Source organism: Lampris incognitus, chromosome 3 (genome assembly GCF_029633865.1).
Source record: "Lampris incognitus isolate fLamInc1 chromosome 3, fLamInc1.hap2, whole genome shotgun sequence".
NCBI classification, from domain to species: Eukaryota; Metazoa; Chordata; class Actinopteri; order Lampriformes; family Lampridae; genus Lampris; species Lampris incognitus.
Window position 1 is genome coordinate 70384695 of NC_079213.1, and position 144179 is coordinate 70528873.

The window sequence follows — 144179 nt, forward strand, 5'->3', positions numbered from 1 at the left end:
GCCCCACAAGTATAGTTTTGCGAGTATGTGTGTGTGTGTGTGTGTGTGTGTGTGTGTAAGACAACCATTCGGTGTCCTGCAGAGACACAGCCGTGACTGGAGGTCAGGGAGCATCACCTCTTAACTTGAGACAAGCATGCCGCAACAACATGTACGTTTTTGACACAACATGTTATATAGAGTCTGTCAGCACCAGTTTGTTAAACTTTGAAACTTGGCACACGCAAACAGGACAGAGGAGAACCGTGAAAACAGAACGCTTACTGCCTGCTGAGACATTTAAGACTTTGGATTCCTAAGACAAAACACTGCAAAACTAATTCTAAAAAACAAAACAAAACACACACTCTCATGCACAGAGTATGCAGAACAAAATGCCTCTGTTTGTATTGGGAAAAAGAAATGTGAGCTAAAAGCAGAGTTAGACTAACACATTGACAGAAACAGGCTGTAAATCCGACATTAATGAGGCCACCTACATTTGTGTGTGGAATAAGAGAGCTATGTGGTTTTTAAGGAGATTAGTGAGACTATGAGTCATGTTGGCAGCTCGGCTTTCAATTAAACACTTGTCTTTCAGAAGAATTTATTCTAAACTGTTTGTAGTTTTCCAAAATACCTGTGAAGTATCAAGGATCGGGAAAGAATGAGAGGATTGTCAAAGCAGGACTCATTAGCATTTGTGCATGTACTTTTGTGCTTGCATGTGCTAAAATATGTGCACGTGTGTGTGTGTGTGTGTGTGTGTGTGTGTGTGTGTGTGTGTGTGTGTGTGTGTGTGTGTGTGTGTGTGTGTGTGTGTGTGTGTGTGTGTTGTCTGTACTCTCTGCAGACTGACCCACTTACTAAGTGGGCGATAAACTGCAGTAGACTGGAGGCTTTGGAAACTGGGGAGGCACAAGTCGAGCACCAAACCAAGACTGGACTTTTTGTGTTCTTCCGCAGGACAGATAGAAGAACTCTTGTGACTTGGCCCTGGCCTATGGGGATGTGAGGACATTTTGACACTGGTCTGTGGGAAACCACAAATTAGGGTGTGTGTGCTTGCACAGTGTAAAGAGTGTGTGAGTTTGCACTTGTACAGGGTGGTGTATTCACACATCAGCCCCGAGTGCAGCTGATCAGGGCCGTCCAATAGCCTGAGAGCATATCTAAGTCGGAGTTGTCAAGGAGAGTTTTTTGGACCCATTGTATCTTTACATTCACACACTGAAATCACTCACATTACATCAGTTTGTGTATTCTGTCCTTATGACTGAATCCCTGCTCCGTTACACCTACAGTGAGGAAAATATGCAGCTTCCGTCTCAAGGCTATGAGCATGGTGAATTAATGCCATTTTAATAGAATAGTCATATGTGCTTGGAATAAATAGTTGCTGGCCCGAAGATACATGAATTAGGGAGACAGTGAATATTATGGAAATCCATTCAAGTGTGTACGTGTGTTTTGATCTGAGTCGCTGGCACAGAAACCAGACCAGCAAGCAACTGTAATCGGGGTTGGCCCAATTGTGAGCAACAGCCTATTTACTCCTTTAGAGAGGAAAGTAGGAATTTCCAAGAAGCAAGGTTGAAAGAATAATGAAAATCTTACTTACAGTAAATATTGTCAGCCCATTTCTGACTCTTGGTCAGTGTGGTTTTAAGAGACCAGATTCAATGGGTGTCCGGGTAGCGTGGTGGTCTATCCTGTTGCCTGCCAACATGGAGATTGCTGGTTCGAGTCCCTGTGTTGCCTCCATCTTGGTCGGGTGTCCCTACAGACACAATTGGCCGTGTCTGCAGGTGGGAAGCCGGATGTGGGTATGTGTCCTGGTCACTGCACTAGTGCCTCCTCTGGTCAGTCGGGGTGCCTGTTCGGGGGGGAGGGGAAACTGGGGGGAGTAGCATGATCCTCCCACACGTTACATCTCCCTGGCGAAACTCCTCACTGTCAGGTGAAAAGAAGCGGCTTGCGACTCCACATGTATTGGAGGAAGCATGTGGAGCCTTACATGGGATCAATGTACAATAAGATAAACCTGTTTTGGCGTATTACTTTGATACAGACCAAAAGAGACCTACTTTTTCTGTAAAACTGAAACTAGATTTAGTCATTACACACTCTTCAGTTCAGTGTGAAACTCCTTAATATAATGTTTTCGCATGACAGTCAATTACATTGTGGCTGGTTAAGCAATCATTGTATGTTTAATAATGTGGAATGTTTATCCACCCTTGGTAACCATTGCTGAGGAACTGTCTTAACCTGTGGGCACCATGGTGTGCCTAAACACCTGACAAGCTTCCATACCTCCGGCCTGCCTCCTGACATACATATACCTCCTCAAGTATAATTCACCATACCAATACAGCAGCACCTCCCACGTGTCAGGGCTGGACTCCATACCTAAAATATTCATAGTGTCCTTGTCAGATTCATAGAATTCAGCACGGATATATTCTTGTTAGAGCACATCTGTGCAGCCTCACTGAATATACCGTTTCTCTGTGGAAATGAAGAACCTTAAAAGCTTAGGATGACTCAGGGAGCTGAAGAATGTGAGTTGCAAGCTCTTTAGGTCTAAATCAGGCCTACACATATGCATACATACGTGTGTATGTATGTAGTATGTAAGTGTGTGTTTGTGTGTGGTCACGGTATACGCTCTGCCATAATTTCATCATGGACACAGACCTAAATTACTTGGAATCATACATTTTGAAACATTAGTTCATCTCAACAGCTTAAATAAGGTACTAATTCAGTCCATAAACTCATAATTTATTTTAAAAGATAGTTCACAGTTTATTTACATCTGTAATACTGTTTATAGATGTAAACCTCTAAAACAATCAGATTTTATAAATCTGACTGCTTTACAGGTTTCAATAAAGTTCATTTGAATAGTTTAATTGGTATGGACATGAGCCAGCACGTGTTGGATAAGACCTAACCTAACAAGTATGTCACTCTCGGCCTGCGATCCTATTGTATCATTTATGTCCACTTAAATCCTTCCCAAATGGAGAGGGGTGGGTCTTAGTTGTTAGGGTTTGGCAGCAGAAGTGAATGTATGAGGTGAACACTGAGTGTGGTGCAGTAAAAGAACAATTAACTCCACCAGGATAATGAAGAGTTGTACCATTGGGGCTTGAATTTACCCACACAGACAATATGCAAACTCCCTCCACACAGAAAGGACCTGGGATGGCCTGAGATTCGAACCCAGCAACTTCTTGCTGTGAAGCGATTGTGCTAACCACTGGGCCACCATGCCGCTGGAGTTGATTCAGTTCATCTGGACACGTTTATTGAAAGAAACGTTTCATCGCTAATCTATGTGACTTCTTCAGTCTCAACTGACTGCAGGTATCCGCACCCTTATAAATAGCACAGTGGCATAACGACCGAAAACAACAGTCGGGTTCATATGCAAATTACCATGACCATTAACTAGAGTTACAATGTCCATGTGTACTTTTCATAGAGGATTGGGGAATAGTTACAATCACAGCATTGTAAGATGGCAACAAATGTACTCTTACCCCCCCCCCCCAGTTCGGGGATGATCGTTCCCTCTTCACATAGATGGCCTCTGGCGTTCCTCCCTATCAAGGATGTGCACATCCTCATCCTTGAAAGAGTGGCCACTGGCCCTGTAGATGGGTGTAGACCGTGGAGTCCTGGCCTGATGAGGTAGCTCTTTTGTTTTGTGCCATCCTCTTGGCCGGTCAGTGTCTGTTTGGTTTCCCCAATGTATAAGTCATGGCAATCCTCCTGGCACTTAACAGCATACACTATATTGCTCTGTTTGTGCCAGAGGACCCAATCCTGGATGGACCAACTTCTGGTGCAGCCTGTTTTGGGGTTTGAAAGCAACTGAGACACAGTGTTTGGAAAACTGGTGCACTGGGCATCCTCCCGGCTTTGACAAACACCCAGTTAGGATCTACTACTACTTTTTTGGGGGGGGGTTGCGTGCTCATCCACTTCTATCTGGGGGGGGATAGCGTGCTCCTCCCATGCGCTACGTCCCCCTGGCGAAACTCCTGACTGTCAGGTGAAAAGAAGCAGCTGGCGACTCCACATTTTATTGGAGGAGGCATGTGGTAGTCTGCAGCCATCCCCGGATCGGCAGAGGGTCTTGGAGCAGCGATCAGGACTGCTCAGAAGAGTGGGGTAATTGGCCGGATACAATTGGGGGGGGGGGGGAAGGGAGGGAGGGAGGGATAAAAAAAATAGCCTCGAGTAAAAGGGTCCAATCAGTATTGCAGCTGCTTATTACAGCGCCCCCATGTGTCCGATCTGTGTCATATTTGGTACATGGATTTTATGTGCCACAAATAATAAGCATGTCAAGTTTCATGAAGCTCGGCCAGTCACACTAGCAAATATTATCTACTGAGTTTTGGTTGGCTGTTTGGCGGCCATTTTGGTAATCCAGCCAATCGCCACTTTAGGCAGTGTAGCTAAATGGGTCCAAATAAGTATACCAAATTTGAGATTTTTAGCTCAAGCGGTTTTTGAGATATTGACGTGTTAATTGTAACGCCCCCTATGGGCGAAATTTCACAAAATTTTGCGTGCTTCCAAAGAATGTTGTGGCGATTGTGCGTGATAAGTTTCGTTAAGTTTGGACAGTCACATCACCAGATATAGGCAATAGAATCACTATGGGCCACAATTTGAATACAAATAGTACCTTGTTTGTAATTTAGTTCAATTCTTAGTGAGATTGATACCCAAAAAACAATTGTATTTCTCACTAAGTGGAGGCATCATTATTTATAAAAAGAGAGTTTAATTCAATGTGCCAAAATAGTACAATACTTACCCCATATAACTATTACACCACACAGCCATTTTAGCTAGATGGGCCAGGTCCTAGAGATGTATTTGATTTAACATCTCAAAAGCGTTACAACTTGAGGTATCTCATTCAAAATGCCATCTGGTTGTTGGCAAACACCAGACAGATGGTCATGAGACGCTCACTGATGCCCACAGGAAGTTCAGACAGGTGGCTGATGATCTGGCTCCTAATAGCAAATCCAACATCATGGATCCTGGGCTCATTAGAAGCTTTTCCTTTCCAGAAGAAAGCATAGCCACCCTTCTCCTTCAGTTGACCTTCCTCTGCCTGTCGGGTTTCAGAAAGGGCAGCTATGTCAATCTGGCATTTCTTCAGTTCTCTAGCGATGACCGCAGTTCTCCTCGCCGGTCTGTCACTAGTTGCACTATCCATCAGTGTGCACACATTCTCGGCTCCAAAGTTCATGTTTCTGTGTTTCTGACCACATGTGGTGATCCCTCTGAACGCAGTAATCCAGTCAGGAGGTTTGAGGCAGGCCATTTTTAGGGCACCTTTTCTAGCCCCTTCCCCCAAGTGCGGTGAGCAAAGTGGATCCTAAAGAGGGCTGCTCAGTTGTGGGTGCAGCTACTGAAGGGCTCTTTCTACCTCGTTCCAAGAGCCCAGCAACTGAATATAGCACCCACCGCCTGATGTTCCGGCTCATGATTAGGGGCTTCCAGATCTCACAATCCTGCCCCCATTGCCACTTGCCGGTCACCAACTTAATCCGGGATGTTAGGGTGGATTCCCTTTATGGAGGATGCCTGTGCGTAACTTTGTTTAATGTGGGAAGACTGTTCACAGACAGCCACCACATGGTCCTTGACAGATCTGGGTCAGGATCCAGTGACATGGAGTCCCAAGACAACTGGGGACCCATTTCTGCTGCAGCCTTCCTCTGCTTTCCCAGCTGACGATCCTCTAAAGTTAGCCATCATCCTTCGCCTGTTCCACTGTTGAGGTCTTGGTTGGATTGCTCTCTGTCAGGGACCTACCCCTTGACCTTACCATCATGGGTGACCTTACCAGGAGCATAGCTTCAGATGGCATTGCTCTCAGGATCTCAGGACCATGCAAGCTTCTCCACCAACAAAAGGTGACAATCCATGGAGAAGAGTTAGCACATAGGAACCGAATCACTGAACTATCTCTGGGCTAGGCAGTGACAAGCTATAGGGAGATATGGGTTCACATTTGCATACCCATATGTTGTGTTAAAATTATACGAGATTGTTGTGTTAGATTAATTTACTGATACCAGTTATGATAGTGGTAAATGAATTGCTATTTGACCACTCCAAATCCCAGAGATCTATTTGAAATTCAACAAAAATGCCGCTGCTTTTGTCAGAACCCAAAACACAAAAACTACAGCGGTTAGGGTTATAGGGGGCAGTAGAAGGGAGAAGTAAGAAAATTACATGTAAAAAAGCAGTGAGGAAAATAAAGAGAGCTGATGTAGACGGTTACTGAGCAGTCGTGTCGTTTCTGCTGTCTGATATGTGGATAAATAACTGTTAGAGCTAGGGTAGTTTTTGGGTTTTCAAATATATGTAAGTGACCGGCATTCTCCTGGGAGGCCAGACCAGCCAGAGCTAGCATCTTGATAACATGACTCACGCAAGAAAAACTTGGCCCATAGGAATGCATTGAATACAACTTCGTGGTGCTGGACAAGAAAATTTCAGTGACATCGTGCCCCCCAGCACGATTTCATAGATTAAATTTCATGGCAATGACACCAAATCTCGTGATACACCAAATCTCGTGATACCAGGCTGAAAATGGAGCTCATGGGGAATATATGGATAGGTGGAATCTGCTTTTATATAAACAAAGATTGGTGTACAGATGTCACAGTGTTGAAGAACTCATGCAGCCCTCACATAGAGACCATTTTAATTTACTGTAAACGATTATAGTCACCGCGGGAGTTTTCATCATTTACTCTGGCTGGTGTCTATATTCCACCCCAGGCCTGTGTTAGTGAGGCGTTACAACACCTGGCTGACCAGATAATAAACATGGAGCACAAACATGCAGACTTGCCTCTCATTATCCTTGGGGATTTTAACAGAGCAAACCTCAGCCACAAACTGCCAAAGTACAGACAGCACGTTAAACGTCCCACCAGGGACAAAAACACTCTGGATCATTGCTACACTATATTAAATGACGTCTATCGTACTGTCCTTCCTCCACGTAGCCTTGGGATTCCCTGAGCACTGTCTGGTTCATCTTCTCCCAACCTACAGGCAGAAACTAAAATCTGCAAAGCCTGTTGTTAAAACTGAGGAGATGGACCATCAAGTCAAAACTGAAGCTTCAGACCTGCCTTGACTGCACTGACTGGAGTGTTTTTGAGGCTGCAACTACAGACCTGGATGAACTTACTGACACTGTGATGTCTTACATCAGCTTTTGTGAAGACTTGTGTGTGCCTACCAAAACTTTCTGCACCTTCAATACCAATAAGCCCTGGTTCACAGCAAAACTCGGGCAGCCCTCATCAGGCCAAAGAGGAGGCCTGCAGGAGTGGAGATAGGATCCTGTACAATCAAGCCAGAAACACACTGACAAAGGAGATCAGAGTAGTCAAAAGGGGCTACACTGAAAAGCTGAAAAACGGGTTTTCAGCTAATGATCCTGCATCTGGGTGGAGAGGCCTGCAGGACATCATCAACTACAGGAGACCATCCCCCCACATAGCAGAAAACCATCAACTGGCTGACAACTTGAACATATTTTACTGCAGGTTTGATGAGCTCACTCTCCCTCTCCTCGCCCTCTCTGGCCACATCACACAACCAACTGCACCCCCTGCCAACCCCTCAACCCCTCTCCACTGACCCTCCACCTCTACTCAGGATCTGTGAAGAGGATGTGTGTCAGCTCAACCAGAGACAGAAGAACAGGAAGGCAGTAGGTCAGGACAGCGTGCCTCCCTCCTGCCTGAAAGTCTGTGCTAACCAGCTGGCTCCCATCTTCACACTGATTTTCAACAGATCACTGGAGCTGTGGGAAGTCACCTCCTGCTTCAAAACTCCACTATCATCCCAGTCCCCAAGAAACCTTGTTTGTCAGGATTAAATGACTACAGCCCCATCGCTCTGGTGTTTGTGGTCATGAAATCATTTGAGAGACTGGTGTTGGTCCACCTGAACGACATCATATGCCCCCTACCTTTCCTACCAGGCAAATAGTTCAGTGGATGATGCAGTCGTCATGGGACTGCGTTACATCTTGAAACACATCGACTCCCTAGGGACATACGCTAGGGTCCTGTTTGTGGACTTCAGCTCAGCATTCAACACCATCATCCCAGACATCCTCCACTCCAAACTCACCCAGCTCACTATACCAGCTCCCACCTGTCAGTGAATTAAAAACTTCCTGACAGACAGGAGACAGCAGGTGAGGCAGGGGAAAATCATGTCCAGCAATCAGCACTGGCGCCCCACAGGGATGTGTGCTCTCCACTCTGCTCTTCTCCCTCTATACAAATGACTGCAGCTTAGGAGACCCATCTGTTAAACTCCTGAAGTTTGCAGATGACACAATGATCTCATCTGGGATGGTGACGTGTCAGCATATGTTGAACAGCTGACCCTCTGGTGTGGTCATAACAACCTAGAGCTGAGCATGCTCAAAACTGTGGAGATGACAGTGAACTTCAGGAGGCCCCCCAAAACTGCCCCCCTCACCTCACCATACTCAACAGCACTGTGTCTACTGTGGAAACCCTCAGGTTTCTGGGTTCCACAATCTCCCAGGACCTAAGGTGGGCGTCCAACACAGACACAATCATCAAAAAGGCCCAGCAGAGGATGTACTTTTTCCGTCAGCTCAGGAAGTTCAACCTGCTTCAGGAACTGCTGATTCAGTTCTACTCTGCAATAATCCAGTCTGTTCTCTGCACATCCATTACTGTCTGGTTTGGCTTGGCCACAAAACAGGACAGGAACAGATTAGGATGAGGACTAGGAGAGTCAGAACTGCAGAAAAAAAATCATTGGTGCCAACCTGTCCTCCATTCAGGACTTATACACTCACCGGCCACTTTATTAGGCACACCTGTCCGACTGCTCGTTAACGCAAATTTCTAATCAGCCAATCACATGGCAGCAATTCAATGCATTTAGGCATGTAGACATGGTCAAGACAATCTGCTGCAGTTCAAACCGAGCATCAGAATGGGGAAGAAAGGTGATTTAAGTGACTTTGAACGTGGCATGGTTGTTGGTGCCAGACGGACTGGTCTGAGTATTTCAGAAACTGCTGATCTACTGGGATTTTCACGCACAACCATCTCTAGGGTTTACAGAGAATGGTCCGAAAATGAGAAAATATCCAGTGAGCAGCAGTTCTGTGGGCGAAAATGCCTTGTTGATGCCAGAGGTCAGAGGAGAATGGCCAGACTGGTTCGAGCTGCTAGAAAGGCAACAGTAACTCAAATAACCACTCATTACAACCGAGGTATGCAGAAGAGCATCTCTGAACGCACAACACTTCGAACCTTGAGGCAGATGGGCTACAGCAGCAGAAGACCACACCGGGTGCCACTCCTGTCAGCTAAGAACAGGAAACTGAGGCTACAATTCGCACAGGCTCACCAAAATTGGACAATAGAAGATTGGAAAAACGTTGCCTGGTCTGATGAGTCTCGATTTCTGCTGCGACATTCGGATGGTAGGGTCAGAATTTGGCGTCAACAACATGAAAGCATGGATCCATCCTGCCTTGTATCAACGGTTCAGGCTGCTGGTGGTGGTGTAATGGTGTGGGGGATATTTTCTTGGCACACTTTGGGCCCCTTAGTACCAACTGAGCATCGTGTCAACGCCACAGCCTACCTGAGTATTGTTGCTGACCATGTCCATCCCTTTATGACCACAGTGTTCCCATCTTCTGATGGCTACTTCCAGCAGGATAACGCGCCATGTCATAAAGCTCGAATCATCTCAGACTGGTTTCTTGAACATGACAATGAGTTCACTGTACTCAAATGGCCTCCACAGTCACCAGATCTCAATCCAATAGAGCACCTCTGGGATGTGGTGGACCGGGAGATTCGCATCATGGATGTGCAGCCGACAAATCTGCAGCAACTGCGTGATGCTATCATGTCAATATGGACCAAACTCTCTGAGGAATGTTTCCAGTACCTTGTTGAATCTATGCCACGAAGGATTAAGGCAGTTCTGAAGGCAAAAGGGGGTCCAACCCGGTACTAGCAAGGTGTACCTAATAAAGTGGCCAGTGAGTGTATATCTCCAGAGTCGGGAAACGGACAGGCAACATCACTGCAGACCCATCACACCCTGGTCACAACCTGTTTCAACTCCTCCCCTCTGGTAGGCGCTACAGGGCACTGTACACAAAAACAACCAAACACAAGAACAATTTCTTTCCGCAGGCTGTCACTCTGATGAACACTTAACATTGTCATAATAAATCTAAGCACACTGTATATACTGTATATTGTACGTATACATGCCTATTCTGTCATGTCCACCTACCTCATGTATACAAGTAACCCTGATATTATATTTATTCCAACTTCTTTGCACTCTGCACCATTGCTTTCATGGTTCAACTGTATATAGTCATTCCTTGTATATATTCCTGAAGACTGTTTTCCTGTTATTCTATGTAAGGAGATTGAGGGTCACGAAACCAGAGTCAAGTTCCATGTATTTACAAACATACATGGCCAAATAAAGATGATTCTGATTCTACTAAAGTACAGTAGAGTTAGATAGACACTGATGAAAGAAATGACAGACAGACGAGACAGACTGATATTGATGAAAGGATTGACAGAGACAGACAAGACACATATATATATATTTTCATAAACACACACACGCATACTGAGAGATTTCAGGAGAAATACACATAAGGAAACTTAAGCGTCTGGATGCTTAGAAAGCTGCCCTTCGCAGTTATGACAATAGCATGAATAAACAACTATGTTTATTCTGTCAGAAATGCACCCTCCTAAACTGGCGACGACAACAGTTCATAAATGGACCAATGGGCTTTTATTAACAGATTACCCTATATTTGTTCAGCCTGATCTCTGTATTGACAACCCTGCAGCCTTGGTTGCTTTTGCTATGGTTCCTGACACAATGGACAGTGTGCTTGTTGCTGTAACTCAATTGCTATTGTACTGGTGTCACTAAATTAACACTGCGAGTATAGTTTCACACACAAGCATCTACAAAGGTCTGTGAGATGGCTGACATCCATCATTCATGATTTCTAGTAATCCTTATCCATTAATCTAATTACTGACGTACGGAGATAGTGTTAAGCTTTACCAGTCAAGCTGAATGGGCCTATCTCCATCTTTGATGACGTTTGCCTAGTAGAGCATTCTAGCTCAGCTTAGATTTTCCCTCTTTAGAAGGAGACGGGCGTTGAAGGATTTGTCCATGCTCTTTCAGACGTGCTCTCGTGCTCCGCATGTGGAGGAGGTGAAAATAACACTTTGACACATGCCAGAAGCGTTTTAAGTTTATCGCAATTGGGACTGAATAAAGCTGTTATTATAAGAAAAAGGAGTTGACATCTCTCAGAGGAATCAGAATCAGAAATGTATTGCCATGTGCATTACATGCACTAGGAATTTACCTTGGCATTGTTTGTACAATTACGAGAGCAAGAAAATACCGTCTTAAATGAAATAAAATAAGTATGTTATATGTATATATATATATATAACATCTAGAAAAAAATGCAACACCTCTCTCTCCCTCCTCCCACTCATGTTGACGTCACTGCCGGTATGCCGCCCTTCCACTTAAGCTGAGAAGCGCGCCTTCCGGCTCCCCACCGGTCAGTTAACGCCAGCTGCGACCAGACAGGGAGCAGACGATTTTCCGAAAAGGCAGGAAGGAGGTTCTGTTCGTGCGACATCCTGTGCCTGCAGCCGCGTACGCATTTTCGCCGTAACCCAAACCAACCAGCTGTGAATTCACTATAAATATGTCTAATATCGTCTGCTATCAAACGCCTCGGGTAAGCACGAATCTCCTTTGTGAGCGATGTGTGTGTGTGTGTGTGTGGGGGGGGGGTGACTGTTGGCTTTGTTAACCTTGCAGAGCCGTCGCGGCGTAATGGTTATGCGGTCGACAGCGGTTGCGATTATGGTTGTTTAGAAATGTGTAGTTATTTTTATTTGCATCGCCATTGAGCGGACCGGTACGGATGCCGTGGTCCAGAAGGAAGGGACGGATGCTGAACGCCGTTGCCCACCGCGGGGTACCGCGCAATGTCACCATCAAACGTGGCTAGCTGCGCACAAGGACGTCTTTATAACTAAAGGGGGTGGTAAAAAAAAAATCAGTGTTTTTAAACAGCGGCGTCGTCAATTTAATAAAGGGAAAGGTCGAATAGTGGGTTGTATTTAGTACCGATTGACGGCGACGAACGCCGTAGGTGTTCATGGCGAGCGGGTCGGGATAACGTTAGCATTCGGTCAGGAAAGCTAGCCTGTTAAAACCCGCGCTAGTTTTACACCCGGCGGCGGCGCCTCCAGGCAGGGACTACTGGCCGCTATGTGGCCATTGTCGATGCGGCTTAAAAACAGCCTAGCAGTTAAGCAAGTTCCCTTGTCTGTGCTTAAGTATGATCCATGTTAAGTCGTGTTAATCAGGGTTTTTTTTCTTCTTTTTGGCTCCCATTACTGACCTAGTTTTTGGCGGCGGGATGCACTGTGCTTGGGGATTTTAGATTTGCTGGCACGCATCCATCGAGAATGCCAACGGTGTTCTACACTACTAGACCAGGCGAGGACCTGATGACATGCGATGCAAAGAGGTGGATCATAGATTGGTGGGGGGAGCAATCTCCAAACGTGTCTACTCTAGGTTGGCACCCTGGCATGGGAACATGCTGTCCCTTTCCTTTCCTTATTGTCGTTTTGTGCCAGATTCGTTGCTCAAACCCCGCAGCTTTTAAATAAAATCCGAACCCTTGCTGTGACGAGAACATCTGCTGTGTGAAAGTTGAATTCATTGTTGGATTTAGTTCTCATTAGTTGTCTGGTTGGCCGATACCAAGTCAGAGTCCGGAAATGTGTGACATGTTAAAAGATGCGGAATTGGTTCTTTGCTAGCAGCCTTTACGGAGGCTATTCCTAGGCTGCCAAACACACTTTTTCCTATAATATACTGGTTTCTGAATTTCACATCGGGGTATAGGCTTCTGGGCTCCTCATTTATCTGATCTGTCGGTGCAATGTAATATTTGCCTTCCCGTGATCACAATCCCTACCCTTAATTATTCTCGTAAATAATTGGTTCATCACAGACGGCTCCTTGGAAATTTTGTTGCAGTGTAATTCCATTGCTAAAGAAGTGATTTGACCTGGAGTTGCTTTGATTTAGAGCCCCCCCCCCACACACACAACACTTTTCAGCCAGCCATCCCGGGGCAAAACTGATTCGTTCTTATGTCTACTCCAGCTACTTATTGTGTCTTAATGACATCCCCACTAAACAAATGTGCTTAGATTGTCCTGCTTTGAAACAGAAGATATTGGAATTGTGCTTGACATGGCAATCCTTCTTTCCATCAATGGGGCATCCACCCAGCTCTGGTTGTTCAGTGTACATCCTGCAGCTTTGTGCTTGACCAGTCAAATGGAAACGGGGGTGGGGGGGTGAGAGAGAGACATGAACACTCTTGTTCTTTCTCTTTTGTTTTTGCCCCTTCCCACTCTGTATTGCCCAGTTTATGTCAAAATAGTTCATCCTGTCTCTATCTGCCTGGCTTTCACATGTAGACATTGCATCACTGTTCCAGTATGGTTCCCCTGACCACGTTTGTGATTAAGTGCTTAACAAATATCCATAGTAGGCTTAGTAGCAGGGTGGGCCCACTTGCTGTTGACACACTTATTATTAACAGAGTATTCGTAATGCAGCTGTTTTCCTTCCCATTGTCTAATTCTGTGCTGCAGTTCAAAATCAGTGTGTTGGTTAATGGATTCAGTTTTTTTGTTTCTGCTTTTTATAGACTGTAGCCACAAACAGGAATTCTCTAGTCTTCATTTTTAGTTCCCATCTCTGGAGTTGGGGGTTTTATGTGGTCTAACTTAATTGTTTTGTCTTTCACTGCTAGTTTGACATCCAATAATTCTATTGGACTCTGCAAAAGGAGGTTTATTTTTATTAGAGCTAGACACTGAAGAGATTACATAATGTGTAGACAAGAAAGAGGGGCAGTGGTTTTTTGCATGGAAGTAGATTGTGGAGAAACAAGTGTGGCATGAGGAATGGGATGAGGTGGAGTGATAGACCCAATCTAGAGAAAGAGTTTGGATTCAGCATAGCACTCACAAGAAGCCTCTCGCCAGATGTTACATAACACAGCAAAAGTGGGTCAGTTTCCACCACATCCACTCTGTGTGGGTAGTGGCCTCCCATGCCAGCTCTGACTGTACATGTTGTACAGTTTCATACAATAAGACTCTTTATTCTCGAGCATGTACCAGCATGCCTTTATAGTACTCCATGAAACATTTCTGGTGCTGTCTGACATGCTTCTTTGAGTGGTAAATTGGCTAGTCCACAATTTTTGCATTTGTATGGCTAGTCACTACTGCACAGGAGTTAAAAAGAGCCCTCCTGCATTCACATTTAGTGGACTTTTAGGCAGGGGACACGCCCCATTGTGAAAAAACACATAGCTTGCTTTAAGCTGTAGTCATGTGGTGTGCTGTTCCTTTCCACGGTGAAAGCAATGAATTTTTCATGGTTCGATTTCTTCTTTCTCATCTAGACAGCTGTACCCTTCACCCTTTTTTGTACATTTTGCTCATTTTATGGTGTTATGCAATTCTTGTATGTAGTGAATGGTAAAAAAAAAAGGGTGGCCATGCTGTAATTTTCCTTGGGTGTAAGTTTTATCTGAAAACCTCCTCATTGTTATAAACGGTGTTCTAGAATGTGTACAGTAATTTTCCACCAAGAAGTTTTATCTGAAAACCTCCTCACTGTTATAAACAGTGTTCTAGAATGTGCATGGTAATTTTCCACCAAGAAGTAATGACTGGTTGCAATTTCCTCACAAGTTCTGTCACAATGTTGGCTTGTGTAACGTCTACAGGTGCTTTTACTGCAAGGAGAACTCAGCATAGACTGAGTAAATGGCATGTGTGACTCGCCACACTTTCTATAGGTTGGGTGTTGGTACTGACTTCTGGTATACCAGTCAAACGAGTTGGCTGTCACTTTTACACAAATGCTGCTCCTTTTGTTGGATTTTTTGCTAAAAAGGCATAGCAAATTCTCTGAAATTATAATCTAAATTACTATTGCTTTAATGCAAAGTGTTCATGCCAAGAGACTTTTAATTGGCAGTTTTGAACAGCAGAGGGGCCCGATGCAGAATGAAAAAGAGAATAGTAGTGTAAAAGTTTCCTGCACATGGTTTTGAGTTTTTAACAATGTCTTTGTTAGCCTTTCCTTCAAGCTGTCAGACTGTGGAAAGACTCTGGTCATTATTTCCATTGAGCAGCCTGTTCATTTGCTCCTGTATTTTCTGGCTATTATGGCTTCTTGGTCTGGACACTACCTATGGCCTATGCATGCTTCAACTGGCCCTGGAATGGCATGAGATTAAGCTGCCATAGATATTCTTTATTAATCATTCATGACTTCACCAGCCACGTTGTAAAACGGAAGATCCATCCACCAGTCCACTTGCTTCAGAAAGTCACTTGTTAGATGATTAGGTACTGGGATCAGCCCAATGTTGGCCAGTTTGTAAGTGGTCTCTGTTGTCATTTCCCAAAGTTTGGGGGTTATACCTACTCCTCATCTTGGCACAAAGAGCACTATCTTTTAAACTGTGAATTGGGACTCAGAAATTGCTGCACTTTAGTCTTTGGTCCCCACAAAAGAACTAGTGTGTTTTTTTAGACTGAAATTCTAAGAGCCCAGATATAATCTCTTATTACTAGGGTCATATTGTCTACTTCCTCAGCAGGTTTGTCACACCATTTATTTTACGTCTCCCTGAATTAACGTATTCAGTGCCTTGGTAGGAGTCTTTGATTTTTAGGATACGTTTGGCTGCACAATCATTTCCATTTGGTTACATATTGGACCACAAAAAGAAATTTTAATGATGTAGGTTTCCTTTTCATTTCCTGTTCTTGACTGTTTCAAATAAATAGTTTGCTGTCCTTTGAAATTAACATGTTGCTTCAAGAGTGAACAGAAGATGGCAACAGGACCTGCAGGCCTTGTCATCAATGAGCACCGGTGTGAGAATATACACTTGCATACATTGGCATTTTTCCTGTGCCAGTGAAAGCAGCTGCTCTGACAAGTACATTGCATGTGCAATAAATCAGCTATTTTGTAACAAGCTGGAATTTCAAGTAAGTTGTGCATGCACACTCGCACGCACAACCGTAAAGTTGTGTGTCCCAGAAAAGACTTCCCGTGTGGTGTGTCAAAATAATTTCAGAATTTATAGGATAGCTGCTGTGGTTTCTTGTCTGTGCTCTGAGAGAGTGATCAGTAATTGCAGTGGGACTTTTATGTAATAAGCCCCAGACTGCAAATGACTGTGACCCCTCTTGTTCTTTTGCTTTTTCTTTGCTGACCAATTTATTTTTAGCAGGCAAAAAATTATCATTAGTACAGACAGTCATGAGTCTGTTTGGATGGGGAATTTGGAAGTTGTTTCTTTTGTGGCCAGTTAGTCTCAATTAAGTATTAGAACAGCTAGACCATGTTGAAATGGAGGAATATTTTCGGGTGGGTTTTTTGAAAATGCATAATTAAAGCAGAAAGGGAATTTTTACATGCTGAACTATATATCAACAATATCATTTTTATGCAGTTGAGTGGCCAAAAATCTTAGCAATTTACTGTTACAACATTGTGATAGTTTACATTTTCTTGAAAGAATATACAAAAATTAGATATCTTTAGGGTGGGGCCACCCTAAAGGGGTGTTTCCTATGTGAATAAGGGGCTTGGCCTAAGGGAGAACGGAGGAGGTGGAACTAGGAGCTTGAACCGGATTAGACGGCCTGGCCATGTTACACGTGGCAGCAGGTGTGGAAACTTGGAAGGGCTAAATGGCAATGCATGTGGGGGGAGGGAATTAAAAGGCCTGGGTTTAGCTACAGAACTAGCAAAATGTATGTGTTGAGGATCATAGAATAAAGTGCTTAATTCTTCATACTTTTAAAATTAGTTTCTCCTAGGTTGTGTTTTAGTTTGTGTAGTATGGCAACTGGCTAGGCTTGTTTCTGATCTTTACTGCATGGTAAAAAGGATATAAAAGAAGCAGGCGGAGGGGTAGTGAGTTAAGCTGCCATGTTTCAAGCTGGGATGTCTTTAATTTAAACACGTTTATCTGACTTGTGCTGGAGCAGCCAGAGCCAAGAACAAGCGGCATTAATTTCAAGTTGGGATCTCCATTTTGTTTGGATCCAACTGAAATTACAAAAACTCATTTGTTTCTCTTTTTCTCTCTCTAGGTTATAATGCATGAACAACACAGAAAAAGTACAACTCTATAGCCAACGGGTTCCCAAGGACTTGATTACAGTCGCTTCAAGCCTGATAGTTTGTGTCTGTGCGGCTGCTCCCCCCTCTCCCCTCTGCTCACGCCCGTCAAGTCAACTGGCATTGCTTCTGACAACTTCCCCGTCTCTCTGCCCTGGTAAAGAAGACTCAGGTTCCCCTGTGGTATCCGTCTACTTTGCTTGTTGCCCTCCCTTAGTTTCGTCTTCTCTGCTCTGCACTAGCACTTCCCTGGATTTACGTCATTATCTATTAGGTAAGGCCATCACCAATGCATGGAACAGATTACACACTTGTATACAATGCACATGTTACAGGCACCTAATCTTAATCCTCATTGTGGTCATGCATTAATAAAACCAGAGCAATAGCATGCATGTGGGACATGCAGTCCCACATGCATGTCAAAGACTAGCATGTGGGATCGTATTGACTAGCTATTAACGTGTCCTCTTGTCTTCAGGCTTTGTATCCAAATTCAACAGAGATGATTCCAAACGGCTATTTGATCTTTGAAGATGAGAGTTTCCTTGATTCCACTGTGGCCAAGATGAATGCCCTGAGAAAGAGCGGACAGTTCTGTGATGTTAGACTGCAGGTATGGCTCAGTCAACACTGATTCCCCACAGACCTCATTAAAGATTCATCTGGTTTGGCGCCCCATCATACTAAACCCTCAGACTTTGATGTTCTGTCATTATCTACCAGCTCACATACCAAAAATGAGTGTCTTTAGACATGCCATTGCTGTAACACTCATGTTGACAACCTGTCCCTGCAACTAGTATGAACCTCTTAAAGGACTGGTTATCTAACCAACCATGAACAGGCATTAAGGGTTGTTATTGAGCGGGTGTTTTGTCCCCTTTATAAAGATGTCAAAGGTCAGGAATACAAATTAGGAAACCTCTTCTGTTTCTCCTCTGTTATTCAGGTGTGTGGTCATGAGTTGATGGCTCACCGTGCTGTACTGGCTTGCTGTAGCCCTTACCTGTTTGAGATCTTTAACAGTGACATTGAGCCCCATGGAATTTCTCATGTCACCTTTGAGGACCTGGACCCAGAGGCTGTGGAGATCCTGCTCAACTACGCCTACACTGCCCAGTTAGTAGCGTTGCCTCCCTCTTGACTTGTAACTTTTTAGCCCCTGACCTTCAATCGTAGTTTCCTGACATTACATGATCACTTAGGAGAATGAGCTGCAACTTCTTTGGGATAACCTGCAATGGGACATTGTGTTTTTAAATTTCAAGCTGGTATTGATTTAAAGGTGCTTCACTGGCATTAAAAAGGGTATTTCTTAAAATGACAAAATTAAGGCACATTGTTAGAAACTGACACCGAGTCTCCATTTGCCTTCCTGAAATTGTGTGTCGATTTAAAAAAAAAAAATTGTAATAAAATAGAAAATGTTAAATGGCAGATGACGAGCAGAGAATCTGCTTTTGTTAATATACTTCGTTAATAAAGATAACTTTCTACCTTTACCCTTGGGGTTTACAGCCCCAAACCTCCAGTTTTTTCTTTGTGCATTTTAATGTCTGTTTGTCTTCTGTCTGTTCCTCAGGCTAAAGGCAGATAAGGAGCTGGTTAAGGAGGTTTACTCTGCAGCAAAAAGGTTCAAGATGGAACGAGTCAAGCAGGTAAAAAATCTAATGCCCTTAACTATTTTACTTAGCTGCGGTACTGTTACTATCCTTTTAAAGGCAAAGCATCTTCAAAAGAAAATACCTTTTATATGATGTTGGAGGCACCAGTGACACTGCTGGGTGCTGTTGCCCTAAAGCACTTAATAGTTTCATGTTACTTATGGAAATTTTTTAACACTAGAACAGCCAAGACGGTCATTAAGAACCTTTTGGATTTCAAAGTTTAATAACTTTGTGGGAAAAAGAAGAAGACAGACTTATCACTCCCTGAATTCTCCTAAAATTGCATATATTTGCATTTAAAATTAGTTTTAGATCAGTTGCACAAAAAAAGATATACCTAAAACGACTATGAGGGGTCAAAGTGACCGCTCGTAATTTGTGTGTGATCGTGCGTGTCATGTCACTATTTATAACTTGTTTTGGTCGCATCATTTCCTTTGCGAAGTTCATTGCTCTGTCGTAGAAAAAAAACCAGCGTTCTCCAGTGCGGCGAAATAGTCTAAATTTGATTTTTGGTTATTGCCAACATGTCTGGTTACAGACGCCATTACAGATGCACCATGACTACCACCGACGTGTTGCAGTATTTACAGGCGTTGGACAACAGCCATTTTAAATTGTTTGAAAAATAGTATTAAAAGTTGTTAAAATGTTAATTTGGGTGTCAGTTAGTTTCTTAACAGACATACTAACATATGTAATGTGTTAGTTAATGTGTTAATATCTCAATTGGGTATTTATGTTGACAGAATATAGAGTTTAAATACCATGGCAGTCAAAATGACCGCTCACAGTTGTTCTAGTAGTTTTTAAGTTCCGGTCGTTGTTTGGGACTGTTTCGGTATTTATTTTCAGTTCTTTTTTACAATTCATGTTTTATAGGCCTTGTTACGTTTGTGAGATTAGCAATATGTGTTTTCCGTTTTGTTTTTCAGGTAATATTTTCACTTTTTCCATTTTTTTATTCAAGTTTGACCATGTCTCTCTGAAGTTTAAATTGTTTAAAAATGGTATTACAGTTGTTAAAATGTTAATCTTGGTGTCAGTCGTTTCTGAACAGACATATTAACTTATGCAATGCATTAATATCTCAACTGGGTATTTAGCTTGACAGAATATAGAGTTTAAAAACTGGCGGTCATTTTGACCGTCCATGGTCGTTTTGGGTAGGAGTGAAATCCCGGTCATTCTAGTGTTAAAGCTTTATGTTGAGTCAAGCAAAAAGTTGACAAGGCAGCACGCTATTGTGTACTTCTAATCAATCTTCTTCTCAATACCCAGATTTGTGGGGACTACCTGCTATCTAAGATGGATTCCCAGAATGCCATTTCCTTCCGTAACTTTGCCAGCTCCATGGGAGACGGCCGTGTGTTGGCCAAAGTGGATGCTTTTATCCAAGATCACCTGCTGGATGTGTCAGAGCAGGATGACTTCCTTAAACTCCCCCGCCTCAAGGTGAGCCCTCTGAAGTATGCTGCTCACACTTTTGCCCCAGTGGGAATCGCACACTTTAGCCTGGCCCAGGGAGTCCCCACCCCCACCCCACGAAAGACAGCCCTGTGGAGAATTATCTGTGGTGACATTAAAAGGTGTTGCAGAACTAGTTATTTAACTTAAATAGATGGAAGATTCTGATTTTTCTAGCCATAAGATATCTATTCAAATTCCTCTGACTGTTTTTTTTCCTCTTCCTGCTGCTGTAAAGCCCGGTTGCTTATAAGTTCTTAGTTGGGCAACACATACTAAGCTATGGATTTATAGATTTATGACTTAAACTAGACTTTCAAATTAGCAACACTTAAGCACCTATTCCTCCACTTAGACTCTCCCACAGCAAATCCTGCTGAAAATGTATTTGGAGTCATAGATTAGTTGGGTTTAAAAGCCTTAGTAAAATATTATAATCCTGGCATGAAGCTTCCCCCAGAGATGTTAACTGATTACTGTATTGATCTTTGTTTAAAACATATTGACCACTGGCAGCTTTGAGTTGTAAACATATCACTAGCTTCTCCCCATGGCCATTTGTAGCAAGATAGAGTAGAAATGAAGATATTTCTTCAGACTTAAAAGCCAAATTGGTTTGCATAATTCAAATTACTCCACAAATAACTTAATTTTTTTCCCCCATTGAGCCATTCACCATGTCAGTGTGTTTTCCTTCCAGCTTATTGAAATCTTTTTGTTTTTGTCTTTTATTTAAATCTTTTCAAGTTCAATCAGACAGTAGACTCCGTTAAAAGATAAATCAAAATCAGTTATGTGTATTGTGTGGGTGCTCCGAAAGATTAAGACCGTAATATCAGGTTTTCTGGTTGAACTGTATCACTGAGTACTTGCCCATGTAATAAGCCAATTTTCTTATTTCTACTGCAGTGAGCCTAACTCCTGTTTTACCCATTCCTTACATTTCCAGTTAGAAGTAATGCTAGAAGACAACTTGACCCTGCCCAGCAATGGGAAGCTCTACTCCAAGGTACTCAACTGGGTACAGCGCAGCCTGTGGGAGAACGGAGACCGACTGGAACGACTTATGGAGGAGGTCAGTACAAGGGTCTGGAATCTCAATACTTGCCCTTCCCCATGCCCCCCACCCAATCCCTCTCTTTCCTGTCTTTGATTTTAAGAGGTCATTAAGGGGGCTGAACTAAAAATGGCGTGCCATTGCCATGGTGCTATGTCAGAATTGTTCTTTTTTTCTGGTTTGTTGAGGTTTTTGCAGTAAGACTCTGTACCCCTGAACCATACTACAGATTAGAGGTGAGCAGAAAAAAAAGAGCTGCTGTTTGCTCTTGTGTTTTTCCTGTTCTCTTTTTGGGTACGTGGTTGGTTCACACATAACCCCCCCTTCCAGTGTTACGGCGCCCTCCTCTCCTCAAACACACACAAGGCAGGTTCTTAGAGGTCTGTCCCTTCTCTCGGCTATCTTACTGTTGCGTCCATTTTATTTATTTTTTTCTGAGCAGGTGTATGTTTGTGTCACTCCATTACTAACAGGCACTCCTCCCCATTGATTTATTTCTCCTCTAGGTTTATTAGCAGCAGGAGGAGACCGCCACGAGGAGCCAGGACAGAGCCACCAGGGTAATGAGTCAGAGAGAAAAGAGGGAGGAGAGAACTACTGCTGCCTCATAGCAGCCCCCCCTCTCTGCAGCCAGGCAACAGTGTGCTCCCATCTGTCCACACACAGACACAACAGGCGTCCCATTCACATAGATATAAAAGCACACATCTACTTTTTTTTTCTTTTTTTTTTTAATGTCTACATCAGTGCCCCCCTCCTTGCAAACACATAGATGTAGACCTGGCCATAACCCATCAGCAGCAACCTAATCTTGTGCATTCAGCTGAAAACTTTTTCCAAAAAGATCCATAGACCCTTCAACTAAACGGACAACAAATTGTTACCATTCCCAAACCTTTTTTCCCTCATCGTTTTAAAAGTAAATTTTTGCAGTAGCTCAATATTTTTCAGTTCTCTATTTTAAGGTTGTTTATATAAAATTTTATATGTACATATTACAAATACCATGAATTTATAATTTCCTGTGGTACTACTCTAGTTGGTGGTTATTTTTTAATCTTTATTTTTTCAGCCTAATCTTGTAATGTCTGATTGGTGGACAATATGCAGGCACTTGCCTTATAGTTGTGTAGCCAAAGTGCTATTGTTGCTCTTCATCTGGATTTGAAGGCTGCCTTTTTTCCCCTCTGACTGGCATCATAATGACCAACTATCTCAGCTTAAAGGAGTGGTTTCCAAGCAGCAGTGGTGAAAGGAGGGTCTTAAGCTGCCCCTCGCTTTCATGCCTCAGCCCTGAAGATATTTCCAGATGCTGCCCCTAGGTCTTCACCAGCCCCCTTCCTTTTTTCCCCTCAGACACAAAAGGACGGGAGTGCCTCAGTACAGAGCGACTCGGCAGGCAGCATCTTGAACCCCAACATTTAACCTTCTCCCATGCAGCAGTCTTACTTTTTCTTAACTGAAGTGCTCCATTCAAGCGACAGAAGACCTGGGGCCTTCTCCCCCCTCAACCCCCCTCCCTCTAACGCTGTCCTCCTCCCTCTTTCCTTGTCATCGAGGCTGCTACCGTGTTGCCATGGAGACAGCCACGTGGATGTATTGCTGACACTGTGTGTCTTGCAGGTGCAAACGCTGTACTACTCAGCCGACCACAAGCTGGTGGATGGAGGGCTGGTGATTGAGGGGCACACTGAGGTGTTTAGTGGCGAGGAGGACCACCTACAGTTTGTGCAGGTACACAGCAGCTTGTGCCTTGCCTCAAAGAGACGTAGCGTCTACTAGTATTTGCTCGGCAGTGTGCAGCTTCGACGTCCAGTCTGTGCCTGGCTATAGCTAGATAGAATGCATTTAGTACTGCAAATTGTCTAGCAACAAGACATCACATAAGTCAGGGGATTGGCAAAGAAATGAAATGAAAAGCTTGCATAAATTGCTCTGCATTACAATACTGTAAAGCTTATAATCAAACCACATTGTGAGCTTCTTCTTTTTTTTTTTGTAGTACCAACCTTAATTAGATGAAGAGTGGCCAACTCAGCTTTTGTCCCTGATTTGGTTGTGATCAAACAATGTGCTTTTAGATTGTTCTTTAAACAGGGTTTTTGCTCTGCTTATTTTTTGGCTTTAGATGGGTATGTTAGGCCTCAGAACCGGGGCAAGCTGGAAGTAGCTCTGTTCCTTCAAAGCTTCCTATGAGCAAGTCTTATTAATGGAAGGGAGGTTTATGGGCATTTTGGCCTCTGGTGGACTTGTGGTGCTGCTGGCTTGGTGTCTGTAGCTGCACTGTGCTCTTGCAGAAAAACCCCCCTCGGGAGAGCACCCAGAGACAAATGAGCTGCAGCTCTTCAGGAAGTCTGTCACCTTCCAACCAAGCATCAAACACCCCCAAACAGACTGCCAGGAGAGAGTGGAAGTACATTGCTTCTGAGAAGACCACCAGTAAGTTTTGTTCCTTTTTATGAATGTGCTTGTGTGCGGAACTTTGGATGATGCTTGGAGAATACAGACTGATCTGTTTCCATTCCATTCAAAGATTCCAAGTGGCTTTGTTTTAAATCGCATGTCATCAATTTAACTTCAATCAAATGTCCTTGTCTGTATCAAGATAAAGATGCTTGTAGCAATATGACCAATTTCAATCAATATGTCATTTCACGCAACTAACATCTTATCCCTTCAGACAACACCTACCTGTGTCTGGCTGTGCTGGACGGCGTGCTGTGTGTGATCTTCCTGCATGGTCGCAGTAGCCCCCAGACCTCTCCCTCTGCCACCCCCTGCCTAATGAAGAGCCTCAGCTTCGAGGCCCAGCCCGAGGAGCTAGAGGAGCAGCCGCTGTCACCCATGCATTACGCTCGCTCAGGTCTGGGCACCGCAGCCCTGAACAGCAAACTCATCGCTGCAGGTAGGCTCTGTACCACACAAGAGTTTAAATTTGGCATAGTTAGTGTGGCATTATACACACATGGATACAATGTAGCTGGGTAGAGAATTTCAAGAAAATTTTTTTTCTTTTACTTTGGAAAACCTGGGACAGTCCTGCAACGTCAGAAGCAGTGTGTGTGTGTAACTGGCACAACCGTGATGGTTTTAAGGCCTAAGCTCTGTAGCAGTGCTCTACATCATTAAGTTTGGCTAACAGAAAATGGAGGCTGAGTGTTTACACGTGTCATGAAAAATCTTTATATTTGATTTTTATGGGAGCGAAAGAAGGAAACTTTGGAGCAAAACAGGAAATTCAGTAATGATCCACAGGACAGCTGGAACACTGATTGTCAATCTTGGTTTGTCCTGTAGGAGGGTACAACAGGGAGGAGTGTCTGAGGACTGTGGAATGTTATGACACCAAAGAGGACCGCTGGACTTTCATCGCTCCTATGCGGACTCCTAGGGCTCGCTTCCAGATGGCTGTGCTCATGGTACTATCTCTGCCCCCAGAAATTAGGCTTCTCCAGTCGGTTGACTAATGTATCATCACGTCTAACAGGAGTGTTTGTTCCTCATAGGGTCAGCTGTATGTAATGGGCGGCTCCAACGGCCATTCAGACGAGCTGAGCTGTGGGGAGACCTACAATCCACAGGCAGATGAGTGGACTCAAGTGCCAGAACTCCGGACTAACCGCTGCAATGCAGGTCAGCCCCTAATTTGTGGAATGACTGACAGATTCACTTTTTTTTTTTTGGTACCTATGCTGTAACATGGCAAGACTATTCCGATGCCATTTGTATACCATCCCATGACCCTTGATTTTATCATTTTACTGATACTTGGATTGCAAGTATCATGTTTTCCAGGGCTCAACTGATAGACTTATTCATTCTTGTGTTATTGGCTCTATGAATTGACCCTTTATCTCCTGTCCTCAAGGTGTCTGCTCCTTGAACAACAAACTCTTTGTTGTGGGAGGGTCGGACCCCTGTGGGCAAAAGGGCCTGAAGAACTGTGATACTTTTGACCCCGTGACCAAGACCTGGACCAATTGTGCACCCCTCAACATCAGTACGTGATTAATAGCCCTGCACACACTCTTGTGACTTTTTTTGACCTGATCTCATTCCCTAATTGTAATCCCAAACACCTAATGTTTTCCTTTGTTTGCTTGTAGTTTCCTAAACACTCTAAAATCAGCCCCCCCCCACTTCTGAGGATGTTTAATCGTTTTTATCTTCAATTGTGACATTTGTAGTAGGAAGGGGAATTGTAAAGCTTTAATCTTGTGTGCCCTATGTTGCCAGGGAGGCATCAGGCGGCTGTGTGTGAACTGGATGGCTTTATGTATGTGATCGGAGGGGCGGAGTCGTGGAACTGCCTGAACACCGTGGAACGCTACAACCCTGAGAACAACACCTGGACCCTGATTGCCCCCATGAACGTCGCCCGCAGGGGTGCCGGTGTAGCCGTCTATGCAGGTAAACCTCCATCGCTACTGCAGTTAGAGAGGAGATATGGGGGTGGTAGAACCAAACATGGAATCACTCCGGAATTGAAAGTCTCAGTAAGAGCCATCCTAGGTCCAAATTTCTGCTCCACAGCCATGACGGAGTGACTGGTGTATACTATAGCTACAATGTTTGTTTTTATTGGGGTGCACAAACTAACTATAAATGGGTAGAATCTTCTTTGTGTTTCAGTTTTGGTGCAAACCCTGTTTGGCAGGAATTTGCAATCCAATTTCACTGATGCTGACTTACCTTGCTGTTGTTCCAGGCAAGTTGTTTGTGGTGGGTGGCTTTGATGGTTCCCATGCATTACGCTGTGTGGAGATGTACGACCCCGCCCGCAATGAGTGGAGGATGCTGAGTAGCATGACATCCGCACGAAGCAACGCGGGCGTGGCTGTACTGGGCGACATCATCTGCGCCGTGGGTGGCTTCGATGGAAACGACTTCCTCAACACAATGGAGGTGTACAACCCAGAGGCAGATGAGTGGAGCGACTGTGCTGAGGCCCTCTCCTCTCCCTTTGCCTGAGGACGGGGAGTTCGACCACGGGGCACTTTTCTCCCCCAAACTAACAGGCTTAGTGACGTAATCGTGTTTTGTGATGTGTGTTCATGAGCGGATTTATGTGGGAGGGAGTGGGGGTGGGTCAATGGTTAAGAGTTCACAAGGGTAAGGGGTCTTCAGTGAAGACTGGCTAGTATTAGGTGGGTGGTTTGGGTTGCCTAAAGCAACATTACGCCTTTGCATATTGCATACAATTATTTCAGTGCTGTATATATTTTTTTCCTCATTTTTGTCGAATGCCAACATTTAATACATATTTAGTGCTTTTATTTCTCTTGACAGTTGAAAGGATGTATGTTTTCAGAAAAGATAGTTATTGTCAGTCACCTGGGAAAGAGCAGGGTATGAAGTGGTGACTTACTGGAAAATATTGTAGTTGCATTGATTTGAGTTGATTCAGAATTCTTTTTTTTTTCCCTCAATCTGTCATTTTGCTCACGTACTTAAAAGATCTGTGGTTTGAAGCCTTATTCAAAGTGTGAGTGGAGAAACGCCTCATGGTAGTTTGTGTCATTTTAAGCTAAAGCTGGATTGCTTTACGGATTCTATACGATGGCCTTTTTTATATTTTTATACACTGCTGATTTACCAAGAGAAGTAGCGAATGCACACGACAGCTCAGTCATTGAATTTAACCAGTGCCAGTTTTAGTAACTTTTGTGCGCACACCACGACACACACACGCACAACTACCATGCTTATGTACTTCTGCTAACAAAATCTTTTTGTTACAACTTTACTGATACACTTGTGTAGATGCAATTTACTGAATCTTTTTTTTCCCCTTCTTCTTGTGAGTGTTTTAAAAGATGTTCGGTATTGGCTTAGATTCTCTTGGGAGGAAAGTTGGAATGAGAACATCGTATCACATTTGTAAAAGTTATTTCTTAACTAATAAACCATTTCAACCAGAGTTTGGCTTCTGTCCATCCATTTTCCTCTCCATACATATGAATGGTAAAAGAAATTCAGCCAGCAGTTTTGCAACTACTGTGTCAATATTTGACCTTGTGTCAAGACACTGGTCATGTACTAACATACTGGTATCCATGTAAACGATATGCCTTAAGGTCAACAAATTCCCTACGTATCACTTTGTTAGCTCATATAGCTGTTACAAGTTGGAGTCGATGCCCCAAGTAACTAATGGCAAGTTTTGGTAAAGAAAGAAAGCGGGCAGAGAACTTTAGCTCTTAAGCAGTGGGGGGAAATGAAAAGGTGCATTGAGTGGAATATAATTTAGAGGAAAGCATGAGATTTTTTTCCACTCTGAGCCTTATTAAGTTATCTGGCTTTGGTAACCCAAGACTTGTTTCCGGGGCTTTCCTTAAAATGACTTCGACCCTGATTTGTTAAGACACCATCTGCATCGCTGCACTGGATTTAGTATGTCTCAATTTACCAACCCTAAATTTGACATCTTTACTTGCCCCAGCTCATCCATCCTGCTCTGCTTTGCTCCTTGTGGCAGGTAATTACAGCCTGCCCTGGTTACAGCTGCCTAAGCTTCCACCGTTGGCAGTTTTTTCCACGGGGAGGCTACATCAATACACCAACGTTTTTTTTGTTTTTTTTTAACCAGCTCTCCTGAGTGTCTATTTTGGAAGGGATTACGCTACACTAGCAGAGACATGATCAGGAGCGGAGGACGGAAGTCATCTTCCACTGTATGAGCTTTGAGCTGCGCTGGGTGCATCTGTCCGACCTGGTGCTCCCTGTCCGTGAAACTTGCCACACCCCCGTCTCGTGCTCTATACCACTTTCAACCCATTCACAAAGTAGCTTCCAGTAATCTGTCGACAGATCTGTCAATCATGGCAGAGCTGCTGGAATATGGGCCATGGGCTAAATGAGGACTTTGGACTGCAGGGACACTTCCTATCCGCCTGAAGTTTTTTGCTTTGATCTGGCCATGTCAGTTCATGTCTTGTTCAGCATAATGACAACACACCCTTTCCAACCGATGCGACAACCATGTATCCTGCACACGCTTTCCAACAGGTTTTGTTGCTTTCCTCACGGGCATTGCCAGAGGGCACAATGTGCTGACAGAAATAAAAGGCTGGTGAAATGGTCAGTCTCAAGAAAGAAATACATCTTTTGGGCTAAATGAGGGGGGGGGGCAACCACAGTTGACACCTTTTTATGTCTTTTTTTCTCTGCTTGGAGATAAGCATTAGTGCACAAAATGAACACAAGTGTGATTCTGTCAGCAGTGGAGAGAGAAGGGGGAGCAGTGATGATTAAGGCTTGGTCCCCTGAAAATGAAAATCGAAGAAGAGTCAATGCTGCTCAACCTCAGCCAAACACTAGGCAGATGATGGATTATTGACTTCTGGGTGGGCCTTGAAATGACCCCCCCAATCCTTTGATCAGATTTTTGGTGTCTGTATTGCTGTCTCTCAAAGATTCTGTAATTTAGGAATCCTGCTCACAACTTTTTGATGAATTTCTTCCAACTTTAAAAACACAACTTAGAAGATTTCTTTTAGGAGATGATCCAACAAAGACAACACGCAGTGTTATTTCAGTCCATCTATCACACCTGAACAAATAACATGTCCACCCCGAGCTGAATCCACTCAACCGCCACCTACTTTGACAATCTAATGACAGAGAGGAAGTTCAGGGAGTTCTGGATGCGTCTGGCCCTCGTGAGCTGTCTTGACCTCCTGTCCCGCAGGTGCCCCCCCCCCACCTCCCAACCAAGGAGCACTGTGACATGCAGACACCGGAGCCTGCCTGCATATCGGCATCAGCAGGCGTAATCTCAGCCTGCTTGCTGGCGTCGCCTCGGCCTTAATCCACCTGGTCACCTCATGCACACATGTACACACATGCACGCACAGTTTGAAAATCCCCAGTTGGGAGCAGAGCACACGGTGCAGGGCTGAGCGTACGACCCATTGAAGTATTCAAATGCCCCCCCTGCCGAATGGGCACCGGGGTAGCCTTACTAGCCGAGCTGACCAGGAGCAAAGCAAATGTTTTGAGGTGGGGTTTTGAATTTATACGCTTTAAGTTGTGTGGGGTGGCCTGGTTGGACAGAAACCCGTGTCAAATCTCTCAGGGTCTACGTTTCAATACCTAGACCCTGACATTAGCGTAAACCAGTGGTGCAGAAGGGGAATTGCTGCAAAAACTTTTTAATATACTTTTATGGAAATATTCTTTCATACATTATTTGAGAAATAATTAAAAATATATTATATATAAATCAAAATAATTCACATTCATATGTCGGTGAAAAAACACCCAAAAATCAACATGTTGGTCAAACATGAAAAGGTACAACAAAAATGTTCTGAGATAGAAAATGACCATCAAAGCATTTCAGGGCCTATTTGGCCTGTAAACCAGGATCACAAACCTTATGAGCAGCACACTGCAATGAGGAGACAGGAGCTGGGTTAGGTCACCTCAGTTTCACTTGTCTCTCACTAACTGGTGAGGATAAGGGAAGAAGTTGTTTTGCTCCACTATTGGCTGGATGTCAGTAACACGTCGTCATAGTGGAGTAGCTGATGAAGAGCAGAGGTTACTGGGTGACAGTAAAACCGCCTCGTGTTTTAAGCAAGCACATTATCCCACATTATACTGGTAACATATGATAGTTATAAGGTCCTGAAACAGCAGAAAAACCCAGGTAGCTTATTTTGTCACCTGCCATACAAAACAAGGGAGGGTATTGTATATGAGAAACTAAGGAGGTTCCCCTGACGGTGAGATGGAGATAGAGTGGGAAACACCTAACACACAAAACAGACCTCTGTCAATAAACAGAAGGACATAAAGAAATTAACCACTACTGTTCTGAAGAATGAAGAACCCCCAAAACCACTTAACAAAGAATCAGAAGGACAATGTCTTTATGCAAAGAAACACTTTTATACAATAAAAATAAAATTTGAAAAACAATACAGCAAGCTCTGTATCTAGCAGTTTCGACTTCAAGTAAAACAGGCCAACTTTTTCAAGGCTTATGGTTGGTTGGTGTGGTTTAAACTTCCTTGATTCTGGTCCAGTCCCTGCCAGTTGCAGCGAGCAGAGCGTCGGCTCATTTCATCAAGACAGCGATCCAGGCCTGCTTTGAGCTCTGTCAGCTGGCCCCCTCCCACTCTCAGCTTCTCCCTAGGAAATGAAAGTGTGCGCGTACGCACGCACGCACGCACACACCACACACACACACACACACACACACACACACACACACACACACACACACACACACACACACACACACACACACACACACACACACACATCTCAGTTCCTTCAAGGGGAACACACACAAGTCACTGTGTGCACATCCAAACCTGAGTAGTACAGGTGCTGAATGAAAAAACAAGGACAGTGTAACTTCTTTGCTTTACCATAATTAAATTCATATCAGTCCCCCAGTGTGCTGGCTACAGGAGAATGATGCCTCGTGATGCATTTGATTGCATGTGCATGTGTCTGCAGCTAATCTCGCAAACTACTGGACCTATCAGCCCTTTTTTTATGACTGTATGATGAACAACCTCTTGTAGTTGCAGTGATTCATAACCTTCGAAAAATGTTTGTTCTCGCTACCGCCGCTCCCTCTGCATTCATTCTCTAGCTCACTCGACTAATGCTGCTTTCCATCGCTGCCCAATCTAAGTCAACCGTGTGCATGTGTGACTCACATTTATGGTTGACTCGGATCAGGCAGTGACATAATCAAAAGTTATTAAAAGAATTTTGATAATCCAAAAAAAGTTATAAAAGGAACAATTTCCTCTAGGTCGCAGTAAAAACAGGAAGCATTGCACATTCTTCTCGCTGCCTGATCTGAGTCAGCCATAAATGTGAGTCACACATGCACGAGTGTTCACGGTTTCCTGTGGAAATTGCAGGAAAGTAGAGATGGACAAATTCTCATTGACTACACAAACGCATGTGTCATTTATTCTTCCGTACAAAATCACAATGCGAGCACCATGGCGCTACTCCAACCATCCTCGTCCTAGCTCCACCCTGTCAACCCAGAAACCCTTTCTTAAAGGGCCCATGTCTACCGAACCAGAACATCAACCAATTATGGTGAACTGTGCCCATATAGTCCGCTACATACGTCCCCCCAGAATTCACAATAATGAAAAAAAAGTCAGCGTGGAGGGGGGTGGATGGCCCGGCCGCAATGGCTTCACCGAACAGGTGTGGAGGCCGGGGTGCCTACAGGAGGGGCCTTAAGGACCCTGCGGCGGTGTGGGGGTAGGGCGGGGGGTGGAGGAACCTTAGGGGCCTTGTTGGGAGCAGAGTAGGAGGGCGCCCCCGCCGTGGGGGCTGGGCAAGTCCTACAGGTCCGTCCAAGTCCAGGTGAGCCAGTTTGAGGCGATCCACTGAAATGTGCTCTGGCTTGTTACCGACTTCCACGACAAAGTGCTTGTTCCCGGTCTCCAGGACACAGAACAGCCCATCGTAGGGGGGCTGCAGGGGTCCACGGTGGGCGTCGTGGTGGATTAAAACGTATTCTGCCGACTGCAGACTTGCGAGACTGTGGGAGGCCGTGTTGCGAAGTGGGGACCGGTGTGAAAGCTCTGGCGGTATCCAGCTGCGTGGTCCGTTGATAGGCTGAAGGGGAGCTGTGGTGTTGGGGACAAAATCCCCTGGGACCCGCAGCAGCTGTCCGTAAACCAGTTCAGTGGCTGAGGACTGGAGGTAGGGGTGGTCCTGGGGCCCAGCATGACCCACGGGAGCCTGTCGACCCAGCTACTATCCTTGAGGCTGGCCTTAAGAGCAGCCTTCATACAGCGATGAAACTGCTTGCACAACCCATTGGCCTGCAGGTGGTATGTGGTGGTGCGGTGGAGCTTCAATGCTCTCTGCGACTACGTTCCAGAGCTCAGACGTAAAGTGTGAGCCCCTGTCCAAGGAGAGGTCAGATGGGGTGCCGAACCACGCAACCCAGGTCCCGATGAACACCCGTGCTATGTCGGTGGATGTCGTCGATGACAGTGGCTCATGGTGGACAGGACCACTCGATGGAATGGTCCTGTCCACCATGGTGAGGAGGTAAGTAAAACCGTGGGAGAGGGGTAGGGGCCCCACTAGGTCCACGTTTACATGGTTGAACCTCCTTTCAGGCACCAGGAACTGTGCCAGGGGGGCTCTGGTGTGGCAGTGCACTATAGAGCGCTGACACTCCACACAGGTGTCAGCCCAGTCTCTCACGTCTTTTTTGAGCCCGTGCCAGACGAACTTGGCTGCCACTAGTCTTTGAGATGGCTTTTTGCCAGGGTAGGAGAGGCCATGGACAGTGACGAAAACATGCCGCCTCCAGCCAGTGGGAATGATGGGCTTGGGCCAACCCGTGGAGACGTCACACAGGAGCGTGGTGCCAGCATCGTCGAAAGCCACGTCCTCTAACTGCAGCCCTGTGACAGCCGTCCTGAAAGCCTGCACATCTGGGTCGGCGGCCTGGTCAGCTGCCATGCAGGCTTTTTTCAAGTGACCGAGTGGAGCAGGAAATGGATGATATGGAGCTGGCATGCTCTGCAAATTTCATGACTGCAGGCGGGCTCCTTTCGGACTATCAGGTGGAGGATATTGTGGAGCAAGACTACAGCCTTTCTGGAGATGAGTAGCAAGAGTTGCAGGTGAATCAGGCTACCTCTGGGGCTCCAGAGGTTAGCCAGGACATTACGTATAACTCTTGTCAGACTGTTTCGCCAGGCTGCTAGAAAGCTGGAGGTGGTGAAGGGCAGTCCACCTCCAGCATAAACAAACAAACAAACATAAACAAACAAGGTCTGCGGGGTTTTCCTTCCCTCAGCGTTGACCACAACCAGAATTTCCTCACCGAATTGACATCTACCTGGGACAAGCCACAGTCTACTTGCACTGCTGTGCCTGGATATGCACAGTTCCTGGACCTGGATGGGGTTGATAAGACAGACTTGGTCAACCCCCCTCCCATGAAGCCATTCTTGGCTTCCTACCTCCCACCCTCCCAAAACATCGGGCTCGTGGGTCTAGGGGTCCTGCCTTCTAAACCATGCCGTTTTCCTCCACTCAGCTGGGCAAAGTTTAGAGGGTGCAGGCTGGTACTGCCAGGGATTTGAGTTCTGTTACACTCCTTCAAACTTACCAAGCTATGTGTCTGGTAAAGCTGCGATCAAAACTACCTGCAGGCAGCCCCCTGTGTCCGCTGCTGGATAAAATCAGTTCAGCGTCCGACTACATGGTGCGCATGTCAAGGTGCATGGCACTGTCGCTGTAGCTTAGCAAGCACAACGATGGTAGCACAATGACATCTGTGGTTTACACTCTTGGACATGACTGACAGAGACAAGGCAGCACACCTGGATGAGCGCATTTCGATGGAGGTTTTGTTTGGCCAGTCACTTCAGTCCATTCAGGCCACGTTTGAGCGCAGGAAGCTGCAGGCGGAGGCACTACAGAGCGCACTACCTAGGAGGGAGTTTAGACAAAAGCCACCAACCGGCGCATTCCAATAAGCCTTGTTACCTCCCCCTCAAGAAAATGGCCCAAGTGGCTGCGCCCAGGATGCCCTCTTCAAAGCAGCTGGTGAAATTTGCACCGCACAACTCTTGTAGCCAAGGACCTCCTCATAGCCTGATGAAGGACACTGCGGTGAGATGGAAGAAACCGGCTATCTCCTAGCTATGGAGGACAGCAAAAGGAGGCAGTTATGGATTGGAGATGACACTAACCCCCATCTTGTGCCAATCAAGAGGCTGCGTCCTCTTTCTTTTCAGGGGTCAAGCCCAAATTGGTCATGTTCTCCCACAATGTCTCCCAAGCACACTCGGTTTGCACCCAATACACTGTTGTTTGCCCAGGAGTGATATTGCATCTGCAGATTTTGGGCTTTTCCATCAATCCGAAAAAGACGGATGTATAATGGTAACCGATGTTTAATGGTAACCAAGTAGTGTATGGCAGTTTGTTATCTTGGCGAGAACCATGCCTACTACTACAAGGGGTCCTTATAGGTGGAGTCCTTTACCGCAAAGTTGTGACCATGGATGCCTCGTTAAAGGGCTGGGAGGCCATTTGCAGAACAGTAACAATGAAGGGAGAGTGGTCACCAGTGGAAAGCAAGTGCCATATAAATTACTTGGAGCCTGTAGCTGTGTTTCTAGCTCTACAGCACGTTTAGTCTGTTCTGGTGGGTCACCATGTTCTGATCAAAACAGACAACACAACAGTGGTGTCATACATAAACAGACCAAGGGGCACTTGCTCTCGCTTCCTACTTCAATTGTCTCACTCTCTGCTGGTATGGAGCAGTGTGCATCTTTTGTCGATCATATCAGCACATGTTCTTGGTAACCTCAATCGAGGTGTGGACCTCTTCTCCAGAGGAGGACCTCTGGTCAGAGAATGGCGACTTCACCCCAGGATGGTGGCACAGATATGGGATTGGTTTGGCAGGGCTGGCATAGATCTCTTCACCTTCGTCTTTTCACCCTCTGGCCATACGGTTTATTAATTGTGTACGGCAGTAGAAAACGGTTGTGTAGTTCTTGATGCTCTGTGTGAGCAACCTTTTGAACCCTTGGAGTCAGTTGACAAAGTTTATCTCATATATGACAGCTTTACTTTTAGAGTTGGTGTCGGCTAAATGGTTAGGGGATCTCCATGCTTTGACAACACATCCAACATGTCTGGTTTTTGCACCAGGGGATACTAAGCTGATGGTACGCCCAAATACAGCATATATTGCTTAAGTCATGTCTATGTCATACAGTTCATTGGTGTTTCAGTTAAGTCCGCTGTCTCTGCCTCCTTTCGCCTCAGAGGAGCACAGAAGTTTGCATACGTTGTGTCCTGTGAAGGCTTTACAAAGGCGAGGGCTTGAGTTTAACTGGGAGACTGCGAGCACCCTCCACCAGAGGAACAATTTCATCTTGGGCCTTGTTTAAGGGCTTGTCTATCAAGGACATTTATGCAGCAGCTAGCTAGCTGGGCTTCTCCACACACTTTAGTGGTTTTATCATTTAAATGTAGTGGCCCCTTCAGTGGCTCACTCTGTGTTCTTTGCTGGGTCTACTTTACTTTGAACTCTGCGGGACATGAATATACGTCAATATGTGTTGCACCAAGTGAATCGACTGAAAGGGAATGTAGGATTATGAATATAACCACTGTTCCCTGAAGGAGAGGAATGAGGTACAACACTGATTCGCCCCGCTTCACCAGGAGAGCTCGGTGAAAAGTGGTGTGTCGAACTGAGGGATGTTGCTGGTGACAATTCTTTATAGCCTAGGGGTGGGACCAGGCCACCATGCGTCACTAAGCATCATTTGCCTTTCAGGTGTGAATAGAAGCGTTTTCAGTCAGACTTAAGAGGGCATTATATCTCATATGATATGTGTTGTATCTCATTCTTCTCTTTCAGGGAACAGTGGTTATATTCATAACCCTACGTTTTTCTGTCCGTGTGTGTGTGTATCTGTCTGCTGCTAATCTTGCATACTACTGGGCCTGTCAACCTAATAAATTTTGTGCACATTTATGACTGTATGATCAAGGGCCTCTCGTGGTGATTCAAAACCTTTGAAAAACCTGTTTTACACTGCAATTGAGTGCTAACCCCTCAGCTGGTTTTTCACCCAAGTCACCAGAGAAGGGGAGATATGCAGGCACTGCCTCTGTGTTTACCCGTCTGCCAATAGGTGAAAAAAGGGATGGCTTGTTGCCAAGTCTGAGCACTGGAGAAGGGGAGATATGCATGGCGGGGATCTGCACCCTACTGACTGTAGCCTTCGCTATGCATTTTGTCTGCCACTGGACACAAACGCTTTACGGCACACATAAGAATAGCTATTTTAATTAACCTCGTTTGTGAACATAGCTCCTCTCCTTCCACGATGGCCTTTTGTGCTACATCTTGTGAACAAATGCATGGACTTATTACCATGCCAGGAGGAAAAAAAGCCACACAGTTGTCTTTTCAACTGATGTGAAAGACTGACGCAAAAGACATTACCAAAATTCAAAAAGATACCCAGTGCTGCTTTAAGAAATTAGCAACACACTGGAATTAAAGCGCCCTCACTTAGCGTTTATTAGCAATAGTCTTCATTTAACATACACACATGCCCACACTCTCTCTCTCTCACACACACACACACACACACACACACACACACACACACACACACACACACACACACACACACACACACACACACACACACACACACACAGTGCCTCTTCCCCTAGACATCCACAAAAGAAAATCCAGTGAAATTTTGTAACTGTTTGGCTTTTGCACTGAACAACAAAAGGGACTTGGAAAAGACAGGTCATTGCATGAATATTCTATTCATGAATTAAGTTCTGTATCGAGAAGACACCAGAGACAAAAGAACCTCTGTTTACAGGCCTCCAGACAAAGGCACGGGTCAGAACAGCAACTATTTATGGCTATCTCTCTCCAACTGGATTACACACGTTCCAGTTTAAACGCCACTGTACTCAGACACAGACATGCAAGGACCCGCTGCATGAGCACACATGTAAACAATGCCACAAGTCCAGTTTTCAGTTTGAAAAATCATACTCGTGCACATGCACACAAGCATGCACATGCGCACACGCACGCACGCACACACGCACACACACACACACACACACACACACACACACAAAACCGGTGGGTCTCCGAGGTCTTGGCAACAGCTGCTTGGCAACATAGACAGTGAGGACGCTTGTTACTTGTTTGTTTCCTCCTCTGCTTTTGTTTCGATTGGAACATTATGCAACTGCAGGGAAGAAAAAAACCAAGGGAGGAAGGAAGAAATCTGTCACACACTGACGTACCTTCCTCTCCTTCTCCTTCTGTCCCACCTCCCCTGGCATGTGGACATGGGTTTTTTTTGTGTTTATGTAAGTTGTTGAGATGACACGTTGTGTTAGGGACTGTTAGCTCTCGCCTGTTTTAAGCTACTCCCACAATATTACAGCCTGTCACATCTCATCTGGGCTCCGCAAAGGGATGTGGTAAATGTGGGCAAGGCCTCTTGTCATTTGCGTATGACAACTGTGGACTTGTCACAGTACGACACACACATGCACATACACAGGGCTCTGTTTAAATGGCACAAAAGCACCTGTACACACAAACTGTGCACAGGGTGATGTGATCACTGACTTTAGGGGGAAAAAAATCAGACAGAAGCAAAGAGAGAAAGTAGATAGAGAGAGAGAGACAGAGACAGGGGAAGCAAGAGAGAGAGAGAGAGAGAGAGAGAGAGAGAGAGAGAGGGAGAGAGAGAGAAGAGAGATTTGTGTCCTTCCCCTTGGTATACATATACAGTGGCTTCAGAAAGTATTAAGATCCTTTCACTTGTTGCACGCCTGTTTTTAGAAATGTCTGCAAATTTATTAAAAATCAAAAACTTAAAATTTCTCATTTGGGTAATGGATGGATAGATAAAAGTATTCAGACCCTTAATTCAGTACTTTGTAGAAGCCCTTTGCCAGCAATTATAGCTTCGAGTCAGTTTATCCCATTCTTCCAGGCAGACCTTCTCAAACTCTGTCAGATTGGATGGGAAGCATCTGAGCCGTCATCTTCAGGTCTCTCCACAGATCCTCTATAGGGTTTAAGTCTGGGCTTTGGCTGGGCCACTCAAGGACAGTCAGAGACTTGTCCTGAAGCCATCAAAGTGTTGCCTTGGCTGTATATGTCGTGTCATTGTCGTGCCGAAAGGTCAACCATCGCCTTTCGAAGTTGCCTGCAATCTGGAACAGGTTTTCTTCAAGGACTTCTCTGTATTTGGCTGCATTCATCCTTCCCTAATTTCGGAACAGCCTCCCTGTCCCTGCCACTGAGAAGCACCCCCATAGCATGACGCTGCCACCACCATGCTTCACCATAGATATGGTATTAACCAGGTGATGAGCAGTGCCTGATAATCCAAAGGAGTTGAATCAAGTGCAACTGGACTTGGTATATATCCGTGAAGACGAATCCTTTGAATAACCATGACCTGGATGAATGAGAACATTCACAGACAGCAGTGCCTGATGTTTGCCAGACATAGTGCTTAGAGTTCTGCCCAAAGAGTTCAATTTTTGTCTCATTAGATCAAAGAATCTTTTTCCTCATGTTCTCTGAGTCCTTTAAATGCTGTTTGGCAAACTCAACCAGGCCGTCATATGCCTTTCACTCAAGAGTGGCTTCCATTGGGGCATCCGGGTGGCATGGCAGTGTATTCCGTTGCCTATCAACATGGGGATCGCCAGTTCGAACCCCCGTGTTACCTCCGGCTTGGCTGGGCTTCCCTACAGACACAATTTGCCATGTCTGCGGGTGGGAAGCCGGATGTGGGTATGTGTCCTGGTCGCTGCACTAGCACCTGCCCTGGTCGGTCAGGGCGCCTGTTCAGGGAGGAGGGGGAACTGGGGGGAATCGCGTGATCCTCCCACACGCTACGTCCCCCTGGCGAAACTCCTCACTGTCAGGTGAAATGAAGCGACTGGCAACTCCACATGTATTGGAGGAGGCATGTGGTAGTCTGCAGCCTTCCCCGGATTGGCAGAGGGGGTGGAGCAGCGACCAGGATGACTTGGAAGAGTGGGGTAAGTGGCTGGATACAACTGGGGAGAAAAGGGGGGGGGATCCTAAAAAACTAAACGAAAATTTAAAAAAAGAGTGGCTTCCATCTAGCCACTCTACCATAAAGGCCTGATCACCTCCCTGACCAAGGCCCTTCTTGCCCGGTTACTCAGTTTGGCCAGAAGGCCAACTCTAGGATGATTCCCGGTGGTTCCAAATTTCTTCCATTTCACAATTATTGAGGCCACTGTGCTCCTGGGAACACTCAAAGCTTTAGAAATTGTTTCATACCCTTGCCTCGCCACGATATTAGAGGCCTACAGAGACTTTCTTGGACTTCATGGCCAGGATTTTGGCCTGACATGCAGTGTGAATTGTGGGACCTTATATAAAATAGGGCTGCCAAACTTGGCGAAAAATTACATTCGATTATTCCTTCTAAAAAAAACACAGGTTTGAACCCATTCAAATATATTTTTGTGCATTATGCCTATAAGAGGGCAAACCAATACTAGAGCCATACCTACTTCTATAGGTATATTTATTTCAAGGTAAACATGTCTTTTAAAAGATCTACATACCAATACATTACAAAATAAACAAATAAAATAATGTCCTATACTGTACTAAACTTAATTTAAAGACCATAGACCATCACTCCCTCTACGCTGTGGTTGGTGCTAGAGAGAGAAATGAGAACGCGCTGTCTCTTGGAGCGAAATGAATGATTCGTAATTGATGTGTTATTCGATAGACTAATTTTTATACAGATTAGGTAATATTCATACTGGTTTAAATGAACGATTTGATAGTATTTTTCCATCTCTGCTGAGCAAGAGTTTTGTGCCAAAGGAATTAAAAGTCCCGACTCCTGTCCCAAATATAGGTCGGTTGTATTCAATGATCGCTAACTGAAGCTTACTGTTAATTGAAGCTTACTAATGAAGCTAACTGAAGCTTACTAATGAAGCTAACTGAAGCTTACTAATGAAGCTAACCGCTTATACGACTTTATCTCGAGCTTCCACAATTTTTCAGTTTTCTGACCAAAATAAACGGGGCTTTTTAGATTTTGGAGTGAAACTCATTATCTCTGCGGCCAGGTTGGGTTGTGAACTCTCTGCCATCTTTACTACATGGTTGTTGTTGAATTATTCACTTGTTTCAGCTTGACCTAAATGTAATTTTCAACCAATGAAAGTGACGTTGTGTGAGTCCTGTCCATCATGCAGCGTATTCAGTGCAGCGGCCAAGGCCCTTGTGAGAATTCATGGTAGTGCCCCCCCCCCCCCACAAACCAATATTAATTTTCACACTCGAACATCTGTTTTTTCTTTTTCTTAACAATTCGGCTATATATTCGAATTTGGAATATTCATTGACAGCTGTAATATACGCAGGTGTTTGCCTTTCTAAACTGTGTCCATGCGTTTCTAAACTATGTCCAATCAACTAAATTTGCCACAGGTGGACTCTAATCGAGTTCTAGACACATCAAGGATTCTTAATACATTTGGAAAAATTTCTAAAAACGTCTTCATTTTATCATTGTGGGTTATTGAGGCTGATGGGCAAAAATGGCAATTTTTTCCCATTTGAAATTAAATCTACAACACAATTAAGTGTGCAAAAAGTGAAGGGGCCTGAATACTTTCTGAAGCCACTGTATAATGCACTTTATGTCCTTGGCTGGGTAACTAACTCCAACCAAATCTTTCAAGAGCACAATAATGATTTACTAAATGGCAAATATTTTAACACAGGGTCACATAATATGTATGGTACAATGACATCACAGTGTGGCTTGTCTGTTACTCAAACAACTACTGTGTTTGGCGGAAGGTCTCCAATTTGAATTCTCCTACCCAAGAAGGACACAGCTTCTGCAGCTACTTGGTCTGCTGTATCTGTTTGGAAAGGATAAACACTGTGATTAGTGGAACTAGAAAGTGATTTGTTTGGGGATTCATTTTGAAAAGACACATCATTGAATACTTCCTGATGGAAGAATCTTTGAGGAAAAGTGAGAATCTAATCTGTCCAAAATTTCCCATTGAGCTGGGCAAAACATCCATGCAAAAGCAGCTGTACAAACCTCGAGGATTACGTAAGTTATGAAAGGCAAGACTTCAGCACAAATCCTTAACATTACTCTCACACTGAATTCGGATCTTTCAGTATAAAAGAGCTTTATGAGAAAATACACACAAATTCTCTCCTTCTAACCCAGAAAAGGTAGGTATCAAGGGGCATGTTAAGGTAAGCCCAGACAGGGGTGAGACATTCCACACCTTCATAACTGTAGGCAATCTAACGTGGTCAAAGTGTGCACCACTTGAAGAATCATCATCTAATTTCTACATTTCCAGTTTTCATTTAGCACTATTTGATTAATAAGTAAAGGTCATATCTGTGAAAATTTGGCTTTAACTAAACCTAATCACACATCTTTCCATGTTAACCAAAATTGTAATTACATTTTCATTAAGATTTCATTAAAATTTTCATTTTCTATTAAACTCCCACAATTCTCTGGTAATTCTAATATTTGGAAAAAGAACTATACATTTAGTCACACACAGTCAACTTTATCTATATAGTCCTGAATCACATCAACAATTCAAAGGGCTTTCATGCCACATGCAAGCGAGGAAGATAAAGTTATCGCTAGACCCTCGGTTTGGATGAGGAAGAGCTCCACAGCAACACCTTAGAAATATGCAGTACAAATATGGTGTGTGGTTGTAGACATTCTGTACTTGCTAAAGAAATTAGATGCCACAACACTATTCAAACAGGGTATGCATGATTTCAACCCAACAACACATTAGTGAGTGAGATGTATAATAACACAGAACTGACACTAGTCATTCCTCTCTGAAGTACTCTACATGCCAGCATAGACGTCCAATGAATGTTGTTCAAGCTCTATTTCTATCAGTTGCTCTCTGGAAGGAAAACCAGTCCACCTTTAAACTAACTCGTTTCTCATAATGCTGCCGATTAAGAAAAAACAAAACAAAACAATAACAACCTCCTGACAGGGGAGCGAACTACAATTAGGATTCTGTCAGTGTGTACTCATTCAGTGGTAATTATATTTTTTGCAATTTAAAACTTAAAAAAATGGCTTGCATTAAACTAAAGTTCTAGTCAATACAAATAAGGTAACACGGAGGTAACGCGGAGATTCGAACTGCGGACCCCCATGTTGGTAGGCAATGGAATGGACCACTACACTACCCGGGCGCCCCCACCAAATTATTCTTTTCTACAATTAAAAATGTTTTCCCTCATTTTCTGAGTAGAACCGAGTTTTAGCATGTGCCTTTAAACACATTCCCAAGGTCACCAGTATTCATTGTTTAATCAGGAAAGCCAGTTAATGACGACTAATGGTAAAATCTGATAACAGGGTAGCAGTGGCTAATTTGCAGCTAGTTTGGGGAACAAGGGCAGTCTGAATAAACTACACAGTAGTCAAACAACAACGTCGGAAAAATACTGATTTATAATTGCAAGGTCACTGCAGGATACTGGTTTATTAGTTTGCATGTAACTTGGCCCAATAAAGACTGTTTACCAGAAGGAAACAATCTCTTGAATTTTTTTTTGTTGCTTCATTTATGGTTCGTTGAATTCACTTTGAATAAAGAAATTTCTTCGGAGGAGTTTAACGTCAAAAGTCAAATAATAATAATTAAAAAAAACTGCCATAAGACATTTCTCATTACCAACCTGGAGGCAAATAAGTAAGAGTCACAAGCCACAAATTAGTAAACTCATCTCATCACAGTACATTTTTAATTGACTGTACTGGAAATCAAATGACTCCAAGGCCTTGGTCCCACTTCCACCTCTCACCATATCAGCCCCATAGGCTGATAATAAGAGCAGAACAGTATCTCCCCTCCAGTCTCTCTGAATGGAATGCGGATAAGTACTGTGTAAATAGTATGACATAATCCAATGCCTGTAAGGGCCGACCGCTCTTGATAGGGTGCTGGTGTTTAAGGTTGTAATGTGTGTAAGAGTGAATTATGTAAGTGAAAAGATAAGCAGACTAAACACTGATGGACACATGAATGCAATCTCACACACAAACAGACGCATAATGCTAGCTAGATGGAAAAGGGAAAGGACATGTATGCTACCTGAGCTGTAACCTAAGGTCAACTAAGGCATTCAGTGTTACCTGTGGCTGAAAACAGCTATAGCTCTATCCTGGCCCCAACCCACCAGTAACCTGCCCGGAGGCATCATGACATACCCACTGTAACAAGAACATTACACAAAACACACACACATGCACACGCACGCACAGTCAAACTGACAGACTCACAAATGGGAACATACAGCACCACAGATGTGTACAAACCATTTTACTAAAAAGGGTTTAACTCTCAAAAAAATCCATGTTACCAAACTGGCATAGGACTAATCTACCTATGTTGGGCAGATCTATTTAATAATTTTAATCTAAGGTAGGAAAAAAAAGTTTCGTCAAGTCTCGTCTGTTTGTAGTGTTGTTTCCATATAAGGAAACCAGCTACATTGAACTGGCCTTTGCATATGTCACCATTTTTACAGTTCTGTAGCAATAACTCAAAAGATTAAATCATTGAAAAATAATAAAGCTCATGCAACATCAAACCCATCAATCTATTCATTTTGGTTGATCTTGTTGCTGAAGAGAAAACACGTAACACATTGCTAATTTCTCAGGTATTTCACAGACAGTAAGTGGGAAGAGGATGTCATAAAGATTGACATTTAAACACTATTATTAAACACCCGTTATCCTCAAACCTCTGCTGGGAATCCGGGCCTATAAATCAATTTCCAGGAAATTATTCATCCCATCTTTAGGTTTTGGAAACATGACCGGCTGCCAAGACAAGAACTAGCCATTGGTCCCTTGGTATAGCAGAGCTTAGACTGACGTGACCTAAATGACATCAAAGAGCTCAATCAACTTTGCTTTTGCGACTGATGTCGAGAGTAAGAAGCTGATATATACTTGGCAAGAGATTTGGAGATCGGACTCTTGTAGAAGCACCAAACTTTTCACATAATTGCTGCATTTAATCCCAACCCTCAGTAGGAGGTGGTAGTAGACTCCTGCAGCACTTATTCAGGATGGTAACAAGGTGGAGGGCCTCGACTAAGATGATTACTGAAAATCGTTGCGACTGAAATCCGGTCATGATATAAGTATAACTCTCATTATTGTTTAATGAGAGCTATGCGTGAATGAGAGAGAGGACAGTGGAATGGTCAGGATGCAAGGAGTGGAGGTGACAAAGGCATTTGAGTTTAAATACTTGGGGTCAACTGTCCAAAGTAACGGGGAGTGCAGTAGAGAGGTGAAAAAGAGAGTGCAGGCAGGTTGGAGTGGGTGGAGAAGTGTGTCAGGAGTGATTTGCGACAGAAGGGTACCAGCAAGAGTTAAAGGGAAAGTTTACAAGATGGTTGTGAGACCAGCTATGTTATATGGTTTGGAGACAGTGGCACTGACGAAAAGACAGGAGGCGGAGCTGGAGGTGGCAGAGTTGAAGATGCTAAGATTTTCACTGGGAGTAACGAAGAAGGACAGGATTAGGAACGATTATATTAGAGGGACCGCTCAGGTTGGACAGTTTGGAGACAAAGCAAGAGAGGCAAGATTGAGATGGCTTGGACATGTGTGGAGGAGAGATGCTGAGTATATTGGGAGAAGGATGCTGAATATGGAGCTGCCAGGGAAGAGGAAGGCCAAAGAGGAGGTTTATGGATGTGGTGAGGGAAGACATGCAGGTGGCTGGTGTGACAGAGGAAGACGCAGAAGACAGGAAGAAATGGAAACGGATGATCCGCTGTGGCGACCCCTAACGGGAGCAGCCGAAAGTAGTAGTAGTAGATTGTTTAATGAGCGAGCAGGGGATCAAATCTTATAACAATTTTTTAGATAACTCCTCATTTATATTTTTTATACCACGGAACATGTGGGTCTGCCTGTGTGTGGGTCTTTATGTGAGTCTGAGTGTGTGGTGTTCTCTGGCGTTAGACTGCCTGGTGTGGGCATGAGCACAGCAAACAGAAACGGAGCTGCAGGAGAGATAAGGGAACAGAACATATGAGGCACCATGGGAAAATATTGCTATCAATCCTTGTTCACTCTTCACTTCTCTCCAATTTTCTCTCTCTTGCAAACAAACTAACACACAGATGGTTTATGCATTCAACCTTTTAAACACACGCACACACACAGAATGCAACATCAACTATTTCCTTTCTCTAACATATTGCAAGCCCTCCTTCTGTATATATAGAACAGCCCCCTAAAAGTAGAAGAGACGTCAACAACTAAGGTGCAAGAGCATTGTGTATAAATAGTAGTGTTGGACTTTAAAGGGTGACAGTTGACCAAGAGTTAGAAGCTCTGATGAGGGCTTGTTAAAATAACACATTACAGATTTTGCAGTCCAACAGCATGTCGGTGGCGATGACAACAAGCTCTGGAGGACTGTAGGAGCTGTGTGAAAATGTACCGCTTTGTTGAGGAGGAGATTGTTGAGAGAACTAAATTCACATTTTCATGATAAACCAACTTTTGATGCTGTGATACATAAAAACACACAAAAGTTGTTAGTACACATGTATAGAAGTATCACACCCATGAATGACCCATTTGAATTTGCCTCTTTATGACCTCAGCGCTGTGGTTTTAGATGTTCCTTTTGATTGTCCATTGCTGAATAAAACCCTACCCCAGCCAGATTTGTTAGGTAGGCATCTCATGCCATTTGCTGAGTTACACATTTTAAGCCAACACATCCCAACAGAGGAGAAAGAAGTGTCCTCAGTCATTCTGCCACTACCTTTTGTTCTTTTATGAGTGCCTTTTCAATAAATTGGATTCATTATTTCACAGAACTCCTCTGGAAAGTATGGCTGTCACAGTCAATTCCGTGTCAATGCATGACACTGTATGCCCCAGAACAGGCATCCCTCTAGACTTACATAGCACATGACATCATACCACCGCAATGGGCACAGAGATAAAACATTCAATACCAAGGATATTAAGTGCTAAAGTGCTATTCACTGAATATAACATTAAATGCAGTGAATACAAAATTAACCGCCACAACATAATCAGCTCACCTAAATCTCTATGGTGAGTGGTCAGCGTAAAAGCAGGAATAAAGTCCCAGACTGATTTCTGCAAGGCTATTCTGAGAAAGGAAGCAACAGATGTTGCTCTGTCCAATACTTGATGAAACAGCTATTTCCATTCATTGTGGATAATTTTCCATCAAAATTACAGCTAAATCACAATGTTAATAGTGTGGCAAAAGTCTCCAGTAATTCCCTCTGATAGTGACATTAAAAACAAAGACAACAACTGCAGTAAAATATATAGATTAACAACAACAGTTATAATAATAATAATATTAATAATAATAATAATGGTTGGATAATAATAAAACACTCACCTCTTTTAAGGGAACCATAAATGAATGAATGGATGAATGACTGGGCTGTGAAATCAACTACCCCCCTGAAGAACAGAACAATCATTGCATTGCTTGTGATGAGTCGATCTGTTCTCCTGGGGTTATAAAATCATTAAGAATAGTTTCCGAAAGAGTCAAGCAGTAGCATAAAAGGAGGCACATAATGGCCTAGAAATATATAAGCTGTCTGATACAGAGAACTCGTGCTTGTTTCCATAGCAGCAGCTGAGTTCAACCTGCGGTCATAAATACAGCATGCCATTTAACATCAGATTTCCTATCATGATGGACTTGTAATGATGGACTTTCTAAGGATATCTGTGTGCGAGTGTGTGTGAGAGTGTTTGTGAGTGTGTACTACATGTTTATGTGTTTGTGTATGTGTGGTGGTGTTGACCAAGTACATAAAATACATTTAGAATGCAAGACAGGAGGTGCAACACAGCTTAGTTAAAACTATTCGGCAATTACTTGGTATTTTCGTACCCAAAGAACCACGGTGGCATTTGCAGTCTATGACAACCAAGCACTGCTGCCACAGTAACAACAAAGCTATCATGCTCACAATTTTGGATTTATTCAGCAAATACAAAAATCTCGATGAAATGGTCCACAGTATCAAACCACAAATACAGTCAGATGCCTTTTGAGGCATGTTATCGTCTCTCCTGTTGGACCTTTGCCTGCAGAGTCAGGACTGACAACAAAGCTAGCAATTAATTGTATATGACTCAGAACATGAAGCCTAAATTGAAGAGTCAAAGTGTGAATATGAGTGTGGATTCACAGTGTCAACAGCTATCAAAAGTGATGGACTTTTAAACCACATAATTAAAAAAAAAATTATTTCTAGTTTTTCCCCTTATCCCACCCGATTAACCCAATGGCATATGCCCGGAACTCTTGTCGAATAACTCCCCTGGCTCATGTTTCCACAGGAAGGAGCTAGTCGTAACACCAGCTTCCTTCAAACTCGTGTCGGCTGCTCTTGCTATTTTACACGTTGAAGCCTCGCATGGATTGCATTACCTTCAGGCCGGAGAAGGGAGAATACTTTTGATTGCTTGGCTGCAGGCACCCGGATAGGCCAGAGGGGTCGCTGGAGAATGACGAGTCCCGAACACTACACCGATCTACACCCACTATCCCTTGGGTAAGGGTGGCCTAATGAATGCCTTACCCCATGGACGCTCTGGCCGTGACTGGTTACGGCGAGTCTGGGATACGAACCTCCCAGCCACATGATGAGTGGATTGCAAGAACGGCGGTTTATTCCTCTCGGCCATCAGAGCAGCTAAGTCAGATAATTTAATATTAATATTTAATATTTCAGTACTGTCCATGCAGTGTCTTTGTCCACATCTGCATTTGATGGCTGGGAGAGCTGGCGCTGGATCAGCTAGGAGACCTTGGTCTGCTGCGTCTTGTGGGCCCAGGGACTACGGCCCTGCCTGGAGCTGCAACCGAGGAGGTAGAACCAAGGGCAGTCTGACAGGATGCGGAAGCAGGGCAGGCTAAGCTAGCTGCTAGCTCATGCAGGCCGACAGTTCCGATAACACCGAGGGCAGTTTGGCGGTGGCCTCGCCTGGTGTTGACTGTGGTGTTTTTGGTGTCATAGTGTGAAGTGTGGGGAGGTGTGCCAAGGGTGTCTGGCTGGGAGAGCTGCTGTTGGATCGGCTGGAGGAGCCAGGTCTGCTGCATCCGGTGGGCCCAAGGACCACGGCCCCTGCCTGGAGCTGTGCCCAAGGAGGAAGCACTGAGGGCAATCTGACAGGACGCAGGGCAGGCTAAGCTAGCTGCTCGGCCATGCAGACTGGCAGTTCTGACAGTCATCCTGGCTGGCGTTCATTCTCCTGGACAGTGATTTTTTTTTCTTGTTAGTTTAGATAAACGTGTTAGTATGTATTTTCTTGAAGTTCTCGTAGTTTTTGGATATGCGTTTCTGTCTTTGTGTTGCACTGCTGTGGGCTGGGGAAAACGATATTTCAAATAAAGTGTTCCTGATTCCTGAAGTGTTCATGATTACTGACATGTGTGTGTGTGTGTGTGTGTGTGTGTGTGTGTGTGTGTGTGTGTGTGTGTGTGTGTGTGTGTGTGTGTGTGTGTGTGTGTGTGTGTGTGTGTGCGTGCGTGCCACGATGGTGGTGGTAGGAGATTATCATGCTCAGTTCTAATCACTAAATTCCATTCAAAATAAATACACTGTGCATTGCTTTGAAAAAACAAATCTGCAAATAACGAGCATCACAACTTTTCGGTACTGATAGCATGGTCACATACATTGAGACTGTTTTGCAGGGGGAGTCTAGAAAGAGGGCTATTGTGATTTAGTGATAGGTCTGACCACAAACTAAAAAGCACAACACAACCTGCCCAGGTATGTTACAACAAAAACTATTCTAACAAGAAGAGTGCACTCAGTAGAGTGCAGATCCCCAACATGTGTATCTCCCCTTCTCCGGTGCTCGGACTAGGTAACAAACCACCCCTTTTTTTGCCTACTGGGAGAAGGGAAAATACAGAGGCACTGCCTGCAGATCTCCCCTTTTTTGGTGCTCAGACTTGAGTGAAAAATCAGCTGAGGAGTTAGCAGTCAATTCAATCAATCACGCTGCATTTTATATAGCACTTTTCTACCTGCAACAGCCACTCAAAGCACAACTGTGGTGTAAAACATGTTTTCCAAAGATTTTGAACCACTGCAACCATGAGAGGTTCTTGATCATACAGTCACAACTGTGCACATAAATTATTAGGCTGACAGGCCTAATAATACAGTAGTATTTGTGATTAACAGCAGACTGATACATGCACACACAGACAGAAAAAAAAGTGTTTTTCCTGCCATTATAAGACTTTTGCGCAGCACCCAAGTCGATTGAATGGGGGGTGGGTAATATGCAGCCCTCAAACAAAAGAATTTACCTAATAAAAACATTTTGCTTGTCAGTCTGTTGATGCGCAACCTCCTAGGCAGACCCTTGCAAGAATGCAGCCAATATGAACTTGCACTTTCCAAAAAGCTTTGCTATGCAAACCTTTATTTTCATTAATTCATCTTCAGCCACTTCTCCGGGGTCAGGTTGCGGTGGCAGCAAGCTAAGTAGGGCACTCCAGACATCCCTCTCTCTAGCAATGCCCTCCAGCTCCTCCTGGGCAATCCCAAGGCGTTCGCAGGCCAGATTGGACATGTAGTCCGAGTTCTTGGTCTACCCCAGAGTCTCCTCCCAGTTTGCTGTACCCGGTAAACCTCAAAAAGAAGGCACCCAGGAGGCATCCCAATCAGATGCTCAAACCACCTCAACTGGCTCCTTTCGATGTGAAGGAGCAGCGGCTCTACTCTGAGCTCCCTCCAGATATCCGAGCTCCTCGCCCTATTTCTAAGGCTGAGCCCAGACACCCTATGGAGGAAACTCATTTCAGGTGAGGGTTGGAACGAAGACTGACTGGTAAATTGAGAGCTTTGCCTTCCGGCTCAGCTCCATCTTCACCACAACGATGCAGTACAACGTCCGCATTACTGCTGATGCTGCACCAATCCGCCTGTCAATCTCCCACTCCATCCTACCCTCACTCGTGAACAAGACCCTGAGATACTTGAACTCCTTTACTTGAGACAACAACTCATCCCCAACCCAGAGGGAGCAAGCCACAATTTTCCGGTAGAGAACCATGGCCTCAGACTTGGAGGTGCTGACTCTCATCCCGGCCATTTCACACTCAGCTGCAAACCGCCCCAGTGTGCGCTGGAGGTCGCATTCTGATGAAGCCAACAAAACCACATCATCTGCAAAGAGCAGAGATGCAATTCTGAGATTCCCGAAATGGACACACTCCTCACCTTGGCTGTGCCTTGAGATCCTGTCCATGAATATCACAAACAGAATCGGAGACAAGGGACAACCTTGGCGGAGTCCGACACCCACTGAAAACGTGTTTGACTTTGTGCCGAGAATGCGGACACAGCTCTCAATTTGGTTATACAAGGACTGGATGGCTTGTAGCAACTTCCCCGGTACCCCATACTCCCGCAGTACCCCCTACAGAGTGCCCCTGGGTACACGGTCGTAAGCCTTCTCCAAGTCCACAAAACACATGTAGACTGGCTGGTCAAACTCCCATGCCCCCCTCAGCACTTCCACAAGGGTAAAGAGTTGGTCTGTTGTTCCACGGCGATGAAGGAATCCGCATTGTTCCTCCAGGATCCGAGGTTTGACAATCGGTCAGAGCCTCCTTTCGCGCACCCTAGAGTAGACTTTACCAGGAAGGCTGAGCAATGTGATGCCCCGATAATTGGAGCACACCCTCCGGTCCCCCTTTTTGAATATGGGAACAACCACCCCAGTCTGCCACTCCACAGGTACTGTCCCCTACCTCCACGCGACACTGAAAAGGCGTGTCAACCAAGACAGCCCAACAATGTCCACAGCCTTCAGTATCTCAGGGCGAATCTCATCCACACCCGGTGCCTTGCCACCGAGGAGCTTTTTAACTACCTCAGAGACCTCTGCCAGGGATATGGGTGGGGCTTCCCCTGAGTCTTCAGACTCTGCCTCCTCCACTGGGGATGTGTTAGCCGGGTTCAGGAGCTCCTCAAAGTGTTCTTTCCACCGCTCGACAACATCCCCAGTCTGGGTCAACAGTTCCCCTCCCCGGCTGAACACAGCCCTGCTTCCCTTCACTGAGTCACTGGATGGTTTGCCAGAACTTCCTTGAGGCCAACCGAAAGTCCTCATCCATAGCCTCGCTGAGCACACCCGAGTTTTTGCTTCTGCGACTGCCAAAGCGACAGCCCTTCTGGCCTCACGGTACTGTCTGCTACTTCAGGAGGCCCCTGGGCCAACCAAGTCCAAAAGGCCTCCTTCTTCAGCCTGACAGCTTCCCTCACCGCTGGTGTCCACCAGTGGGTTCTTAGGTTGCCGCCTCGACAGGCACCGATGACCTTATGACCACAGCTCCTGCCTGCTGCATCTGCAATAGAGGCTTTGAACATGGCCCACTCAGACTCCATGTCCCCAGCCTCCAGCGGGATACACGAGAACACGCAAAATCATAGAATGAGAAAAAGCATACTGCAAGCCATGACATTAACAGCAAAATGTAAGTATCCTACCTGTACTCTTGTTGTGAAAAACAGTTGAGGAGATCTTCAACCTTTAACTTGGTTTCTATCTCAAAAATCTGAAAGACAGTGAATATGAGCTGAAAGTTGCCAAGTCAGTCAGTTATACAGTGGATGGCATTTCCCTGAAGAGAAAAAAAATCTTGAAAATATAGAATATACAAAATTTAAAAAATATAAAACATAGAAGAATTACTGAGCCCCTGAAGTCCCAACAAGTGGTAATTTTATAGCTTATGTTGTGTGCACATGGCAACAAGATCATATGTAGTGTCCACAAGATCCCTTATCTTGTTCCCTCAAAATTCATGTTGTGGGGACTAGATCCTTACCTTGTGGGGACCTTTAAATTGTGGCCACAAGATCCGTATCGTGTGTATGCTCATCCAGTCTCATCTATAGGCTGACATCAAAACGGAGTGTGGAACACAACTGGTAAGAGACGTTCTCTGTACGCTTGCACAAAAACATCTCTGATTTTAAGCTGATTTATCTCAGCACGAATCATTTGATTCTTATTTTCAAGAATAATCTATCAAGATGATATGGAGGGCATGCCGATTTAGACCTTGTCATTGATTTCATCAATGAACAATTAAAAAGTTTGGGAAAGATGCCTGGATGCCAATGGATGTTTACAAAACACAAAGAAAAAGGCCACAAAGTAAAAAAAGAGGAAGTAAGAGCCATATCAGCCGAGGGCAAAAAATGTCTTTGTATGACAGTCTGAGACTGAGGCAGATTGAAGTGGATTGGGGACATTATTCATCTTTGCACTCTGCACTATTACACTATTGCCTTACTGCTTCAACTGATTTTTTTGATTTGCAGATACATCCTAGGATGCACTGGGACACATCATCAGTGATGTTTCCTGAAGTCCTCTGGTGTTTCGGCTCTTTCGACATCATGCACCCTCGCTGAGGTGACCCAGCCAGGGTTGACCAGGCCCTGGCTTGTCCCAGCAGCATTAGCCCACAGATCACTCCTTCTGATCCAAAGCCATCTGGAGGACCTCTCTACAGACTTCTTGGAAGACTTGATGGCTTTCCTTTTTGCAGACCCAGTGATGCCAAGTAGAGTGGAGACCTTGCACAGTGAGCAGCCAGCAAAGCCTCTACAACCCACTTCCATGGGCTCACAACACGCCTTCCAGCCTCTCCCCCGGCACTAATCCACCAGCTCTTGGTACTTGGACTGATTGTGCTCATTTGACTCTTCCATCCGGTCCTCCCAGGGAACTATCAGCTCTACAAGAAGCCACTGCTTTGAAGAGCCTGATGATAGCACTATATCTGGCCTCAACTAAGTTGTCATAATGTGGTCCAGGAACCTGAGCTGCCCACTCCCCCCAAGTCGACTCGCAGCTCCCAGTCTGATGAAGAGGTGAGGAGACCGGCTGCTGATCTGGGCTGTGACTGAGACTGCTCACCAGCCCTGACAAAGGCAATGTTCCTGTCTGCAGGCTTGCTTGTTGTTGGCCACAGCTTTGGAGATGGTCTCTGCGACTGTCTTCAGCACCTGGTCATGTCGCCAGTGGTATCAGCCCTCCCCCAGGGCTGATGGGCAGCTGCTAAGGATGTGCTCGACTGAACCTTTTCCAGGGCACAGAGGACATGAATCAATCTTGCCCCAGAGATGGAGATTTGCTGGGCTAGGCAGAACATCATACACGGCTTGTACCATGAATTTGATCCACTGCGGTTCTGCCTGCCAGATATCTGCCCAGAATATCTTCCTCTCTAGCGCACCCTCCCACCTTGTTCATGCTCCCTGCTGCCGCATGCCCACCATCCTGCCGGTCCTTTCCTCCTCGACACCTGCCCGCACCTCCACCAGGACTAGATGGTGTCTGTCCTTGCCATGGGCCTTATCACAGGGAGGTTTTGGGATGGCTCTCAGCCCCGCCCATCCAGTTGCCACCATGCCCACCAAAGCCCTGTGTCTCAGCTGAGACTCTGCTATCTTCAGGCCTTCCTGGGTCCTCCACTTCCTGCTTGTCCATCCACACCATAATGCCTGCTGATGCCACTCCGGAATCCTTAGAGTTCTGATACAGCAGCGCCTCTCTTGTGTGAGAAACCCTGAACTCCTCGTAGAGGCTGCTGATAGGGAGCTGGAGTTTGTTGTTCCTCCTATACAGTGCTGCACTGCTAAGGCTGCGCTACAGACCCAGCCATTTCCGGAGGTAGCTACTGAGCTTCTTCTCCAAGGTGTCCACTGTCGACAGGCTTACTTCGTAAACCAGCAGAGGCCAGAGGACTTGGGGTAAGATGCTACAGTGCATCCAGAAAGTATTCACACCCCTTCACTTTCCCCACATTTTGTTATGTTACAGCCTTATTCCAAAATGGATTAAATTCCTTTTTTCTCATCAATACAATACAATACCCCATAATGACAAAGTGAAAAATGTTTTGTAGAAATTTTTGCAAACTTATTAAAAATAAAAAACTGAAATATTGCATGTATCTTCACTCAGTACTTGGTTAAGGCACCCTTGGCAGTGATTACAGCCTCAAGTCTTCTTGGGTATGAAGCTACAAGCTTGGCACACATATATTTGGGGTATTTCTCCCATTCTTCTCTGCAGATCCTCTCGAGCTCTGTAATGTTAGATGGGGAGCGTCGCTGCACAGCTAGTTTCAGGTCTTTCCAGAGATGTTCAATGGAGTTCAAGTCTGGGCTCTGGCTGGGCCACTCAAGGACATTCACAGACTTGTCCCGAAGCCACTCCTTCATTGTCTTGGCTGTGTGCTTAGGGTCGTTGTCGTAATGAAAGGTAAACCTTCGCCCCACTCTGAGGTCCTGAGCGCTCTGGAGCAGGTCTTCATCAAGGATCCATTCATCCATTCCATTCCATTCATCTTTCCCTCGATCCTGACTAGTCCCCCAGTTCCTGCCACTGAAAAACATCCCCACAGCATGATGCTGCCACCACCATGCTTCACTGTAGGGATGGTATTAGCAAGGTGATTAGAGGTGCCTGGTTTCCTCCAGACGTGACATTTGGCATTCAGGCCAAAGAGTTCAATCTTGGTTTGATCAGACCAGAGAATCTTGTTTCTCATGGTCTGAAAGTCCTTTAGGTGCTTTCTGGCAAACTCCAAGTGGGCTGTCATGTGCCTTTTACTGAGCAGAGGCCTTTGTCTGGCCACTCTACCATAAAGGCCTGATTGGCGGAGTGCTGCAGAGATGGTTGTCCTTCTGGAAGGTTCTCCCATCTCCACGGAGGAACGCTGGAGCTCTGTCAGAGTGACCATCGGGTTCTTGGTTACCTCACTGACCAAGGCCCTTCTCCCCCAATTGCTCAGTTTGGCTGGGCGGCCAGCTCTAGGAGGAGTCCTGGTGGATCCAAACTTCTTCCATTTATGAATGATGGAGACCACTGTGCTCTTCGGGACCTTCAAAGCTGTAGAAATTTTTTTGTACACTTCCCCATATCTGTGTCTCGATACAATCCTGTCTCGGAGGTCCGCAGACAATTCCTTTGACTTCATGGCTTGGTTTCTGCTCTGACATGCACTGTCAACAGTGGGACCTTATATAGACAGGTGTGTGCCTTTCCAAATCATGTCCAATCAATTGAATTTACTACGGGTGGACTCCAATCAAGATGTAGAAACATCTCAAGGATGATCAGTGGAAACAGGATAAACCTGAGCTCAATTCTGAGTGTCATAGCAAAGGGTGTGAATACTTATGTACATGCAATATTTCAGTTTTTTATTTTTAATAAATTGGCAAAAATTTCTACAAAACCTTTTTCACTTTGTCATTATGGGGTATTGTGTGTAGATTGATGAGAAAAAAAAGGGATTTAATCCATTTTGGAATAATGCTGTAACATAACAAAATGTGGGGAAGGTGAAGGGGTGTGTATACTTTCCGGATGCACTGTATGTTGGTAAATCCAAGCCTTGAACCTGCCATGTAGGCCAGACTTTTCTACTGTGGTAAGCCAAGTATCAAGCTCCTTGATGGTTGTTTGGATTGCTGCTGCATCCTTTTTGTTTTCCTTTTTTTTTTTTAAATTGGAAACCATATAAAACCTTGTTAAAAGAAACACTCAAAAGTGGGAAAAGTGCTCAACAAATAAGGATCAAAATAATCCTGTGATTCAAGTAAATTCTTTATGAGACCGTACAAGCCTGTTTCATGCTATAAGCAATCATCGGCTGTCACTAAAGTTACACGGGAAGAATATTGTGTTCTTCCCAACCATTTTCCGAAACGCTTATCCTGCTCCAAGGGTCACCGGGATGCTGGAGCCTATCCCAGCAGTCATTGGGCGGCAAGCAGGGAGACACCCTGGACAGGCCGCCAGACTATCACTCTCACACACACACACACACACACACACACACACACACACACACACACACACACACACACACACACACACACACACACACACACACTCTCATACCTAGGGACAATTTAGTATGGCCGATTCCCCTGACCTTCATGTCTTTAGATTGTGGGAGGAAACCGGAGCCCCCACAGGAATCCCACATAGACACGGGGAGAACATGCAAACTCCACACTGGAGGACCCGGGACGACCCCCAAGGTTGGACTACCGTGGGGCTCAAACCCAGGACCTTCTTGCTGTGAGGTGACCGTGCTAACCACTGCGCCACCTTCTTTATAATATGTTCTTTATAATAGAGGGCATAACTTTCTCTAAGCGTAGGGCCAGGGTTTTGGAGAGCAGCTTAAAGTCTGCATTTAACAAGTTTATGGACCTATAAAAAGTACAACAGCGGGTTTCCCTTTTTTAAGGATAAGGCTGACATTGGCCTCTGTAAGTGATCTTGGGAGGGAGCCATTCTCTAATGAATCATTTAGCATTTCAAGTAGGGGTCCTATAAGTAAGGATTTGAATTCATAAAACTCGCACCCAACTCCGTCAGGGCCTGGAGCTTTGCCTGATTGCATAGCTTGCAAATTGTCCAAAATTTCTTACTCTGTAACTTGTTTATCTAATTCTTCCCTCTGCAAGTCTGTTGCCTTAGGTAAATTTAACAGAGAAAAAGTTACCTAATAAGGTCTGATTATCTGTAGATTGTTGACTTGTATATAACTGACTATAAAATTGTTCTAAAACCTTATTGACATTGTCTATATCGGTTTTACTCTGTCCATTAGAGTCTTTGATGGATGAAAGACATTGAGAATCAGGCCTTACTGGGCTTGTTGCCAAATTCATACAACTTTTGTTTTGCAAATCTAATATTTTGTTCGGCTTTGTGTGTAAGTAAGGAGTTTAGTGAATCTCTGGTGGCCAACATTGCCTTCAATTTATTCTCTGATGTATTTTTAATATATTCCTTCTCCAACTCTGAATGTTCAAGTTCAAGTTCCCTCCAAGTCTCAAGGGATTTCCGTTGCTTACTCTTTACATATGATATTATTAAACCTCTGGCGTACGCTTTGCTTGTTTCCCATAAGATTGAGGAGTAAATGTCCGGCGTCTTATCAATTGTAAGAATGCTTTGAATTCGGAATTAAAATATAAACTAAAATTTGGATCACTGAGCAACTGAGGGTCAAATCTCCATGTCCCAGTACGGGACACATCCCCCTCTTGGAGAAGTTGTAAAAACATTGGGCTATGATCAGATATGGTGATAACTGCAATGGTGCAAGAGGTTATTAAGTGAAGCATCACCTTTGGAGCTAGAAAATAATCTATTCTTGAACTACTCTTGTGGGCATTTGAGAAGAAAGCATATTCTTTCTTTCCCAGGTGTAAAGTTCTCCAGACATCTAAGTATCCCATCTCTTCATATGACTCCATTATTGCCCAAGCTCTTTTTGCAGGGGGATGTTTCTCCACTGGGAATTTATCAATCTGGGGATCCATCAGCCAATTTAAATCTCTACTTATTATTGACTGTTCACATTCGAGTTCACCAAATTCTGAAAATGCTTTAGTAAGCAAATCTGTTGGATGGTTGGGTGGGTAATATACATTCATAATAAGAGATATTTTTCCCAAACAGTGATCCCCTCACAATAACATACCTCCACTATTATCTCTGACACATTTTTCAAGCGTAAATGATAGTGATTTATGAATTAAGATGCAAACCCCTCTACTATTTGAGGTAAAGGATGAAAAAAACACCCGACCCACCCATTCACATTTTAACTTAAGGTGTTCCTCATCTTTAAGGTGGGGTTCCTGTAATAGAGCAATTTTCACATCCTCTTTTTTAAGGAAAGTTAAAATTTTCTTTCTTTTTACTGGATGATGAACTCCTCGCACATTCCAAGTACAAAACTTCACGTCAGATGCAGTCATTAAATCCTAAATCCTTATTGCCGTTGCCCATGATAAATATTCTATCCATTATCATGCATAAATAATGTCCTAAAGAGTGAATAATCTTGTTCATAGTAACTGAATGTAATTTCCTTACAGAATAGAACTGTGGCCTTCTCCCAATAAAAACTATGTACAACTACTGTTACTAGGTCCTTAAGATATAAAACAAGTATGAAAAAACACACTGAACAAAAAAGCCTCTCTTCTCACAGGAATGCCCCTGCAGGAGAGTGACCATTAACCTTACACTAGATGTAAGCATAGTACTTTAGAGACAGAACCTCATTAAAAACAAAACAAAACAAAAAACAAAAAACAAAACAAAAAAAAAACAAAAAAAAAACAAAAAAAGAATTAATTAGTTAAAAAAATGAATAAAACAATATTAGAAGGTAAATAAAAAGGGGGCAAATATCAAATGTCAATGAGCGTGATAGTGCTTTGAAATGAAGGATGTAATGGCAACATAAGGTATAATAATGATTATGACAATGCTCTTCTAAATTAGGGTATTGTACAGGATAGGCAACACCCTTGAGGGAAATAAGCAAATAATAAAATAAGTAGAAGAAACTGGTGTGGGCTAGTCGGAATGGTAGGGTACATAGTGAGATTTGCTTCACTGCATCAGTAATAGGGAAACACTTGCTTTTGTTGATGTTTAACTTGTAGCCCAAAAACGATCTAAAGGTCATCAAGATTTGCAAGATATTATCTACACAGTTAGCTGGTACTGTGACATAGAGCAAAAGGTCATCAGCATAGAGAGAAACACGATATTCCAGTCCAGCCCTACAAATACCAGTGAAGAGTGGGGAGGATTTGAGAGCAATGGAGAGTGGCTCTATAGCTACCCCAAAGAGCAGGGGAGAGATTGGGCAACCTTTACATGTATCTCTTGTTAGAGGGAAGTAGTCAGACCTTTGAGAGTCAGTCGTCACGCAAGCTGTAGGGGCAGAGTATAAAAGTCATATTCAAGAAATAAATTTAGACTCAAAACCAAATTTCCCCAGAACATACAAGTCCACTCAACCTGATCAAAGGCCTTCTCCTCATCCAACAATATAACCATTTCGGCAGCTTGAGAAATGCCAGGAGAAAGCACAATATTTAAAAGTCTTCTAATGTTAGACGAAAGTTCCCAACCCCTAACGAACCATGTTTGATCTTCAGAAATTATGTCTGGCAAGCAAGGATCCAACTGGCATGCCAAGACCTTGGCTAGAAGCTTTACATCCGAATTTAACAAACTTATTGGTCTCCAGCTGTTACATTCTTCAGGATTCTTGTCTTCCTTAAGAATAAGCGAAATTGAAGCTTGGTTTAAGGTAGGGGGGAGGGATCCTCTTTCCATCAAATTATTAAACATGTCTTATAGTAGAGGAGCAATAAGGTGGGAAAACTTCTTGTATAAGTCAATTGGAAATCTGTCTGGACCTGGTGCTTTGTTATTTTGCATTAATCTAAGACAAGTGATTATTTCCTCTAGCAGTATAGGATTGTCCAGATCCCTCTTCTTATTGGCATCTATAGTAGGGATATCTATACTATCTAAAAAATTGTCCATTATAGTCTTAATTAAAGGGGGGGTCCTGATTTATAGAGATTGGAGTAAAAGAAGTGAAGACAGATTTTATTTCAACTGGATTAGCAGTTAGGGATTGGGAGGAGTCACAGACTTGAGATATGAAGCGGGAGGCTGACTGATGTTTACGTTGGAGAGCTAAAAGGCAGCTAGCCTTGTTGCTATATTCATAATATGTCCCTTAAGTACGTCTTAGGAGGTATTCGGCTTTGCTTGTAGAAAGCAAATCAAACTGATTGTAGTTTAACCCTTTTGGTATACAGGTCTAGACTGGGAGAGTTGGAATACTCTCCTATCTATGTTGAGAACTGCATCAATTAGCTCCTGATGTTTTTGTTTACTTTTTCTGGCTAGATGTATGCTGTACAAGATAAATTCTCCCCTTGGTACAGCTTTTAAAGTTTCCCATAATAAAGAGGGCAAAGTTGACTAAGTCGTGTTAATCCCAAGGAAGGCACTGATTCTTTTTGAGATAAAAATCACACAACTCCTCGTTAGCTAGTAGCCCTGTATCGAATCTCCATTGTCTCTTAGTGTTGGGCACGAGTGTTAAATCCAAAATAAGCGGAGCGTGATCGTAAATAATAATAGCAGAACACTCAGTAGATTTTACAGCAGAGAGAAGAGCCCTGTCTACACAAAAATAGTCAATATGAGAATAAGCTTGATGTACCTTAGAGAAAAAGGAGAATTCCTTTGTGACCAGGTGAAAAAAGCGCCAGGGAGTTATGCAGCCCAACTGACTCATGAGGGATGACAGTGTCTTCAACATGGCGGAGAGTGCAAGTTTTCTAGGGTGTGAGCGGTCCAGTTTAAGGTCTATCACTAAATTCAGGTACCCCCCCTAAAATAAGATGGTGGGTATCCAAATTTGGACTATTGGAAAAAAGGGATGTCATAAAATTTGGGTTGTCCCAGTTAGGGGCATAAACGCTGACCAGCACCACTGAAGTTTAATATAATGTACCACTTAAAATGACATAACGCCCTCCGGAGTCAGAAATAATCTGTGTGGGGGAGAACTGGACATGTTTGTTAATCAAAATAGCAGCACCCCTGGATTTGCTGTTAAGAGTTGAATGGAATATTTGCCCAATCCAGGGTTTACGCATTCTGTTGTGATCAATTACACACAGATAATTCTCTTGAAGGAAAGTGATGTCAGTGTTAAGCCTCTTAAGGTGTGAAAACACTCTGGATTGCTTTACTGGACCGCCCAGTCCATGAACATTCCAACTCATCAGCCAAATAGAAGACCCATCTGTTCCTCTCTGGGGTGTATCTGGATTAGCCATTGATCACATCTAAAGCAGAAATGAATTGAGCATCCTGGAAGCATCCAAGGGATATTAACATAGGATAAAAAACATGAAAAACCTCCCAGTGCATTGCGATAATCAATATTTTTCCACAAAAACATAAATTTACACAATGATTTAACTTGAAATCAATCAACAAATTATTTCCTAATCTCACCATTACAAAACAAGACGAGTTGCAGGATAGGATAGTACACAACCGATTTGCTATGCAGTGGATTTCATCTCTTGGCAGTCCAGGATATAAGCTATATGAACTCTTTTAACGGTTAAATAGAGACACATTGTAACAGGAATTGAAGAGCAGACAGAACTAGCAGGCCAGCCAAACTGATAATGTTTTGGGAAAGAGAGAAGAAAGACAAAATAAAAATAGAGAAGAAAAAAATTAATAAGAGAAATAAAAAAACTGCAAGTTGTTAGTATGAAACAGCTCAGGGGCTACATCTGTATCAGACAAGATACAGATGTAGCCCCTGATACATACTCCTCTTGCTGGCGGACTGTCCAGGGTGTCTCCCTGCCTGCTGCCCAATGACTGCTGAGATAGGCTCCAGCATCCCCTGACCCTAATTAGGATAAGCGGCTTGGATAATGGATGGATGGAAAAATAGTAGAATGCTTAAAAATAATAGCAATCAACAATTACTTTTTTTTAAGAAAATTTGAGAAATAAATAAAAAACAAATAAAAGGAATTAAATCAGTTAAGTTTTCCTTCTTCTATTTTTTTGTTTTGTTCGCGCCCCGGGGTAGTCCAACCTTGGGGATCGTGTGTCGGAGTCTGCATGTTCTCTCCGTGTCTGAGTGGGTTTCCTCTGGGTGCTCTGACATGTAGGTTAGGTGAATCAGCCGTACTAAATTGTCCCTAGGTGTGAATGTGTGTGTGTGTGTGTGTGTGTGTGTGTGTGTGTGTGTGTGTGTGTGTGTGTGTGTGTGTGTGTGTGTGTGTGTGTATATGTGTATGTTGGCCCTGTGATGGCCTGGCGGCCTGTCCAGGGTGTCTCCCTGCCTGCTGCCCAGTGACTGCTGGGAAAGGCTCCAGCATCCGCGCGACCCTGAGAGCAGGATAAGCGGTTTGGATAATGGATGGACGGATGGAATTAAATTAAATGAGTCCACTAGGGTTGTACTGTTTTTCCCTCTTCTTGCTACTGAGTAAGGGCACTGGCAGCAAGTGTCAACACTGTCCTTACATTACGACTCTGAAGCCGGTTAGTGTTGTCTACAGGTTTGATAACATTGGAAGTTGTGAAATTACAAATAAAAACATAAATCTCGAATTACTGGAATGTACTCATTCATAGTCCTTAACATGAAAAAGTTTTTCACTGCAGCGCTAAATAACATGAAAGCTAGCCTAACAATAGCAGTGCACAGTAACAGTTAATTTGGATTACAGACCACACGTGTTTCCTCCTTATCTTCTAATTAACTGAACAATATGATGACTAAATGGCATAAACTTAACAAATATCTAAATGGAAGTAAAGATAAGTATCAAACTAAGAATATACATACAGACGATGCCACAAAATACGAAAGCAGATGTAAATGGATTGCGGAGAAGTCTGTCAACATGTCATCTCAATGTAAATAAACACACTTCCTGGTTGTTTTATCTTTCTGTCATGACACCTGAAACTGTATGCAAGCTGCATTACTAGAATCCACCATTAGGTGGCAGAAAAGTACTAAATGTTATGACTGTAACAGCACAAGGGTGCTACAGTTCACGCAAAGAAAATGGTGAACCGCTTATCCTGCTCTCGGGGTCGCGGGGATGCTGGAGCCTATTCCAGCAGTCATTGGGTGGCAGGCAGGGAGACACTCTGGACAGGCTGCCAGGCCATCACAGGGCCGACACACACTCATACCTAGGGACAATTTAGTACTACCAATTCACCTGACTTACATGTCTTTGGACTGTGGGAAGAAACTGGAGCCCCCGGAGGAAACCCACGCAGACACGGGGAGAACATGCAAACTCCACTCAGAGGACGACCCGGGACGACCCCCAAGGATGGACAACGCCGGGGCTCGAACCCAGGACCTTCTTGCTGTGAGGCAACCACGCTAACCACTGCGCCACCGTGCCGCCACGGTGGATTTCAATAGCCCACATATCCACATACACACGCCTTACATAGAGAGACAATTTCCTATGAAACAGGAAGGCCGAATGCAGAAAACCGTGAAAACAAAACACTGTGGATGGGCTGTGCATGCTACATGGAAGTACAAGCAGGCTTAACACTTGTAAGCAACACAAAGGCTGCACATTTTAAGTAATGCATCAGATCAAGAACGTCAGTGATATAAAACAATATTTGCCCAATATGAAGGGAAGATGATAAAGCAAGGGCAATAAACCACTAATATACGTATATAATATGTAATTCAAACAGTGCACGACTTAAATTACTGTTCACAGTCAACTAAAAGGCAAAATAGAACTAACTTTCTCAGCCTGTTTAGACATTATATTCATGTCTTACCAGCAAGGAGAGCTAAAATAGACCCCTATAAAGTCAAGTAAATCTGTGGCTATACTTAGTTTCAGTCTTTTATACGTTTTTTCTTTCGTTTCTTTTCCCCCCCCTTTTCCTCCCCAATTGTACTTGGCCAATTACCCTATTTTCTGAGCCATCCTGGTCGCTGCTCCACCCCCTCTGCCGATCCAGGGAGGGCTGCAGACTACCACATACCTCTTCCAATACATGTGAAGTCGCCAGCCGCTTCTTTTCACCTGACAGTAAGGAATTTCACCAGGGGGACGTAGCGCATGGGAGGATCACACTATTCCCCCCAGTCCCCCCCCGAACAGGTGCCCCGACCAACCAGAGGAGGCGCTAGTGCAGCGACCAGGACAAATACCCGCATCTGGCTTCCCATCCGCAGATACGGCCAATTGTGTCTGTAGGGATGCCCGACCAAGCTGGCAGTAACACGGGGATTTGAACTGGCAATCATCAAGTTGGTAGGCAACGGAACAGACTGCTACGCTACCCGGATGCCTCCGGTCATTTATAAGTTATGTATGTGTTTTTGGTAGAACTGGTCAGCTTGCTCTGGGGAGTAAAAGAAATGATCTACGCTATTAAAGGTGATGAGCAGCTGGGCAAGGTAAAGTATGCTGAACCGTATGCCTTTCTGAAAGACCAAGGATTTCACTGCGTTAAAAGCGGCTTGCCTCCTCGCCACTGTAGTGCTGAAATCCTCATAAAACTTGATGTTGTGGCCCCGATAGACCATATTGCGGTGTGCCTTGCCCATTGCAGCACTCTCTCCTTTTTGGAGTATCGATGAAAGTGCATTATCACAAGATGAGACACTTGGCGGGGCTTCGAAGCCTCAAGATAGGGCCAGATTCCGGCAGCGCACCCCCAACAACTTTCTTGACTAAATCTGCCATGAAATTTCTCGAATCCTTGCCTTCAATACCCTCAGGCAGACCAATAACTCTTTTGAGTTTTGATGCTTTGAATAAGAAATCAAATCCTCCACAGCCACTTGAAGTTTAGTTTGTTCTTCTGTCATCGAAACCACCTTAGACCGCAGCTGCACTACTTCTTGCTCCAGGCTTGTAATGTTCTCTGAGTGAGTCGAGAGGGTAGTTTCCGTCTCTGATAGAGTAGAGGTGTGTTTGGCTATGGTTGTGGTAATGGATTCAAGAGATGAATGAATCGGGGCGTGAGCTTTGTTCAAATTGGCTGTGAGTTCAGCAGTCATGCTTTTCCTGGACTTTTCCAGCTCAATGATAAGCATTTCCAGCGTGAGAGAAGGCCCGGTCGCTGTCTTGCTAATGTTAGCCTCATCTTCGGAGAACAAATAAGTCCGCTTTGCCTGACTTTTTCAGCTCTCTCAGGTTGATGTGGTCATTTTGTGGTCATGAATAAAGTATTCTGATTCTGATTTTGTTGCAAATTCGCTGATTAAAACAAACCATTGCACTTAAGGTAGACTTTAAATATAGCTGTAATTAACAAAAATTGCTGAAATTGTACAAGAGGCGAACACCACACATATTTCCACTACATTATCCAACCGAAAGTCTCTGCTGCTACATCCCTAAGGCTACAGTCAAAGACCTTGCCTAGACTCTTGACTGATTTCCTAGTAATGGATGGGCTTGTAATGCCATCCAAAAAGAAGCAAAACTGGTTCACCACTTTTCCCCTCTTCAACACCATGGCTCTGGATTTGGCTGGTTTGAAACTCATCCTCGCCCAGGAGATGAGCTTCTCCAGTCTCTCATCCACCTACCACCAGGCACCAAAGATGTGGTGACAGTGAGGTTGTGCATAAAGGGTCTGATGGGGGGCTGCTGAACACCAGACTTGGACAGAGGGCCTCTGCACTCAGTTTAAGCTGCCTTGGCCACCATATTCATGGCAAGGGTGAAGAGTGTAACTGAGATGGTACACCGAGTTATAATCCCCTTCTCAAGCCGGTGCCAGTCAGATGTTGTGTTCCGAGAAGTGACTCTGAGCCTGAAGTTCCTGTGGTAGTTCGGGATGAGGTCCTTGATCTTTTTTTTTTTGGGAGGGGGGGGGGATTTCCCCCTCTTTTTCTCCCCAGCTGTATCCAGTCAATTGCCCCAATCTCCCGAGCCATCCGAGTCTCTGCTCCACCCCCTCCGCCGATCCGGGCAGGGCTGCAGACTACCACATGCCTCCTCCGATACATGTGGAGTCGCCAGCTGCTTCTTTTCACCTGACAGTGAGGAGTTCCACCAGAGGGAGGATCACGCTATTCCCCCCAGTTCCCCCTCCCCCCTGAACAGGCACCCCGACCGACCAGAGGAGGCGCTACTGCAGCGACCAGGACACAAACCCACATCCAGTTTTCCATCCGCAGACACGGTCAATTCTGTCTGTAGGGATGCCCGACCAAGCCGGTGGTAACACAGGGATTCGAACTGGAGATCCCCATGTTGGTAGGCAAAAGGATAGACCGCTATGCTACCCGGAGAGGTCCTTGATCTTACTGAGTACATAGTGTCCAGGGTAGTCTCAATCAGCTTGTGGGGTATTGAGCTGTATGCATTGGCAAAGTCAAGCCAATGCACAACTAGGTCATCCTTCCCTTCGTGCGCCTCCCTGATCAGCTGGGTGACAACTCCAGTGTGTTCCAGGCACCCTGGAACTCATGAATGCCACTTTTCTGTACCGAAGTCAATGTAGGCATTCTTACGGAGGAAGTCTGTCATCCTTCTGGATAGGACACTAAAGAAGATCTTCCTCTCCACACTGAGGAGCAAGATAGATCTGAACTGTTTCAGTTTGTTTGAATTCTCTTCCTTTGGTATCCAGACTCCCTCTGCCTGCCTCCACTGGTCTGCTATAGTTCCCCTGCATCAAATCACCTGCAGAATCTTCCAGAGGATACTGAGGAGCTCTGGGCAGTGCTTGTCCACCTTATAGGGTACTCCACTGGGTCCCGGAGCACAGCTGGCTCTGGCTGCAGTAATCACCTCCTGGACTTCCTTCCTGGTGGGCTCTCTGGTGTTGAACTCCACCATGAGTGATGGTATGTCCAAAAGAGCTCTGAGGGGCCCTAGCTCTTGCTCTCTATCAGGGTCACTCAGAGTGTTGTTTAGGAAGTGGTCTTCCGCCTCTTTAGAGCAGGCAAGATGACCACTGCGCTTCTGCCCTAAGAGTTGCCTTGTGAATCCAAATGAATCAGCTATAAACACAGTACGCTTCCTGGCTCTCTCTCCTTCATCTCCTGAACCATTCTGCTCTGTGCAGGATCATGAGCTTCCTGATGATGTAACAGGCTCAGCCAGTGATGGTTTCTCCTCCTCGGCTGCTACCTTGATCTGCCTTGCCAGAGTTCGAAGCTCTTGCCGCAGTTGGTGGATCTTGTCTGCGCTTCGGTTCATGATGTAGTTGGGTCTTGTATATAGTCATTCCTTGTATATTTTCCTGAAGACTGTTGTGCTGTTATTCTATGTAAGTACATTGAGAGCCACTAAACCAGAGTCAAATTCTATGTATATGTGCAAACATATACAGTGCTGCTTGAAAGTATGTGAACCCCTTGAGCAGTTTAGATGTTTCTGTTGTTTTACCATGATTTTCTTATTTTATCATCACCAGTTTTTATGTATGAAATGTCAGATATATGTTTATCAATTTCATGTACTTGTTTAGTGGGACTTGTTTAAGTAGCCCAAAAACTACGTGAAACATGGAATTAGTGTATGTGCAAAAGTAAGTGAACCCCCAGCTGCATTGGTTAAATCAAGCAGGTAACAGACTTAGGTGAAACACATTTGGGTGCTTAATTAATCATTTAAGCAGACCAATGAAATGAGACATCCTTGGGAATGGGTTTGGCCTGCACTAATTAAAAGAGAGCGGAAACCAACCAAACCACTGTGGTCCCATACAAATCAACAATGCCGAGAGCAAAGGAGATATCCGAGGACATGAAGAAGAGGGTAGTGACAGCCCATCAGTCTGGGGAGGGCTATAAGACCGTCTCCTAAAGATTCCAGCTCCATCCATCCACTGTAAGACAAATAATTCACAAATGGAGGGCCTTCAACATGACAGCAACTCTGCCTAGAAGTGGACGCCCATCAAAACTATAACCCAGAAGCACCAGAAAAATAATAGATCAGATAAAGGCCAACCCACACATCACCTCTAGAGAGTTGCAGACCTCTCTGGTAGCATCTGGGACAAATGTGCATGCGTCTACAATCAGACGAAAATTGAATAGCCATGACATTCATGGGAGGGTTGCTAGAAGGAAGCCTCTGCTCTCAAAAAAGAACAAAGCTGCCCATTTATACTTTGCCAGAGAGCACTTGGACAAACCAGAGGCCTTCTGGAAGTCCATTCTCTGGACAGACGAGTCCAAAATAGAATTATTTGGTCACAATCAAAACCAACATGTTTGGAGAAAAGCCAACACTGCATATGAAGAAAAGAACCTCCTCTCAACAGTGAAGCATGGTGGTGGAAATATGAAGGTCTGGGGCTGCTTGTCTGCTTCTGGACCTGGACGACTCCATATTATCCAAGGAACCATGAATTCTCCAGCATATCAACAAATTCTTGATCAGAATCTCCTGCCATCAGTCAGGGAGTTGACGCTGGGACGAAAATGGATTATGCAACAAGACAATGACCCAAAGCATTCCAGCAAAACTACAAAGGAATCGCTTCAGAGAAAGAGGATTCGTACTCTGGATTGGCCCAGTCAAAGTCCGGACCTTAATCCTATTGAAATGTTGTGGCGAGACCTGAAGAAGTTGGCACATACCAGATGTCTCCCCAACCTCTCTCAACTGGCTGAGTTCTGCAAGGAGGAGTGGGCAAAAAGCCCCATAAGCAGATGCGAGTGACTGGTTAGTGGTTACAGAAGAAGTTTGGTTGAAGTAATGGCTGCAAAAGGAGGAGCCACAAGCTACTAATACAAGGGTTCACATACTTTCGCACATGTTAAATTTTCAGTGTTTGTGAAATAAACCACCTTTGTTGAATTAAATAATGAAAATATATCTATTTTTGTGTGTGTGTCCATTATTTGGAAGGTGTGCTTTACAAATTGGGATTTGGATGTATGTGTAATAAGCTTGTCTTAATGTTTTTTACAAAAACAGTGACCATGTCTGGAGGGTTCACAAACTTTCAAGCAGCACAGTATGGCCAAATAAAGATGATTCTGATTATAACGATCAACTGTGTTCGACACTCCATTTTGATGTAACGTTATCAATGAAACTGAGCCATAACATTGTGCCCATGATACAGATCTTGTGACCACAATAAGGATCTTCTTCCCACAAGATATGGGTCCAATTCTCAGAACATATGAATCTTGAGGAAATAACATATGGATCTTGACAGAACAAAATAACGGAACTTGTGGTTCCAACAGTTCCCTCAAAACAATGACTTTTGAGCATAAAATCTTATTTGCACGAGATAAAAAAAAACAACTTTAGGGGCTCTGTAAAGGATATCACATTCAAAGTATCAAAATATAGCTCAACATCCTGTCTACATAAAATTAGATGGAAAATGCAAAAATCTAATTACTGAAGAAATTTTATTTCCATACATACAACATCTAATGCTTGTATTAAGAGGAGGCTTTATATATTTTTCAATTATTAGGCAAAGTATTTTCTATTTGCATCAAAAACTGTCGAATCAGATGTGATGTTACAATTAATAGGATGTAGGAATTTTGATGAAAACATTGTTAATATTCTCCCGTGGGGACATTTCCCCTGTAAATATCACAAAGAACACTTCAGCACAGAACTAAAATCCCTGTATTACACCTCAAGATTCTTTTACGTCACCTCACCTCCTCCAGTAAAATTAAACTTACCCAGACAAGGCTACACACTCAGAGACCGCAATCTGATCTGAAGCAAACTTTTTTTTTTACCTCAATGATGATTGTGAAAAAGTACCAACCTTATTGGAGTGGATGAGGCTGAGCAGTACCTGGGTTTCTCTTGCTCCGGCATCTGGCGACTGGAGGCTTAGGGTAACAAAAGTATAGATTTTAGACAAGGCACAGACCCATGCACTCGCTTCATATGAGAGAAATAACAGAAAGCAGAACCATGCCATGCAGGGAGACTTTTGGTCATCGTAAATACCTACAATACAAAATGCTTCTGAACCCACTGACCTAAAATGGAGAAATGATGAAGGTACTTATTGACACTATGAAAACATTTTGGTATATAAGTACTGAAAAACATGATTTTTCTGACATCTAGCAATAAAAAAAGCCACGTTTCCACCCAAAGTACCAGGAACTACTTTTCAAGAAACTAAAAGGTTTCTTCAGCCCATTGTTATCTGTGTTTCCACCGTGGTCTAAAGACCCACGAAGATTAAGCAAACTAGTCCGTTGACATATGAAAAAGCGACGGCTGATTTACAGCAGCACATCTCCATTTTCTCTGTCTAGTAATTCTGTTTCTTCTCTTTATCAAAAATATTTGAATGATTGTGAGAACAAACAAAGATTGGTATTGGGTAGTATTTCCACAGAACTCTAAAAGCTGTTTTATAAACAGTATTATTAAGAAGTATTTTTGATAGAGTATAGTCTGTTCTTTCCTTATGACAGCTTACATGAGACAAATCAGAATCAGCTTTATTGGCAAAGTGTACCAACGTACATGAGAAATCTGACTCCTGTTCACAGCAGCTACCAGCACTTGCAGACATCATTCACACAAAAAAGAAAAAGAAAACAAAACAGAAGAAATAAATGGAACAACATTGAAGGCAAATTGTATGCACAACAGGTATGTTGCTACTATACAGCGTTTTGTTATGTTTGAATAATCAACAACCTATGCCCATATATTATACCATATTGCTTATATACTATATTGCCCATACACTATACCATATAAAAATACCACAACACAACCCACCCTGCCCATATACAATGCTATATACTCCCCCCATATTACACTATATTATCTTATGTACACTCTATAGTCACCTACCATCCACCTCACAACTACATACTATATTATATACCTATGTATCAGGAGCGGCAAAAAGGTGCTACTCTGAACAGGTTTTCTGGCAACGACCCATTCAATTGTCATTCAAATGAACGCTTAACACTGTCAAATAAATCCAACCATTTTGTATATACTGTATGATACATTGTACATATACTGGTATGCTCTGTCATGTCCATCTACCTCAGGCATGTATGTAAGTAACCTGCTAACGTTTATGTCAGCATCTCTGATATATTATCTGCACCATTGCACTTTATCGCCTCTTACTTCACCCGTAAGTAGACGGGTTTCCTGTTTACAAACATTACTGGGTGCGTGCGCAGTCAGGGGGCAAAACCGCTTTGGTAGCTCTCAAAAGATTATGAGATGCATAATTCCAAAGGGGTCTTGAACATTTTCCACCCATCCTTTTGGCGGTTTGTGCAGTTCATTGCACAACAATTGCACGTCATCTCTGCTGTATCTGAGCTCTATCTTGGTTAAAATCTCTGCGCTGTAGCTGCTTTCTGCCCCCTAGTTGCGCACGCATCTCTGTGAAGACGTTGCATGGAAACCCTGCTATAGTGAAGATTTATGGATGTGGTGAGAGAGGACATGCAGGTGGCTGATGTGACAGGAAGATGCAGAGGACAGGAAGAAATGGAAACGGATGATCTACTGTGGTGACCCCTAACGGGAGCAGCCAAAAGTGATAGTAGTAGTAGAGATAGTCAATCCTTGTGTATATATCTGAAGATTGTTGTGTTGTAGTGTTGTTATTCTATGTTATGTACACTGAGAGAGTCACGAAACTGGAGTCAAATTCCATGTATGTGCAAACCTACATTGCCAATAAACATGATTCTGATTCTGGTGTTACAACCACAGCAATAACAGCAATAATTTGTAACCAGTATACAGCAGTTGTATGTGTCTACAACTGTACATTTGTATTGCACATCTGGTTTAAGGAGGTAGTATGCATCATAGATATATGTAGGTGAAACATTTTGACCAGAGGGAGCTTTTAACAAACTGCCATATTTACATAATAAGTGTCTATTCCTGCACCATGCTGTTAAATGTTCATGAAAGAGCTGGCCTGTTGGGGGAAAAACTGTTCCTATGTCAGGTGGTTTTGGTGCACATTGGTCTATAGCGCTTGCCAGAGGGTAGGAGTTCAAAAAGACTATGTCCTGGGTATGGGGGTCTGCGCTGATTCTGCCCACCTGTTTCTGGGCTCTAGAGGTATACAAGTCCTGCAGGGTGGGCAGGGGAGCGCCGATGATTTTATCTTGATGTCTTTAGTGTTTGCTGCAGTCTGTTCCTATCCTGTTTTGTTGCTACTCCAAACCAGAGTGTGATGGATGTGCACAGGACAGATTCAATGACTGCGGTGTAGAACTTACTCAACAGCTCCTGTGGCAGACCAAATTTCCTCAACTGCCACAGAAAGAACATCCTCTGCTAGGCCTTTCTGAGGATGGAGTTGATGTTGGTCTCCCACTTCAGGTCTTTGGAAATGGTAGTTCCCAGAAACTTGAAGGTCTCCATAGTTGATGCAGAGCTGTTGGATATTGTGAGGAAGAGCAGTGCTGAGGGGTGTCTCCTAAATCCACTGTCATCTCCACAGTCTTGAGCGTGTTCAGCTCAAATTGTTCTGCCTTGACCAGAGCACCAGCAGCTCAACTTCCCACTGATATGCAGACTTGTCTCCATCCTGGATGAGTCCGATGACAGTAGTGTCATCTGCAAACTTCAGTAGTTTAACAGCTGGGTCCTTGGAGGTGCAGTCATTGGTGTAGAGGGAGAAGAGCAGTGCGGACAGGTCACATCCCTGGGGAGTACCAGTGCTGACTGTCCGTATACCAGAAGTGACTTCCCCCAGCCTCATCTACTGTTTCCTGCCTGTCAGGAAGCTGGAGAGCCACTGACAGATGGTGGGGGATACAGTGAGCTGGGAGAGTTTGGAGAAGAGGCTTTCTGGAATTATGGTGTTGAACGCTGAGCTAAGTCCACAAACAGGATCCTTGCATATGTCGCTGGGCAGTCAAGGCGTTGCAGGATGTAGCGCAGACTCATGTTGACTGCATCATCCACTGACCTGTTGACCTGGTAGGCAAACTGCGGGGGGCCCAGCAGGTGTCCTGTGATGTTCTTGTTCAAAAGTCTTCATGACCACAGATGTCAGAGCAACACGCCTGTAGTCATTCAGTCCTCCGATGGAGGGTTTCTTTGGGACCGGGATGATGGATGATGGTGGAACATTTGAAGCAGGAGGGGAATTCACACAGCTCTAAGGATCTGTTGAAGATTTTTCCCCCCTTTTTCTCCCCAACTGTATCTGGCCAATCACCCCACTCTTCCAAGCCGTCCTGGTCACTGCTCCCCCTGTGATCCAGGGAGGGCTTACAGGCCTCCTCTGATACATGTGGAGTCGCCAGCTGCTTCTTTTCACCTGACAGTGAGGAGTTTTGCAGGGGGATGTAGCGTGTGGGAGGATCACGCTATTCCCCCCAGTTCCCCCTCCCCCCCGAACAGGCACCCCGACCGACCAGAGGAGGCACTAACGCAGCGACCAGGATACATACCCACAATCCAGCTTGCCACCTGCAGACACGGCCACTTGTGTCTGTAGGGACGGCCAACCAAGCCGGAGGATCTGTTGAAGATTTGCATGAAAATTGGAGCTAGTTGGTCAGCACAGGCTTTAAGACAGGTTGGGGAGCAGTGTTGCCAGATGTATGATAATTATCATATTTGTACGATAATTTTGCCCTCTGTACAATCAATAATAATAATAATGACCAAATTATCGTACATTGTGGGACTTTTTGTCATCTACAGGCCAGCGGTCAATCTTTCAAGGATGAGGATGTGCACATCCTTGATAGGGAGGAACGCTGATTTGAACAGGGAGTCAAAGAGGCCATCTATGTGAAGAGGGAACGACCATTCTTGAACCGGGGGGGGGGGGGGCTAAGAGTACATCCATTGCCATCTTACAATGCTGTGATTGCAAACATTCCCAAATCCTCTGTTAATAGTACACATGGCCATTGAAACTCTAGTTAATGGTCAGACCCACATTTGCAAATGAAACTGGTCGTTGGCTTCAGTCGTTATGCAACTGTATAAGGGTGGGGATAGCTGCAATCAATTTAGACTGAAGAGGTCACTTAGATGAGTGATGAGACAATTCTCTCTCAATAAAAATTGTATCGAAATGAACTTGACTCAACCTTCTTTGATTTTTGCGAAGAATTGTTTTGAAGATTATCTCATTTTGGTACTGGTTGGATGTGTTATATGATTTGATTAAATGATTCATGATTTTATTTAATCAATTAATAGCTAATGCTAAAAGTACACCAGCGTTACACTATGTTATATTCATTCGTTGTATTCAGCAGCTTTCAGGTTATTGTTGTCACATTCAAATATGTAACACGAGAAATAAAATTATAAAACAAAAGTAATCCCCCCCTTGTTTTGACTAATTCCTGCTTTTTCACATTCCAATTCAAAAGTAAACAAAAGTTGCATTTGCATCCAAATTTTGAACGGACCCCAACAGCTCCTTCTCCCACTAGTTTCCATTCTCTCTCAGACTTTGGTAACTGTAAATGTACATTTAACAGAAAAAAAAATGAAACAATATATCAATATACGAAAGGGTTGCTTAGAAACCACAGTATCAGTAAAGGAGGAGCCACACCAGATGTAGCACCCGATGTAAGCACCAGCTTATACAGTTAAAACCAATATTTTGGCATTCTTGTTTTTATCAGGGTTGTTGCATGTTCAAAGCTGGGCAGACCCTTAATACAGGTGTTTTTTCAACTAAACCCTCATTTTTGCTTAAACACATAAGCACAAAAATGCATGTACATAGACACACAAAAAACAGAATATCAGTAGACCAGCCCTGAATTATCTAATTCTACTACTGTCCATACACAGGGAGAGAGGGAGAGAAAGAGAGAGAGAGAGAGAGAGAGAGAGAGAGACACAGTGAGGAGCTGGAAGAACGTTATAGTTAGAGAGAGCGTGATGCTGGGGCAACAATGAGTAATCGCTCTGCTCAAAATACATGAAGATGAGTGTGGCTGTCTCCCAGGCAACTGCACTTGAGCAGCCCTAATACAAACATGTACAAGCACAGGTAGGTTAGCGCATGCCCATGCACGCACACACACAGCTGCTTGCTAGAGCCCTACTCTCTCTCTCTCTCTCTCTCAAACACACACGCACACAGACATACTTGTGCCAAGATGCCTGCAGATAAAGATGAAAGCAGGCTGCATGTAAAGAGTCTTGATGATCGGTAATCTTGTGTTACACTGCCATCTCATTGCAAAATTGCCCCAATGAGTAATTGTGCATGTTTGTGCATTTGTATGTTCTCTGTAGTCCAATTTTGATGACTGTTATTGTACTACAGTAGCACCAGGGCAGCAAAATCTCTTTTCTCATCATTGCGACATGCCCAAACAAAACAGAATAAAGTACATTAGACTCCTCTTTTTCTCACACATAGAAACTCAATCAACAAACAGTCTTCCTCTCATGTGATGGACAGCAGGTTATTTGCACAAACTCCAAAACCTCAACAGGTGCAAATAAACTATAGCCCATCTCAGATGACCCATGGCAAACAATTCACAAAACCAAGTTAGCAATGGCCTGCAAACATTATAATGCCATGGTAATCTTTGGTAATGCAAATAAATCTATATTTTATAGTTTATGTCATGAAATATGTTTGCATATTTCATGGCATAAACTGAATGTTCACTTTGTTTCATTTTTCTTTAAATATAATTTACATAGCACATTTGCCGATTTAACACAAGGTCACACAATGTCATTAAAAAATGATTTCGTTCCAAGAAAGACCGAAATTTAAATAGTGTACCAACAATACTGGTCAACTCATCCTGTTGAAAAAGTCTATAAAGCGATGTGGGCTCACAGTGTGAGAGTTCAAACACATGGATGAAGAGGAGGGATATGTACAGACCTTTTGTCCTTTAACTTAAAACTGTTTATAGTGAGCTGGCTTTAAAAAAAAATCAAATGTCACTGTGTCCAACTGACAGAATGAATAATGCACTGTCCTTGACTATATCCTCATTTGTGTATTTGTGTGATGTGCCATTTGTGTGTGTATGTGTTAGATATTTTTGAATGAGACAGAAACATTTTTGATGATAAGTGAGAAAGCACAGGGGCAATGTTAATAGCTTGTTTGCAGTCACGTGATTCTGATGACACGTGAGATTCAGATGAGGGCAGGAAGTGAAAAGCAGAATGGACGAGACGGGAGCTAGTTTAGCCTGAACGGTGCTAGTTTAGACGATATAATGGGAGAAAGGTATAAACAGAAAGTAAGATATGTTGGACATGATCCTTATGTTATGAAGAGTGATTTTTTTTGACGAAGTAATCACTGCACACACGCACGTTATCTGACTCCGCTCCTCCCCGACCGTAGATGATGGTTCGCAAGCCATTTTTTCTGCCATTTTCAGTCAATTTCTTGCATTTTTTTCCCCCCTCATGAACAACAACTTTTGGTACTCAAGAAAAACTCCTTGTGGTTTCTCAGTCAATGACGCGAAACATAGGCATTTCGAAAGTTTGTGATAGTGCTTCCTATGTAGAAAACCACTTCCTGCCCTCCATCTGTAGTTCGTGACATCATATGCAAGCAACTTATTGTTTGACAATGTTAATATGAGCATGTTATCCCAAAAACAGCACTCATCCATTCTCTTTTAATCCAATTTCCTCCTCAAAATATACAAAGGACAGCAAATGGGGCATGGATACCCACCATGGGAATCATAAAGTCTGAAAATCTCACTGAATCATTACACTGAGCTATCGCAAAGAATTATGGATTTTTTTGTTTGTTTTGTTAACTTCAGCCCTCCTCTGAATAATATGACAGCCACCTGAGTCATCATCCAATGAGTGGGGAAAGAGTTGAAGGAGGGAGTAATTCCGGTTTCTCTGCCCTTGACATCATCAAAGCAGAACAAAAAGACTGGGAGCCAGAAAGAGCTGTAATGCAATGTCATCACACAAATGTTGCAAATGCACTTTGTGGAGTAATACCCATTTTGGGTATAATGAATTACATACACTACCGTTCAAAAGTTTGGGATCACCCAAACAATTTCGTGTTTTCCATGAAAAGTCACACTTATTCACCACCATATGTTGTGAAATGAATAGAAAATAGAGTCAAGACATTGACAAGGTTAGAAATAATGATTTGTATTTGAAATAAGATTTTTTTTACATCAAACTTTGCTTTCGTCAAAGAATCCTCCATTTGCAGCAATTACAGCATTGCAGACCTTTGGCATTCTAGCTGTTAATTTGTTGAGGTAATCTGGAGAAATTGCACCCCACGCTTCCAGAAGCAGCTCCCACAAGTTGGATTGGTTGGATGCGCACTTCTTTGAGCAGATTGAGTTTCTGGAGCATCACATTTGTGGGGTCAATTAAACGCTCAAAATGGCCAGAAAAAGAGAACTTTCATCTGAAACTCGACAGTCTATTCTTGTTCTTAGAAATGAAGGCTATTCCATGCGAGAAATTGCTAAGAAATTGAAGATTTCCTACACCGGTGTGTACTACTCCCTTCAGAGGACAGCACAAACAGGCTCTAACAGGTACTATTTAATGAAGATGCCAGTTGGGGACCTGTGAGGCGTCTGTTTCTCAAACTAGAGACTCTAATGTACTTATCTTCTTGCTCAGTTGTGCAACGCGGCCTCCCACTTCTTTTTCTACTCTGGTTAGAGCCTGTTTGTGCTGTCCTCTGAAGGGAGTAGTACACACCGATGTAGGAAATCTTCAATTTCTTAGCAATTTCTCGCATGGAATAGCCTTCATTTCTAAGAACAAGAATAGACTGTCGAGTTTCAGATGAAAGTTCTCTTTTTCTGGCCATTTTGAGCGTTTAATTGACCCCACAAATGTGATGCTCCAGAAACTCAATCTGCTCAAAGAAGTGCCCATCCAACCAATCCAACTTGTGGCAGCTGCTTCTGGAAGCGTGGGGTGCAATTTCTCCAGATTACCTCAACAAATTAACAGCTAGAATGCCAAAGGTCTGCAATGCTGTAATTGCTGCAAATGGAGGATTCTTTGACGAAAGCAAAGTTTGATGTAAAAAAAATCTTATTTCAAATACAAATCATTATTTCTAACCTTGTCAATGTCTTGACTCTATTTTCTATTCATTTCACAACATATGGTGGTGAATAAGTGTGACTTTTCATGGAAAACACAAAATTGTTTGGGTGATCCCAAACTTTTGAACGGTAGTGTACATCGGGGTGATTTATCAACATACAAATCTATGAGTCAAAAACATGAGCAAAAGATGAAAAAACATGTTCAGGCAGACGCAGATGCCAGCACGTACATTGGCAGAGAATAAATCAGGTTGGAGTTGCAAAAGTAAAAGTAACAACAGTAACACCCCTCTCGCCATCTTAACAACATAGAGAAATTAAACAATGTGCTTTAGTGCAGTGCTGTTGTGTCAGGAAAAAGGCGATAAAGCAGCACTAGAAGGTCAAGCAGATTACAGCCTGACCAACAGTAAGGGGCAAACAGGGCTGGAGTACAATGAAACACACATACTGACACAACTAGACAAATGAAGGAGTAGCCAGGTAAGGACAGGCCAAGCACATATTAACAAGGAGCTTACTGACAGTAAGGTATTGAATAAAAAAAAAGTGAGAGGCCAGGGGGAGGCATGAGGAGGGTAGAGAAGGAGAGAGAACCTAGGATTGAGTAAAACTGAATAGAAAAATAACTGAGACAATGTCTGGAGTGGTGTGGGGGTAAGACACAGGTGGCAGTAATACTTTGGGGGCTGCGCTTACAAAGTAGCTGTGAGTGACTATAATGCCTACACACCCATTCAAGCTATCGCTTTGAACTTTTTTCTAGTTACTTGTTGTGAGATCCAGGCTCTTGAAAACAAGTTACTACCCACTGATTTGTGGACCAACTAGAAGTAGATCTTTGACCCATTTCTCAGTGTTGAGTCAAAGTAGTATACTGCATCATTATAGTGCTTACTGTACAGTTACAGTCCAACAACTGAGTGAAAAAGTTTTGCCCTAGAGACATGGTTACAGCTGAGAGCATCAACACAAGAATTCTGAGGTCATGACCATAAGCTTAAGCATAAGTGACCCAAATCGATAGTCTGCTACATATAAAAGCTAGTGTCCATACAAAGCCTCACAATCAAAAAAAGATAACACAGGAGAAGGATGGTGGCAGCTGCCGAAGCAGCTTCCATGCCCCAAACTCATGAGGAAAATATTAAGGAGGAATGGATATGCTAAAGAGTTTGGTGACACGGGTACAGAAATAGTCTGAGGTACCTGTTGAGCGCCTGGAGCAGCTGCGTGACCGTGGGGGACAGTTTGTACAAATAAGCCAAGGCATCCTGAGGTAGTGGTATGCCCTCTGGTTGAGTACACTGCATCTGACCGGGGTCAAAGTTCAGAGCTGTAAACACGGCCAAGCTGGAAATTTAAAGCCAAAGAGGACATTAGGTCTCTGAATGTCAGGGAGGAGCAGAGCAAAAACAGACAGCACTAAAAGTGTTGTTGCTGTTGATTTATTTGCTTCATTATTTTCATATGACTGAAATTTAAAGACATACATGAAAGTACTAGTTTTCACCAGAACACCCAATAGTCAGCTTATAGGGAAAAGTCACCAATTTTCAACCTTATAGTTGTTCCAAATCTTTTTTCGTTTCTGCACCTCTGAGGTGGCAGTGAAAACTGAAATTTTTTCCCAACCTCCAAGTGACGACGAGTCAAGCAGCGTTTCTAATACTCTAACCTACTCTTAACATATCCTAGTTCTCTCGGATAAACAGTTTCTGATGGTGGAAATGACATCCCACAACACAAGCGCAGAGGATTTTATGGATGACAATAGAGGCTTACGTGCAATGCATTCTGGCATGTGTAGGCGATGTGGAAAGGACTGTTTTCTCCATTAATATAGTACACAGTGAGGACTTTATTGCTTCAATCAGCTACGTTACTCATCAGTAATGACTGCACATACACAAAACCACTGGTGAAATTTTCCTTTAACCCATGTATTATTTAGACATGTAACTGATGGCCTTCCAGCTCTTTTCTTCAAAAATCTCAGCATTTTGCTCACCTCATATGATACACTTTCTGCCAAATATTCTCCAGAAGTGCCCACACTTCCTGATGCAAGGCCTGAGTGCATGGGGCTTGTTTCGACCCCTGACCCGATATTGCTGCTTTGTGGTCAGGATAACACTTCTCAGTTTTCTCTGGCTACACACAAACAACATATACAATAAAAGTTGTTACTAGGCAGGAAATAAAGTCCAATACAAAACATTGAGCAGAAACTTTCACATAAAAGTGTGTAATAAGTGCACAGAAACAGAGTACTGCAACCTTAAACCGACAATTTTCTGACCTGACTTTGTAGTGAATGTGTAATCTCATCCAATGAGGAGATGGCAGCTGGGACAAGCTGACTGTAGTTTGACCTCCTCTCAAACACCCGTAGTAGCTCCTTGGCTGTACTGAGAGCCTGTAATGTAGTAATATACTCAACTCTTTTACCTGGAGGAAAATGGAAAGATACACAGGCTATCAGAGGGACACAATTGACAATGGACACATGGACAAATGGGAAAATATATTCATATCAAATTAATGAGAGTGAAGAGGCAGAATGAAATCTACTTGAATATTAAACAATATCTCTTTTACAGTGAGAGAACGTTTTGGCCTTTCAGTGTGTCTCTGAAGTGTTATGAAGTGGGATGTTATGAGGATTAAGGTAAAGGGCAAAGTGAGCAGTCAGTGAGACAGTGTGTCAGAAAAAAACAGCTAACATGGCCCAAACTTCTTTGTGTGTAGCCCATGCTATTTCATGATCCCAGTATATCTTCCCAACGGCCCCTAACTGAGATAATCCACAGGAGATCATGTCTTCTTGACGCTCCCTAAAAGAGAGGTGCATGCGACGGGCAATAGCGTCACCGCAGCGCGACAGAATCAGTGCCAAGTGCAGGAGGTCTATTGCTCTCTGCTGGATGTGTAAAAGAGTGGAGCCAGGAGGTTAGACAGAGAAAAAAAATTAGAAAAAGTGAACATTAAGACTTGAAAAATGAACTTAGAAACTTGAACAAAGAAATGAAGAAAAGGACGTCACGAAAGAAATAGAAGATACAGAGAAAAATTTGACAATACTTGATAGAAGAAGGATTTCGGTGTGTTGACTGTGGCTGCTAATATTGAACCCTAGGCGAAGTCGAATATACGAATAAACCAGTCAGGATATTGGAAGATCATTTATATTGTAGCGAATTCGAGGGACAGTCTAGGAACCGCCAAAGCCAGGACGCAAACCCGGATCTCCTGCACCACGGGCGACGTTAACCAGTCGACTAAAGGGTTCGATCCGTTAGCCAAGGGCTAGTGAGAGTACTATCTGTGGTCGTTACACTATCCCTCTCTTTCGGGAAATGTGTCCCCGTGCTTCAGCATATCAGCTCCCTCACGCCTCTGGGCGCATGTGCTTTCGATGGCCTCACAGTCTCGACATCCCACTTCCGACACCAATGTAGCAAATTTGGGGGGGAGTCCAGGAACCGCCGCAGCCAGGACGCAAACCCGGATCTCCCGCACTACAGGCAACTACGTTAACCAGTTGACTAAAGGGTCTGACCCGTTAGCCAAGGGCTAGCAGTCTAGTTATCCTGGTCGTTACACTACCCCCCTCGTTCGGGCAGTGCATCACCGCGCTTCAGCATACCAGCTCCCTCACGCCTCTGGGTGCATGCGCTTCCGGTGGCCTCACGGTGTCGCCATCCTACTTCTGACACCAATGTAGCGAATTCGGGGGGCAGCCAGGACGTGAGTCCGGGTCTCCCACACCACGGGCAACTACGTTAACCAGTCGACTAAAGGGTCCGACCCGTTAGCCAAGGGCTAGCAAGTCTATTTATCCGTGCACGTTACACTACCCCCCTCCATCGAGAAGCACTCCCCACACTTCAGCATACATGCCCCCTTACGCTTCTGGGCGCACGTGCTTCCGATGGCCTCACGGTCTCAACATCCCGCTTCTGACGCCAATGTAGCGAATTCGGGGGGCAGCCCGGGAACCGCCGCAGCCAAGATGCGAACCTGAGTTTCCCGCACCACGGGCGACTGTGTTAACCAGTCGACTAAAGGGTCCGACCCATTAGCCAAGGGCTAGTGAGTCTATTTATCCATGCACGTTACACTACCCCCCTCCTTCAGGAAGCACATCTCTGTGCTTCAGCATATCAGCTCCCTCACGTCTCTGGGCACACGTGCTTCCGATGGCCTCACGGTCTCACCATTCCACTTCTGACACCAATGTAGCGAATTCAGGGGGGAGTCCAGGAACCCCCTGCAGCCAGGACATGAACCCTGATCTCCCGCACCACGGGCGACAACGTTAACCAGTCGATTAAAGGGTCCGACCCATTAGCCAAGGGCTAGCGAATCTATTTATCTGTGCATGTTACAATATTTTATTTATGTTTGCCACATAGCATTGGAGGTGAACACTGGAAGAGGAGACAACTTCGTATGAGAGAGGAAGAATCTTGGTGAGTTAGCACCTGATATCTAGCTCCGTCAAACTAATATAAATTGACACATTTATGGGGGGGGGGTAACTGTTATTATTCGTAAGTCATATTGATTTATTGGTTGTTCTGTACATTTTGGGTAGACTTTTTTTTTTTGTAGACCCCATTCTGAGAGAGCACGGATCCATGCTGAAGCAACAGTCTGTTATCATCATTCCCCTGCTCAAGAACGGCTTTTATTGAACTGAGTGCACTCAAAGAGAACTTGTTGGGTAACCATTTTGTTTAATTATTTTTTTCTGGTGGACCTCTTTTGGGTTCAGGTTATTATTGTTGTGTGCAAGTTCCAATTTATACATATACATAAAAGGTCAAAAGTGCCTCACTGTGTGCGTGTTATCCCTTAAACTAGAACGATCTGGATTTCACTCCTACCTTAAACGGCCATGGGCGGTCAAAATGACGGCCCGTTTTTAAACATTCTGTCAAGATAAATACCCATTTGAGATATCAATGTATTTTATATGTTAGCATGTCTGTTAGGAAATGACTGACATCAAAATTAACATTTTAACATCTACAATATTATTTTTAAACAATTTAAACTTCAGAGGCATGGTCGAACTTGAACAGCAAAATTGAAAAAGTGAAAACATTACCTGAAAAACAAAACGGAAAACACATATTGCTAATCTAACTTCATAACTTGTTTGTGTGTGATTGATCTAAAACTCATTTTAACGCAAATATATGCAATTTTAGGGGTATCCAGGAAGCAGCAGGTCTGTATCTTTTTTTCCCACAAAGTTATTAAACTTTGAAAATCCAAAACGGTCATGGTCATTCTAGTGCTAAACCAGAGCATGTCTAAAGAATACCAGCCAGTCTCCTTATAACCTGGAATTGATGTACCACTGCAATTGGATATTGCAAATCTTAAAATACAGTGGGTTACATAAAGTGGTGAGCCAGCCAGGAGTTGTGATGATCTTGCAATCAGAAAGTTTTCTTGCATTTTTACTCTCGTGAGGAATAGCTGTCATAGTTGTCCCTATATGTTCACTGCGCTTTCCATATCCTCCCCGACTCCTGCTATCTCTGTATCCACCACCTGATGAGTATCCATCTCCACCACTCCTGTATACCCCTCTGTAGCTCCTCTCTTCACTGCCTCCATAACTTTCGCCACCATGGCGTCTGTCCCCACCAAAGCTGCAGTCTCCATAACTCCTGTCATAAAATCCTCCGCTACCTCTTCCTCTCCCCCCTCTGGTATATCCCCCACCACGGCTTCCAGAGAAACCACGGTAGCTGCTGGATCGTCCTCCAGGCATTCGTGCCTCATCCAGATGGATCTGCCTTCCATCGATAGACTTTCCATTCATGGCAGCCATTGCATCTTTAGCATCTTGTGGGTTCTCAAATGTCACAAAGCCAAATCCCCTGGACTTCCTCGTTTCAAGATCTCTAACAATGTCAACTTTGGCAATATTTCCATACTTCGAAAATTCTTCTTCAAGTGAAGTTTTGTCTGTATCGAAACACAGTCCACCGACAAAGAGTTTTCCTTCGTCGGACATTCTGGATGATGCTTGTAGTTTCATCTTGCCAAAAATAACACTTGCTAGAGGAATGTGGCTAAAATGGCTCCTGCTAAAGAATGAAAACTCCAGTCCTTGGTGAAGTACCTGGGCCACACTGTTGATGCTGGTGGCATACACACTGACCCTGAGAAGATATCAGCCTTAAAAGACTGGCCAAAGCCCACCAATCGTAAAGAGCTCAAGTGCTTCTTATGGTTTGCGGGGTACTACAGGTGTTTCGTACAGGGCTACTCGAAAATAGCAAAGCCGTTGAATGCCCTCACTACTGGCTATGTGGCTACAAGGAAAAGAGGAAAGGACTATAAGAAGCAAAAGTTTCTCACTTCAGTGAGCCCCAGCACAGTCTTTCGAAAGCGAATGGACAAAGGATTGCGAAACCACTTTCAGAACACTCATTGACAGGTTAACCTCAGCACCTGTATTGGCTTTCACCAACACCGACCTTCCTTATCTTCTCCACACAGATGCCTGCGGACAAGGCTTTGGTGCCACCATTTACCAAGAGCAAGAAGGGAAACTTAGCCTATGCTAGCCGAGGGCTATCCAAAAGTGAACGCAACTAATGGCTCATAAGATTGAATACTTCGCACTGAAGTGGGCGGTATGTGAAAAGTTTCATGATTATCTGTATGGTACAGAATTCACAGTTCTTACTGACAATAATCCGCTCACCTATGTGGTGACATCTGCAAAACTCGATGCAGCCGGCCACTGCTGGCTAGCAGCTCTGTCAATGTACCGTTTTTATTTATTTATTTATTTCTGATTTTTCCCTTTTTTCTCCCAATTTAGTGGCCAATCGATCCCTATTTTAGTTCAAACACCCACCCTCATAGTGCATGCGTTTGCCAATTGCATCTCTCCGGCTGGCAGTCTCGAAGGAGACACCTGCCCACTTTTGTGACAAGGCGAATCCAGGCCGAACCACTGCTTTTTCTGACACACACAGAGACGCATTCATGTGACAAACACAAGCCAACTCCACCCCCCTCCCGAAGACAGCATTGCCAATTATTGCTGCTTCGTCGAGTTCGGCCATAGTCGAATCTGATGAGACCGGGGCATAAACCCCGGTCCCCAGTGGGCAACTGCATCAACACAAAGCCGATGCTTAGACCGCTACACCACCGTGGACCTACTGTACCATTTTGAAATAAAGTATCAGCCTGGTAATACAAATCAAGATGCAGATGGGCTGTCAAGGCGTCACCAGGAACCCTCAAAAGAAGACGATGCTTTTCTCAAGGAAAAAGAGAGGACTGAGGAGCTTCATCAATGTGAGCTGGATGGGAAGCACAAAGTACTCTCAGGGAACACCTTCACTGCTCTCTGCCAAAGACACTCAGTGAGACTGGAGCCCTCAGGAACTCCCCGTCTTAGCAGAGTCCCTAGCAGTGGGCCCCTCCGCCATTCCCCTGACAAGAAACTGTTACGGGGATGACTCTAGAGGACTGGCACAAGTCCCAGTGGGTGGACCTGTCCCTAAGGCGTGTCATCCAACTCATTGCGAGAGACATTAAGCCCTTGTTCAGACAGACAAAGCTGGAGTGACCGGAGGTGAGGCTCTCCCTCAGAGAGTGGAACCGGCTCAAACTCAAGGACGGAGTCCTGTTCAGAAGGCATGTTGACAGGGGAACAGAGGGCTACCAGTTGATCTTGCCTGAGAGATACAGAGCCAAAGCACCAAAGGGTGTTCATGATGAGGTGGGGCACCTTGGTTTTGAGCGCGCCCTTAACCTGGCTCGTGCCCGACTTTACTGGCTAAGGATGGCTCAAGCAGTCAATGTGTAGTGTCACACATGCGAAAGGTGCTTCAGAAGAAAAACAAACCCTGAGAGGGCTGCTCCAATGATGAACCTCAATACAAGTTACCCCCTTGATTTGGTCTGCATGGACTATTTGTCTATTGAACCTGACAACAGAAATACATGAAATGCATTGGTGATTACAGACCATTTCACCAGGTTTACTGTGGCAGTTCCCACAAGAAACCAAAAAGCAAGAACTGTAGCTAAAGCGCTCTGGGAGAACTTTGTCGTTCACTACGGGTTCTCTGCCCGCCTTCATAGCGATCGGGGAAGAGATTTTGAAAGTCATAACATCAAAGAGCTGTGTTCCTTGATAGCAGCAGAAATGCTGAGGACTACCCTCTATCATCCTCACGGGAACCCAGTCGAAAGATTCAACAGAACCATGCTTGGCATGCTTGGAATGCTGGAGGACAAAGACAAGTACCACTGGAGAGACTTCGTGAAGCCACTTGTCCATGCATATAATTGCACAACGAACAACACCACCGGCTACTCACCTTATGAGATGATGTTTGGCAGACAACCGACCCTTCCCATTGACCTCGTTCTGCGATTCCAGCCACAAGGGAATCATGCTAGAACTCACTCTAAGTATGTAAATACTAGGGCTATCAGCGTTAACACGTTAATTGCGATGAGATTAAGGGTCGATCATAATACTTTTTTTTAATTGTGTTAATTGCATGCTGCTGCTATTTTGTCCCTTCGACGCACCCTTATTTGTTGTCAAGCTGCCGCAGCCGCTTCCTGTTTCCTACTGCCGCAATCATGGAGAAAAACGTCAACAATACACTTCTGAATGGCTCGTTTTACTTTAAAAAACTTCCAGGCGGCTCAGTCGACAAGTCAAAAGTAATATGCACCTTGTGTAAAATGGAATTAAAATATCACCAAAGTACTTCGAGTTTGAGCTACCACCTACAAGCTAAGCATACAAGTGCAGCGAATCAGATGGATTCTAACGGGCATAGGCAAAGCACTATTTTGGAGAGAGCAAATCGCCACAGACCTGTGGATGAAGCTAAATCGAAGAAGTTAACTACAGTGCTTGCGAAATTTGTGGCAACTAACTGCAGACAAGTCAGCATCATGGAAGACTCGGGTTTAAGAGAAATACTCCGGTTGGCATGTTGTGACCAGTCATATATATGCCTTACCGTCGAGGGGAACAATAGTTTCACGCATACATAGCCTGTGTGAAACGGAGAAAGAAATTAAACTGAAACTCCTGCAAAGTGCAAATGCTGTCATATTAACCGGCGATCATTGGACGTCAGTGAGTAATCAAAATGATCTCGGAGTAACTGCACACCATATCAACACTGATTGGACTTTACATTTTGTGCATGCACTTCTGCATATTTCTCAATGTGGAACAGTGTAATCTTTCCAAAAAAAATGTATTTCACAGAATAAGCACTTTGAAGTTGTTTCCTCCCTCAAGACCACACAGTTGTTGTAGCATTTCTTTTCTGTTTAAGGCAAGCTACATCTTTGAAGTAAACATTGTGTTACCTCAGGCTCATTGCACTTCTTTTGATTTGAAATAAATCAAAAAGGCAAGTTCATAAAGTAACTTTCTTTGCATTCATTTGATTCCCAATCAAGATACACTTGTAAGAATTGCTTTATACTGTTAATATGGACTTAAAAACTGTTGTGAAATGCAAAATAATAGAATTTTAAACATGCGACAAAAAATGCGATTAATCGCAATTAACTATTGAAATTCAGCAATTAATCGCGATTAAGAAAATTTTAATCATTTGACAGCCCTAGTTAATACCCTTTGAGAGTGGCTACAGGAAAGCTATGCTCTAGCGGCAGAGAGCGCACGGAAGATGGGGGTGAAGAACAACACAAGGTTCAATGTTAAGGTCAGAGCAGCAGAACTGACAGCAGGTGACAGAGTCTTGGTGCAAAATGTCAACCTCAGAGGGAAACACAAGCTTGCGGACAGATGGGAGACAGATATCTACGTAATGGAGAAGAGGATGGGAGATGGACTGGTTTACGTCATCAAGCCAGAAAAGGGTGGTGGGTCCTAAACATACCCTCCATAGGAACCGCATCTTACCATGTGGATTCCTACCTGTCACCGATGGGAAGGAAACTGAACAAAAAGACACCTCTAAGGGGATGAAGTTGAGATCTGGAGAGTGGCCAACAATTGATACAAGCGATAACACGCTGAGCCATGAAGAGGATGCTGACATCTGCAGCAGCTGTGATGAAGAGCTCGTGATGGTGCAAAGGCCTGAAGTGACTGTGATGGCACCCTTCATTGAGACTGTGGCAAGGAGAGTCGAGAGAAGATCCTGTAGACTCGGATCAGATTCAGATCAGACTCCTACTGCTGACAGCTTATAAGCTGCCATTCATCAGCCATGCCCTGGACCACTCACTCCAAAGAGATCTTCAGGAACATGCAATGGAGCCCCTTCATAACAACCTTGAGTCTGGGGAAACAGATCAAAGACATGAGTGTGATGACAGATCAGACCTCACAGCTGTAGAGGACGAGGTAGCAGCGCCCATCAATCCTCTACTTCAAGATGCAGTCAGAAAACATAGACCCCTAAGCTGAAATTAGAAGATCAAGCAGACCACGACCATAGCCTGATAGAGTGCACTAAGACAGCCTTGGGAAACCCTTGATCCTGGCCATTGCTGCATTCTGTAGGAGTCTGGAATGCCTTTTCCAGGGACCTGCTGGGTGGCAGATGCATGAAGAGACTCATGCATTCTGCGGGGGGGGGGGGGGGTTTCCATGCTATTTCATGATCCCAGTATATCTTCCTGACGGCCCCTAACTGAGATGGTTCACTGGAGATCATGTCTTGTTGACACTCCCTAAAAGAGAAGAGCATGCAATGGGCAATAGCATCATCGCAGAGCGACAGAATCAGTGCCAAGCGCGGGAGATCTATTGTTCTATGCTGGATGTGTAACAGAGCGAAGCCAGGAGATTAGACAGAAGAAAATTTTTTTTAGAAAAAGTGAACATTAAGACTTGAGAAGTGAACATAGAAATTTGAACAAAGAAACAAAGAAAAGGACATCACGAAAGAAATAGAAGACAGGGAGGAAGATTTGACGATACTTGATAGAAGAAGAGGATTTCGGTGAGTTGACTGTGGTTGCTAATATTGAGCCCTAGGCAAAGTCGAACATACAAATAAATCAGTGAGGGTATTGGAAGATCATTTATATTTTATTTATGTTTGCCATATAGCATTGGAGGTGAACACCAGAAGAGGAGACCACTCATCTCTTTGTATGAGAGAGGAAGAATCCTAGTGAGTTAGCGCCTGATATCTAGCTCTGTCAAACTAATATATAAGTTAACACATTTATGGAGGGAAAGTTACTGTTATTATTTGTAAGTCATATTGATTTATTGGTTGTTCTGTACATTACTGTGTAGACTGTTTTTGGTGGGGGGGGTTTGTACACCCCGTTCTGAGAGCACAGATCCATGCTGAAGCAACAACAGCCTGATACCGTCATTCCCCCTGCTCAAGAATATTTGGCTCTGGTGGTAGTGGTAGGAACAGAACACCTTTTATTGAACTGGGTGCACTCAAAAAGGACTTGTTGGGTACCCATTTAATTTAATTATTTTTTCTGATGGACCTCGTTTGGGTCCATGGATGTTATTATTGTTGTGTGCAAGTTCCAATTTATACTTATATAAAGGTCAAAATTGTCTCACTGTGTCTGTGTGTTATTCCTTAAATCAGAGCGTGTCTAAAGAATACCCGCCAGTCTCCTTATATCCTGGAATTGATGTACCACCGCAATTGCATATTTCAAATATTAAAATACAGTGGGTTACATATGCATGTCTCCTGCTGGAAACCAGTTACAAGGTCACATTCTCTTTGCTTGCTAGAGCCCTTCTCTCTCACACATACACACACGAACGCATCCACGAACGAACACACGGACATATACACATAGAGAGAGAGGAATATGCTTGTGTGTAGTGCATTCTAACTATCACACAAGACACACGAGCAAACAACAGCAGTGCAACACACACACACACACACACACACACACACACACACACACACACACACACACACACACACACACACACTCGTATTCAAATTACCTACACACACAGGCAGGCAAATACACACAAACACAGACCATGCATGGGGGAGGAAGGGGGAGAGGGCAAAAAAAAGATGCAGTACTTTTCCACTCCTGGATCTGTTCTTAGTCGAGCATGCAGTTTATTTCCTTCTCTCCGCCTCCTCTTCCCTCCACCTCCTCCTTTTTCCTTACTTGCCCCACTCTCAGAGTCCTGGCACAACGCCAGGATTCACAGCAGGATGTAAACATCAAGAATAATGCTAGAGAACCAGTGACAGAAATGACAGGGCCACAAAAATGTAAATGCCCTTACCTATTAACAGACTTAAACTGGATTGGGAAAACACTGCACCACTGGTCTCCGAGACAGAATGACAGGCATGGAGAATGAGGGTGAGTGGTCAAGAGACAGTGAGGTAATGATATGTGATGAGATACAGAGTGAGAAGTGCTGCATCGGGACACTCAGCATTTTTCTGACACACTTCTGAGCGGCCCATTTAAGCAGATGACCTTCTTCTCAATATAGTTCTGTGAGGCAGTGGTGCAAGGCGGGACAGACAGCATCCTGCCCCAGCAGAAACACATGGCTTTAAAGCAGGGGATGACTCAGTGGCAGGGCACTACTGATATGTCAAAAGCTTTTACTTAAAATGCTGGTTTCTTTTCTTTTTCAAACTTGCTTGACATTAAAATTCACATTGTCCGTTGGAGCTTATGTGCTCAGTCTGCTGCCCACGAAATAAATTCATAGCATGTACAAATGAAAAAAGGTATGGGTGCCAACTTTTTTCCACCAGCACCAGAAAATAGGTTTATTTCTTTCTTTATGTTTGGAATCAAGAGATTTTCATCCAACAGAGGCAGTAAGCAGGCTTCATGATGACTGATTACATTTTTGTGACAGACCAACTGCTCAAGGCCCTGACGCTATCTATATATGCATTATGATGGAACAAAGAAGACATTAGCATTACATCCTATAGGAAGCATAACTTTACAAAGTACGAGGGAACACTATTCATATGGCATGTATGCTAAGAACAAGAATGTTTTTCATGCCCCAAGGAAGATCAGTGGATGATAAAATGGGTCCCTAAACTAGCTTGGAGAAATGTACAAGCATGACCACAAATAAAATGTTGTGTGGCACTCCAGCATCCATGTGACCTTGAGAGCAGGATACGCGGTTTGGATAATGGATGGATGGATGCCATGTGGCCCCAGTAAACTCAACCGTCAGTTAACAGAAAGGAATATTTGTGACGAAACTGTGTTAAATTTATACAATTGATGCATCTACCTATCTAAAACTTGCACTTGTGTTCTATAGATGCATACCTGAGGTGAAGAAGTCAATGAGAGTTGTCACTGCTTTTATCTCACTCCGTGGGATGATGGTCCCAAATACAGCAATCCAGTGCTTTTTGAAACACTGAAGGACATTAGGCAGAGTCCAGGGTGGTTTTAGATAAACTATCTGCTTGAAAAAAGACACAAAGTGAGATAACGACCTCAGTAATTAGCAACAGCCATGTCTATGAACTGAACTATAAGTTACTGAATTTTAAGTTATTTTTGTGTAACTGAGCTGCCTGGATCTCGCTTACATCAAGCAAGAACGGGCTCAATCTATTATTTTTCCTGCAAAACATACACCTTGGATCAAAGAAAGACTAACCAAGTTCCTTTTAAAACCTGATACGATTCACGCCAAAAGCGATGATAAACCCTACTATTCAAGAATTCCCTACTATTGTTTCTCTACATTGCAAGTCAGTGACTTGATCAAAGACAGTATCACACCATTTGAAATGTTGAGCATCATTTTACCTCTTCCCAGAGGTCATCGTAAATGGCCTTCATCTCCACCTTCAGGATCTCAGACAGCACCTCCCTCAGACAGTTTTCCATTAACGCCACACCTCTACCAAGCTCCCTGCTCCTCTCTTCTTCCACCATCCATCCAATCCTCTGCTTGTTACCTGAAAACAAGAGTCAGGACATACGTAAACTTTTATGTGAGTGTATGCATGTGTGTGTAGAAGAGAATTTGTGGACATATGCATATGTGACTGACTGAGTTGGTGGGTGAAAAAGTCTGTCAGTTACCCAGGCATTCATACTCTGACGGACGTGTCTTGTAGACCACCACATTTGTAATACTGTTGTAGACCACCACAGTTGTAATATATTTAATCACTTATGCGCAGGTTAACTTGTGTTGACGCCAGACATCACTGAAACATTGTTGGGCATCATTTTGAATTTTAGATCGGGTCGCCCAGTAATCAAAAGGTTCCTGGTTCAATCCCCGGCTCCTTCAGAGAGGATGTCGACGTGTCCTTGAGCAAGACACTGAACCCCCAACTGGTCCTGATGAGCAGCTTGGCACCTTGCAATGGCAGACTCTGCCATCAGTGTATGAATGTGAGGCACACATTGTAAAGCGCTCCGGGTGGTCAGTAGACTAGAAAAGTGCTATATAAATGCAGTCTATAACAGACAAATCACAATTTATCCCTGGAACAGTATGACAACAGCATGTTCTTTTCCTTGGATTATCTTTACAGAACTGCTACTTAAAATCTTAACTTTCCTGGAGAAACACTAGGCAATGGGGAAAAAAGGGGAGAGGGTGGAGACATGGATTATTAATACATGGATTGCTGTGTGCAAATGTCTTGCCTGTCATCTCACCTTTCTCCACATCTGACTTATAGAAACTAATTCTCTGATAGCCCTGGGTCTGGGGTTGGGGGCAGCTCTGGTCTGGCTTAGGTGCTGGGAGCTCCATGTAGGTTGGACAGAGAAGGCCAGTGTTGTTTCTCCCAAACTTCTCCAGCAAGTCAGCCTGGCTGAAGGCCTTTACTCCACTCAGAAAGGCCTTGCTGCAAAGGTTCTTATCATTGCTGAGGGGCAAAAAGAGCAGAGACAAATCTATTAGTCATTTTCAGACAATGTGGATGAGGCAGGACCATTAAGTTTGTCTAAAACAACAGGTAAATTTTTGTGACTTTGATTGCAACACTGAAAAGAGTTCTTTCCGGATCCATTGTTACCCCCATAAAACATAATCTCTTGCTGTCTTGACGCATGCTGAATAATCCAGGTAAGAAAATCAAAGAAGGGGGCGTGTGGGTGGTATAGTGGTCTGTTCCGTTAACTACCAACATGGATCGCCGGTTCAAATCCTTGTGTTACCTCTGGCTTGGTCGGGCATCCCTACAGACACAATTGGCCGTGTCTGCGGGAGGGAAGTCAGATGCCGGTCAGGGCGCCTGTACCGGGGGGAGGGGGAACTAGGGGGAATAGCGTGATCCTCCCATGCACTACGTCCCCCTGGTGAAACTCCTCATTGTCAGGTGAAAAGAAGGAGCTGGCGACTCCACATGTATCAAAGGAGGCATGTGGTAGTCTGCAGCCCTCCCCAGATCAGCAGAGGGGGTGCAGCAAATCAAAGAAGGTTGAATCAGTTCATCTGGATACAACGTTTATTGATTGATACGTTTCATCATGAAAGAGCCGCTGCTCCTTCATGTCAAAAGGAGCCAGTTGAGGTGATTCGGGCATCTGATTAGGATGCCCTCTGGGCGCCTTCCTTTGGAGGTTTACCAGGCACGGCCAACTGGGAGGAGACCCCGGGGTAGACCCGGAACTCGCTGGAGGGACTACATATCCAATCTGGCCTGGGAACACCTTGGGATCCCCCAGGAGAAGCTGGAAGACATTGCTGGGGAGAGGGACTAGTGGAGTGCCCTACTTAGCTACTGCCACTGTGACCCTACCCCAGAGAAGCAGCTGAAGATGAATGAATGAATGAATGAATGAATGAATGTTTCATCACTCATCTAAGTGACCTCTTCAGTCTAAACCAACTGCAGATATCCCTACCCTTATCAACAATACAGTTGCATAACGACCGAAACCAACAATCAGTTTCATATGTAAATATGGGTGTGACCATTAACTAGAGTTTCAATGGCCATGTGTACTCTTCACAGAGGATGAACTCTGTGGACAACCTCATCAAGTTCACCAGGGAGGATGTGAAGAATGACAGGTTAGCCTTCTTAGACTGTGAAATTGCAATTGGTGATGGGGGACATTTGATTGTTGATGTTCACTGTAAACCAACATATACTGATCAGTACTTAAGATTTGACTCTCATCATCCACTGGAGCACAAACTAGGAGTCATCAGGACACTGTACCACCAAGCTGACAATGTCCCCACTGACACAGTGGCTGGGGAAGGGGAGAAATCCCACATTAAACAAGTCCTGGTTAAGTGGGCATTTGTCAAAGCCAGGAAGACACCCAAACAGTGGACAAGCCAATCGAAGAGAGCAGAAGGACAACAGCTGCCTCAGCGTAAACCAGTGGTGATTCCCTATGTGGCGGCCCTGTCGGAACAGCTGAGATGCATATTTTCCAAACACCACGTCTCAGTTGATTTCAAACCCCAAAACACGCTGTGCCAGAAGTTGGTCCACCCTGAGGATCGGGTCCCCCAGCACAAACAGAGCAATATAGTATACGCTGTTAAGTGCCGGGAGGATAGCCGTGACTTTTACATTGGGGAAACTAAACAGACGCTGGCCAAGAGAATGGCACAACACAGGAGAGCTCATGCGCCAGGCCAGGACTCCGCAGTCTACACCCATTTAAAGGGCAGTGGCCACTCTTTCAAGGATGTGGATGTGCACATCCTTGATAGGGAGGAATGCTGATTTGAACAGGGAGTCAAAGCGGCCATCTACGAGAAGAGAGAACAACCATACCTGAACGGGGGGGGGGGGGGGCTAACGATACATCTGTCGCCATCTTAAAATGCTGTGATTGCAAACATTCCCAAATCCTCTGTCACGAGTACACATGGCCATTGAAACTAGTTAATGGTCGCGCCTATTTGCATATGAAACCGATCGTTGGTTTTGGTTATTCTGCAACTGTATTGTTTATAAGGGGTGGGGATACCTGCAGTCAGTTTAGACTGAAGAGGTCACTTAGATGAGTGATGAAACGTATCTGTCAATAAACATTGTATCCAGATGAACTAATTCAACCTTTGATTATGTCTTACTAGCTTATAGGTAGCATACTAACTGCAAAGTCAAGATTTAGCTATGAAGAGCAACTTAACACTTGGCATTTTAGTGAATTTGCTGACATCTACAGGTTAAAAATCATCTAACATTTAAATACATGCAAGGCTGGCCTTGGGACCAGTGATGAAAGCATAGCAAGATAAATACATCTGCAGCTAATTAAATTAAATCTGGGTCTGTTTTATTTAGGCGTGCCAGCACAACTATCAACACTGACAGACAGACAGAGCCAGCACACCTAAATCCAACAGACCCATTATTAATTCTATTAGCTACAGATGTGTTTATCGTGCTATGCTTACATCCCAGAATAATAAGACCAGCTTGGCACGTTTTTAGTCTTTAGATGGCTTTAAACTTGTATATGTCAGAAAACTCACTAAAATGGTCAAGGGTTTGGTTACTCTTTAAGGAGGGAGGGAATGAAATGGAAAGACCAGAAGAAGTGAGGAAGAGATTAGGGTTTATTGGAGGAAAAACTTAACCAATATAAAGGTCACCCTCGTGTCACAAAAAAAAAAAAAATGTTGTCTTGTGCTGCATGTCTTGTCCTTTTCTATCAAGCTGTCTGTTTCTTCTTCTGTCTCGATCTGCCTCATCCTATCTTTTTCTAAGTCTGTCTGTGTATCTCTTCTTTTTGTCTCTTTCACCCAAACTGGAACTATCTGGCTAGTCCTATACATAGTCACATGTATGTGCAGTATCTGCAGAGAATACACACACACACACACACACACACACACACACACACACACACACACACACACTGCGGTAGTACGCAGCAGTATACTGTAGGTAAGACTTGGGGGAGGGGAACTCACGTGCACAAGATGAGAGTGCTCTTTGGATAAAGAATCTGGTACTGCAGGCAGCACTGCAACACTCTGTCATCATTATTCTCAGCATTCAGCTCGTCTGGGGGACAAGGAGAGACAGAGAGACACATGTACAGGGGGGTGGAGAGAGAGAGAGAGAGAGAGAAAGAGAGAGAAGTGACATTCAATTTGTCCTCGGAAAACCATTTCAGGCATACAAACCTGAGAACATTTTAGTACGCCGGTCATGTGCTTTAGCTGACTAGTCTATGAGCAAGACAGAGATACACAGAGTCTAAAACAAGAAAAGAGAAGTCTAAATCAATGCACATTTACACTCACAAAATGGTTAAATGTTACCAAATGCTGGGGTATACAAAATTTTACTTCCTTGATTCTGTGATATTGATTGTTCACAAATGTATGCAGCATGTATACATTATCTAATGTATTATCTAATGGAATAATTGGGATACCTTGTGACTGCTTGCTGATTTGATCTTGAAATAATGCTGCTAGATAAATTTAGGCTCAGCATGCTACTTGTGCCACCTGGTGGATCTTCAGAAAACCTCAAACTTCACTAACGCCTTGTTAAATAGTTTAAATCAGTTTACACACTGATGAGCCAAAACATTGTGACCACCTGCCTAATATGCTGTTAGCATGAACTCTATAAGACCCCTGAAGGTGTCCTTTGGTATCTGGCCCCAAAACATTAGCAGCAGATCCTTCAAGTCCTGTAAGTTGTGAGGTGGAGCTGCCATGGACCAGACTTGTAGGTCCAGCACATCCCACAGATGCTCAATCAGATTGAGATCTGGACAATTTTTAGGCCAGGGCAACACCTTGAACACTTCATCATGTTACCCAAACCATTCCCGAACAACGTGAGCTGTGTGGCAGGGCACATTATCCTGTTGAAAGAGGCCACTGCCATCAGGGAATACCATTGCCATGAAGGGGTGTACCTGGTCTGCAATAATGTTTAGGTAGGTGGCACATGTCAAATTGACATCCACATTAATGGCCGGAACCAGGTTCCCCAGCAGAATATTGCCCAGAGCAGAGAACTCAGACTGGAGTTGTTTACACTGGTACATCAATCATTGTACTCTCTGCCTGTTGGGCTACTTGATGGGGGACTGAACTTTGTGTGTGTGTGTGTGTGTGTGTGTGTGTGTGTATGTATATATATATATATATTCACCGTACATATTCTCACATTCATGTGTATCCTTTTTGTGTGTGCTGTTGTTTACGGTGCTGCGTCTTTGTCCTTTATTTCTTTTTGCACTGGAACCGAGCTACCATGCTGTACTAAAACAATTACCAACATTGTTGCATGGCAATAATAAAGTATCTTTGGCTATCGTTGGCTTTGGCAGAGCATCACACTCCCTCCACTGGCTCATGGTCTTCCCACAGTACATCCTCATGCCATCACTTCCCCAAGTAAATGGCACACACGTACACAGCCATCCACAAAATCTAAAAGATAACAGCACTCATCGGACCAGGCAACCCTTTTTCCACTGCTCCAAGGTCCAGTTCTGACACTCATGTGCCCATTGTAGGTGCTCTCGCTGGAGGACGCGGGTCATCATGGGCATTCAGTCTGTTCTGCAGCTATGCAGCGCCATATGCAGCAGGATACGATGCACTGTGTGTTGTGACACATTCTTCCCATAACCATCATTACATTTTTCTGTGACTTGTGCCACAGTCACAACCTTCTGTCACAACTGAAAAAAGTCTGAACCAGGGTTCCGCGGTGGTGTAGCGGTCTAAGCATCAGCTTTGTGTCGATGCAGTTGCCCACTGGGGACCGGGGTTCGTGCCCCGGTCTCATCAGATCCAACTATGGCCGGACTCAATGAAGCAGGGGTGCGGAGTCGGCTTGTGTTCGTCAAATGAATGCGTCTCTGGGTGTGTCGGAAAAAGCAGTGGTTCGGCCTGCATTCGCCTTGTCACGAAAGTGGCAAGGCGTCTCCTTCGAGACTGCCGGCCGGAGAGATGCAGTTGGTGAACGCATACAGTACAAGGGTGGGTGTTTGAACTAAAATAGGGATCGATTGGCCACTAAATTGGGAAAGGGAAAAATCAGAAATAAATGTAATTTAGAAAAAAAGAAAAAAGTCCGAACCTTCTGTCGGTTCGAACCAGATGGGATAACCTTCGTTGCCCTCGCAAATTGATGAGCCTTGGGTGCCCAACACCCTGTTGCCAGTTTGTGGATTGTCCCTCCTCGGACCACTGTTGGTGGGTACTCACCACTGCTGATCGGGACCACCCCACAAGCCTTGCCATTTCAGAGATGCCCTGACCCAGTCATCTGGCCATAACAATTTTGCCCTTGTCTATGTCACTCAGGTCTTTACTCCTGCCCACTTCTCCTATATCCAACAAGTTGACTACGAGAACCGATTGTTCACTTACCATCTAATCAACCGAGACCTTGTTATGTACCTTGTTTGGAGATGATAAATATAATTCGGTTCACCTGTGAGTGGTCATAATGTTTTGGCTCATCAGTGTATGTTAGTTGTATATTTTTCATAATAATAAACATTTTATTTAAAGGCACCTTTCATGACACTCAAGGTCACCTAACATCAAACACAATAAAACAAAGCAGTGAAAAAGACAAAGTGCAATAGACAATAATAGACAATAATAAGCAATAGAGCATACATCAGCAGGAGTTTAGAAAAAGGTGAATTTGATGCCGTTAACGCTGTTAAAGTGAGTACGCTAGTTTAAAAAGGTGGGTCTTAAGAGCAGTTTTGAATTCTGTAAAGGAGTCCAGTAAACGGATGCGACGAGGAATAGAGTTCCAGAGTTTGGGTGCAGCATAGGAGAAAGCCCATTGTGCTGAGGTTGATGGCTGGTAGTGCCAATAGACCTGCTGGTGAAGACTGCAGGGTGCAAGATGGGGCGTAAGTCTGAAGGAGGTCTGTGAGATAAGCAGGGGATAGATTATGAAGAGCTTTGAATGTTAATAATACAATTTTAAAATTAATCCACTGTGACACAGGAAGCCAGTGTAATTGAGTCAGCTGGGGAGAGACATGGTCAGTGGACTTTGAACGTGTAATAATCCGTGCTGCAGAATTCTGGATGAGTTGAAGTTGGTGAATAAGTTTGTTGGGGATGCCTGCCAGGATCACATTACAGTAGTTAGTGCATGATGTGACCAAAGCAATGACTAAGACTTCCATGCAGTGTTGTGTTAAAACAGGGCGTAGTCTGGAGATGTTTTGCAGATGGAAAAAGGCAATCCGGGAGACATTGTTTTTAAGACTGGAAAAGGAAAGGGTACTATCTAGAATAACACCAAGGCTCTTAGCCTGAGCAGAGACAAGTATGGTGGCTCCAGCAATGGGGAGTGAGCAAATATTAGTTTTCAATAGTGTAGATTTAGTGCCAATGAAGAGTAGCTCAGTTTTACTACTGTTGAATTTCAGATGATTGTTAATCTTCCATATCAGTATTTCATAGAGACAAGCAGTGAGGGTACTAGAGGGAAGAGTGGAAGTGGGCTTAGTGGACACATAAAGCTATAGCATAACATAGCTATAGCATAACATAGCTATAGTGTAGCAGTTGAAATGGATACCATAATGCCAGAAGATGTTGCCAAGAGGGAAAAGGTAAATAATAAACAGGAGTGGCCCCAACACTGAACCCTTTGGAACTCCATGAGGAACTATCAAACTTTTTGACCAATAATTCTGAATAGTGATGCACCGAAATGAAAATTCTTGGCCGAAACCGAAAACCAAAAATGAGGAAACCAAGGCCGAAAACCAAAACACCGAAAGAAATGATTATGTCAATTATTAGAACCATTGCATTTATGGCTATGACTGTGTACTAACCTCACTAAAATCAAGGCATTGCAATTCAAAGAATAAATCAATTACAAAAGTATGAAAATATTTATTTAGCACTGACATTACAACAATGCACAATATAAATTAAAATTCAAAACAAAATGTTTAACTTGACCCCACTCATGTATACATTAAATAATAATGTACAGGCCTATAACTGACTGGCCTGCTGAAAGATTGTAAAATTAAATATGTTCTCTCATAAAAACACAAAGTGCATTTAAATCAAGTGCCTTTTAAATTTTTCTCTGTAGGACTACTACAACTAAGTGCATTCAGAACAAGTGCAACTGCTGAAAGATATAACAATATTTTCTCTGTAGGCCTACAACATAACAGTGTATCAAAACAAAGATTGCCATAGCCTGTAGGCATTTAACAACAACAAATGCACCAAGAATTGTGGATGTGCAAAGTGGAAAACAAATATTTTAACAATAGACACACGCCCATTCTACTTCTTGAGGTAAAGTGGCAGGTTTTTCTTGATGAAGAGTAGCTTCTCTGCTTTATCACAGTGAAGTCTGTTCCGCTTCTCATCGAGAACATGAGCTGCAGCACTGAACAGTCTCTCGCTGTCAGTGCTTGTGCACGGAGCAGACAAGTACTTGCGTGCCATCTTTGCCAGGTCAGGAAAGCAGCCATGGTTATTTCTCCAGTAGGCAAAAGGGTTATCACTTCTGGAGATGGGGACTTCAGACAGATAACCATCCAACTGTTGAGCGGTTGAGCTTGTTGTCTGCCTGATATTTGAGAAAGATAAAGGGCCAGTGCATAAACATTTTTATCAAATAAAATAAAAACTGTCTAGCAGAAAAATAAAATCATCTGATAGTCACATATAGTAAGTCAGAACAGAATAGCCTACCTATTATTTGGGGCACTCTCTTGCAGGATCTCATTGAACATATCAGACAAGGAAGGTGCATGCCCCTCATCTGGTGCAGAGAGACGAGTCCTTTTTTCTGCGCTCTGCTCTCCTGCTGCGCTCTGCTCTCCTCCCGCGCTGTGCGCTGGTCCGTCTCCAAGCGGGTTGTCCGCATCCATCGCGGCCTGGATCATTTCACGTGCGCGCTGCTTTAATCCCACATCCAAGTAATGATCCTTACAACGCGGATCAAGTACAGTCGCGATGAAGTGCAGAGGATCCGAATAGATCTCAGTGAAACGTGTGTTGACAGACTCTAAGAGTGTGCTTTTCATTGTTTTCACTCCGTGGTCCGTCTCAACCTCTTTGCTTAAAAGACACTTTAGTGCCGCAATTAACGGAATAACGTCTGCTACAGATACATCAGCGGAGCTGATCTCTTTAGTTAACTGCTCAAAGGGGGCAAGAAGAGAGAGAATGTTCTCTATTAAGACCCACTGGTGTGAAGTGAATGTCACGGGGAGCTCGTGATCTGCGCTGTATGCAGCCAAGACTCGCTTTTGCGCAAAGAGGCTTTCCAGCATGTAAAAAGTGCTGTTCCAGCGTGTACTCACGTCTTGTTGAAACCGTTTTATTGGTGTTCCAAACTGATCTTACATAGACTGTAAGCGGGAATAGGCCAGCTGAGAATGTTTAAAGTGGCCAACAATTCTTCTGCCTATAGCCAATACGTCTTTTACGCTGCGCTGAGACAACACTCCCTCATTCACAGCCAGATGTAGTGTGTGGGCCATGCACCATATTCCTTTCAGCTGGCTGTCTTCTATCGCTTTTGCCATATTTCTTGCATTGTCACTGACTATGGCATGCACTTTAGATCGGTCGATATGCCAGGTGTCGAACATATTGGCGAATGCAGCAGAAATGGCTGCTGCTGTATGTGACCCTCTAAACTCGTGAATGGAGCAGAATCTTTTGCAGCTTGAAATCTGTATCGATCCACTGCGGTTAGACTGAGTATACTGGTGAGGCTGACGTCTGAGCTCCATATGTCGGTCGTGAAACTGACAGCTGTAATATCTGATGCTATAAGCTCATGGACATGAGTTGCAACAACATTAAACAGCTCAGGTAAACACACGTCTGAGAAATGCCGTCTGCTTGGCATGGCATAACGGGGCTCAATGTGATCAATCAGCCTACGAAAACCCACATCTTCTACGACAGAGAACGGCTGATCATCTAAGGCAATAAACTCCATAATTTTTTGTGTTATGCCCTTTGCCTTAGCACCATCACTGGAAAACGTTCTTGCCTTTTCAAATAAGTCCGCTACGTGGGCATGCTCGGATTGACTTTTCTTTTCTGCGCCACATTCTTCTCATATTCAGAATGGCAATCGGGGTGTTTGGATTTCAGGTGATAAATTAAACCCGATGTGGAGAAACTCTTTGCAGACACACCCCCTCTTGAAATTTCAGCATTGCATGTTTTGCAAATCGCTATCCGTGGGTCTTTCTCCGAGATATTGAAATAAGTCCACACCGCAGACATGTTGGCTCTTATCCAGATAACCGTGTGCTGGCTGCGCTTTTTGCTTGCGTCATCACAATTCTGTTTCGGCCGTGTTGTTTCGGTGATTTAGGTCTTTCGGCCGAAAACTGAAAATGCACTTTTGGGCCATTTTCGGCCGAAAATGTTCGGTGGCCGAATTTTTGGTGCATCCCTAATTCTGAATTTGTACAAAATGTGTCCTGTCTGTAAGGTAGGAAGCAAACCACTGATACGCAGTGCACCCAACTCCAATGCTAGCCAGACGATCCATGAGGAGCTGATGGGATATAGTATCAAAGGCTACTGTGAGGTTAAGGAGGATGAGGATAGAGAGTAGACCGGAGTCAGCTGCACAAAGGAGGTCATTGGTGATCTTTACCAGGGCTGTTTTTGTGCTATGCTTGGCGCGAAAGCCAGATTGGAATTTTAGAGGCAAAAGGATTTGAAAAGAGACTTAAATTTTCAAACTTTTTAGAAAAAAAAAATCACAACCCAAGTTGTGAAAGGACAATTTTTTTCTAATAATACTATGTTAGATAAAAAAAGACCATTCCATTCTTAAGCTCAAAGCAAGGGCCTAAGAACAAACTTGCCATTGAACAGCCAGAAATAAAAAATCTGACATGAGGTTTTATACAAAGCTTTTTGTTTTCTTAATGTAAGCATTAAATGTAGTGTTACTGAGGGTCGACATTTCACTAACTGGCTCAACCATTGCAAGATTTTTTTTAAGTCTGAGCAACAGCAAAATTGTCCTTACTAGAATTTACACAGGGAATGAAAGTAAAGACAATGAATCATCCATAGAGCCGATCACCAAAATCTTTGAGCCTTACTTTTCAGAAATCAATATAACTTTCTGAACACTTTATAAAAGTAAGCTACCTAGAGATCGAAGTAAGACAGAAGTAGATTAAAGTGAGGTGGTAAGTCTTTTGTTTTTTGGAGTGAACACTTCCTACAGATGCTCAAGTCATTTAATACATGCAACAGAACACTCTTCTACCAATTTGCAGTGGCACATACATTGTTGTTTTCTGGGAAAGCCAGTTTTCCATTTTTCTGAGGGGCAGCATCACAATAGCGGATACCCTTTAGCTTGACAAGCTGGTTACAAAGGCTAGCTCTGTTTTGATTCTGAACTTGGACAACCCAGATGTTGTGAAAATGCTGAGGCCGCTGTCCATACTGAAATACATCTTAGACAGCCAGTCATCCTCCTGAGGATAAAATTATGTTGCTACAGTGCACCCTCAGCTCAACCACATGATGCACAACAAGAAGCACCTCAGGAGCTCATTCACATCAGTTGCCACTGACAATGCCTCCTGCAACACGTCCTCGTGCACGCTCACTAATCCAGATAAGAAAATCAAAGAAAGAACGCTGAATCGGTTCATCTGGACACAACGTTTATTAAGAGAAACGTTTCTTCACTCATCTAAGTGACATCTTCAGTTTCAACTGACTGCAGGTATCCCCATCCTTGTAAACAAAACAGTGGCATAATGACTGAAAACGACTGATTTCATATGCAAATTGTATGAGCATTTCTAGAGTTTCAATGGCAATGTTTACTATTCAAAGAGGATTGGGGAATGGTTTCAATCACAGCATTGTAAGATGGCAACAGATGTACTAAGATGTATGAAGAAGTGGAGGTAGTCTGTATTAAAATTACAAAACAACGCCACCCTTAGCAATAGGACCACCCTTAACTCTGACCAAGTGTGTCTGCTACTGAAGCTGTGCCTTCAGTCCACATACTTCACATACAGGGGGCAGTACTATAGGCAGAGGCATGGGTGTGCTATGGGTTTCCCAGTCTCACCTATTATAGTGGCCAACTTGTGTGTGGAGGAAGTGGAAAAAAGGGCTCTGATGTCCTATCCAGGGACACCACCTAGCCATTGGGTCAGATTTGTGGATGACACCTGGGTTAAAATTAAATGTCAGGATGTACCACATTTCACTGACCACAGTGAAATGTGGTACATCTGTGAATCTCTGTGAACAACCACATCAAGTTCACCAGGGAGAATGAAGAAAATGACAGGTTACCCTTCTTAGACTGTGAAATTGCAATTGGTGACGGGGGATATTTGATTGTTGATGTTTACCATAAACCAGCACATACTGATTGATCAGTACTTAATGTTTGACTCTCATCATCCACTGGAGCACAAACTAGGAGTCATCAGGACGCTGTACCACTAAGCTGACAATGTCCCCACCGACACAGTGGCTGGGGAAGGGGAGAAATCCTACATTAAACAAGCCCTGGTTAAGTGTGGTTATCCTAACTGGGCATTTGTCAAAGCCAGGAAGATGCCCAAACAGTGCACCGGCCAATCGAAGAGAGGAGAAGAACAACAGCTGCCTAAGTGTAAACCAGTGGTGATGCCATATGTGGTGGGAGTGTTGGAACAGTTGAGATGCGTATTTTCCAAATAACGCAGTTATTGCTTTCAAACCCCAAAACAAGCTGTGCCAGAAATTGGTCAACCCCAAGGATCAGGTCCCTCAGCACAAACAGAGCAATATAGTATACGCTGTTAAGTGCTAGGAGGATTGCCGTGACTTATACATTGGGGAAACCAAACAGATGCTGGCCAAGAGGATGGCACAACACAGAAGAGCTAACGCATCTGGCCAGGTCTCCACAGTCTACACCCATCTACAGGCCAGTGGCCACTCTTTCAAGGATGAGGATGTGCACATCATTGATAGGGAGGATGTGCAGGTTTGAACGGGGGGTCAAAGAGGCCATCTATGTGAAGAGGGAACAACCATCCCTGAACCGGGGGGAGGGGGGGGGCTGAGAGTACATCTGTCGCCAACTTACAATGCTGTGATTTCAACCATTTTCCAACCCTCTGTGAATAGTACAGTTTGCCATTGAAACTAGTTAATGCTCATGGCAATTTGCATATGAAACCAATCGTTTACGGTCGTTATGCAACTGTATTGTTTATAAGGGTGGGTGATGAGTGATGAGTCACTCAATAAACGTTGTCTCAAGATGAACTGATTCAATTTTCTTTGACCTCCTGCAGCAGCAACCCTGATCAAGTAAGACTTCTGAAACCTGGTCACATTGTTTTATTTAATTGAACTGCTCTCTTCTGGATGACTGTTCATAAGCCATGATTCTCATATGAATTTATGCACACGACCTGCACAAGTTTCTTCTGTACGTGAACTTTAGTGTACACATTGCTGTAGCTGCTTTCATTTGTAAATAATCTTACGATTTATAACAGTTGACAATGCGCATTGGTATGCCAGTATTTGTTACTGTGTACATTTTACAGAGAGTATAACATATGCATACAACATATGCATAAATATTTAAGATTAATTCCTTGCAATATTAATTCAGTACAATAAAAATCCATAACATATACATTCGGACATCTGAACAATTTTCTGCATATGCATATATGATTCCCTATAACATTGTACATAGTTTGCAATGCACACTCACTGTAGTTACATGTCTGTTGTACCATTCTTATATTCTTATCTGAAATTACTTGTAATACTTTATCACTTTGCATATGCTCTGTATCCCCTTCTTGCAATAGCAATGACTTTGTTTCTCAACATAGTTTCGTACCTCCAACAATGGGACTCTTAACTTACGGCTGATCTGTGTCGCCTGCTGCATGGACTGTCCCCAGAGGTGTGGCTCCTGGCTCTTCAGACAGTTATAAATATAGTTGACAGCAGGAAAGGCCAAGTGGGTCATAGAACTTGCCAGTCTCCTCTTATTCTTCAGGGAATCCAGCTCCTGAAGAACCACCCAGGGAATCAGAGCCACAGGGAAGCCCCGTGCTAAGAAAAAAAACCAGGCAAACATAGGGGGGACATATTACTAGTATTAATAGACATATTTCAAAATCCACCTCCAAATAGATGTCATTAACTTCTCATTCAGTGAGCACAGGTAGGCCATCTTGGTTAAAAGTTGATTCTCCATGTAAGTGGAGTATTTCTATACATTTTGATTCTTTCAGACATGTTTTTTAAGTCCTTCAGATTTGACTATTTGCTCCTCTGAATCCTACAGAATCATGCAGGGAATCAGAACTGTAGGAAAGCCCTGAGCTCAAATAAGGCACAGAGAGGAAAGGGTCATAGAGAATTGACATTGTTAAACATTAAACAAGGGGGTAGACGGCTTGTAAAACATATTTTTCCCAACCATTTTCCCCTAAAACGTCTTTAGTCTCCAGAATATGTAGGATATGCATATGAGCCATTCTTTCCTCAAGCCACGAGAATTCTAGTTGCATTTGGGAAGGAGGTAGGGAAAGAGGACAAAGAGGAGAACTGTGGAAAAAGCGAATATGGGTGTGGTGAATAGAGGGGATGAAGAAAAAGTAGGTAGAGAACAATAAAACGAAGAGAGGCAAGCCGGAAAAAAAGACGCATGTAAAAATGATGAAAGATGGGAAAACAAATGTGCTACAAGCAAGGAGCAGGATTATAATTGAATAAACTAGTAGCAATTAACTAACAACCACTTAGCACAAATGACCACTTCTGTGGTTATTCGTGGCAGTAAGTCATTTTCACATAACACAAGCAAAACAATATTCCTTACCACATCCAAAACAACAATGAATCATTCAAGAAAAAGTTAACACTAAATTCAATGAAGGTTGAATCAGTTCATCTGGACACAAAGTTTATTGACAGACATGTTTCATCACTCAACTAAGTCACATCTTCAGTCTAAACTGACTGCAGGTATCCCCACCCCTTTTAAACAATATAGTTGCATAACGACCGAAACCAACGACTAAAATGGGTGTGACCTTTAACTACAGTTTCAATGGCCATGCGTACTATTCACATAGGATTACGGATTGTTGCAATCACAGCAACAGATGCACTCTTAGCCCCCCCCCCCCCCCCCCCCGGTTCAGGAATGGTCATCCCCTCCTAACATAGAGGGCATCATCCTCCCTATCAAGGATGTGCACATCCTCATCCTTGAAGATGGCGACAGATGTATAACGACCGAAACCATCGACCAGTTTCATGATCAAATATGGTTGTGCTATTAACTAGTTTCGATGGCCATGTGTACCAGAGCCCTAGAAAGAGAGAGTTACGTCAACTCCGTAGACGTCAATGGGCCAATCATTTAACAGCAATGGCGGATCATGGGAGCCCCGGATAGTTCCAAACAGTGCGACCCGGGGCAATAGGATTTCTATGGCGAAGGTATGTTTCTCGCATTAATCAAAGGTTAATTTACAGGTAAGAAGCTACAGTTGACATTTTAATGATGACCATTTTACAAGCACGTTGGAATCAAATTAACTTTGTAATTTAAAGCGTGACAGCTCGTCAATTCCTACACATGCGCATACAATATGTGTCACGTTGGAATATATCTATATCTATATATAAATGTAAAAATATTGGTTAGTAGTTACCAGAAATCGCGGCTAAGCAGTTCATTTAAATGACCCGCCAAGCTTCGTTTGGAACTATTCGGCGGCTACATGAACCACGTGACCCTCTCGCGTACTGACCCCTCATTGACGTAACTCTCTCTTTCTAGGGCTCTGATGTGTACTATTCACAGAGGATTGGGGAACAGCTGCAATCACCGCATTGTAAGATGGCAACAGATGTACTCTTAGCCCCCCCTCGATTCAGGGATGGCCGTTTCCTCTTAACATACACTACCGTTCAAAAGTTTGGGATCACCCAAACAATTTTGTGTTTTCCATGAAAAGTCACACTTATTCACCACCATATGTTGTGAAATGAATAGAAAATAGAGTCAAGACATTGACAAGGTTAGAAATAATGATTTGTATTTGAAATAAGATTTTTTTTACATCAAACTTTGCTTTCGTCAAAGAATCCTCCATTTGCAGCAATTACAGCATTGCAGACCTTTGGCATTCTAGCTGTTAATTTGTTGAGGTAATCTGGAGAAATTGCACCCCACGCTTCCAGAAGCAGCTCCCACAAGTTGGATTGGTTGGATGGGCACTTCTTTGAGCAGATTGAGTTTCTGGAGCATCACATTTGTGGGGTCAATTAAACGCTCAAAATGGCCAGAAAAAGAGAACTTTCATCTGAAACTCGACAGTCTATTCTTGTTCTTAGAAATGAAGGCTATTCCATGCGAGAAATTGCTAAGAAATTGAAGATTTCCTACACCGGTGTGTACTACTCCCTTCAGAGGACAGCACAAACAGGCTCTAACCAGAGTAGAAAAAGAAGTGGGAGGCCGCGTTGCACAACTGAGCAAGAAGATAAGTACATTAGAGTCTCTAGTTTGAGAAACAGACGCCTCACAGGTCCCCAACTGGCATCTTCATTAAATAGTACCTGTTAGAGCCTGTTTGTGCTGCTACAAATCATTATTTCTAACCTTGTCAATGTCTTGACTCTATTTTCTATTCATTTCACAACATATGGTGGTGAATAAGTGTGACTTTTCATGGAAAACACAAAATTGTTTGGGTGATCCCAAACTTTTGAACGGTAGTGTAGATGGCATCTTTGACTCCCTGTTCAAACCATCGTTCCTCCCTATCAAGGATCGAAAGAGTGACCACTGGCCAATAGATTGATGTAGACTGCGGGGTCCTGGCCTGACGTGTTAGCTCCCCTGTGTTGTGCCATTCTTTTGGCCAGCGTCTGTTTAGTTTCCCCAATGTATAAATCACAGCAATCCTCCAGGCACTTAACAGCGTAAGCTATATTGCTCTGTTTGTGCCAGAGAACCCAATCCTTGGGGTAGACAAACTTCTGGCACAGCGTGTTTTGAGGTTTGAAAGCAACTGGATACCTGCTGTCAGTTTAGACTGAAGATGTCACTTAGTTGAGTGATGAAACGTATCTGCCAACAAACGTTGTATCCAGCTGAACCGATTCAACCTTCTTTGATTTTCTTACCAATATTACTGAGCATGCATCAAGACATTAACAATAAATTGTTATCCAGAAATTATTCCAACCACCTCCAAGCCCATGAGATGTTATTGTTTTGACAAAGTCCAGATGACTGAGAAGGATGTTGGTGTCCAGTACGATGATGAGATCTTGCTGACAGGGCTTTTCACCTGCGAAAAAAGGGAGTTTGTGATGAGTTATTCCATAACCACAAAAAAATTACGCAGGACTTTATTGTGATTTTAAAAATACATTCAATCTTTATTTTCAGTGGATTGTATGTATGTAGAAAATCAACTATGACACAGAACAAAAACACAGCAAGAGAAAGGCAAACAGGCACACATTTAGAAATAGCTGTTATTAAAACATGGGCTGCATATCTAAAAGCATAGTGGGAAATGCAAAGCAATGAGGGGAAGTACCACACCCCCAAGTAGAATTTTTAAGGCTCTTGTTCAACACAGCGTTCATGGAAATTGAGTGGTGAACTAACTTTAAACATTACTTTTTAGATAAAAAATAATTCTTCCTAAGCTATGCATGAAAACATAATATGCTGTTGGCCAGAGAGATTTACTATATATATATTTTATGCCTGTGGAAAATTAATACTAGATAAAACTAGCTTTTAGCGCAACTTTTCAAAAAACGTTTGACAGAATAGCTGACTTTTCTGGACTATTCAGTGTTTTCTATCACATGTTAATCATTTTCAAATTTTTCTTAGATTTGCTATGACTGGCAAAGACTCTTCAACATTTGTTTTCAAAAATGAATAAATATTTTTCTTTATTTAGCCTGCAGAACTGACTTCTCAAAAAGACTACCTCACCATGAGGATTTAATCTTGAAACTGCACAATTCTCTTCTTGATATTCTATTTATACTGTAGCCAAATATATCATTTCTCTTCTCTTAGTCTTTTGAAAAAGGGAACTCAAACCTACCAGAATAAATCCATTCTTCTGGTGGGTCTATTTCCATACAAGTGAGTTCTCCATAGCTCTCTGATACTTTCAGCTTCAGTATATTTTCAGAGCGGGCCTGGTGAAGCTCTTCAACCACCTTAGTCTACAACAACATTTTAAAGAAGAAACTAAATCAACAAAACCACTTAGACAAGTAGCACCAATCTTTAAAAAAAAGTTATGGTCACTGCATAACTGCACATATATGCAAAAAGACAGTAGAAAAAGTAATTTCATTGGCTACTTGACAAAATCCCATTTCCATTAATCGATGATGAATTTCAGTCATGAACCAAAAAGTGTACAAAAATAAATTGATGTGAATTGATGATGAAAGAAATTAAGCTCAAACTAAAGTAATAAAATTTTTTTTTTTTTAAATAGATCAACCTGTATTAAAGATAAACACCTCTTAGAAAGGGTAAAAAAAACTAAAACCAAAACTTCTGTTTTTGCATAGGCTAGCTATTTCTTAGCTCTACAAGTATTACAGTGGACAGAAAGAAGCTCCCACCAAATTAATTTATAGAGACAACATTAAAATACTTTTTTAGCTTGCAGGCATCTCACATCATAAGTTTATAAGGGGAACAGATGTAAAAGGAATTGAAATTTTTAAAACATAAAAGAGTAAGAGGCCTACAGACTGGAATGGAATTGATGTTTATATGGTTAAAAATATTATTGGGTGTGTGGTGAAACCTCTTACATATATTTGTAATCAGTCTCAAAAAACTGGTATATTCACAAGCAAAATTAAAACAGCTTAAGTCATACCTACATATAAGGCTGGAGATAGACATGTAATCTCAAATTACAGACCTGTTTCCTTACTTTCACAGTTCTCAACAATACAGGGAAAAAATATATGCTATAACAGATTAGACGACTTCATCACAAAACAATATACTTTGTGAACAGCAATATGGCTTCAGGTATAATAGGATAACTTTGTCTGCACTCATGGAATTTGTGGAGGAAATAACTGCAATAGAAAATAAAGAATATGCAGTGGAGATATTCTTGGATCTCAAAAAAGCATTTGATACAGTTGGCCATGATTATTATAAAATAAATTACAAAGATATGGGATTGGCGGGGTGGCACTCTTAGGATTGAAGTGACTTGTACACTGGGGAAACTAAACAGACGCTGGCCAAAAGAATAGCACAACACAGGAGAGCTAACACATCAGACCAGGACTCCACAGTCTACACAATATACAGGCCAGTGGCCACTCTTTCAGGGATGAGGCTGTGCACATTTTTGATAGGGAGGAACGACGGTTTGAACAGGGAGTCAAAGAAACCATCTATGTGAAGAAGGAACGACCATCCCTGAACTGGGGGGGGGGGGCTAAGAGTACATCTGTCACCATTTTACAATGCTGCGATTGAAACTATTCCCCAATCCTCTGTGAATAGTACGCATGGCCATCGAAACTCTAATCAGCACACCCACATTTAATCATGAAACTGGTCGTTGGTTTCAATCGTTATACATCTCTCACCATTTTACAATGCTATGATTGCAACAATCCCTAATCCTCTGTGAATAGTAAACATGGCCTTTGAAACTAAAGATCACACCCATATTTGCATATGAAACTAGTCGTTGGTTTCGGTCGTTAGGCACTGCATTGTACTGAATTGTTTATAAGGGGTGGGGGATACCTGCAGTCAGTTTAGACTGAAGATGTCACTTAGATGAGCAATGACACGTGTCTGTCAAACATTGTATCCAGATGAACTGATTCAACCTTCTTTGATAAGAATTAGCACTTCACCCAAAACTGACCAGTTCCCTTTCATGACTGAATGCTGACTGACTGATTTCAAATGCATAGCAAGCCAGCCACCTGGCTTACCATATGTCAAAGACTGGTTCTGACTGCATAAGTTCTTGAAAAAGTAATGCCGGATTTTTGATATATTCTATTGATCCCCGTAGGGAAATTCCGCTCTTACCATGCCTCAGTCAAGAGCACAGACAGGAGTACTAACCCTTACATGCATGTCTTTTTGATTATGGGGGAAACTGGAGAAAACCCACCGCACACATATGGGGAGAAGATGCAAACTCCACATAAAGGATGACCTGGGCTGATCCCCAAGGTTGGACAACCCTGGGGATTCGAACGCAGGACTTCTTGCTGTGAGGCGACAGCGCTAACCACTGCGCCACAATACAAACTAACTAAAATAATGTCATAACCGGTATATACGAAAGTAAAAGCTACAAAAACAGCCCGGCTGAAAGAAAACTTATTGTCCTTTCAAATGATCCCTCCATTACAATGTATTTCATCCAAGTAAGGAGATTCAGCAGTGTTGAGTTTCTGGATACTGAAGTTGTTGAAGTTTTCAGTCTGTATAATTTTAAATGATGCATCAACACACCTGCAAGATATACGCCGAGGAAATATGGAGTAGTGGGGGTTTCTTTGTATGCAGACGACCTGTTACTGCATATAATGAACCCGATCAACTGTGCCACTAAGATAACTCAAATTCTGGATAATTTTGGAGCATTTTCAGGCTACAAAATCAATTTTTACAAAACAGTGTGTTTCCCGATAAATTCTTCAGCCAAACAGCTCATACAGGGGCAAATACCTTTTCATCTTTCACCTGAAAGTTTTAGCTATCTGGGGATTAACATTACCCATTCATTTCAGGCACTACATAAAAATGAATTTGTTAAATAAAGTCAAAGCAGACCTGCAAAAATGGTCCAAATTACCACTGTCAATGGTCGGTAGACTGCAAACTATAAAAATGCATGTTTTGCCAAGGTTTCTGTTTCTTTTCCAGTGCCTACCCCTCTTTCTGACAAAATCATTTTTCAAGCAACTGGATAAAATCATTCTCCCATTTGCATGGGCAGGCAAGGTGGCGAGAATAAGTAAAAGCACTCTACAAGCGACAAGATGGGGTGGTGGACTAGGCCTGCCTAATTTCATGTTTTATTACTGGGCAGCAAATATAAAAAAAAATACTCAGTTAGCTATATGAGGGGAAACTGGACTGGTGTAAAATGGAATCTCTGTCTTGTCACATATCCTCACTTGCAGCTTTGACATGCTCTCCTTTACATATCTCAGTAGTTAACTATTCGTCAAACACAGTTGTTTTGTCAACTTTAAAAATATGGTCACAGTTACGCGAACACTTCAAGTAATTCAATTTCAGTCTCGTTGGCCTGTTGCGCAATAACAATCTTCTTTTTTTTGTTGTTGGATTTTTCCCTTTTTCTCCCCAATTGTATTGCTGCTCCACCCACGCTGCCAATCCAGGGAGGGCTGCAGACTACCACGTTTCCTCTGACACATGTGGAGTTGCTTCTTTTCACCTGACAGTGAAGAGTTTCGCCGGGGGGGGGGGGTAGCACATGGGAGGATCCCCGCTGAACGGGTGCCCCGACTGACCAGAGGAGACACTAGTGCAGCGACCAGGACACATGCCCACAGCCGGCTATCCACCCGCAAACACGGCCAATTGTGTCTGTTGGGGCACCCGACCAAGTCAGAGGTAACACGGGGATTTGGTCCGACAATCCCTGTGTTGGTAAGCAACGGAATAGACTGCCATGCCACCCAGACATAACCATCTATTTTTACCATCTAAACTCAACTATGCCTACACGCTTTGGTATAACAAAGGTATCACATCATTCAGAGACCTTTTCTGGATGGCACCTTTGCCGACTTTGAAAGTCTGATCTGTAAATATAACCTGCCTACAAATAACTTTTTCTGCTATCTCCAGGTTCACAGTGTTTTTTAAAAGATCATTGCACTACGTTTCCTCACTTTCCCCCCGAAGACCTGTCAAATATTTTAGAGAAACCAGAAAACCTGACAGGGCTGACATCTAGGCTATACAGCCACATTCTTAGATCTGACCCCCCTCCACTTGCCAAAATTAAACACAAGTGGGAAGTTATCCAAAGGAATTGAATCAAGTGCAACTGGACTTGGTATATATCCGTTCACGGATATACGTATACCAAGTCCAGTTGCACTTGATTCAATTCCTTTGGATAACCATGACCTGGATGAATGAGAACATTCACAGGCAAGTGGGAAGTTGAACTGGGAGTCCAGTTTCAGGACCCCTGGTGGGAAACAGCCAAATCACAGGTTAATTATCCCTCCTCTTGTGCACGTCTCACTCTTATACAATTTAAAGCACTCCACAGATTGCACTTAAGCAAAGATAACTAGCAAAATACTTTCCTGGCACTAGTGAGGCCTGTAATAGACGTGCTTCCACCTCCTCTCATCTCGTACATACCTTCTGGTCATGTTCAAAATTAACAGGATTTTGGAAAAACTTTTTCAAAATCATATCAGAAGTACTAGCACCCTGTCCACTCATTGCCATTTTTGGAGTGCTCCTTAACGACCCTTAATTTACTAAAAAGAAATGTCCTGTCCTTTGCCTCTCTTATCGCCCATAGATGCGCCCTCTTACACTGGAAAAGATCAAATTCGCTCTTAGAGGGTCGACTAAGAAATTTCACATTACATGGCAACCTACCTTCTCATATTTTGATAAGTTATCTACAGTTCCCATTGCTTAGAAATGCACTTTCCCATCCCTTTGTATCCACTAGTACTGTAGTGGCATCATATATTTTAACTTTTTAAGATGCTGAACATGTTTATATATGGTAGCTATAAACTATATGTACTGCAAAACACTAATTCATCTTATTAAAAGTGGACCAACATGGGGGGGTTGTGTATTTTATGTATATGTATATATATGTGTGTGTGTGTGTGTGTGTGTGTGTATATACACATCGCATCCCCGCAACCCTGGGTAAGGATAAGCGGTTTGGATAATGGATATATATATATATATATATATATATATATATATATATATATATATATATATACACACACACATAAAGAGAGCGAGAGAGAGAGAGAGAGAGAGAGGGAGAGAGCGCGGGGGTTTTTTCTCAGAAAGCATCAATGGTGTTGATAGAAGTGCTCAACTAATGAGGAGCGGAATGTCAATACAGATGCAGGAAAAAAAGTTTTAATACACAGCAGTACAAGCCTGTTTCGTGCGTCGCGCACTCATTTGCAGCTGATGAGTGCGCGACGCACAAAACAGGCTTGTACTGCTATGTATTAAAACTTTTTTTCCTGCATCTGTATTGATATCCATCCATCCATCCATTATCTTAACCGCTTATCCTGCTCTCAGGGTCACGGGGATGCTGGAGCCTATTCCAGCAGTCATTGGGCAGCAGGCAGGGAGACACCCTGGACAGGCCACCAGGCCATCACAGGGCCGACACACACACATACACACACCCATTCATTCCTAGGGACAATTTAGTATGGCCACTTCCCCTGACCTACAGGTCTTTGGACTGTGGGAGGAAACCGGAGCCCCCAGAGGAAACCCATGCAGACACAGGGAGAACATGCAAACTCCACACAGAGGACAACCCAGGATGACCCACCAAGGTTGGACTACCCCGGGGCTCGAACCTAGGACCTTCTTGCTGTGAGGCGACAGCGCTAACCACTGTGCCACCATGCTGTATATATATATATACAGTGGTGGGAAAAAGTGTTTGCCCCCTTCCTGATATTTTATTTTTTTGCATGTTTGTCACACTTAAATGTTTCAGATCATCAAACAAATTTAAATATTAGACAAAGATAACACAAGTAAACACAAAATGCAATTTTTAAATGAAGGTTTTTATTATTAAGGGAAAAGAAAAATCCAAACCTACATGGCCCTGTGTGAAAAAGTGATTGCCCCACCCCCACCGTTAAAACATAAATTAAGTGTGGTTTATCACATCTTTGGAAAGCTGAGTTCAATTTCTCTAGCCATACCCAGGCCTGATTACTGCCACACCTCTTCTCAATCAAGAAATCACTTAAATAGGACCTGCCTGACAAAGTGAAGTAGACCAAAAGATCCTCAAAAGCTAGATATCATGCTGCGATCCAAAGAAATTCAGGAACAAATGAGAAACAAAGTAATTGAAATCTATCAGTCTGGAAAAGGTTATAAAGCCATTTCTAAAGCTTTGGGACTCCGGCGAACCACAGTGAGAGCCATTATCCACAAATGGCGAAAACATGGAATAGCGGTGAACCTTCCCAGGAGTGGCTGGCTGACCAATTTACCCCAAGAGCGCAGCGACGACTCATCCAAGAGGTCACAAAAGACCCCACAACAACATCCAAAGAACTGCAGGCCTCACTTGCCTTAGTTAAGGTCAGTGTTCATGACTCCACCATAAGAAAGAGACTGGGCAAAAATGGCCTGCATGGCAGAGTTCCAAGATGAAAACCACTGCTGAGCAAAAAGAACATACAGGCTCATTTCAGTTTTGCCAGAAAACATCTTGATGATCCCCAAGACTTTTGGGAAAATACTCTGTGGACTGACGAGACAAAAGTTAAACTTTTTGGAAGGTGTGTGTCCCATTACATCTGGTGTAAAAGTAACACAACATTATACCAACAGTAAAATATGGTGGTGGTAGTGTGATGGTCTGGGGCTGTTTTGCTGCTTCAGGACCTGGAAGACTTGCTGTGGTAAATGGAACCATGAATTCTGCTGTCTACCAAAAAATCCTGAAGGAGAATGTCCAGCCATCTGTTCGTGACCTCAAGCTGAAGCGCACTTGGGTTCTGCAGCAGGACAATGATCCAAAACACACCAGCAAGTCCACCTCTGAATGGCTTAAGAAAAACAAAATGAAGACTTTGGAGTGGCCTAGTCAAAGTCCTGACCTGAATCCGATTGAGATGCTGTGGCATGACCTTAAAAAGGCGGTTCATGCTCGAAAACCCTCCAATGTGGCTGAATTACAACAATTCTGCAAAGATGAGTGGGCCAAAATTCCTCCACAGCGCTGTAAAAGACTCATTGCCAGTTATCGCAAACGCTTGATTGCAGTTGTTGCTGCTAAGGGTGGCCCAACCAGTTATTAGGTTTAGGGGGCAATCACTTTTTCACACAGGACCATGTAGCTTTGGATTTTTTTTCCCCCTTAATAATAAAAACCACCTTTTAAAAACTGCATTTTGTGTTTACTTGTGTTATCTTTGTCTAATATTTAAATTTGTTTGATGATCTGAAACATTTAAGTGTGACAAACATGCAAAAAAATAAGAAATCAGGAAGGGGGCAAACACTTTTTCACACTACTGTATAATAGAGAGAGAGAGAGGGAGAGAGAGAGTTTTTTTTCGGAAACCGTCAATGGGGGCGGTCTGTCCTGGGTGTCTACCCGTCTGCCGCCCAATGACTGCTGGGATAGGCTCCAGCATCCCCGTGACCCTGAGAGCAGGATAAGCGGTTCGGATAATGGATGGATATATACACTACCGTTCAAAAGTTTGGGATCACCCAAACAATTTTGTGTTTTCCATGAAAAGTCACACTTATTCACCACCATATGTTGTGAAATGAATAGAAAATACAGTCAAGACATTGACAAGGTTAGAAATAATGATTTGTATTTGAAATAAGATTTTTTTTACATCAAACTTTGCTTTCGTCAAAGAATCCTCCATTTGCAGCAATTACAGCATTGCAGACCTTTGGCATTCTAGCTGTTAATTTGTTGAGGTAATCTGGAGAAATTGCACCCCACGCTTCCAGAAGCAGCTCCCACAAGTTGGATTGGTTGGATGGGCACTTCTTTGAGCAGATTGAGTTTCTGGAGCATCACATTTGTGGGGTCAATTAAACGCTCAAAATGGCCAGAAAAAGAGAACTTTCATCTGAAACTCGACAGTCTATTCTTGTTCTTAGAAATGAAGGCTATTCCATGCGAGAAATTGCTAAGAAATTGAAGATTTCCTACACCGGTGTGTACTACTCCCTTCAGAGGACAGCACAAACAGGCTCTAACAGGTACTATTTAATGAAGATGCCAGTTGGGGACCTGTGAGGCGTCTGTTTCTCAAACTAGAGACTCTAATGTACTTATCTTCTTGCTCAGTTGTGCAACGCGGCCTCCCACTTCTTTTTCTACTCTGGTTAGAGCCTGTTTGTGCTGTCCTCTGAAGGGAGTAGTACACACCGGTGTAGGAAATCTTCAATTTCTTAGCAATTTCTCGCATGGAATAGCCTTCATTTCTAAGAACAAGAATAGACTGTCGAGTTTCAGATGAAAGTTCTCTTTTTCTGGCCATTTTGAGCGTTTAATTGACCCCACAAATGTGATGCTCCAGAAACTCAATCTGCTCAAAGAAGTGCCCATCCAACCAATCCAACTTGTGGGAGCTGCTTCTGGAAGCGTGGGGTGCAATTTCTCCAGATTACCTCAACAAATTAACAGCTAGAATGCCAAAGGTCTGCAATGCTGTAATTGCTGCAAATGGAGGATTCTTTGACGAAAGCAAAGTTTGATGTAAAAAAAATCTTATTTCAAATACAAATCATTATTTCTAACCTTGTCAATGTCTTGACTCTATTTTCTATTCATTTCACAACATATGGTGGTGAATAAGTGTGACTTTTCATGGAAAACACAAAATTGTTTGGGTGATCCCAAACTTTTGAACGGTAGTGTATATATATATATTTATGTGTGGTCTTTTTTGGAAATCGTCAATGATGTTGATGAAAGTGCTCAACAAATGAGGAGCGGCATATTAAGAGAGATGTAGGAAAAAAACTGCAATTCATAACAGTACGAGCCTGTTTCGTGCGTTGCATACTCATCAGCTGCCAAGTTGGCTATACCACAAAGGAAAAAACCTGCGAATAAATGCTATGTTGCCTCGCACCACGTCCCTAGTTGCGGTGCACAGCAACCAATGGGAGGGTAGGAAACATTTGAAAAGTAACATCAGGGACATTACAACCAATGAGGGAGGGGCTTTTTCCAAATTGAGCCCCAGCCCCTCCCTGACAGGGAGGTATAAACAACCGACAGATAGGTATAAAAACTGAAAAGTGGTGAAAAACTTGAACAGTTACCTGTTTGGCATTTTTTAATGATGTCTCAAATCCTGAAGGCTCAGTTCCACTTGTGTTATTTCTGGTCTTTGTAGAGATACTGTCTTTTTTATCCATCCAACGTGCTCTACTAACCAGCAGAGGTTGAGCCTTTTTTGGTATCCTAACATTGGGATGCGGAGCTGGAGTGTTGGGGGACATCAGTGGTGGAGTGCATGCTGACTTGTCTGTCACATGTGACACTGATGGGACGTTCCGTTGTTTTGGGGCATTGCTATTTGAGATAATGCATTCGGTTGGGGTGTAAGACTGCGTTTTGGTTTTACTGGAGGACGACACTGAGGAGTTTTTGGCTCCCACACACAAATTATTCATGGTTTTCAAGTCCTCTCTTCTACGTGCCTGGCACTTCCTCTTAATCATCTCAATACTATTTAACCTCAGTTTCACGGCCGGTGAGGTGATCTCTCTTTGTTTCCTGATGTTTGTATTTTTGCTCTCTTTTCCAGATTTGGGTGACACCTCTCGTTTGGAGCTCCTCTTGACAAGTGTTTTTCTGGGTTCCTGCATTTTAACTGTTGCAGAACTAGAGCTCGTCGAATGCTTGACTAATCTGGTGGCGGTCTTCTGGGACTCATTCTGCAAGTCACACTGGAAGGTTTTCTCCCCTCTTTGAAGGGCTGTATCTGGACTGTAAATGTGGAAGGGTTCTAATGGTGCTCCTACTACTTTGTCACTGGCATTAGTAACAATACCTTTCCCTAAAGTACAGTTTTTTGCCTGAGTAGAACAGCTGCTTCCATGGCGAGGCCTGAACATATGTTGTGTCGTTACAGATGCCACTTCCTTTTCATCAGAGCTGTTGTTTGATTTTGCCAGTCCGTAGGTAGCCTTTTTAATCTGACGGACGTCCTGGGAACCCTCTCTAATTTGAGGACCACAATCTTTCTGTTTCTTTGTGTTGCTAGATGTGAAAGAGCAGACAGATTGTCAGTCATAAATACTGAAAAATATCCTTCAGACTTCAATGAAAATGAACTTGTATAGCAGTGTACGTCTTTAAAATTATTTCACACATCATTAGTATTGGTAAGAGGACTTCATCCGGCAATTCTCTTACCTGCCATAACTGCTGTTAAATCCCTCCCTCTTAGTACTTTTGTACTTGGTGAACTCTCCCCACCGGGTTGCCTGAAAAACAATAGAAACCAACACCAAAACCTCTATTATCATTACCCTATGTAACAGGCTCTACCATAAATGTTGTGTAAGCCTGTCTCACCTTCTCATTCTCCTCACTTGAGGATGAAGACAACCTCTTTTTCTTTCTGGCCTTTTTGGGCATTGTCCTGTTAATTTCCTTTAAAAGAGCACAAGTGAATGTTTTTTGTCGTAAGGGGGATAAACGCTATGGCTTGTTATGCCCTTGTTGAGACCTAATTTAAGGTCTGACAGTCATTGTTAGCTAAGCTAATCTTTCTAAATAGGCCACAGCTACACTAAATTTAGTTGCAATAGCGTGAGAAGCAACGTTGCGGGACGTATCACAGTCACTGAAGAGCAATGGCTGTTGGGGTCAATAGTAAAACGATAGAAAAGTGTCAGAAAAGACACTCTTTTCACCTGTTCAAAGGGGCAACTCTATCTGCCATATGACAAATGTGTCATTACTACCTATGTTATGCAACTACATAGACAACGAATAAATGTCGCAAATGGGCAGAATCCCATCATTTAGACGAACTATAAAATAACGCTAAACGTTGAGCTATAAGGAAATAACTGGCTGTTACAAAATTGAATGTAGGTTAGCTGACTAGCTAATTGTCCACTCAGAAACTAGAACAGCTAACGGTGAAGTTATCCGTTTGTCAATACAGCCAGTTTGAGACAACCCTGTAACAATAATGTTTGCGTTACTTTAGTGCCTGAGGCTTACGCGTACATATACGATGAGTAAGCTGAAGTTGTAGTATAAACTGCCGAAACACGCACAACACAGACCTCGGTGGGTTGCTACGTCAACGCCTGAGTCCAAAACATCCGTTTATTGCGACGGAAACAGTCCTCCGAGGTTCGTCTTTGGAGATATTCTTCTTCTTTACATTTATTGGCGGTTAGCGAATAACGATTTGACACATTACCGCCACCAACTGGAACGGTGAGTGGACCAGAATGTCAATTTACTATTAAAACAAAACAAAAACAACAAAAAAACTCATGTCTTCTCAATTAAACTCGTTATTTCTCAGGTTTCTGAGAGGGACTAAAAGCCGCTCTCAGCAGCTGCTGCACACCTTCTTCAGAAACTCCTACAACATCCAGAAATGCAGATGGGACTGCAGATAAAAATTAGCTGCGAGCTGACTCTGGTGCAATTGTAAAATTGTGCGTTGTCCCTGTAAAATAAACAATAAACTAAACGTCTTTGCTGCATCAACAATTCTGTCAATTCTCTCCGATTTTCTTTCTACTCAAGTAGTACAGTTAATTACCTTTGCCGAAAACTTTATCTGGTACTTAAAAAAGCAAAACTCAGCAGACCTCCTGACTGACATGTCCCCTTAAGGATATTGATTCACATCATTCTCGTTGTTTCTCTCCGTTCGTTTAATAGCTTCGGCACACGACAATCCCTTTTCTGCTCTCATCTCATTCACTTTCTCTTCCTTGATTATTTTCGGACATTGTGCTGACCCCGTATCATCATTTCCCTTGCAGTGTAGGCACTTTGCTTGCACTTTATTAACTTTAAAATCTACCACATAGCAGTTGTCCTCCCCACATCCCCCACATCTTCTGACTCCATTACATACTGCTGCAACGTCCATATTCTTGACAGCAAAAATATCTGAGAGGAGTGTAATGATCTGTGCCCTCTGGCTATGTTAACTTATAACATTAATAAAGCAAGGACGACTTCTCTCGTGCTGGGTGTTTATACGGCCATCTTTGATTAAAAAAAAACCAAGCGGTGGGAATTTAGCCACGCCCCCTTCTTACTTCATTGAAAACACTGCTGGAAGCAACATGTACTGCTGTGTACCATCCTAAATTCAACTGACACATTAAGATGCCATATGGGTAAATGTTTACTCCTCCTGCTATTATTGCAACAGATATTATGTACATGTAGGCCTACTGTATGCATTGAGCTGCAGAGGTTGCATGTACATTTAACATTACTGTATGCATTGAGCTGCAGAAGTTGCACCATGTACAGCCAGTTAAATAATATTGGGGTGACCAGTTTCACTGTGACTAAAACATTAGAAGGTAGACAGAAGTTTGACGTTGAAAAATGTTTGCTCCTGTTTGTAGTCGCATTGGTGACTTAATAGCGGAAGAAGATGAAGAGGAGCATGAGGGAGATAGGTGAGTTGTTACTGTCTGTACAATACAATTTTTCAAACATGTAGATTACTGCATTGTATAATATATATATATATATATTCACTTATCTTTCAATAGTGGCTAGCTCTGTTCTGACACATCATCTTGATAACAGGAAAATGTGTGGATTTATATTGCTTCCCACATGTATGACATATCCTGATGTGTCCAGTGAGGTTTGGACGACTCTACCTGATCATGACTACGACGTGAAGCCCCTTTCTGTGGAAGACCAGCTTGACGCAATAAAGAAACGCATCGCTTTCCTGGGGGACGAAAATAAAAAGCTGAAAAGTGAGCGTTTTGGTCTAGAACGCTTCCAGTGTGTGCCCAATCTGATCAGGTTTTACACTGGTTTTAAGGATTACCACACCCTCAAAGCACTCTTCCTAGCTTTACGACCTACTGCAGAGTCCATGGTGCGATGGACTCAAATGCAAAGGAACAGCCATAACCTAGAACACATTTTTGTGTCTGGCTTCCATGCAGAGCATGTATCGCTGATTGATCAGTTTTTCCTGTTCTTGTGCCGTGTGAGGCAGGGCTTTTTTGCTCTGGATTTATCTGTACGATTCAATGTGTCGCCGGCCACAGTCAGCAGGAACTGTATGACGTGGGCCAACTATTTGCTCTTTATGTTAGGGACCCTCTCAATATGGCCTAGTAGAGCAGCAGTAGACGAGCTAATGCCACCAATATTCAGGGAATTCTACCCAAACACAAGAGTGATACTAGACTGCACAGAGATCCGCATCGAGACAGCTAGTTCGAAGGTTTTGAACACCATGACATACTCCCATTATAAAAGCAACACTACACTGAAATCCCTAATTGGGATCACTCCCTCAGGGTCAGTTAGCCTGGTAAGTAATCTATACACAGGATGTATTTCTGATAAGGAGATAACTAAGAGGTCAGGTGTTCTGGACCTCTTAAGAGTCAGGTGATGAGGTCATGGCCGATAAGGGCTTCCTTATCAAAGACCTGCTCGATGAAATAGATGTAAAACTTGTCATCCCTGCATTTTTTGGCCCAAGTGGACAGTTTAGCTGTGATGAGCTCACAGACACACAGAGTATTGCTGGCTTGAGTCATACCCCTTTCACTAAGTGGAACCGTCAACCAACTGTGGACTGTGTGTGCTCTCCTAACAAATTTTCAGGGACCACTGTTTTAAACCTTTGTTAAATCCAGCTGGCAAGAAAATAGTGCACACAAACCTTCGCTAGCTTGAAACATATTTAACTTCATTTCAGTACAGTCCCATTTTAGCCCACACCTTGAGATGAGCAATCACTATCTTAGTTTAGTAAACAATTGATGATTTGAGTTCGTAGCCAGTTCCAGTTTATTGCTACAACAGAATGACAGTTGACCCAACATATTTTAGTTTAAAATGAACTAACAGTTTTGTTAAAGTTAAAGGACAAAGAATGAAAATATTGTAGATGGGACAATCTAATGTATAAATATTGAATGTACAGTATAAAAATGAAATGTATCTTATTTTTTATTTTATTGTGATTAAACAGCTTCTTTGAATACAGCCCTGTGTGTGTGTGTGTGTGTGTGTGTGTGTCTCCTCATTGGCACAGGAGAGGCAGAAAGTACTCGAAAAAGAAAAGATCCAGCTTAGTTTTCATATTGTGGTAAATGACGGTAGGTGCTCGAGGTTGGTAGTCCAAACCATGTTTGCTGCTGGCCCCGGCTGCATTGATTTCCGATTGAGTAAGAAGGGGGCGTGGCTAAATTCCCACCACTAGGTTTTTTTTAATCCAAGATGGCCGCGGTGTGAAATGGGCGTATTCACCGACCGGATTCAGACTGACGTTGTTACGTACATCACGTGACTTTGTTGTGGCGCTACAGAAAGCCGTAAAGGACATTAGCAAATCAAATATTACTAGCAAATATTACAAGGACCTCTCTTTTTAACTAAAATGGAAAGTATCTCAATTGACCTTTCGCAAAGTACCGCCCCAGAACGGTGCTTGTCCAATCCTACATTAGCAACGCTTTCTATGTGAGGGAGGTCCGTCAAGCTTTCAAACACATAGCAAAATGCTGAAACGGTGTGCCTATGAGATCTACAAATCGGATACAAGATATCTGAAAAGTTTGGAGGGGTGTAATTTTCTTTCCCTTCCCGAAACCCAGAATGCAAGAAGCGCAATGTCGGCAATAGATTTTACGCTGTATAGCAGACCCATGGCTAGCTTAATCCATCCAAAATCAACAAAAATACCTGTCTGCTCCAAGCTAAGCTTGCTGCTTGTTAGGTAATACAGCTAACATATTATTACTGTAAACTACTAATAAGACACGTTAGCCCCTAGCTAACGGGTCTGATCCTTTAGCCGAGCGGTTAGTGATGTCGCCTTGTGATGCAGTACATCTCGTTTCGAATCCCGCACCGGGCAAGAAAATAACCGGTTACATTGGTGGCAGCGGTGGGATCCGGAAGTGTGCAGATCCTCAGAAGTCTCTTCGGAGCGCGGGAAAAACCAAGCGCGAGGGCGCGCTTCCGGGGAGGGTGGCGACTGTAAACTACTAATAAGACACGTTAGCCCCTAGCTAACGGGTCTGACCCCTTAGCCGAGCGGTTAGTGATGTCGCCTTGTGGTGCACTCATATCGAATCCCGCACCGGGCAAGAAAATAACCGGTTACATATATATATATATATATATATATATTATTTTTTATGCAACTGTTCCCTTTTGTGTACTGTGAAGATCTCAAAGCCAAGCGGTTTGTTGTAACCGGTTATTTTCTTGCCCGGTGCGGGATTCGAAACAGGATGTATTGCACCACAAGGCGACATCACTAACCGCTCGACTAAAGGGTTAGACCTCATAATTGACCGGCCAGTGGGTCTTATTAGTAGTTTACATTGTTAAAAACTATTTTTAAAAAATCGCTCTCCGTCTCAAACTCCGTCTCTGACGTAATTTCCCAACGCGCCCATCGTGGCCCTAGGGATGTGTAGTCTTTCTCGTCAATCTTTAACGGTAAAAAAAAGCCAAATTTATCGTGTTCAGCTTAATAAATATTAGTGTTGTCGTCTGTATTCTCCCACCCCGAGCAATAGTTAACGGCCGTGAAAAAGACAGAATTAACTACAAGCACAAAAAAAAATATTTAAAAAAATTCCTCCGTCTTTTTGTCTGAAAGCCGGTATTTATTGATAAACGATTCCATCTTATTTATTTTCATTTGTTTATTTGAACGGTCGCTGGTCAAATGGCGTACATTAAATACAAACTTATTCTTAAATTTACGCATTTTTCGTAGACTAAGCGTTGCATCGTCGGCGCATTTTTTTTCCCCTGAGGTTTGTTCATAATGGCGGAGCTCAAGGAAAGAGACGCTGTTCAGCTACACCAGGAGGACGTCGATATAAACGGTAAGAAAGCGGCGAGAGTTTGTTGTTTTCACCCAGAATATGAGGCGGTAATTTCGAACATAAATATAAAATTTCACAGCGTAAGTACCGTGTGGGAAGTTGGCAATGAATTCAAGTTTACAACTACTGAAAGTAAATGTGGGCCTCACCACGGAGCTCTGCCATGGGACCTAGTAGTAAAATATACGTTTAAAAGAGGAAATGGGCTGATTGCATTAGCGTTCCTATTACCAGTTACCTGCGGGGTTGTCTGCGCAACTGCATGGGATCGCCCAGAATGTCAGTTTCACGTCGTACTTTTGTACGGGTTGTACAATTTATTCATGACACGGTCTCGTCACGGAGCTCCGCAAGAGGACCGCAGAGGCGCACAAATTTTGGCAGTACGAGGTCTGCTGTGATCGTCTTATGGTCAGTAGGTTCGCCAAAACTTGCACAATAAATAACCTTTTCATGAAAGTGTACCCACGGGACAGTTAAAATATCAGACAACGTTTTGTTGTTGTTTTCTCTCTCTCGTTGGTTATATTTAGATGATGCTGCTCAAAAGAGCCGAATAGACAGCTTGCAGACTTTTGAACATCTCAACCAGTTTGTTCATTGTGCAGAAAGAGGTGGAGAACCTGGTCAGGATGTCCCCCCGACAGATGACCATGATGTGGTAGCTGTGAAGAAGAGTGAAGATAGGGACGGTGATGCTAAACCATCCACTACAACTATCGGTATTTTGGTAAAACTTTCTTATCTTTGTTGAGTAATTGAGCCACTATCTCAGCGTGGCTTTTTGAGTGTCATAGCATTCCATCTCCATTTCGTGGCTCTTGAGGGCAATTTTGCACCAGCCTGAAAGGAAAATTACTTGACTCAGGCCAATGGGGCCAATAAAAGTTTCATCACAAATATATGTCTACTCTATGTTTACTGTGATTATTACTGTTACTTCATACATAGATAACACAGTTAGCCTGTAGAACGACTTTGGAAACTGAAAGCCAGTAACATTTATTTCCACAGAGAGACACATATCCATTCAGAGTAAACTGGAAGGCCTTGAGATGCTTGTTGACCTCAATGGTGGTAAGCAGAGCAATCCAGAAATGCCCATTGATCAAATTTAATTAAAAAATAATAATAACATGACAATTTTCATTAAAAAAGAAGAACACTCACAACATGATCCCTGTCTTTTCATGTGCTTTTGTGTGTTGATCCAACAGCCGGTCGGAAGTCATGTCCTCTGTGCCCCGAGGAGAAGTTTAAGGCCTGCTATAGCCACAAGTTGAGACGCCATCTCCAGAATCTCCACTGGAAAGTCTATGTTGAGTTTGAAGGTAGGGATACAACCTTGTGTAGCCTCCAAAACATTTCACTACTCATGCTTACCTCTCCTACCATAATGCATATTGCCTTTGACCATGAAGCTCTTTCAAAGATGAGTGAAGAAATCAGAATCGGAATACTTTATTCATCCCCGAGGGAAAATTGAGTCCTATTACAGTCACTCACGCTCTAGTAGAAATAGAAAATAAAATAAGAATAGAATATGTAAACATATGTGCACCATGCTCCAGCATATAACACCTTATCTATATTGTATTACTGCAGCATGAAACAAACAGCACAAACAAACACCCGACAGAGTAAAATAAGTTGAAGGGCTAGTCTAATGACTATTGACTCAGAGTGTCTGACACTCTGAGGGAAAAGTTGTAAAGTTTGATGGCCACAGGCAGGAATGACCTCCTGTGGCGCTCTGTAGTGCATTTCAGCAGAATGAGTCTATCACTAACACAATAATAATAATAATAATAAACTTATATAGCCCTTTTCTAACACTCAAATTTGCTTTACAATAAACGAGGTGAAACAAGACAACAGAACATAATACAGACATACAGGGGTAGATGGGAAGGGGGGCTACGAGAGGGAGAAGCAGCAGCCACACACGATGCCAGCAGTACTCTCCGACTTAAACAGATACAAAAGGGCAAGAAAAACAAAAAACAACAGCACTGTGGACATAGATTTTCTGTAGGGGTTTACTCCCATAGCCTATTCCTCTCCTGAGGTATCCACCAGGCAGTGGTACTATTTAACCCATAGCTGGGAGCTGGTTTATGGGCATCAGGGAATATCCACACACCGGTGGGTCTGCGTACCGCACGTCTAGGGGGCAGACCTCCTCTGAGTCCCTTGTAGTTCAGCCAGGGTCCAAGGTGTACCCAGTTACCGTGTGTCGCCACGAAGAGGCGCTACACAGGGTTTGCTGTTGGAGAGGCTATCTACTGGCAAGGAGAGAATTATGTGCTTGGCTCTCCTGTTTGCATTTCTGTTAGCCAGGGGTGAAGGTTGAGAGTGAGACGTGACAGGCACAGAACACTACACCAACACACTAGATGCTTCACAACAACCCAACTTCTTACACAAGAATGTCAGACACACAAAAAGTACTCCTATGTCCGACCAGCACGTCATGGAGTTGGTGGGAGACATTGTTCATGATGGCACATAACTTCAACAGCATCCTCCTCTCAGAAACCGCTGCCAGAGAGTCCAGTTCCACCCCCACAACGTCACTGGCCTTGCGGATCAGTTTATTGAGCCTGTTTGCATCCACTACCCTCAACTTGCTGCCCCAACACACAATAGCAAACAGGAGAGCACTGGCCACCACAGACTCATACCACATCCTAAGCATTGTCTGGCAGATGTTGAAGGACCTCAGCCTCCTCAAAAAGTTGAGATGCCTCTGCCCCTTCCTGCCCCCATCAGTGTTCTTGGCCCAGTCCAGTTTATTGTCTGTATAAACCCTCAGGTACTTGTAATATTCCACAGTGTCCACACTGACCCCCTGGATGGAAACAGGGGTCACTGGTGTCATGTCCCTCCTCAGTTCAACAGCCAGCTCCTTTGTGTTAGTCATGTTGAGCTGCAGATGGTTCCACTCACACCATGTAACAGTTTCCCACCACAGCCCTGTACTCGGCCTGCTCACCCTTACTGATGCATCCGACTACAGCAGAGTCATCAGAGAACTTCTGAAGATGGTGGGACTGTGTGGTAGTTGACGTCCGTGGTGTAGAGGGTGAAAAGGAAGGGAGACAGGACCGTCCCCTGTGGAGCCCCAGTGTTGCTGACCACTCAGTCTGACACACAGTGTTGAAAGCGCACATACTGAGAGAGAGTTGTTGAGCGAATTGATCGTGACCTCCTGCTAATACAAACTCACCTTGTAAAAGGAAGATTATAACAGTTAAGTTATCATATCAAATGTATAAGTAACTTCTGAAGTAAAGGAAGCTTGAAAGTTTAAAGTATGATAAAAGTTGCCTGTTGGGTCCTCATATGTTCAGTCATCACAATCCTTGAAGGATTTGAGGAACTGTTTCTGGGCACATGTCAAACACTCTGAAAATTTGAAGCCGGGGGAATCACACAAGGGACATTCAAATATAATTTTAGGGTCTTTATTCCAATAGAAAAGAATATGGATAGATAAAAGGTAAGAGTTTCACAACATCACAACATCCCACTTTAGCTCTGTGGGTGTGAGAGGGTTTTTTTGGAGGGAACAACCACTTCAATTAAATGCAGCTCGAAATACAAAAAATACTTGTATAAATACACCCAGAGTAAAATGGACTTGGATAGCCTTGATGAAGAGACATGCAAATGTTTCAAGCAGCCATTCCTAAAATTCTTTATTGCTGGAATGGAAGGCAAAATGATGGATTAAGCATTTGTTTCCAGGGACAGGAAATGAAAAGGTCTCTCATAAGCATCACCTTGGCCATAGTACATTGCCTTCAGTTAGAATAGGAATGGAAAGTAGTTGTGTAGTTCTCCAAATGGGTGAAATCAATTTGAATTGTTTCAATGGTTCTATCTGTATGGTAGGTTTTTCTGTCAGGGGAGATTAATTTCTGAAATGCTGAATATGTGAACTGTAACCAACCACATTATTAAAGAGCCAAGGAGGCCTTACTGTTACTCTACCCAGTAATAGAGTTTTAAAACTACCCTTTACAGCAAAAAAAATTCTCAGGTGAATCAGATTAATTGTAAGTCGATAATTTATATATAATTTAACTGAAGAGACATTTTTGACAATGTATGAAAATTTGATGAAGTTGCCCTTATTTTTCCAGTGTTTTCAAGAACAATTGTGCCCAGAACTATGCAAGTGAAGCCAATCCTGTCAAGTTGCATAATAACAGGGTGCTGCATTAACTCTTACAGACACAATTACTGAAGACTAACACACAAAAATACTGATTTCGGTGGTCATGTCAGTTCTCAAATTACACAACATATTTCTACATGATTTAGTGTTTGGATCTCGTAGCGTACATCCTCATGTGAAACTTCGACTTGTAACTTTCAACAGGTCAAAGAATGTGCATCTGCCACCTGCCCTGCAGACACATGAAGCCCAGCCTCAGTGCAGACCAAGTAAGACATTTGAATTACGTTTGCTAAGCCGCTAATATGCTTTTTTCCCCAAAAAACATTGTTTCAAATAATTTAAATTAAATTGTCTGCACCACTGCTTGTATATCGATCCTTTCTAGACACCAGGGAGGCATGTGGCTCACTACCACTGTGTGGTGTGTTCTGTCACCATTGCCCGTAAAACAGATATGGTGAGCCACCTGAAACGCCACATCAACAAGGGAGAGACAGAGGCTAGCTACTCAGGGAGCTCGGATGTGCCTTTCGAGGAGCCAGGTAAATAAATAATCTTATCATGACTATACCTGGAGTCTTCCAGTGGTTGTGTAAACCAGTGTCAATGTCTGAGCAAGTTTGGGGTTGTGATTCACTGAATTAGACTCAGGCTATGATGCTGTGTCGTGTTGACCATCACTTCTGGCTAAGAGTCTTAAAGCAGCTATGTAGAATTTCAGTAAGAGCACTGACCTCTGTCATTCTCCAAAGGTTTCAAAGTGAATAACAACTGAAAAGCAAAACAGACAAGGGTATCTGGGTTTCTGCTACCTTTCATTTTGATAACCTGTAGAATAGAAAGGTTGCACATTTGCTGACATCTGCAGTTTTTGAACACTGTCAGTAGATAGTATCTGTTTGCACATGCAACAACAGCAAAACATGCGAGTCAAAACTGAAATGACAAGGTGCGTCCGGGTGGCGTGGCGGTCTATTCCGTTGCCTACCGACACGGAGATCCTGGTTCGAATCCCTGTGTTACCTTCGGCTTGGTCGGGTGTCCCTACAGACACAATTGGCCATATCCGCGGCTGGGAAACTGGATGTGGGTATGTGTCCTGGCACTCCTCTGGTCGGTCAGGGCGCCTGTTCAGGGGGGAGGGGAAACTGGGGGGAATAGCGTGAGCCTCCCATGCACTACGTCCCCCTGGCGAAACTCCTCATAGTCAGGTGAAAAGAAGCAGCTGGCGACTCCACATATATCGGAGGAGGCATGTGGTAGTCTGCAGCCCTCCCCGGATCGGCAGAAAGGGTGGAGCAGCAACCAGGAAAGCTCTGAAAATAGGGTAATTGGCCAAGTACAACTGGAGAGAAAAAGGGGGGAAAAACTGAAATGACAAATGACCGTCTCTCCCTTTTTGTGTTCCTGTTTCTATAATTTGCACATCCAATGGCCAGCTCCCTCTGGCCAGGCTTATGAAATCATGAAGGAGCTTGGGACCAATGTCCAGCTCCTCCCCAACCACACCACCCCACAGAAGAGTGACACTTATTTCAACCGTAAGATGAAGACCAACAGGTCAGTGGACTGGTTTTGGTTTGCCTGAGATTGTTCAACAAAACATTACTTGTAAGAAGAACCTGATAGCATATCAGATGGAAAAAAGGTTATTGTCCATCCATCCTGCATTAGAAATGCATTATAATGGCGAGTTTAGAAGGAACACATTAATGAATGTGTATATCTTTCAGGCAGCTAGTGTTTTGTTCGTTGGCTGTACTGGCAGAGGAGAGAAACCCTTTGGAGTGTCTGGATGCTTTTGGGGCCACAGGTGAGAAATTAAACTACTTACTTGTTATGCTTTATGCTTTTAAAAGACAGTATTAACTATTTTTAGATATTTTCAAATATATGACAAACATTTTACTGGACATAATTATCTGAATAGCCTCACACTCTCAAATTTAAATTTAAATTTTGCTTTGACATAAGAATGGATGTGGTTATTGTGGGTGCATGAGCAATCTACAGAGAAGTCCCAGACAATCACACTAGTACATCAAATAGCAACTTGTTTCTACCACCCCTGTGCTTCTGCTCACAGGTATTATGGGCCTACAATGGGCTAAGCACCTTCGTAATGCAGTCAAGGTGACCATAACAGACATCAACGAGACATGCGTCAAAATGATTAAAGAGAACTGTCAGCTCAATCACATCCGGATAGACGGAGGCTCTCGGACTACCTGGGCTGCTGATGGGACAAGCAGCGAAGTAGAGGTACTTCCCATCGCCACAGTAGAAGTCGCCAAGATGGATGCCAATGTCATCATGCATCTGCGGTCCTTTGACTACATGTAAGCATGGGTGTAGGACACAGCGCTATGAGCAGGGATGGGGAGTGGTTTCATCTCTTTTGAAATAATGGTGATATTTCTCCATCAGGCCCAGGGATACAGGTTTAGCTACCATAGGAGGTCAACGTTTAAATTCATGGGCTGAGTGCAGTAATGAATTTTAGTCTAGTAGGTGCACAGAGTGATTTCAGTCCTCTTAATGGGATTTTTTTAATCTATTTTTTTTTATCTTAGGTCATGTTTATAACATATCATATTGCATTACTTAGCGTGGCATGTCAAATCTTTTTGTAATACACGTGTGAATAAGTTAATCATTGTAAATCACATATCGGTGGCCTTACGCATACGAAATAGGCAGAGATTGTACAGAAAACGGCTTGTGTTCTGTCATAACAGGTGTCTGAAATTCAGATTGGACCAGAAATGTAAAGCGCTTTGAGTGGCTGTTGCAGCGAGAAAAGCGCTGTATAAAATGCAACTTTATTGATTGATTGATGGTAACTTTGATTTCCACAGTGTCTACCAGTTAGAGCCAAACTCTTGGATTAAAGTGTGGTGACATTTATTTTACTTACTTTACGATCAAAAGTTATTGTATTAAGCTGAAATCTGCTTTTGTGTCCCAGGCTCCTTTCTTTATCAACTGCCCTGAAAATGTAAAGGAGTGAATATGTGAAGTAAAAGAAATTCATTGGGGAATCCAGGTGGGGTAGCGGTGGGGTTGTCTACCAATACGGGGATCACCGGTTCGAATCTCCGTGTTGCCTCCAGCTTGGTCGGGCGTCCCTACAGACACAATTGGCCGTGTCTGCGGGTGGGAAGCTGGATGTGGGTATGTGTCCTGGTCGCTGCCCTGGTGCCTCCTCTGGTTGGCCGGGGCGCCTGTTCCGGGGGGGGGGGACTGGGGGGAATAGCGTGGTCCTCCCACGTGCTACATCCCCCTGGTGAAACTCCTCACTGTCAGGTGAAAAGAAGTGGCTGGCGACTCCACATGTATCGGAGGAGGCATGTGGAAGTCTGCAGCCCTCCCTGGCTTGGCAGAGGCGGTGGAGTGCGACCGGGACGGATTGGAAGAGTGGGGTAATTGGCTGGATACAATTGAGGCGAAAAAAGGGGGAAAATCCCCCCCAAAAAAGAAAGAAATTCATTGAAATTTTTTTTGATTAATACAATGAGTTACTTTATTTTTTGGATCCCTCAGTCACTTGGACCCTTTTGGCACAACAGTGAACTACCTGGACGCTGCCTTCCGCAATGTGCGGAATCTGGGCATTATCTCAGTGACATCCACTGACACGGGCTCACTGTACGCCAAGTCACTCAACGCCACTGTGCGTCACTATGGCTGTCACATTGTCCGCACAGAATACTATAAAGAGTTGGCAGCCCGCATGGTGGTGGCCACTGTATCCAGGTAGGTCATCCATTTTTTGTCTCTTTGCATGTCTTTTTCTTTTCTTTCCCACTGTTATAACCGGCATGAATGATTTGATGAATGATGAATTTTCTTTGAAGCTAGGTGGCGTAACAGAATTGTCATCATTTTGCGCATAACACAAGGTAATAATGTCTCTGTGTATATTCTTTCATTTTTCAGAGCAGCGGCACGCTGTAACAAAGGTATCGAGGTATTGCTGACAGTAGCTGTGGAACATTTTCTCTTGGTGGTGGTTAGGGTCCTCAGAGGTCCTACCCAGGCAGATGAATCAGCTAAGAAGCTCCGGCAGCTTATCCACTGTCAGTGGTGTGAGGAGAGGGTCTTCCTCAAACAAGGCAGCATGGTAGAAGGTGAGTAAGTAGTTGTATCTGCTGTGGAAATCCCTCCCCATATCCCCTTATTGTGGTGTGTCAGACTTGCAAGAAGTGGGGTTTCTATAACAACTACATCAGTATTATAGTGTAATATGACCTTGTGGTTGATATACTGGACATTAATGATGGCAAGCTAAACTTTTAGCCCAGTGAGTTTTTTTTTTTTTTTATCATTCATGTCCCCGGCCTGTTTGTCTGAGGATTGTACTTCATTTCTGCTCTGTAGAGCAATAGATTGATGATGATGATGATGATGATGACTTATTTCAAACATATAAATAAGCAGGATATAACATACAGATAAGCCATTAGCAATAATCTGAAGTGATCAACAAAATCCACATATGAAACTCAGCGAACAAACCTCTGTATGCATCAGATTATTTGTTACATGTTGGAAAAGGAGAAGGAGGAAATAAACACTTGTTTTTTTCCTACCCCTTCTCACCTACTCTTAAGTTAATTCACCTACTATACATTTCAAACTCGCTCCCCACTGGACAGTATAATTCAAATTCAATGCAAGTTGTGCTGCACAATACAAACTCAACTACTGAACAATAAGAGAAAAAAAACCACATCAAAAACACATGAGAGAAAGAAAAAAAGGAAAACATCGTAATATCATGTACCAAGAATTTTGAAGATTGAATAGATAGTCAAACATTTTTGAGTAGAATAATAAGAATAAAAATTTCGGGAAAAAGGAATACATATCTCTTCCTCTTTCAGTGAGTTGCTGTCCTTTCCAATGAAATGCTGCCATGGATTTCAGCAGTATGTCATAAGGCGAACCACTTCTAAATAATGTTTTTCTCTTAACTCTGGCAGCAGACTATTAGCTGGCAGTAGAATATTTTGTGACTGATAAATAAATAGTATTTTAATCTGTGGACTTTTGACACTTATGTCTCCAGACAATCTCTATAACCAGCTCCCCTGTAACTGTCATGGAAGTATGCCTGGGAAAACTGCTGTGGAGCTGGGACCATTATGGTAAAGTAACTCCGCTGCCACTCAAACATGCCATTGTATCAGCATTGTTAACACCCACTGAACTTTGCTGGTAATACTCTGCTCAACTTTAAAGTGAAGTTAAATATCCACCACTCTTCCATCATGGAATTTGACAACATTTGAAATAATGGGTCATATCTAGACCCTCTCACCTATTGATTTTTATGCATCCCCAGGTCAGGCCCATTGTTCAACACTGGGTTTCTAAGAAGGATGCTGTGTGCAGCAGTACACCACAGTATGGATGACATCCAGACACTGGTCAAAACTCTCATCTTAGAGTCTGAGTGTACCACCTTCAAGTCTTCTGTTCACGGGCCCACCGCTTTCACCAACCAAGGTAAGGCTCGGATGGTCTGAGTGTGGTGTTATTGGATGGGTGGGTGTATGTGCGTGCATCTGTGCTTTTTTTCCTTGGTTGACATCCAGGAATATTGAGACCAAACGTGTTTAAAGAGTATCATGACCCCCAGTGTAAGCTTTGCTCCCCCTGTGCACGCATTTCTCATCTTTGAGAAATACTCATAAATCTAACATTTTCAGATAAAAAAGCGGGAGTGTTTGGTTGGGATCAGACCAAACCCCATCAGTTACATCGTCCACACTGATCAGATTGTCTGTCTGAGTAGTTGTTTTTTCTTCTTTCTTTTTTTAGCTTGTGTGTTTTATCTGTGGCCAGAAGTACTTGGACATTTAAGCATTCCAGACTGCAGGTCTACGGCGGAGTTCAGCCAGCATGGGTGCAATGTTGGCAGATTTTTTTTCTGGAAACTTATTTGCAAAGAAATCTTAATATTTCATTCAGGACTGATGTCTTTTGTTGGAATGAAGTCAAATATCTCAGTTTTTCCACTCAAAAAAAAAAGTGTGCAATTACTTTTAATTCAAGTCTGTCAACTCAAAATACTCAAAGAACAGAAAGATACCCAAACAAGAAATACCTCTGACTGTTTTTTTCTTTTTCCCTGCAGTGGAGTGTGGTGTGGTCATCAAGACTTTACAGAAGGGTGAGGAGTCAGGCACAGCCAACCAGTCCGGTGCGTCACTTGCTTGGCATTTTGTAAATATACTCGATCTGGTACTGTGTAGCTGTAGTGTGATATAGTAAATGATATTTGTGTCAGGTTTACTCTATGTCAGTGTTTCCCAACGCAGTCCTCAAGGAACCCCTATCCTGCAGATTTTCTTTGCAACCCTGAAGAGGTACCTGTTTGTAGTTATCTAACTAATCAGCAATGAATTATGTCAGATGTGCACACCTTGCATAATTAAGTGCTGTGAGGTGATTGGTTGAGTAAGTACAAGCAGGGCTACCTATGCAGGGTTACAATGAAAATCTGCAGGATAGGGGGTCCTTGAGAACTGGGTTGGGAAACGCTGCTCTATGTAGCCTCTCTTAAACAATGGGTCTTCTGTTGTCCTGTAGAGGGCAGGTTAGCCCTAATCCCAAATGGTTTCCTTCAACAGCATAATTTCAAAGGAAAATGCCTTGGAGGAGAAACTTTGACATAGCCATAATCCAAAGCAAAGGTCTGAGTCTTTTTTTCTTTCTTCTTTTTTTGATTGCAGGAAAGAGGAAATCAGGTGAGGATTCAGGAAATATGGTGAAGAAACTGAAGTCTGATGCAGCTCTGGAACACCCAGCCTTCTACTACAGTATCCACCGCCACAGCATCAGAGGCATGAACATGCCCAAGTGAGTGACACTGATACACCTCTGCTCTGACTGCACTGCGAAGTCTGTGGGTTGTGTTGTTAAGAACCAAGGCATATGAAGTATGGACCAGGATTCATATTTTTCATGGGTCCGTTGTTGGGGTTTCTGAGATGACAAGGGCAGCAACATGCTTTAACGAGCATTTTGAGACAACCCTTGGCATTTGGTTTTGGGCTGGAAAAGTTCAAGAAATCTTGTCATAATAGTGTTCTACTAATTCTGTAGTTTGTATTTAATACGAACATTGACTCAGATTCTGTGTTATGTGATCTTTCATATTTTGCAATATAAACTCAATGATTATGAAAGTGGTTTTTATTTTTATATCTACTGCATGTCCAAGCCCACACCACAAAGCACGCTATCAAAAATCCAAGTGGTGTCCTAAACTTTATGTTCTGTGACACTTGTTGAGCTCCTTGAATCTCTCCCCCCCCCCTTGCAGGTTGAACAAATTTCTGCAGTACCTGACAGAGGCTGGGTTCAGGGTGGGCCGGACCCACTTTGACCCCACGGGGGTTCGGACGGATGCCACACTGGAGCAGTTTAAATCTGTCCTCACTAAGTACAGCGTGCCCACCTATACAAACACCACCACCACCCAGACCAGCGTGGGCAATGAAAAGACATCATGAGACACTTAAGTGATCCATTCTGATGGCTTTGGGGTCAATTCATTCAAAATGCTTTCAGTTCACTCTATTCGAAATTCAAACACTGAATACCTTCTCTAATCTACTCTCTAAATACCCAGTTACTTCGAAAACAGAGAGTGATTTCCATGCCATTAACCCTTGCAATGTTTGATTTTACGTTTTGAATTAACTCCAACCCTGTTGAAGTCCAAGGTGTCTTTTTTTTTTTCTTCTTGGAACCCAAATGGAGTTCTGACTGCACTGATACCAAATTTGATACCGACTTGTTTACTAATTAGAGTTGCTTTTTAAAGAGAGTTATATTTAAACCCAATTAAGCTGAGCCTGCTACAAAGATGAGTATTTTTTTCCATCACTGGTCTATTTATTCTTTTTATGTCAGTTTCTTTTAGATTATTGATATATGATAGAGTTTATCTGCTTTGTTGGTTCATGTTCTTTTGTCATACTCCTGTCTAACATAATAGTAATAAAAGCTTCGCGAAACCTGTATTCCTTATTTCTCAAGAATGTTATTCATACATCCCCCTTGCTTTCCATAGTATTCCATTCATTTGTCTTGAAGGAATTAGGAACATGTATGAACATGTTTTAAGCATTCTGAAGTCTGACATGGAAACCCTGCTACTCCTGACCATGTGGAGCATCATTCATTCATCTTAATAATTAGGGACCAAGCACTGAAGGTATGTAGGAACCTGTTGTTAATTTTCTTCTTATTCTTAATGTTGTTGTTGTTGTTTTGTTTTCTGCCAAGGAAGTCGATTGTAAAACCTGGCACATTGATAGAGGGTAATTCAAGGCATCCAGGTACCAAATTTGGCATCAATACAACAATCCCTCTTGTGGCACCAGCTGTCCTACGTTGACTTTTTGAAAATTCCCATTTTGACCTCAAACTCTTGAACCATTCGACCTAGAGTCAAAATATTTTTTCCCACTGAATTCCTTGTCAAGAAAAGACTAGCCGAGACTAGTCTAACGGATATAATGGTGTCAATATTTGGTGTTTTTTTTTTAGTTTCTGCCATTATGAAATTGGTGAGAAATTTTGGATCTACAACCGTCAACAAACTTCACAGACAACATGTTTGGAGAAACCAGAAAAAAAAGTCAGCACTTTTTAAAAATTCTCCAAATCTGTGACAATTTAGGGTGAAGACACGACAGGAGGTGAGATGCAACCCTTGAACTCTCCAAGCTATAGGGATGCAGCTTGATCTACAGTTTGCTGCCATGCCAAGAGAATTTGATGGTGCTCTATAGCGCCACATGTTGTTCATATGTTCACTTTTCAAATGACCGTATTTTCTAAAGTTTCCCACAAAAATGGCATCTTTTTGCAACTCATCAAATACAACTTTCGCATTGTCACCCTTGACATTATGCAACTGGAAATCCTGAAAGCGTGGTCTAACTTGGATGAAACTTAACATGCATGTGTTTCACTACGTTCATACATGAAAAGTATTGTGTTCATGCACCTCTTCTCACATGTCACTATTGGTGAAGACGTACAAACTTGGACATGACAGCTAATTCCTGTAAATACCTTGATATTATCAACTTATAACAATCAATATAATTGTAAAAATAGAGTCTATGGCTTATCCAATATTTTAGCAGACAAGCCAAATCAGCCACATGGTGCTCTAAAGGGCCTGGCCCCTCATATGCTGCTTGCAGCTATAGGCTGTTTTCATAGGCGGAAATCCCGGGGGGGATGGGGGGGGACACAACCCCCCCCATCCTTGGAAAAATATATATCTCCCCCCCCCCCCAATATTTCGCCCCTGGTTACAGCACTACTTTTGGTGTCCCCCTCAGGAATTGCGCTTGAGAAAATTTCATGTAATTGTCCCCTCCAAGGTTGATATCAGATTTTCGCCCCTGGCTGTTTTATAAGATTTTTCAAGGGTTCTCTTAGTTTTTAAGCCTCAGAGATGGCAAAGAAATTAAAGGGACAGTTCACTCCAAAATCAAAAGTACACTACTTACCTGTAGTGCTATTTATCCATCTAGATCATTTTGGTGTGAGCTGCCGTTTCAAGGGCTCAGAACTGCCCTGCCCGTGGCCAGACATGCCGTAGCTGCGGTAAGCACAATCACTTTGCCAACGTCTGTCGATCGTCCCCGGATGGGTCAGAGGGCCACACCCCCCAGTCTTCAACCGCCGTCATTCACAAGGTGAGCTCTGGGCCAGTGTCATTCAAATCATGCAGTCAACATTAATGATGTGTGCATCCCCCTGCTGTTGGACACCGGTGCAGGTGTGTCTCTCCTGAATGTTGATACCTACAGTCAATTTTTCTGTTCACTGCCACTGTCCGCACCCTCAGCTGTCCTCTGTGGGTATGGTGACTCCAAAATCGATCTGGTTGGCTCTCTCCAAGTGACTTTCCGCTATGGAACCAAGCTGGTGCCCAATGCAGTTTTTCATGTGGCACGCCATGGGGCCAACCTGATGGGCCTGGACCTGTTCTCCCTCTTAGACACAAGGGGGCAGCAATCCTGACTGTTGCCACACCTTGGCAGAAGTGGCCATCGCTGTTTATGGGGCTGGGCTGCCTCTCCGCCTTCGCCCATCAACCTCTCCTCAACCCTGCTGTGAAATCTGTCATCCAACCACTGCGCCGCATCCCGTTGGCTCTCCGTGATGGGGTCTCCGCCGAGCTGCAACAACTGCTGGAAGCTGGTATAATTGAACCAGTGGACGCGTCACCTTGGGTCTCAAACCTCGTGGTGGCTAAGAAGAAGTCGGGGGGCCTGCGTGTCTGCGTCGATCTACGTGCAGTGAATAAGGCAGTGGTCCCTGATAAGTATCCACTGCCCACCTCAGAAGAACTCACTGCTCAGTTCTATGGCTCTGAGGTGTTCTCCAAGCTCGACCTCAGACAGGGGTACTTACAGGTGCCCCTCCACCCCAGCAGCCGAAACCTCACAGCCTTTGTGACACATGCAGGAGTGTTTCGCTACACCAGGATGCCTTTCGGTCTCAGCTCCGCCCCTAGCTGCTTCCAGAAAATCATGGTCTCCGTGCTGGCTGGCATACTGGGCGTGGCCATTTATCTGGACGATATAGTGGTACACGGGCCCACCAATGAAATCCACGACAAGCGCCTCAACATGGTCTTCGCAGCCCTGTCCAAGCACAAGCTAACTCTCAATGCTGAGAAATGTGTCCTCTCTGTGCCAGCCATCGACTTCGTGGGGTTCCGGCTGTCAGCGAGCGGTGTAACTCCACTACAATCCAACGTGGACGCCATTCAGGCCATCCCTGAGCCCAGCTCGGCCGCCCAGGTCGCCTCCTTCCTGGGTATGACAAGTTACTACCTGAGGTTTCTTCCCCAGTACTCTGCGACCACAGCCCCCCTGCGCCAGCTGCTGCGTAAGGACGAGCCATGGGTGTGGTCAAAGGCATGCAGTGACGCTGTGCGTGATCTCAAGACTCAACTGACTTCACCACCAGTGTTGGCTCACTTCGACATCTCCAGCTCCACCTTTGTGACCTGTGACGCATCAGCCACAGCGATAGGGGCTGTGCTGTCTCAAACCCAGAACGGTGTGAAGCCCATCGCCTTCGCCTCCCGTACCCTCAACCTGACCGAGCAGCGGTACTCCGTGGGTGAGCGTGAGGCGTTAGCCTATATCTTGGCTTGTGAAAGGTGGCACCTCTACCTCTATGGCCGCTCCTTCACCCTCAGGACAGATCACCAGGCCCCTGACAGCGTTGCTGTCCACAACTGGGACAGGCCACAAACCCCTGAGGCTGCACCGCTGGTCTGACCGCCTCCGCCAGTACAACTTCAGCCTGCAGTTCACCCCAGGCAGAGACAATGTTGTCGCCGACCTGCTCTCTCGCTCTGTCTCCAACCCAGCTCCACAGACGGACTGTTGTGCTCGCGCACCAGAACCTGACCCGTGTGGCGAAACCCAAGACAGACAGACACGAGATGACTTCAAAAGCTACAAAGGGAGGTTTTATTGTGGGAGGGAAATGTATGGTGAAAAAAGGCGTTCTGTTAGTGGGATGTGTGAATAAACTGTGTGGTGTCCCGTGGTTTTGCGTGAATAACTATGTGTGAGTGTTTTTAGCCAATGTGTGGTGCGGTATGTAAATGACCAGGAGGTGTTGAAAAAATGTGCGTGCACCTGGCGATTAAGTCCAGTCCGTGATCCAAGAGGGGTTGTCCGAGAAAGTCCAGGTCCGAGATCCGGGAAGTCGAGTCCGAAAGGAGGGGTCCAGAGAGGGACAAGGGGGGAGATCGCAGGAGAGGTCCGGGGAGAAACGTGAAGGTCGCTGGGGACGAGGGGAGCCGTGGAAATCGCGGAGGGAGAGTCTTGGGAGGAAACAGAGACACGAAGATAAGACACTGGGGAATAAACAGAATGCAAGGAACGCTGGAGGGCTTGTCAGAACTTTACCGCAGGGTTCAGTACGTCGAAGCACTGAGAGACGTTCTGGGAGGCTTCTTGTAGAAGGCTGCCTGATTGCCACAGGTGTGCCTGATGGATGATGGCAAACACCTGGTGCAGTGCAGCGCTCGTCTCCTCAGAGCGCGAGCATGTTTCCGGCACGTCCGAGCTGGGGGAGTGGCTTGAACGTGCCGGGGAGGCAGCTCGGGGCGGTGTAAGCACAACAGGACCCCCCTCCTACGGGAGACACCGGGCGACCGTCCGATGGCGTTGGGGTGGGCCCGATAGAACTCCTCCAGGAGTGCAAGGTCGGCCAGGTAGGACCGGGCAACCCAGCTGCGGTCCTCGGGCCCATAGCCAACCCAGTCCACCAGGTATTGGTACCCACGCCCCCGCGGCGTACGGCGAGCAGCTGGTCGACATCCCAGACCATGTCACCACCGTCGAGGACCCTGGGGGGTGGAGGAGCTTGGACGGGGGGCTGGTGGCTACCGGTTTGAGGCGCGAGACATGGAAGACGGGATGGATCTTGAGTGAGGTAGGGAGATGGAGACGCACCGCCGAAGGGTTGACGATGCGGTCGATGGTGTAGGGACCGACGTAGCGGGGAGCCAGCTTCCGGTTTAGGGTAGGGAGGGGCAGGTCCCGGGCCAGGAGCCATACCCTCTGGCCAGGTCGATAAGCTGGGGCCGGCACTCTCCGCCGGGCCCGCTCTGTAGCTCGCAACATAGCGGCCCGGGCGGTCTTCCAAACGCGCCGACATCGGCGGAGATGGGCCCTCGTGGACGGGACCGCCACCTCCAACTCCTGATGGGGGAACAGAGGGGGTTGATAGCCCAGGGAACACTCGAAGGGGGACAAACCGGTAGCCGAACTCTCCATGGCGTTGAGCGAGTACTCCACCCAGGGCAGGTACTTGCTCCAGGAGGCGGGGTTGCTGGTGGTAACGCAACGCCGCCTCCAGGGCTTGATTGGCCCGCTCTGCCTGCCCATTGGTCTGGGGGTGATACCCGGAGGAGAGGCTGACCGTGGCCCCAATCCCCTTACAGAAGGCCTGCCATACCTTCGAAGTGAACTGGGGACCACGGTCAGAGACAATGTCCAGGGGAATCCCATGAGGTCGAACGACGTGGGAGACGAGAAGGTCCGCCGTCTCGGCTGCAGAGGGGAGTTTGGTGAGGGCAACAAAATGGACGGCCTTGGAAAACCGGTCGACAATGGTCAGAATGGTGTCATTGCCTTGGGACACGGGGAGGCCAGTTACGAAGTCCAAGGCAATGTGGGACCAAGGTCGGCCGGGGACAGGAAGGGGGCGCAGGAGACCTGCTGGAGGGCGATGGAGAGCCTTGCTGCGGGCGCAGGTGGTGCAGGCTGCCACGAACTCTCTGGTGTCTGCCTCCATGGTGGGCCACCAGAAACCCCTGCGGATGAAGGCCGCCGTTCGGTAGACACCGGGGTGGCAGGCAAGATGGCTGGAGTGGCCCCACTCCAGCACCTGGGGCCGGACAGAGGGAGGCACAAATAGCCGGTTCCGGGGTCCATTGCCTGGGTCGGGATGGGCGCGCTGGGCCCTTCTCACCACTGATTCGATGGCCCAGGTGACGGCACCCACCACCCGGGCCGGGGGGGGAAGGATGGTGTCTGGGGCGTCAGGGGACCCCTCGGGAAACAGACGGGAGAGGGCGTCTGCCCTGACGTTCTTGGTGCCCGGGCGGTAGGTGAGGGTGAAGTCGAACCGGCTGAAGAAGAGAGCCCAGCGCGCCTGCCTGGGGTTGAGCCTCTTAGCCGTCCGTACGTAGGTCAGGTTTTTGTGATCGGACCATACGATGAACGGCTGCCCTGCTCCCTCCAGCCAGTGTCTCCACTCCTCTAGGGCGGCGTGGACGGCCAGCAACTCCCTGTTGCCGATGTCATAATTCTTCTCCGCAGGACTGAAACGCCGGGAGAAGGCGCACGGGTGGATCTTCTGGTCCTCCTCCGACCGCTGGGAGAGGACGGCTCCGATGCCCGTGTCCGATGCGTCCACCTCCACGATGAACTGTCTGCACGGGTCCGGGTGGGCGAGCACTGGAGCCGTTGTGAACAGCCTCTTCAGGGCCAAGAAGGCGGCTTCCGCCTCCGAGGTCCAGGAGAAGGGGCGGAGGTTGGAGGTGAGTGCAGTGAGGGGGGCGGCCACACGGCTGAACCCCCTAATGAAGCGCCGGTAGAAGTTTGCAAACCCCAGGAAGCGCTGGAGTTGCGTCCTGTTGGTGGGCCGTGCCCACTCCTCCACCGCTCGGGTCTTCCTGGGGTCAGTGCGGGCGAGCCCCTTCTCCACGATGTGGCCAAGGAACTCCACGGAGGCGGAGTGGAACACGCACTTCTCGGCTTTCACGAAGAGCCTGTTCTCCAGCAGCCGTTGGAGGACCAGGCGGACATGCTGGTGGTGTTCCTCCTCAGTCCTGGAGAACA

The 144179-nt window shown here is 43.9% G+C and overlaps 3 protein-coding genes and 1 pseudogene across 3 annotated transcripts; 2 read left to right on the forward strand and 2 right to left on the reverse strand.

Moving 5' to 3' along the window:
• Positions 1-11682: 11682 nt before the first annotated feature.
• Positions 11683-27490, forward strand: ivns1abpa (influenza virus NS1A binding protein a). The gene is made up of 15 exons (XM_056275918.1): positions 11683-11863; positions 17349-17650; positions 17858-17992; positions 18329-18498; positions 18962-19037; positions 20328-20501; positions 21463-21588; positions 23194-23304; positions 23868-24009; positions 24251-24475; positions 24868-24989; positions 25077-25203; positions 25439-25570; positions 25807-25980; positions 26279-27490. Exons 3-15 carry the CDS (start codon positions 17882-17884, stop codon positions 26539-26541), a joined length of 1953 nt encoding a protein of 650 aa, XP_056131893.1. The 5' UTR covers positions 11683-11863; positions 17349-17650; positions 17858-17881; the 3' UTR covers positions 26542-27490.
• A 2337-nt stretch (positions 27491-29827) lies between these two features.
• Positions 29828-120797, reverse strand: swt1 (SWT1 RNA endoribonuclease homolog). Its single transcript, XM_056276324.1, has 17 exons — positions 120789-120797; positions 120067-120144; positions 119905-119975; positions 118806-119748; positions 109807-109930; positions 108925-109026; positions 105575-105766; positions 95618-95711; positions 92386-92597; positions 91519-91670; positions 91027-91165; positions 80012-80160; positions 79721-79863; positions 78919-79062; positions 69438-69504; positions 51749-51816; positions 29828-30708 (listed from the first exon to the last, which is right to left on the reverse strand). The coding sequence occupies exons 2-17, from the start codon at positions 120127-120129 to the stop codon at positions 30558-30560; spliced, it is 2814 nt and encodes a 937-aa protein (XP_056132299.1). The 5' UTR covers positions 120130-120144; positions 120789-120797; the 3' UTR covers positions 29828-30557.
• Positions 83184-83746, reverse strand: LOC130109424 (cold-inducible RNA-binding protein B-like; annotated as a pseudogene).
• Positions 120798-125521: 4724 nt separating the features above from the next.
• trmt1l (tRNA methyltransferase 1-like) lies at positions 125522-137791 on the forward strand. The gene is made up of 16 exons (XM_056277441.1): positions 125522-125582; positions 126191-126304; positions 126597-126659; positions 126800-126913; positions 129970-130034; positions 130154-130310; positions 131208-131328; positions 131502-131581; positions 131855-132107; positions 133312-133524; positions 133708-133898; positions 134840-134918; positions 135116-135279; positions 135911-135976; positions 136509-136635; positions 137102-137791. Exons 1-16 carry the CDS (start codon positions 125522-125524, stop codon positions 137289-137291), a joined length of 2058 nt encoding a protein of 685 aa, XP_056133416.1. The 3' UTR covers positions 137292-137791.
• Positions 137792-144179: the final 6388 nt, after the last annotated feature.

Excerpts from the sequence above, each read along its gene's own strand:
- ivns1abpa (XM_056275918.1), top strand. The coding sequence starts at position 17,882 with ATGATTCCAAACGGCTATTTGATCTTTGAAGATGAGAGTTTCCTTGAT. Across the intron at positions 25,204-25,438 it reads GACTAACCGCTGCAATGCAG|GTGTCTGCTCCTTGAACAAC; the intron begins GTCAGCCCCTAA and ends CCTGTCCTCAAG. Across the intron at positions 25,571-25,806 it reads TTGTGCACCCCTCAACATCA|GGAGGCATCAGGCGGCTGTG; the intron begins GTACGTGATTAA and ends CTATGTTGCCAG.
- swt1 (XM_056276324.1), bottom strand. The coding sequence starts at position 120,129 with ATGCCCAAAAAGGCCAGAAAGAAAAAGAGGTTGTCTTCATCCTCAAGT. Across the intron at positions 91,166-91,518 it reads ACGATGACCTCTGGGAAGAG|ATAGTTTATCTAAAACCACC; the intron begins GTAAAATGATGC and ends TTTTTCAAGCAG. Across the intron at positions 51,817-69,437 it reads GCCTCATCCACTCCAATAAG|ATTTTTGAGATAGAAACCAA; the intron begins GTTGGTACTTTT and ends ACTGTCTTTCAG.
- trmt1l (XM_056277441.1), top strand. The coding sequence starts at position 125,522 with ATGGCGGAGCTCAAGGAAAGAGACGCTGTTCAGCTACACCAGGAGGAC. Across the intron at positions 126,914-129,969 it reads AGTCTATGTTGAGTTTGAAG|GTCAAAGAATGTGCATCTGC; the intron begins GTAGGGATACAA and ends AACTTTCAACAG. Across the intron at positions 133,525-133,707 it reads GTGGTGGCCACTGTATCCAG|AGCAGCGGCACGCTGTAACA; the intron begins GTAGGTCATCCA and ends TTCATTTTTCAG.